The sequence below is a fragment of the Rhinoderma darwinii genome, chromosome 13 (assembly GCF_050947455.1).
Source record: "Rhinoderma darwinii isolate aRhiDar2 chromosome 13, aRhiDar2.hap1, whole genome shotgun sequence".
Classification (NCBI taxonomy): domain Eukaryota; kingdom Metazoa; phylum Chordata; class Amphibia; order Anura; family Rhinodermatidae; genus Rhinoderma; species Rhinoderma darwinii.
Window position 1 is genome coordinate 17,366,860 of NC_134699.1, and position 124,048 is coordinate 17,490,907.

The 124,048-nt window shown below is 41.1% G+C and overlaps 5 protein-coding genes across 9 annotated transcripts; 2 read left to right on the forward strand and 3 right to left on the reverse strand.

The window, feature by feature from the left end:
• Window positions 1–10,364: 10,364 nt before the first annotated feature.
• FAM187A (family with sequence similarity 187 member A) lies at window positions 10,365–11,704 on the reverse strand. The gene has a single exon (XM_075846254.1). It carries the CDS (start codon window positions 11,646–11,648, stop codon window positions 10,365–10,367), a length of 1,284 nt encoding a protein of 427 aa, XP_075702369.1. The 5' UTR covers window positions 11,649–11,704.
• Window positions 11,705–12,651: 947 nt separating this feature from the next.
• Window positions 12,652–21,104, reverse strand: DNAAF19 (dynein axonemal assembly factor 19). 2 transcript variants are annotated; one of them, XM_075845325.1, is made up of 4 exons: window positions 21,030–21,104; window positions 19,135–19,279; window positions 15,130–15,262; window positions 12,652–13,230 (listed from the first exon to the last, which is right to left on the reverse strand). In XM_075845325.1, the coding sequence occupies exons 1-4, from the start codon at window positions 21,046–21,048 to the stop codon at window positions 12,823–12,825; spliced, it is 705 nt and encodes a 234-aa protein (XP_075701440.1). In that variant the 5' UTR covers window positions 21,049–21,104; the 3' UTR covers window positions 12,652–12,822. The 2 variants fall into 2 exon arrangements, with proteins under 2 accessions (XP_075701440.1, XP_075701441.1); XM_075845326.1 differs by lacking the exon at window positions 21,030–21,104 and adding an exon at window positions 20,964–21,025.
• Window positions 21,105–21,359: 255 nt separating this feature from the next.
• On the forward strand, window positions 21,360–44,005 carry EFTUD2 (elongation factor Tu GTP binding domain containing 2). The gene is made up of 28 exons (XM_075846121.1): window positions 21,360–21,462; window positions 23,676–23,788; window positions 25,670–25,835; window positions 26,501–26,579; window positions 26,660–26,735; window positions 26,895–26,960; window positions 27,088–27,123; window positions 27,241–27,331; window positions 27,647–27,729; window positions 28,011–28,177; window positions 28,266–28,390; window positions 29,922–29,985; window positions 30,095–30,185; window positions 30,479–30,614; window positions 32,678–32,805; window positions 34,073–34,266; window positions 34,357–34,468; window positions 34,609–34,749; window positions 34,927–35,028; window positions 38,258–38,340; window positions 39,233–39,319; window positions 39,538–39,664; window positions 40,763–40,850; window positions 40,979–41,097; window positions 41,626–41,720; window positions 41,805–41,958; window positions 42,058–42,165; window positions 43,645–44,005. The coding sequence occupies exons 2-28, from the start codon at window positions 23,678–23,680 to the stop codon at window positions 43,738–43,740; spliced, it is 2,925 nt and encodes a 974-aa protein (XP_075702236.1). The 5' UTR covers window positions 21,360–21,462; window positions 23,676–23,677; the 3' UTR covers window positions 43,741–44,005.
• Window positions 44,006–44,155: 150 nt separating this feature from the next.
• On the reverse strand, window positions 44,156–50,865 carry HIGD1B (HIG1 hypoxia inducible domain family member 1B). Its single transcript, XM_075846122.1, has 4 exons — window positions 50,765–50,865; window positions 50,373–50,522; window positions 48,128–48,262; window positions 44,156–44,874 (listed from the first exon to the last, which is right to left on the reverse strand). Exons 2-4 carry the CDS (start codon window positions 50,467–50,469, stop codon window positions 44,780–44,782), a joined length of 327 nt encoding a protein of 108 aa, XP_075702237.1. The 5' UTR covers window positions 50,470–50,522; window positions 50,765–50,865; the 3' UTR covers window positions 44,156–44,779.
• Window positions 50,866–68,634: 17,769 nt separating this feature from the next.
• On the forward strand, window positions 68,635–115,942 carry GJC1 (gap junction protein gamma 1). 4 transcript variants are annotated; one of them, XR_012851507.1, is made up of 4 exons: window positions 68,635–68,963; window positions 80,635–80,708; window positions 112,742–112,874; window positions 114,228–115,942. XR_012851507.1 is itself a non-coding variant. In XM_075845145.1 (3 exons), the coding sequence occupies exon 3, from the start codon at window positions 83,284–83,286 to the stop codon at window positions 84,454–84,456; it is 1,173 nt and encodes a 390-aa protein (XP_075701260.1). In that variant the 5' UTR covers window positions 68,635–68,963; window positions 80,635–80,708; window positions 83,270–83,283; the 3' UTR covers window positions 84,457–85,767. The 4 variants fall into 4 exon arrangements, 2 of the variants coding, with proteins under 2 accessions (XP_075701260.1, XP_075701261.1); XR_012851508.1 differs by having other exon boundaries at window positions 68,635–68,826; XM_075845145.1 differs by lacking the exons at window positions 112,742–112,874; window positions 114,228–115,942 and adding an exon at window positions 83,270–85,767.
• Window positions 115,943–124,048: the final 8,106 nt, after the last annotated feature.

The window sequence follows — 124,048 nt, forward strand, 5'->3', positions numbered from 1 at the left end:
CGCTGACTTTAACGTGGAAACTGCATTGGAATCACCGCCAAGAAACGCCCCAAAGTGCACGTAATTGATTTCTAAGGCAGGCAGAGGCATTTTACCTGGGCGGCTTTAGGCCGCTCGTGGAGAAAAAAAAAAAGAGCAGCATGCGCTTTCTTTGAGCGGTTTCCGCTTCTGACCTCCCATTGAAATCAATGGGAGGCAGAAAAAACCTGCGGCACTCGTTTGGAGCGGATTTTTTTTTTTGTGTATTTTGCTCTAAGTCTTTGCAATAGATTCATCAGCCGCGAAAAAACACTGCAAAAAATACAGGAAAAAAGTACGCTGGCTATTCAAAATCTGCCTCAAAAATCCTTCAGGAATTTGCCTGTCAAAAAACTCTGTGTGAACTAGGCCTTAAAGGACATTTTCAGATATTTGTCCAGTGTCTTGTATAGCTGTGTCGACGGTATATATTTATTTAATAACTACATGTCCTACCATTTTACTAGCTACTTTCTCTTAGGATTTGACCCCCACTGTAATAAACGCACACCCTAATATGAGGAGTTTACATGCCCAGCTGCCGGGGTGTGCACTTATCGGCAGGTCAGTGACTGGATGACCAAAGAGCTCAGCTACATAGGAAAAAATGGCTGATTATGGTCGCTACTTTCTGTCCCTGCCAGCTCTGGAGTAACTGCTGTTTTGACCAGTAAAATGCTGTGCGGTCTAAGGCTGGCCATACACATAAGATAAAACTTGGCCGATTTCGCCAGGATTAGCTGACAAACGTACAGTATGTGTTTGAAATTAAGAGGGAATCGGGCATGTTGGATCTTTTGATCTGGCGGGAGATAAGCCCCTGCCAAGAAGCGTTTGGCAGCAGCTTATACCCCTCTCCTCATTTAAATAAACATGGTGGGGCCAGGGATGTGTTTAGGACCATGAACACTTGGCGTTTCCACCGATTTCTATTTATTTCATTGGAATCGCTGCGAACCCGCCACAAAAAAACGCAACAACTGAGCAGCGTTTACGTAAATGCCTTGACTAGTACAGGATGTGGTCATGTCTGGTAATGCTATGCTATCACCCCTTCTGATTCCCATGTTCTTAGTTGGGTGTAGCATTTGTTTGGGCTTTTCCTAAGTCAGCAAAATGGAAAACCAGAAATAAAAAAAGGACTAAAGCTAGACCGTCACTTATATTATAGTCCATAGCATCACTTCAAATGGAAATCCGTGATTACTTGGTATGGTGTTCCATCAGGACTACCTTTTTCTAAATTCAGACTCATTGGTGATCAACTGGCCATGTGGAACCGACAGCTGAAACTAGGACAATCGGCTTATATCACGGAGGAAGGCGGCGGGCAGTCAAACATCCCACCTGAAGCAAATAAATGAGCGATCATGTACATACATGGTGGCAGCAAGTCAACCATAGGGGAAGCCACTCTTTGTAGCGCTTTTCTGCTCCAGTTAATAGAGGTGCGGCCGAAGAGGAGGAACCCCTCTATGATGTCTATATGCCCGAATAGAGCATGTGAGAAAAAGTTATCCTAATGGGACAACCTCTATAATTATGAAAAGCTCTGCCTTGATGTATATCCACCACGGCATAGAATCAAAGCAAGGCAATGGTAAGCCAGGAAGATCATTTTTCAAGAAACATTTGCAATGAACTCCAATCGGAGTTTGACTTAACTGTTATCATTTGCCAATGAATGGTCACGTGCATCTTTATTGAGGTGTAAGGTCTCTATACTGCACTTACCTGTACAAAGTGGGCAATGTAAAGCTGGATATATATATATATATATAAATAAAAGGCTCTGTGGGGTCATGGACAATGCTTTTTCCACCGGGAACATATTGAGCTGTATCTTCATTGCCTATGGCACTCTACACAAACTATTTTGCTGGAAAAGTAATCTCCAGTCAAGTAACTGCACATGCCAAGTCACCTCTCAACCCCGGGAATGGGACCCCCTCATCCTTGAGATCGGAGGTAGTCATACTTGGACTCTTACTAAAAATACTTTTATGATATATCCAATTGACAAGTCACGTAGGTGTTTAGTAGAAAACCCCTTTAACCCCCAACTATGAATATTGCCAGAGTTCTTATCATCCATCCGTCAGTCCCCCCTCTCTCCATATTACAGAGTTTGCACATAGACCTTATTTACATTTTCTGTCTTTGTTCAAAACCCTTTCTCGTTCTCGGAGGCGGGTGCGTTGTTTGCAGTGTGAGATTGTACCGAGCTCAGTAAACCTCCTGGATTTTCTCCTGTTCTCTCCTAAACAGCCATACAATCCACAGTAATCTGTGTTTGTATAGAAACAACATCTCTTTGAATTTGGGAGACATGCAATGAACTCTGTTTAGTCACAGCGGTAACGCGTACAGATAGTGAGAGGCACAATGGTGTAAGAACAATGACATGCTCATAATGTATTGGGTAGACAGTCACTTAATAATTATTAATAATGAAGATACACAGTTGGTAACGTTACAGACACAACAACCAGCTGAATGTGTCCTCATTTGATCTATGATCGCTCATGACACGGACAATTTACAAGGACTCATCATATACATAGGAAATGTCCATCTTTTATTATAAGGCTCAGTTCACACGGGGCGGATACGCTGCGTAAAAGCACGCAGCGTATCCGCCCTGTGCGTCGACACGAAATTCTGGGCGAAAAACCGCAACAAACTGTGGTGCAGTTTTTCGTCCGGAATGTTCGCTGTAGAAAACTGCAGCACCTAGCAGGCCTTTCATCCCAGGAGCCTGTGATTGGCTGCAGCAGTCACATGGGATGAAACGGCATCCCAGGAGGCCAGCCTGGTGGAGGAAACACAGTCTTCTGTGTAAGTATAACGTTTTATTTTTCTCGGAGTTGCGTTTTTTTGCGGCGGAATCGCTGCGAACCCGCCACAAAAAAACGCAATAACTGAGCAGTGTTTACGTAAATACAATTTCCATGCTGCGGAATAAAACGCTGCACTACAGGTCAATTTCTGAGCGGTTTATCCGCTCAGTATTTACAAAGCGTGTGGATGAGATTTGTTTTATCTCATCCACTTTGCTGCTACTGTATTTGCTGCGGATTTTCCTCAACTAATTCTGTTGCGGAAAATCTGCAGTATTTACGCAACGTGTGAACTGACCCTTATGGTAATTTTTATGTGCGGATTAAATTCTTAATACATCTTAATAGCCATTGGAGCTCTCTTTTTATGACACACAACTCCAAATCTGCTGCATGAACATATATTCAAAACCTAACGTTCCGGTTTCTGCAACCACCACTAGAGGGAGCCTATTCAAAGGTAGACATTTACTTGGGGGTTGTGCAGTCCAGAAAATAAAATTTATACCCCTATAAGGGAATTGTGAGTTATTAGAGGGGATCCCATGTTCAGGATCCTCATCTCTCGACCAAAGAAGAGAGCGGCTACAAAAAGAATGTCTCACTTGAGGACCAGTCATGTCTTGCATTATACAGATATGAAAGGGAATTTATTTAAATGGACAAACTTGTAATGCTTAACTTCTCCTGTGGTGGCGCTGCAGGGAAATTAAACACTTACTGTCAGGTTTCCACCTAGATTACAGCTGATCACTGTGATCAGCTTTGTAACAAGAAGGGATTGCCCAAAGCTAAGAACCCCTATAAGATCATCTGACTGGTACAGAAGCACCCCCTAATGGCGTACATACCATAGAGGCATCCTCTTCACTAGCCAAAGTGTGAAAGGCTCCACATCATCCTCTCCCTATGGGAAGCAAGGGCATTTGTAGGGTTCTCCTTTTTCAAAGTCAACGTTGGCAAGCAATATAGGGGGAATCTAGTCACATAGCTTTTCTCTCCGACATCAAATAGAAAGCAGGGGGAGACAAGATCATGGCATGACTCTACCTGAATTGATCAAGGTGGAAAATATTAGCACCAAGCGGGGGAGGACAACATTTGATTTGGTCTATGGGGCCGGTTTCCTATTTGTATGCTTAACGTGCAACTGTGACATGCAATAATGATATCGAGGACATATATGCCATTCTTTCTGAACGCTCTGCCTTCCAATAACTTGCGGTATTCTGAAATCAAGAAAATAATGCAGCCGGAGAACCCAATGTCTTCCCTACAGGGCACAGACTACTTTATCATAAAAACAAGGTGCTATACAACAAGACACCAACAAATATAAGGTCTACTTTGACGCATCCTTTTAATGTCACACCGCTATCTTTGATTCCCCCTTGGCCTATTCTAGAGATGTTCCCTTTTACTTCGTCTTTCCTCTACTACTAAAAATATTCTGCGCTTTTTTTCTGTCTTATATTTTCTCCACATGCGCTTTTATCCTAGCAAATTTTGATTTCAATTTTATTCTATACCGTCGTTTGCTACCTGGTTTGGCTTATGCAGCTTACCTTTTTTGCCCCCATGAAAGTTTTTATTACCGCTGGTTAATGCACATGCCTTGACTAGTACAGGATGTGGTCATGTCTGGTAATGCTATGTTATCACTCCTTCTGATTCCCATGTTCTTAGTTGGGTGTGGCATTTGTTTGGGCTTTTCCTAAGTCAGCAAAATGGAAAACTAGAAATAAAAAAAGGACTAAAGCTAGACCGACACTTATATTAAAGTCCATAGCATCACTTGAAATGGAAATCCGTGATTACTTGGTATGGTGTTCCATCAGGACTACCTTTTTATAAATTCAGACTCATTGGTGTTCCACTGGCCACGTGGAACCGGCAGCTGAAACTAGGACAATCGGCTTATATCACGGAGGAAGGCGGCGGGCAGTCAAACATCCCACCTGAAGCAAATAAATGGGCGATCATGTACATACATGGTGGTGGCAAGTCAACCATAGGGGAAGCCACTCTTTGTAGCGCTTTTCTGCTCCAGTTAATAGAGGTGGGGACGAAGAGGAGGAACCCCTCTATGCCCGAATAGAGCATGTGAGAAAAAGTTATCCTAATGGGACAACCTCTATAATTGAGAAAAGCTCTGCCTTGATGTATATCCATCATGGCATAGAATCAAAGCAAGGCAATGGTAAGCCAGGAAGATCATTTTTCAAGAAACATTTGCAATGAACTCCAATCGGAATTTGACTTAACTGTTATCATTTGCCAATAAATGGTCACGTGCATCTTTATTGAGGTGTAAGGTCTCTATACTGCACTTACCTGTACAAAGTGGGCAATGTAAAGCTGGATATATACATACATATATATATATATATATATATATATATATATATATATATATATATATATATAGGACAATGCTTTTTCCACCGGGAAAATATCGAACTGTATCTTCATTGCCTATGGCACTCTACACAAACAAGTTTGCTGGAAAAGTAATCTCCAGTCAAGAAATTCCCACAAAAGGTTGTTTGTCATCAGTTGGCAAGACCAAGAAGAGTAGATAGTCATTGGCATATGGCCCAAAACTGGTCCAAGCTGTCTAATATCCTAACAGACCATCGATGCAGCGTTAATATTTTAGGACTTTTTAGTATCAGTAAAGTTTTTCTATCAAGTAACCATTTACAAAGTGCTGAATCTGAAGCTATTCTAGGCCAATGTCATTTATTTCACGTTCCAAAACAAAAGAGAGAAAACCAAGCTTTGGTGAATATATCAAATATGCATTATGTATGGACCAGCTAACACCCATGAAATCCACATGCATTAAATATTATGTAAATTAGTGTGAGCAGCAGGGTATGAGTCAGGTCTCAGGAGAGCCTTGACATCTCACTAAACACTTTCTGCTCGATACTCAACAGGAGATTCATCCAACGTCTTGTCTCCCTACATCCACAGGTCATAAAGCTTCACCTTGATTCTAGTTCCTCTCTTGTATTTACTGTGACTCTGAAGAACAGGGCCTCAGTATATCTTTTAATAATATCGGTCTGTTCCTATCGCCAGTAAAATGTTTTTTTACCGTTTTCAATTATATTTTGCCTTCATTTTCAATGCAATGTAGAAACAAATCTTGTACCTAATTGGAAACCATCAACATGCTGATTTTGACTTACTTTTTCATTTTCTTATGCGTTTATACTTAGTACTTTCATGGTTTATGCCATTTGTCGGCCAGGGTCTCCCATGCTAAAAAAAAAAAGTATACATTAAAAAGTATGTTTTTGTAACATAGGAATCTATGGGCGATGGCTGGCATCCATCAGAGGTATCCGTCGGCAATCCGTTGCCCGTAGACTCCCATGAATATGTCTTTATCATATACTTTTACTGGATGGCTGTGACGGATGCCTCTGATTAATACCATCCGACGCTCATAGACTCTTAAAGAGGCTCTGTCACCAGATTTTGGAACCCCTATCTGCTATTGCAGCAGATCGGCCCTGCAATGTAGATTACAGTAACGTTTTTATTTTAAAAAAACAAGCATTTTTGGCCAAGTTATGACCATTTTTGTAGTTATGCAAATGAGGCTTGCAAAAGTCCAAGTGGGTGTGTTTAAAAGTAAAAGTCCAAGTGGGCGTGTATTATGTGCGTACATCGGGGCGTTTTTAATACTTTTACTAGCTGGGCGTTCTGATGAGAAGTATCATCCACTTCTCTTCAGAACGCCCAGCTTCTGCCAGATCACGCTGTGACGTCACTCACAGGTCCTGCATCGTGTCAGACGAGCGAGGACACATCGGCACCAGAGGCTACAGATGATTCTGCAGCAGCATCAGCGTTTGCAGGTAAGTAGCTACATCGACTTACCTGCTAACGCCGATGCTGCTGCAGAATCAACTGAAGCCTCTGGTGCCGATGTGTCCTCGCTCTTCCGACACGATGCAGGGCCTGTGAGTGACGACACAGCGTGATCTCTCGAGAACACGGCTGTGTCTGCACTGCCAGAAGCTGGGCGTTCTGAAGAGAAGTGGATGATACTTCTCGTCAGAGCGCCCAGCTAGTAAAAGTATTAAAAACGCCCCGATGTACGCACATAATACACACCCACTTGGACTTTTAAACACACCCACTTGGACTTTTGCAAGCCTCATTTGCATAACTACAAAAATGGTCATAACTTGGCCAAAAATGCTTGTTTTTTAAAAATAAAAACGTTACTGTAATCTACATTGCAGCGCCGATCTGCTGCAATAGCAGATAGGGGTTGCAAAATCTGGTGACAGAGCCTCTTTAAGTAAAAAAAAAAAGTATACATTTAAAGTATATGGTTTTTTTTACTGGATAGCGCGAGATCGTATTGGTATCATGACAAGTTGTATTACTTTATGCAATTGAAGAGTAAGTAAGAGTGGACACATCTGCATGCGCTATTATTCGTACATCATAAAAAGGGCCCTTAGCCCCCTGCACCTTCTTCCATTGACTTATCTCAGGGGTGGTTTCAGATGGGACAACCTCTTTAAAGCATCTCTGGCAAGTCTCCACTTTCTCAGGGCAGCTGTCATGGCTGTGGGGTATTTCGACCCACTAGGCCGCTCCGCCATAGCAAAGTAGCAGCTAGCCAAACAAGTGTCAATAACAGGCTCTAGGACAAGAGTACCTGGATAGATGATTTGGCAAACACTCGGCATGGCAGGCACTAGGTGTAGCAGACATGTGGCGTAGCAGACCCTTGGCACAGATGACAATCTCAACTCCAACACTAGATTACGCACTGGAACAAACACAATTATTGGATACGGGATACAGGAAATGGGAACACTGGATACAGGACACAACTAAAGAATCATTTGCAAAGACTAACATGGGCAGACACAACAACGCTCAGGCAAGGAGAGGAAGGGCAGAGCACTTTTTAAGGTACAGGATGTATAGGGATTGGCTAGGGAGCAGGGAGGCAGCTGGCGAAACAACAGAGTACCCAATAATACAAAGTCCAGCACAAGGGTAACTGAATAGTCCAGACAGTCGCAGTGGCTAGGCACAGATGGTACTTCAGACGGCAGATGATGCAAAGCGTGGCAGATGACACCAGGCGTGGTGTAACACAGTAGGCGTGACCAGAGGCACAACACGACTTCAACTTCTAAGGCACAGGAACAACGGTAGCACGGGAAACAGGATACAGGTACCAGGTACTGGAGCAGGTACAGGATAACACTAAGGGACCATTTTCAGAACTAACACGGGTAAACACAACAACGCTCAGGCAATGAGTGAAGGGGCAGGGCCCTTATTATAGTCCAGGGTGGTCATGGGTTAATTGGTGATTATTTTCATGTGCCCTTTAAGGCCGGGCACGAGCGTGCGCGCGCACCCTACGGGACACAGCCAAACGGAGCGGAAGTGAGCGATGGCGTCTCCTGGGGAGGAGATGCAGCCCAGCGCTCACTGATCCACCATGGCTGCGGCCGTTGGGGGGTGTGTAATCCAGACGGTCCGTGGCCATGGGCGCTACAGTGGATCTATACCTACACATTATATGGTTAGGTTTGCACATGGTAGATTTAATGTGGATTATAAATGTAGAATTTGCACTAAATTCCGCGTAAAAGTACAGAATAATGCAAATTAATGGGGTTTTATAAAATCTGCAGTGAATTGTAGGCATGGCGCAGATTTTCAATCTTGAGTACCTGTATTACTTTCTGCAATAACTGGACTTGTGAGCTCCAGCTTAGTAATGTCAATGGTTCCTAGTGAAAGGTCGGCCTGTCCGCCTCCATATGCATCCACTATGTGTAGGCGGCTTGTACACATTGATTAAACATTTTGAATCATATATTATATTTTAATTTTAGAATAATAAGGCTTCATAATAATAAGGTACAAATTGAACAGATGTCTCACAACCAATGACAAGAAATACTAGATTGGACTAGTCATATGTGAGACAGGCTAATGAAAACGTTCTCTGCCATGAGAGGTCACATTTTTTATGTAAATACCAAACACAAAAGTCCAAGATATTTCCAGTTTGGAGATTATTCGACCCAGTCTTTTTGGGTGCCTGGAATAGAAAATCCATTTTCAAATATCCTACTAAGGCATTCTGAGTAGAAAGAGGGCGACCCTGATCTTTTAGCCAAAGCGGAGAGACACTGCAAAGAGTGTCTATCTAACACGGACAGCCAATTTATTTAAATGAGAAACATGTAATTCTACATTTCCCCTATTGTGGCGCTGCATGGGAATTGAACCCTTGATGGCCATTGCCCTGCAGATCACAGGTGATCACTGGGGGTTCCAATTAAAAGACTGTCCAAAGCGGACAACCTCTACATTAGAGGTCACTTACATATACCTTTCTAAACAGTAAAGCAAGAACTCTCATTATTAGCAACCTATTTATTAGACTATTTTGAACACATGATTTTGTTGTATGAACTTTAAAGAGGTTGTTAACTTTGGCAATCCCTTTCGGTTAAAAAGGTCCTCCGATGATAAGCTGAATACAGGGTGTTCTGCTGCAGTCACACCCAGAAATCAGCTGTACACTGTGGTGGAACATGGCAGCAAGTGTTTAGTCCCCCTGCAGCACCCCCGCAGGGGAAATAAAGCATTACACCATTCTCATTGAAATCAATAGACCGTTGGAGTATGTGCCAGAGTGGGAGATGTTATTTTGTAGCCACTTTCGGCTCTGTGTGTGTGATAAGCTTGGAACAAAATGTGATTCAGAATATATAAAATTAATAACAGTCTGTCCGAATCCTGCATACTAAGTTTTGAGATTGAAATGGTCAACCTCACCAATGGTGTATGTACCACAGAGGTATTCCTTAATGCTCATATTAGTTCAAATGGAGAGTGGGGAATCCAAAGTAGATTGGCCAATGTCCCTTCCCAATGAGTAATGGAAAGTTGCCCAGGACTCAGCCCTCCAGAAGGTCCAATGTGAGTAACCAAGGAAGTGGTTTTTTTCATACTACACGATCTGCACCAATCTGAGTGACTGAATGATTTAAAGTAAATGTAATATTACTTACTAAAGACCAGGTCACTTTACATAAGGAAAATCGGAACAGATAGTTATAATAATGATGAATAATTTGGAATACACAAAGTCAACATAGCGACAGGTTCTAAGAATTGTAGCACACTGCTGCCACCTGCTGAGTGACAAACATTTGCACCAACTTTTGAACAGAAATAGCCACAAGGGGTTAAAACAAGTCAGGATATTAAATAGATGTTCTCAATCATATTCATATTAAAAGCGTCAGAGTAAATTTGGATTTAGTGATAATAACATGTAAAGGTCTATTAGACTCAGTAGTGACTACTTGATCAGACCCTCCTCGTGGAGAATTCTGACATTTGAACCGATATTTTAGACATCGACATCATAAGGGGTGAGCAAGCTACAAGATATAAATAGAAGATGTCGCAACGATTTATGGAAATCATTTTTAGTCTTTATTTTATTGCATTCAATTGTTCGGGGAGCAGCAAACACCTCAAGTTGCGGAAGCAGCACTTGATACAATGAACCAAGATGAAAAGAAGGGTGAAAAATAAAAAACTTATGCCAATGGCCTTCATGGCAAATACGGATTCAGGGTCACTGAAGTGACGTTTCCCTACAGGATCTCTTTGCACAGCCAACCTGAAGCCGGCCTTCATCTTCCCCTGCAGCCAGCAATAGTAGATTCCTTTGTCATCGAACTGAATGAAGCGAAAGTTTAGATGGTTTCCATGGTCGATAAAGACTCTCATAAAGTTATTAATCCCAATTAGATACTCTGTGCGATAAAGTCTGTCATTGTCTTTGTCCCAAGCCACAGCATGTTCTGGTTTGGCTCCTGGACAAGCAATACTCAGCCTGCTGCCTATTGGATGAGTGTGTAACTGAATTGGTACTTTGGTGGTCCATGGGATATAATCTTTAAGCTTCATTATATTATGGATCAAAGTGCTGAATTTACCCAGAATGCCTTTTTTGGGCTTGTGGCATGGACTTATGCAGCTCCTGACTATGATCTCTGGTCTCCGACCGGATATGGACTTTTTGAATTTGGGTGGGACGGCTTCTGAGCCACAAGTAGTCCCAATATACTGAGCTACGCGAAATCTGGGGTTAAGGTAGGTACTATTGATATAGCATAAGCCAATTCTTCTTTGTTCCCCTCTCACGTCACATCGATCACACACTGTCCACTCCCAAAAAGTGGTGAAGACGACAAAATATTTGCTTATCAGATCCGGTTGTGGGTGACCATGTCGGTCTTCAAATGCTACATATGCATTCTTGGACTCTTGAATATCAACGCTGTATCCATAAAAGAAGTGTCCGTCCCGTGAGCCACACATATAATTTCCTGAATCTTCTATTTGTGCCTTAAACACTATTAGACTGAACATCCGGATACTGAACCTGAAAACAATATCAAAACTGCCACGAACATTTTGAACATCCAGTTGGACTGTACCATTGAAGTCTGTGAGCACCCGGGTCTTCTTATTACCCGTGTTCTTCTGATAGTACCACACTACGGACTTTATTAGTTCAGGCTTGCAATGGCAAGGAAGTTCAAAGGTCATGTCCGAAAGGTAAGCCATTGAGTCAAATAATAAGAATGCCGGGCAAACCACAGACCTGTAGATGTCGTCTTTTTCAACAATCTCATAACTAGTTGCTGGATTTAGATGGAGTAGGAACGTAACTGCTGCATAAGGGAGGAGAAGACAATAGTGAAGCATCTTTTACTAGAAGGGTATAGATGACACATCAAATGGGATCTTTTATTGACTTCTATGTTGTTGAAGTCAACTGAGTCCCAACTGCACGGAATTATCATGATCAAACATTCTTTTGTTTCCAAAGAAAAGGTTCGAAGTTCTATTGCACTTCTCCTTTAAGAGGTTGTCTGTTTTGAACAATCCCTTTATGTTAGTAGGGTATTCCAGCAATAAGTGCCTGTTCACACCTGCGTCTTTTTTACCATTGTTTTGCAGCCCTGCAGAGATCAGCTGTAATCGGCAGAGAAACCAGGCAGCAAGGGTTCAATTCCCCTCTTGAGCCTCTGCAGGTGAAATGAGGAATTACACAGTCCCCATCTAAATCAGTGCTCTAGGCAAACTTCTCAGAGCTCTACCAGTACATGAGAGATTCGTGCTGCCAAATGTATTTGTTTTCTACAGTAGAAGAAAAATGTATCAGCTTGGAGTCCAGGCTGTTTGGAGGATTGTCTAGACAATTGTAGCAAAACCTCAGCTGTGGGAAGTATTGAACTGTTATTCCTATCTTAGACATTTATGGCATAATCACTGGATATTCCATAAATATCTGCTAGATGCGGGTCCGATCACTATCTAGAAAACAGAGGTCCCCCATCCTGACTGGCTGCCACATCCAGGGCAAGAATCACTGGAGACTGGAAATAGACGATAGATGTAACTCCTATAGACATGAATGGGAAGCAGCCGACCACAACAAGCTCGCAGTTTCTGTAATTCCCATCCACCTCTCCACTTATTCTCAAGCTGGATGCGGCGACCAGTGGGACGGGTGTCCCCCATTCTCCAGACAGGTATAGGTCCCAAAGGTAGGACCCGCATCTTGTGGCTATGCCATAAATGCCTAAGATGGGAATAACCCTTTAAGTTTGTATCGATTTCCAGTCTCTTGAATTTATTGAACATAGTGTGTTATTAAAACGTAGAACTATTAGAAATCATTGCAGAACTTTTCATTATACAATGATTGTGCTTTATTTACATAAAACCGGAAACATTTTTCAATCCTGTTAAACCACGCTAAAGTTTATACAAACTGGTTCAGTAAATTGCAATAGTAAGTGAAGAAAGTTGGGATCAGAGGACAGGTTATTACAGGTTATTGCTTATTCATATAATGACGACAGTAATATGGAAGTTAATTTGACACATCGATCTTATACATAATTGTTAGTTGCATTATTGTTGATTTCCATTGACCATCTGCTTCCTTTTCATCATTTACTAAAGTCTGCAGCTTCACAAACAGCTCCTGGCAGCGTGCCCTCTCGTCCTTGCCGAGGAAGACCAGGTTGAGGTGGAAGCGTGGAGTCTTTGCCAAACACTGTAATATCTCCATCACTTCAGCCAATTGCCTGTGCTGAAGATGCTCCTCCAACACAAGGAGGAACTCCCCCAGCAGACCCGAGCACACTTCTGCATGGAAGATATGGGATAACTTCTCAGCCCCAATTTGCAAGAGGAAGTCATATCTTCTCTCCATATCTATCCTGCGCCACACACGGGTAAACTCAAATGCATTTCTGGGTTCTGACAGTTGCGATTCCTACAATAAAGATTAAAAGAAATGGACAAATACAAGACCAGTGGGTTTTATAGGATTACCGCCAAAACAAAAACACATTTTATATATATATATATATATATATATATATATATATATATATATATATATATATATATATATATATATATATATAATGATTTCATCCATGGTTCCACAGTCATGTTGGTGGTAGATGGGTTGTGGCACCTGCAGTAGAGCCCCGTGCTTCATCATCACAGCGGTGGTATCAGATCCAGTACTAAAACAAGGTGGTGATATCTAAAGCCATGACCAGGAGCCGGAAGAATGGATGTTATCCAATCCCATAATGCTCATATTCACCCATGTGATATGCGGATCTTTCATCCCACTACCAAGCTTGCCAGCCAGAGTGCTTGAGACAGTGCAGTAGCAAATCGCACCCTTATTTTCCCTGCTCAGAGCAAGAAACTAACATCTTCTTAGACAGGTAGTCATTTCCCCTCCCCATAAAGCAATGTATGTAGGGAAGGCAAGTTTAAATACAGCTCCTAGTTACAAAGCCTCATGGTCGTAAAGTTTGGAACCACACAGGGGCGTAGTAGTAGCACCTGGTCCCTGAGGGGGCCCAAAGGACCCTCTGCCCCATAGGTAGACACCAGTATTATAAATGGCAAGTGGTAGATGAGGGGCCCGATTACAGATTTTGCATTGGGGCCCAGAAGCTTCAAGTTACACCTCTGGAACCTCATAATCGTCATTTAGGTGCAACATCATTCCTTATCCAGCATTCGATAATCGAAAATGATTGATAATCCAGCACTAAACTAAACTATAATGTGGATATTCACAAGACCAGAAGCTGGAAACTCGTCATAAAAGAACCAATTAAGAAATTCCATATTTTAATTAGCATTTTACAATTTTTTGTAGGGTTCTCTACACTTACAAGAGACTTTAATTTACATTTCTCTGGCCATCCTATAATCCAGAATATCAGATCATTCAAAACCAATCCAATCCCATCAATGTCAGATTAAAGAAATTTGACTGTACTAATCTAGCACATGGCTGCCGTTTTCATCATTATATAATTATTATTAGACTGGAAATGCCAGTTTAGGCTGGATTCACACATTGCGTATTTGTTGCAGATTTTGATGCAGATTTTTGAGCCAAAGACGAAGTGGATTCAAGAGGAAGGAGAAGTATACATTCTCCCTTTCTATTTCCCATTCCTTTTAAAACCATCTCTGGCCTTGGCTCAAAAACCTGCTACAAAATCTGCAACAAAAACGCAATGTGTGAATGCAGCCTAATGGTCTCAATGTATTTGGAATTAGTATACAGAACATAGCAGAGTTGTGGTAGTTAGCAGATAGTGGAACGGTGTATATGGCTGGTTAAAAATAGAGGCATTGCTATAGGATCTAGTATCCTGAAACAATTCCAATATTGCTGATACCCAATTACAAAATATTCTCGTAGGAGAGGACTGTCCCAATGTATGTCTCCATACTATACCTCAGGATCAGCGATACTGTGGACCGACTGAGTTTTTGCCCTTAGGGCAGGGAAATTTACCGAAGCAAACCAGAACTAGTAGGTACCCCCCTCCTCTGCGTACATTACTGGTTTGCAGTGATGTCATGTTCATTGAATTGACAGATGTCATACACAATATGGCAGGTAAACTTTGAATGTATATAACAGGTTAATCTTAAAAGGAGGGAGCTTTTTACTGTCGCAGTTTGCTAATCAAGCAAAGGTAAACCACAGTAAGGGAACAGAGAATGGCTGGAGGTAATCAAATGGATACGTCTGGATTACAAGAGAAGATGGAGTTTCAAATAGTGTCATAAAGAAAAGAGCCGCGCGGCCGGGACAAGCAGATGTAATCAATTTCTGTTTCCGCCTCACCTGTAACGCGGCACTCGCTGGCTCTTTGGACGAGCTGCTTGTTGTGGCGGTCGGGTTCCATGGCTGCTTCCTATCGCCTCCAATCTTGTCCTTCCGCTCCAAGGGTTTCAGGTTAGAAGCTGCTACAATATCTCTGCGGAGAGCAAATGAAAGTGGAATTTATTGTAGAAATGAAAAAAGTTTAATCTAGCAAGAAGGACATCAAACTTTTCTGGTGTTTCCGCTCAGAATTAGAGATTGTAATCCCGAAATGCAATAAAACAAAAAGAAATGACAAAGTTATAGTGAAAGTCCAGCTGTTGTGAAACAATTTCCCCCCCGCATGCTTTTGGGACTTGCTTATATGCTGGCACAACCAATTTTTGGACAGCCTCAATATCATAGACGTTAAAAATCTACTCCCGTTTTGTGTGTACAGCTCCTATGCAGTGTCCATGGCGATCTGATCTAGGGGTCCCTGATTAGGACATACTCCTTCATTGCATTGCTTCTGGGTGAGAAGATGTGACTCACAGAGGCACCATATGGCAGCAATATGAATTTCTAAGTCTCTGTAATATGGACTATGTTAGGCTGGATTCACACAAGCACATTACGTACGTAATTAGCGGACGTATTTCGGCCGCAAGTCCCGGACCGAACACAGTGCAGGGAGCCGGGTTCCTAACATCATAGTTATGTACGATGCTAGGAGTCCCTGCCTCGCTGCCGAACAACTGTCCCGTACTGTAATCATGTTTTCAGTACGGGACAGTAGTTCCACAGAGAGGCAGGGACTCCTAGCGTCGTACATACGTATGATGCTAGGTGCCCGGCTCCCTGCAGTGTGTTCGGTCCGGGACTTGCGGCCGAAATACGTTCCGTCCATTACGGACGTAATGTGCTCGTGTGAATCCAGCCTAAGCGTGACGTGTTATAGGGTCTGTGTGCATTCTTGGAACAACCACCAACCAGATGGTGCTATTTTTTTATACCTTACAGATCACACTGTAAGGCCCCCGTTCACACGAGCGTGATTCTCGTCCGTGTGCTGTGTGTTGAAACAACGCACAGCACACTGACCCATTGTTTTCAATGGGGCCATTCACACATGCATGATTATTCGCACAGCGTTAGTGCGTTGCGTGAAACTCACTGCATGTCCTATATTGGTGCGTTCTCACGCACCTACGCGCCCATTGAAGTCAATGGGGGCGTGAAAACCACGTACCGCACACGGATGCACATCCGTGTGTGGTGCGTGATTAACGCATCAATTCAATTGAAAAAAATAATTTTGAAAAAAAAAAGATGTGCGTTGTGAGTGCGTGAATAACGCCTGCCACTCGCAAAGCACACTGATGCATAACGCAACACACACGGACCTGATTCACACGCGTTTTTCACGCACGTGAATCTGATACGCTCGTGTGAATGAGGCCTAAGGCCACATGCACACGATGCATTTTATGAGTGGACTTGCCACGTGGATTTCCTGTGTCAAATCTGCAGCGTAATACCGTATCAGCAAAGTAAATAAGATTATAAGTAATCTCATTTGGATCCAAATCCGCAGCATGTGTATTTTGCGTTTCCATCCCAGAATTGTATCTGACAAGTTTGTAAAAAAAAATCCAACAATCTGCAGCATAATAGCACCTGTTTCTGCATCAAAATGTAAAATCTGCACCAAAAAAACCCCATTAAAAACAGCGATATTAAGTGTGTATTTTACCTGCAGTTATGATGTGGAAATTCTGCAAAGTGTGCATGTAGCCTAAGGGTCAACCAACACATAGTTGACTTTTTCTACTGCGGATTTCACCCTACACAAAGGGTGAAATCAATGGTGAAATTCTGCGGCATTGCCACACAAGAATGAGCAGGCTCTGATTTTTTCATGGTCCTTTTCCGCTACGTGTGGATGATGGGGTTTTGTAAACCCAATCCACATGTAATGTACTGAAAATGACCACCAAGTGTTAACATGGCCTGACAGCTCTAACATAATAAAATATGTGCTCGAAATGAGCAGCAGATTTGCTGACAACTAGTATATTGATAGAAAAGCGATACAATGCAATAAAAGTATATCAAGATCGTGTTGTCAAAATGGATTTATCATTATGCTGTAACTATTAATTCTACTGATGATACAATACAATATTTCCGTTATATAAAAAGACTAGAACAGCGACTTGTGTGTCCCCTGCATTATTTCTGCTCATGACATCTCTGAAGGCTCCTGTTCTAATCCGTTCCTAATCTCTCCACATGTTCTTATCACTCCAGTGGAGTCTTAGAAATCTTTACATTGGCGTTAAACTACTGCAGCGCTTCTTGTCTAATGTCCTTATGATCAGATATTTGACTAGTGTAAAGAAAAACGTATGTGTGGACTATAGCAAACAAGATCGTCTATGACATCCAATGGCTCTAGATTTTAACTAATGGGGGTCCTGAACAGACATTTTTGTGACTGTTAGAGATCACTTTAATGGGAAAGTGTCATCAGAAAATGACCTAGTATTTAAATCAAGTTTTTATGTTAAACACATTTAAGAATTTTCTGAGGTTTTTTTTTCTATTTTTTAAATCAACATCTAAATTAAATCCTAAAATCTTGAAGTTTTCACTCTGGCCGCTGAGCCTTACAATAGACTGACACTTCCTGTTCTGTAGAGATCACTTCTCAGCAGTCATCTCATTATCATCACAGGCAGGATTACAATGACAGTAACACCCCTATATATAGATAACACAGGATCCACATTGACAATATGTGATGGACCCTCCTCCCCCTTCCTGCACAATGACCTCTGCACAGGTCACAGAGCATGCCTAGAAAACTGTACTATTGAAGTCAATGGGTCCTGTTCACAGGTTCTTGGTCAATGTGGCTGTAAAGCATCTCTCTAAATGCTGTTAAAGGGGTTGTCCCAGAATCAAAATAATATTATCACTTATCCACAGAATAATTTTCTGATCGCTGGGAACTCGCCGCTGGAACCCCCACCGATTGTGGGAACTATGATCCTGAACCCCCAGATCCCCCTCACTGCTCAACTGCAGTAAGGAGGACATGGAATGGAGTGACGGTCCAGCATGCTCATCACTCCATTCAAAGTCTTTGGGAATGACGGTACCAGCCGAGAACTCCTCTTCACTACAGGGGATCTAGGGGTTCGGGACCCCCCGTTGTCACAATCAGCGGGGGTCCCAGCGGTGGGGCCCCCAGCAATTAGAAAATTATCACCTATGCTGTGGATAGGCAATCATTTTTTATTCTGGAACAAACCCTTTAATAGAAGGCAAGATGGCTGACCCAATAACCATGAACAGAAAAAAATTATTAAAAAAAAATCTACAATAAAAAAAAATAAAAACAGATTAGAAAAAAAATAAATTATGATTCACGATCTGGTTTTAATTAGGGAAAAAAAATATTCCTTTAAATGTCCACCTTTTACAGTTTATATAAAGATATAATCTATATAAGAAACTTTGTTATATGAGTAACTTTGTAAATGCAATGTATTACCTATATTATACTCATCCTGAATTATACCCTATTTCATAGTTCAGAGCTGCATTCACAATTCTGCTGGTTGTCAGACACCTTCCTTGTAGCTTTAGCTGAGCTCCTATAATACAGTGCTACAGATTTTTCCTATACAAGATGACTGTACAGAACCAGATGAAAAGATGACACTTCCCAGAATGCAAGTCACCAGAGCAAACTTTGTGAAGTCAACAAGTCTTGCTGGGAAATTTCAACTCTGAAGCCGCAGAATTGTGAATGCAGCTCCGGACTATAAATATGTCACCGTAAAAAAGTAACAAGCCATCAGAAAGACACAACGATGACCATAGTAGATAGGTGATAAATAATGATTATTGGAAAACCCATTTAAGTATAATTTACTAGAGATTGTATTATTATCACCTGCACATGGAGCACCTTCCTTTAGTGATATTTATGCTACCCCTGATCTGTCCACAAAGGTCATATATTTAATAAAATACCTGAACTCCTCATAAGATGCCACCTTCTGGTGAATGGCACGAAACTTAGCAGCATTCTCCCTCTGATACTTCTCGTCTGCAGCCACAGCATTGGCCAACTCCCGTTCCAACTCCCGAAAATCAATCACTTCTGAATCGTTCATTGCTAAGTAAGCATAAAAAAAAAGGTGTTTTAGTTATGGACGAACGATAAGACAATTATAACTGAAATGCAACCTTAATGCCATCCACCGTATTTGTACGCCGGATGTGCGCCACAACAATATTCTGCGAGCTCAGGATCTGAGCCCACACCACATGCAACGGACAAAATCGGAGATAGCTCCTACCCAGCCGTTTCAAACCCTCAGATGCTGCGGTCAATAGCGACCGGGACATCTCAGTGGTTAGACAGGGGGAGGGGGACACTGTAGCTGGAACTATTTTGGGTCACTGTAGCCGGCACCGTGTAGGGGGTCGCTGTAGCCGGCACCGTGTAGGGGGTCGCTGTAGCCGGCACCGTGTAGGGGTCGCTGTAGCCGGCACCGTGTAGGGGGTCGCTGTAGCCGGCACCGTGTAGGGGGTCGCTGTAGCCGGCACCGTGTAGAGGATCGCTGTAGCCGGCAGCGTGTAGGGGGTCACTGTAGCCGGCACCGTGTAGGGGGTCACTGTAGCCGGCACCGTGTAGGGGGTCACTGTAGCCGGCACCGTGTAGGGGGTAACTGTAGCCGGCACCGTGTAGGGGGCTCTGTAGCCGGCACCGTGTAGGGGTCGCTGTAGCCGGCATCGTGTAGGGCTCGCTGTAGCCGGCATCGTGTAGGGGTCGCTGTAGCCGGCATCGTGTAGGGGTCGCTGTAGCCGGCATCGTGTAGGGCTCTCTGTAGCCGGCATCGTGTAGGGGTCGCTGTAGCCGGCATCGTGTAGGGGTCGCTGTAGCCGGCATCGTGTAGGGGTCGCTGTAGCCGGCATCGTGTAGGGGTCGCTGTAGCCGGCATCGTGTAGGGGTCGCTGTAGCCGGCATCGTGTAGGGGTCGCTGTAGCCGGCATCGTGTAGGGGTCGCTGTAGCCGGCATCGTGTAGGGGTCGCTGTAGCCGGCATCGTGTAGGGTCGCTGTAGCCGGCATCGCGTAGGGGTCGCTGGAGCCGGCACCGCTTAGGGGGCTCTGTAGCCGGCACCGTCTAGGGGTCACTGTAGCCGGCACCGTGTAGGGGTCACTGTAGCCGGCACCGTGTAGGGGTAACTGTAGCCGGCACCGTGTAGGGGTAACTGTAGCCGGCACCGTGTAGGGGTCGCTGTAGTCGCATTGCGCAGGGGTCGCTGTAGCCGCATTGCGTAGGGGTCGCTGTAGCCGGCACCGTGTAGGGGGCTCTGTAGCTCGCAACGCGTAGGGGGCGCTGTAGCCGGCAGTATTGTAGGGGGCACTGTGGTCTGCACGATTGTAGGGGGCACAGTAGTCGGCACTGGGTGGGGGGTACTGTAGCCGGCACTATGTAGCGAGCACTGTAGCTAGCACTATGTAGGGGGCACTGTAGCTAGCACTTTGTATTCGGCACTATGTAGGGGCACTGTAACTGGCACTATAGCTAGAACTTTGTAGTGGGCACTACAGCCGGCACTGTGTAGGGGGCACTGTAGCCCGCACTATTTTAGGGCTGTTGTAGCTGGCACTGTGTGAGTGTGTGTGTGAGGGGGGGGGGGGCACTGTTATGTCAAGTTGGCATATGACTGACAATTTTGTGCACCACACAAAATATCTTCCTGAAGTAATTTTAGGCTATATGCTGTACCTACTCTTGCAGTGTAATACATACACACACACTAATATAGGTAAAAATAAATAAAAACTAACAATATCAATGGCGGCTGGTTAGGAAAGAGAAGATATCACACGCGTTGCACGTTACTTTTTTTTTACCTTGCAATTCCGCCTTCATTTCAGCTGGAACGCTGTCACCATAGTAACAACTTCCCTCGCTGAATAGGGTGCAATTCCACCAATCAAAAGCAGCAGCGTCAAGTCAGCGGCCTGCGATACGTCCGGGGTTTCATAGCTGTCTAAGTTACTGCCTTCGAGAATTTTACTTGTAATTTAGTCCATATTATTTTAATTCTCTCATCTGACAAGACATTGTAAAGAATATACTACACTGGATAAGGCGAATCCTCATAATGTTTGTGTCATCCTCCCCCTTTGGTTCAGGCAGCCAGGGACAGCACACACAGAACTTGTGGTCGACGCGCTGGGTCCTTTTTGGCCGGTGTCGCAGGAAGTGTGTGTGAGAGAGCGGCGTGAGCGGAGAGAACGTATTAGTAACGTGTGATTCCGGGCTGTGAGCGGGAATCTGCAGGTAGAGTATATGAGCGCTCATGAGTTTTACATATTTACCAGCTGTGCCCGTGTTCATGTCTCACCATCATGTGTTACTCCTGCCATTGTACTAGCGAAGGTCCCAGCCATACATTACATAGTATTGGATGTATACGAGAGTCACATGGCTCCCTGGTACTTTCATGCTCTGTTCTCATCTGCGTCGTGACCACCATTTATAACGGAACCCATGACACAGTGGCGCATCCATCATACGACGTACACCAGCGGCGCCCGAGGGACCCCATTGACTGAGACTATGTTCCCCTTTAGTCTGTTCCGTCATCGTAACGAAAAAAACGTTCGTGCCGAATCCGTCACGTCAGCGAAACCCATTGACTTTAATGGGTTCCGTCAGGGTTTCTGTCATTGTCCATGTACAAATGGCGCTTCATGCTGCGCTATTGGGCTTAGTTTACATCTACACCAGGGTCCTGCTTCGACAAAACGTCGGAACGGGGCCCTGGCGCAGATGTGAACGAAGCCTTAGGGCCTGTTCGCATCACCGTTCGCTTTCTGTTCCGGGGTTCCGACCGTGATGTGAACAGGCCCTTATTGTCCAAGAGTTTTGGTGAAACCGGCAACGGAGCTATGCTGTTTCTGTGATTCATAGTCGGAAATCACACGGTTCAGCCACAATAGAGCAGTAAACCGGGGTTTAGGGGGCCCCATTCTAGAGATAGGTGCGGGTCCCAGAGGTGGGACCTGCATCTATTTGACATTTATGACATATCCTGTGGATATGTCATAAATGTCTCTGATGGGGAAAACCCCTTTAAGGCTAGAAATCTGATCAGACCTAGTGCTACAACTGTATCCAGTCTAGACAATCTTTTCAGTTAAAGGGGTTTTTCCATAATCATTATTTATCTGATCGGCGGGGGTCTAATCTATCACGAAAACGGACTTACTGTGCCGTTCCTGGGAGCCCCACAGGATTGGAGCGGTAGTGCGCGTTCTCGGCCACCGCTCCATTCATTTCTATGGGGCTGCCGAAAATAGCGCTCCACAGCCCCATAGAAATTATAGGAGCGGTGGCCGAGAATGCGCACTACCACTTCATTCCTATGGGGCTCCCAGGAATGGCACAGTAAGCCCGTTTTCGAGATCAATGACAGTCTGAGCGGTCGGACCCCACCGAAAAGATATTCATCACCTATCCTGTGGATAGGTGATAAATATTGTTTATGGGAGAACCCCATTAAATAAATCCTCAGGACAAATCTCTCGTGTACTGATAGTTTGCTACAATGTGTTAGTGTAGGTAGAATGTATAAGCTGGGGATACAGACCGGTTTAGCTCACAGAGGATTGTATAGACTGGGTGCAGTTTAGGTGCCAGCTAAGTGTAGGACTAGGGCAGGATGGGCTGTAAACAAGAATGCTTACGTTTCCTGACCGCAAACAGAGATTTTGAAAATGGTGAGAAATTGATAGTTTATTACAGAGTTGCAGAAATGTTCATTATAGTGATCTTTATTTACATAAAACTGGAAAACCCTTTTAAATAGTATTTATACGAGATTTGGATAAATCCCAGGACCCTCCCCATTCCAGCTGCTGCAGCACCATCGTGCTCAAGTCTAGACCCCCTTTAAATGGGTATTCCTATAATCGACAATTCTCTATTATCCAAAGGATAGGAGATGATTGTATGAGTGCTGAGGACCCCACTGCTGGAACCCACAACGAGAACGGGGTTCCGAACCCCCTTGAATGGATCAGCAGTCAAGCATGCGCTCCATTCAATGTCTATGAGAATGACGGAAACAGAGTACTAAGCTAGGCTTTTTTCCTCCTGTTTCATAGACATTGAATGAAGTGGCAGGCGCATGCTCAACCGTCGCTCCATTCAAGCTCCTCCTCACTGTGCGGGCTGCAGTGAGGAGGAACATGGGGCTCAGGACACCTGTTCTCAGGATTGGTGGGGGTCCTAGTGGTGTGGCCCCCAGTGATCAGATCATTATCACCTATCCTATCCTTTGGATAGGTGATAATTGTCAATTCTGGTAAAGCCCCGTTAGGATCGTCATGTTACCTTTCACACTGGACAAAAACTTGCTCCCGTGTGAAACCAGCCGTAAACCGTGATTCATCCGATTAGACGAAGACTCAGAATAACTAAAATTGTAGTATGATTCGTCACTAATGAACTCTGTCCATTCATACAGTTTTATTTCCTCGTATCTGCAGACATGGACGCCGACCCTTATGATGAGTTTGGCAATTACATTGGCCCTGAGCTTGACTCTGATGATGACGATGATGATGAAGATATGGGAAGAGATGACCGGGATGTAGATGTGGTAAGACAGGGGTTTCTTGCGTAGTTGACCATAATTACAACCTTGTACATGTTTTTGGTTGCATGAACCCAAATAATTCCTTCCTGCAGATGCATTATTATTATTAATGGGTATAATGTAAACCTTGTGGGTAACGTAACCTGCAGGCTTTTGCTTTACTATCAAATATCCCGGGCCAGTGCTTTGTTTCCTTTTCAAATACTTTGAATTAGGATCTTTCACTTAGGGACGTCTTTATGACTGCATTTGTGAAAACCCCTAAAAGTGCTATACTGCCCCCAAAAGTGCCAATACAGTCGAGTGAAGCATAGGGTGGGCAATATGCAGAGTAGCCTGTCTAAGGCTGGGTTCACACGAGCACATTAACGTCCGTAATGGACGGACGTATTTTGGCCGGAAGTCCCGGACCGAACTCAGTGCAGGGAGCCGGGCTCCTAGCATCGTAGTTATGTACGATGCTAGGAGTCCCTGCCTCTCTGCTGGACAACTGTCCCGTACTGTAATCATGTTTTCAGTACAGGACAGTAGTTCCATGGAGAGGCAGGGACTCCTAGCGTCGTACATAACTATGATGCTAGGAGCCCGGCTCCCTGCACTGTGTTCGGTCCGGGACTTCCGGCCGAAATACGTCCGTCTATTACGGACGTTAATGTGCTCGTGTGAACCCAGCCTAATTCCTCTCAGCCAATCTTCAGCACTGAAAGGGATCACCTGACTTGCAGCAGTAATTCACTTAATTAGATGTGCACTAGTGTCAAATGGTCATGAGAAAAATGGATTTACAACCACAAGATGTAAACATAGTTTCTATTCAATGACCGCAAGCAAGGATATTTAAAAAGATGAGCTGAAACACAAAGTATATTAGAAAGTTCTAGACCTTTTTATTATACAACAAATAAGCTTTATATAAAATCAGAAAACTCCTTTAACTGTTGGTCAGGTGATCCCACTTCATGGTGCAGATTGAGAGTCCTAGGGTCCTATTACACACACCGACGTGGGCCGTGGATGCGAGCACCGATCAACGAGTCCGCTTGTTGATTGGCGCTCGTTTGCTTCTTCCACGCGGCGCTATGATTGCTTACGTATGGGGACGAGCGCTAGTTACTCTGTTCGCTCGTCCTCATACATTATTATCACGTCGGCAGCGCATCTCTCTGATTATACGAGACGTGCTGCCAACAATGATGATTTTTAATTATGCATAAAAGTAAGATAAGCCGAAGAAAAAGCATTTGCTCATTCATCGGCTGATCGTTGCCCTGATTACAGAGGGCAATGTTTAGGAACGAGAGTTCATATGAATGCTCGTTGGCCAAAGTAATAAGGCCTTAACACTGCGCTCAGTCCGACTTTTGTTCCCTTTCTAGGGCTTCAGGGAGCCATTCCAGCTTATTAGGGCAGTGGCTCTCCAACTGTTGCAGAACAACAACTCCCAGCATACTTTGACATCCTGTGGCTATCCGTGCATGCTGAGAGTTGTAATATTGCAATAGTTGGTGACCACCGTATTAGGGTATCTTATTGATGATGTCATTTAAAGGGGCCTGTCTGGTTACTGATATTCTTGAAAATCTATCTGTAGTAGCCCAAAAAAAAGTTGATTTACTGTAGATGGGTGGCAATACATCGGTAACCTTGCAGAAGAGAAAACAAATGTTGTTCGATTTGGCTCACAGTAGAGTCGACCTATACGGTTCTGTCCTGCGGCGGTAGCTATACAGATGCAGATTGACATTTACAAAATTCTGTGACTGCGGATATTGCCGCCATACATGTTGACTGGTGATCATGGCAGGCCTTGTGGCTGGGGCTGAAGTGTCATTTACATTGGCTTTGTCTATTTCCTTTAATCACACTGCTCTTTCTTTCTCACAGGCAGAAGATGATGATGATGATGAATACATGGCAGATCCTGATGAGGATCGGGCAGGGATGGAGGTTGTTCTCCATGAGGACAAGAAATATTACCCCACTGCTGAGGAAGTGTATGGTCCTGAGGTGGAGACTATTGTTCAGGAGGAGGATACACAGCCACTAACAGGTGAGAGGAACACCATATGAAAGGTGATGGAGCTTACCGGTCTTTCTTGTTAGACTAGGACGTTATTCACATGCTGCAGCCTATTGATTATCCATAGCATTGTGTTAGGCCCCCTGCACATGGCCGTGCCCGTAATCACGGCCGGCCGCAGACAGTCCCCTTCATTTACGGGCCGTGCTCCCGTTTATAAAGTATGGGAGCACGTCTGTAAAATCAAAAAGTAGGACATGTCCTATTTTTTGCGGGTTATTTCTACGGCCCAGACTCTTTCCCGTAAATATACGGAAAGGTGTCCACGGGCAATAGAATTTAATGGGTCCGTACTTTGATCCGCAATTACGGTCCGTATTTGCGAATCAAAATTATGAGGCCTTAGATAGTGATACCAAGTGTGACACAGCTGAGACTGTCGGGTCAGCGCCATCTACATCTGCCCAACACTTGGTGGCATCTCTACATTATTTTGGGTTGTGCTGCCTTCGTTACTTGCAGCACTTTCCACAACCGGTTAGTGCGCTGTACCCAGTGACAGATCTACTGAGGCTTTTATTAGTGATACACGATTTGTTCTGCGAATTATTGTCCTGATGTAATATTTGCTACTCTTTTTTTTTTTATCTGTACTGTAGATTGTGTTCTTTTTTATTTTTTTTTATTTTTTATAGAACCTATTATTAAACCAGTGAAGGCAAAAAAATTCTCCATGATGGAACAAAGTCTGCCCCCCACGGTGTATGCAATGGAGTGAGTATATTTCACGTCAACCTCTGTATTCTGGGTTAAAGGCTGATTTGGCTTTTATAATTTACTCTAATTTCTTTCAGTTTTTTAGCCGATCTCATGGATAACCCAGAGCTTATTCGAAATGTGACCCTTTGTGGACATCTTCATCATGGGAAGGTAAATGCGCTACTAATAATATACTCAAAGTGGAAAGCCAAGAGCTACAGTTATGGGCTGAACATCAAATAATGACGGCTTTCAGGTCAGCACCCATGGTCTTACCCTGCTTTTTTATAGAAGTTGTAGTGACCATTTTCTTTTCATGGTTGTCCCCAGACGTGTTTCGTGGACTGTCTGATTGAGCAAACGCATCCAGAGATCCGCAAGCGCCATGACCAGGATGTAAGTAGCTGCAGCTGCCCGTTGCGCTCACACCTCTGTTGCGCAGCCTCATGAGTCTGACTAGGTTGCACTATAATTTTGCTTTGTCCTTGTGTCCACTGCCTTATGTATTTTTGTTCTTCTTCAGCTTTGTTACACTGACATCCTCTTCACAGAACAGGAGGTACGTCGCTACACATCACATGTAAAAGCATTTTGCCGAGAGATAAAAGAAATAACAGAAAAATCCTCTTGAATGTCTCTTATCCTGCTGGTAATTTGTGTTCCCCATTGTTTCCAGAGAGGCGTTGGTATGAAAAGTACACCCGTGACCATCGTTCTCCCTGACACCAAGGAAAAATCCTATCTGTTTAATGTAATGGATACTCCAGGTATGGAACATCTGATGAATGCGATCATATAGTTTATGGGGGGGCACGGCTTATTTTACAGCTCGGCCCCGCTAGACGTCTTGACAGCAGAATGCGCAGACACCACTGATCTGAAGTCCTCTATATTTAGTTGGTACTGAAGGTTCTTGATGCCCAAGGAGTGTTTTTGTACATTTTTCCCATGTATACTTGTTGATGTCCACCTTCTTCCTTTAGCCCCCCTCCTTCATTTTTCTTCTATTACTACACCCCAAGAACACTATACATCTTTTGACATACCTTAACCACAATATAACTCATCTTGTCATTTTGCAGGTCACGTGAACTTTTCTGATGAGGTCACCGCTGGTTTTCGGATATCAGATGGTATCGTGTTGTTCATTGATGCTGCCGAGGGGGTGAGTTTCTTGGTCCATATAATAAGTTTTAAAGACCGAGCAAGATAGGAGTCTCCGTGCTGAAATATATTGCTAATGAGGCACATGCACAGACTCTGAAAAGGGGAAAACCCCCATTTTGGATGAGAACACGTATATACATACTAATAGAAGCATGGTTATTCTCTAGGCTTCCTCTTCAGATGTCACTTTAATTGCATCCTCCTCTTAAATTCTATGGTTTCTCGTCTTCCAACCTACCATGTTGTGTTTTCTTTCATCCTTTCCCCCCCCTCAATTAGGTAATGCTGAACACGGAGCGTTTGATCAAACACGCCGTACAGGAACGTTTAGCGGTCACAGTTTGCATTAACAAAATAGACCGCTTGATTCTGGAGCTGAAGCTGCCACCCACAGACGCGTATTACAAGCTGAGACACATTGTGGACGAGGTTAATGGATTGCTCAGGTACATAGGGTTTGTCTGTCTTTTGGTAGGAAATAGTGACTTGCTGCAGCTTGTAGTAGAGCTTTTTTTCACCCCTGTCTCTTTGCAGCATGTATTCTACAGATGAGAACCTGGTTTTATCCCCACTCTTGGGGAACGTCTGCTTCGCGAGTTCACAGTATAGCATCTGCTTCACACTGGGATCATTTGCCAAGATCTACGCAGACACATTTGGTATGTTGAGGTTTTGTAACATATCTGGATTATTTATCATAAGCTCTGTGATTATAATTCATTCACTCAACTATGAAGGGAGGTTTTTCATTAATTAGGTGATAAAGTTCCAATAAGATGTCTGGAGCAGATTTTCTTAATTATTGGAACGAAATCCCAGGAAATGTGTTTTCTGGGGCTTTGGCGTCCCCATGTCCCCTATGTACAGTGCCAGCACACGACTGCTATCACTATAGTGTCCGATATGTATGCAGTGTCCACTGGCATAAAACCGAGGATCTATGCGCCATTTTAAGGAAAAATACATTGCAGACAAATTTCGAAACAATGCATAATAATTTCTGACAGAGCTGATAAAATGAGTGATGCACTTCAGGCTTTATAAAGGGCGTCTTAAAGTTCGTGCACATCATGTCCAGCACTTATTATTCTAGACTGTCAGGCGTTTCCAGATGAAAATGGATTTTGGTATACGTCAGACCAATGGGATTTTAGAACCATCAGGCACCATAATAAAGGAATTTTACTATCAAGAACAGAAGCAATGCCACTGCTTGGGGGTCATATTATCTATATAGTTAGTTTCACCTGCTGTCTTTTGGTAGGCAACTTTATGCATCAATTCCTCAGGATTACTGCATTGCTAGGATTCAATTTCTGAAACGATCCACTATAAGACATGCCGCTGACCATTTTTCTTGTATAACTGCAGACATTTTTAGAAGTAGACAACCTAAAGCGAACAAAAAAGGGACATAGCCCTAAGAATAATAATGAACTATATAGTATACAAAAGTACAAAATCTTTATTAGATATAATACAACAGATAACACGGAATATAAAAACGAATGAACCACATATGGAGATAAAGACAGTGCGGTCAGATGTAAAAGACCATAAACATACAGAGTCAGCCAACCAAGGGAAGCCGGGAACCGCTCATGTAACCCACAGGGAAAGGAAAGATAAACCGTGCATATAGAATGACTATGCCCAAATGTATAGGGAAGTGCTGCCTATCCACATATGCAATATGTATGAACAGGCTAGGAAAGTCCCAACAAAGTACCTGGGCAAAAATAGTCAGGCAAGGTAAGACTATAGTGATAGATAGGAAGACCGTAAATGCGTCATACAGAAACCCAATTCCAGCACGTACCCTGAGACATAATGGAGAGCGGAACCAGCGACCCAGAACGGAAGGATGAATAACGCCTCGACGCGCGTTTCGCCAAGCAGACCGGCTTCGGCTTTTTAGAAGTAGAACTGCAATGATGTACTGACGAGTATAAGACCCGTTGGCTTCTGGCGACTATGCCAGGTCCGTTCACTCAGATGATGGGTTTTATTGGAATTTATTTTAGGGGTTTCCTGTGACTATACTAGTGTGTATGGGGAGCTTTGCTAAAAGTAGAAAACAACAATGTCATTTTTGTTTTAAGAAGTGATTTAAGATTAATTTTTTTATAGCAAACGTGATATTACTTTTCTCCGGTGACATTTTACAGTCTGACATTTTCTGATCTGCAGGTGATATCAACTATCTGGAGTTTGCCAAGCGGTTGTGGGGGGATATCTATTTCAACCCAAAAACGTAAGTCCTTCTTAAAGCAGATAGTACATTGCTTTTCTGAGCAAGAGCATTATAGCCGGTATAGCATTAGCTATAATTACCATTTTATTTTTTTGTTTTTATTTTATAGACGAAAATTTACCAAGAAAGCACCAACAAGCAACTCCCAGAGAAGTTTTGTGGAGTTCGTCTTGGAGCCTCTGTACAAGATCTTGGCACAGGTCAGCACTGGTTTCTGTGTTTTTATATTTTTGTGTTTGCTCTTTATTTGTTATTGTGCAGAAGGCTTGTATGTAGTGTTAGTTAGGCTTCATTCACACTTGCTTTATGCTGTTTCCATCAGGGTTCCAGTATTTTTGACAGCGTGAATAACGTAGTCTGTAGCTATATTATTTGCTGTCGCCAGACAGACAAAGGATTTCTTGGCATACATTCGAAATCTGATCCATAATGGCTGTCATGACTCTGTTATGAACGGAAGCCATGACACTTATGTTTTTTGTCCCTCTTGCAGGTGGTGGGGGATGTAGACACTACTCTACCCCAGACACTGGAAGAGTTAGGAATCCATCTTACAAAGGAGGAACTGAAGCTTAACATCCGTCCACTGCTGAGGCTTGTATGCAATCGCTTCTTTGGGGAATTCACAGGTAACATGTTTACTTTTTTGTTTTGCAGCGCAGTCATCTTGACCTATTTATCACGTTATTAACCCTTTAACGACCCAGCCATTTTTTGTTTTTTTATATTTTAATTTTTCACTCCCCGCCTTCCAAGAGCCATAACGTTTTTATTTTTCTGTCAATAGAGTAGTGTGAGGGCTTATTTTTTTGCGGGAGGTGCTGTAGCTTCTATTGCCACCATTTTAAAGGGAATGTGTTGCTAGAAAAATATTTTTTTTTTTAGTTAAACTGTTAGTATATAAATGATTACACATTGTTTTAATTTTTTCATAAGTCAGGAAGTATTACAAATTAGATTCTAATTTATAACATTTCCATGTGCTGGTCACTAGAGGGAGCAATTCCCAAAATTGCAGCATTGGCATGTGGTAAATCAACCTCATTGCTTTATGCTGCAAAATTTGAGAAGACACACTCGCTCTAGTGTCCTCAAACAATCCCCCCTCCTTTATCCTGGCTAGTGCCAGGAGAAAGGAGGGGGTTGAATGTCCAAACCTCCTACACTGTGTGCCGGCATTTTTTTAGCGAATGCACAGTGTAGGAGGATTAGATACAGTGGTAATCAGACAGTATAACACGAACCTACACAAACATAACTTACCTGGTCCTGCCGCCTCCGCTCCTAGTCCTTGCTTCTGAACATACGGACGGAAGCCACAACCGGAAGTCGTCATCTTAATGTCCGGCCGCGGCTTCCGGTCCACATGAAAATGGCGCCGGATGTTGCTCGGCCGAAGACCTTCCTTTTGGTCTGTGTGGGAGTGGCGCATGCGCCGTTCCCACACAGACGGCGTACGCTATAGTGAATGGAACGGCTCCCGTTTATATTCTCTATGGGGTTGTATGTGCCGTATTCCATCTATGTGTCGTTAATCGACACAGAGATGAAAAAAAAATGGCAGCCCCATAGAGAAGTAAAAGAAAGTAAAACACAAATAAAATGTATTTCAATAACATACTAAAAGCAAAAACATATAAAAAAATTTTTTACAGTGACACCTTCCCTTTAAGTACCATATAACGTACTGGGAAACGTAAAAAAAAATATTTGTGGGGTGGATTTGGAAAAAACCCGAAATTCCTCCGTTGTTTTTTTGGGTTTTGTTTTTACGGCTATCACCGTGCGGTAAAAACGACAACTTAACTTTATTCTGCGTCTGAATAAAATGACGGGGATACCAAATTTATGTAGGTTTTTTTCGTATTTTACTACTTTTACAAAGAAAAGACTATTTAACAAAAAAAAATTGTTCTGTTTTACCACATTCTGAGAGACATAATTGCGCGGTGTAAGGGCTTATTTTTTGCGGGACGAGCTGTAGTTTTTATTGGTACTAATTTTTGGTACATACGATTTATTTACTTTTTATTTCATGTTTTTTTGTGCTAAGGTGACCAAAAAACAATGATTCGGGTGTTTTTAATTTATTTTTTACGCCGTTCACCGTGCGAGTTAAATAATGGTATATTGTAATAGTTCGGCTCTTTACGGACGCGGCGTTACCATTTTTTATTTATTTTTTTTACTTTGTGCTTGAGGACAAATGGGAAAATGTTGTTTTTCTGGATCTTTTTTATTGATGGGGTATCCTTAGGATAGGTCATTAAAATCAGATCGGTGGGTGACCAAATCCCGGCACCCTGTCCGATCAGCTGACTAAAGTGGCCACAGCATTCGTCACCGATGCCTTTTCAGTATTTAATAGGCACAGCACCGTACACATCGGTAGCGGCTGTGCCTGGGATTGCAGTTCCGTCCTATTCACTTGTATGGGACTAGAACTGCAATCCCAGGCCCAGCCGCTACAGAAATGTACAGTTCTGTACCTGTAAACTGAGAAAAGGCCGCGGCGACGAATGCCCCTTCAGTCAGCTGGTCAGTGGTGGTTGCCGGGAGTTGGACCCCCACCGATCTGATATTGATGACCTACCTTAAGGCTAGGCTATCGATTTTAAAGTTCCAGACAATACCTTTAAAGAGTTTATTATGACTGTGTGTGATTATTTCCTCCTCCTTTTTTATTTTGCAGGGTTTGTGGATATGTGTGTCCAGCACATTCCTTCTCCAAAGGCTGGAGCAAGAACCAAAATTGAACACGCGTATACCGGAGGCGTAGATTCTGAGCTAGGAGAGGAGATGAGCCAGTGTGATCCGGATGTGCGTACGACTTTTTTATTATTTCTTTTATTAAATTGGTTGATAATAGAAATCTAAATTTGTCCTCAGACTGACAAAGATTCTATTGATATATGCAATATATAAGCAGCAACTAATGAGTGTAACTTGGCAACACCCCATGATTATAATCTAATTACCCATATCATTTTGATAATCTTATAATTTGTCCCATTCACTTGCTGTACCAGGCATAGCCACTGGAGCACCGAGGCATCTTCATTTTCGGGTCACGGGGGTTGGACCCCCACTGATTAAACATTGATAGCCTATCCTAAGGATAGACATCAATGTTTAAAGAGGCTCTGTCACCACATTATAAGTGGCCTCTCTTGTACATGACGTGATCGGCGCTGTAATGTAGATTACTGCAGTGTGTTTTTATTTAGAAAAACAATCATTTTTGATGGAGTTATGACCTATATTAGCTTTATGCTAATGAGTTTCTCAATGGACAACTGGGCGTGTTTTATTTTTTGGCCAAGTGGGCGTTGTGGAGAGAAGTGTATGACGCTGACCAATCAGTGACCAATCAGCGTCATACACTTCTCTCCATTCATTTACACAGCATATAGCTATATCGCTATGTGCAGCCACATACACACACTATAATGTTACTGCAGTGTCCTGACAATGAATATACATTACCTCCAGCCAGGATGTCATGTGTATTCAGAATCCTGACCACTTCTCTGTGATTTACAGCATAGCACGCCCAGTTGTCCATTGAGAAACTCATTAGCATAAAGCTAATATAGTTATATCACTATGTGCTGTATAAATGAATGGAAAGAAGTGCATGACGCTGATTGGTCACTGATTGGTCAGCGTCATACACTCCTCTGTACAACGCCCACTTGACCATATAGTAAAACACGCCCAGTTGTCCATTGAGAAACTCCTTAGCATAAAGCTAAAATAGGTCATAACTCCGTCAAAAATGATCGTTTTTCTAAATCAAAAACACTGCTGTGATCTACATTACAGCGCCGATCACACCATGTACAAGATAGGCCACTTATAATGTGGTGACAGAGCCTCTTTAAGTCCTGTGAATGCTCTTCAAAGGAGATGAATAGTTATAGTATTGGACCATATCCGTTCCTTTCTTAGGTGCATAGTTTCATATATTGGGTTGTAGCCTTGGTATTAGCAGAGGGACATGGGGGTCTGTATTATAGGGACCTAGCAATTGTCTTGTCAAAAGTAAAGATTTCTGTATTGATTGTTGGTAGTTATCTCTTCTAAGGGTCCGCTGATGTGTCACACAACCAAGATGTACAGCACAGATGATGGCGTTCAGTTCCATGCCTTTGGCCGTGTGCTGAGTGGGACAATTCACGCAGGGCAGCCGGTTAAAGTACTGGGTGAGAATTATACTTTAGAAGATGAGGAGGATTCCCAAGTCTGCACGGTGGGAAGACTGTGGGTGTCTGTAGCCAGGTAAGTGGTGATATAAAAGAGATGTCACCAGCTACTGATTCTTGGCTATTAGTTTTTGTCCAAATCGACTCAATATTCCGTTATGTGTAGGTATCATATTGAAGTGAACCGAGTGCCAGCCGGGAACTGGGTTCTCATTGAGGGCGTGGATCAGCCTATAGTGAAGACTGCTACGATCACCGAGCCAAGGGGCAACGAGGAGGTAAACACATCACAGCAATAGCAATCCACTTAATACCTAGTAACATTGTATGGGAAACTAAGCGGACGGGAAGAGTTAGTTCTGTATTAATCAGAAACATTTTGATGAATGTTGAAAGGATATCTAATTTAATCTTTCAGGCTCAGATCTTCCGGCCATTAAAGTTCAACACTACCTCAGTCATCAAAATTGCTGTGGAACCCGTTAACCCTTCAGAACTGCCGAAGATGTTAGACGGACTTAGGAAAGTCAACAAGAGCTATCCTTCTCTCACTACCAAGGTATCCTCTCCATCTAAATGTCATTGACTTGAGTCCAGCTATACAGATATCGCATGCCTTTCTCCAAATATCAGGTTTAATAAAGTTGAATGATGGTCAACCTATTAGATTTTTTGGCGTCATTAAGGAAATTAACTGTATGTGGAGTTCCTGTATTAAGTGCCTGTATTTCTGTAGGTTGAGGAGTCAGGGGAGCATGTCATTCTTGGCACTGGAGAGCTGTATCTTGACTGCGTTATGCACGACCTCCGCAAAATGTATTCAGAGATTGATATTAAGGTGAGTTTTAAATTCAAGTGCTTCATGTTAGTGTTGGCGAGTCATTTGTCAACTTTACAAATATATAGTTAAAGAGGCTCTGTCACCAGATTTTGCAACCCCTATCTGCTATTGCAGCAGATCGGCGCTGCAATGTAGATTACAGTAACGTTTTTATTTTTAAAAAACGAGCATTTTTGGGCAAGTTATGACCATTTTTGTAGTTATGCAAATGAGGCTTGCAAAAGTCCAAGTGGGTGTGTTTAAAAGTAAAAGTCCAAGTGGGCGTGTATTATGTGCGTACATCGGGGCGTTTTTACTACTTTTACTAGCTGGGCGCTCTGAAGAGAACTATCATCCACTTCTCTTCAGATTGCCTAGCTTCTGGCAGTGCAGATCTGTGACGTCACTCACAGGTCCTGCATCGTGTCAGACGAGCGAGGACACATCGGCACCAGAGGTTGATTCTGCAGCAGCATCAGCGTTTGCAGGTAAGTAGCTACATCGACTTACCTGCTGATGCTGCTGCAGAATCAACTGAAGCCTCTGGTGCCGATGTGTCCTCGCTCGTCTGACACGATGCAGGACCTGTGAGTGACGTCACAGATCTGCACTGCCAGAAGCTGGGCGATCTGAAGAGAAGTGGATGATACTTCTCATCAGAGCGCCCAGCTAGTAAAAGTAGTAAAAACGCCCCGATGTACACACATAATACACGCCCACTTGGACTTTTACTTTTAAACACACCCACTTGGACTTTTGCAAGCCTCATTTGCATAACTACAAAAATGGTCATAACTTGCCCAAAAATGCTAGTTTTTAAAAAATAAAAACGTTACTGTAATCTACATTGCAGCGCCTATCTGCTGCAATAGCAGATAGGGGTTGCAAAATCTGGTGACAGAGCCTCTTTAAAGGGGTTTTCCCAATAGGGACATTTATGACATATCCACAGGATATGCCATAAATGTCAGATAGATGCGAGTCCCACCCCTGGGACCCACACCTATCTCTAGAACAGGGCCCCTAAACCCCCATCCTACCTCTCTGCTCCGGCTGACTCGTGTGATTCCCAACCATGAAGAAGAAAACCGCGTAGCTCGCTAATACGGAAACAGTGTAGCATCCGAGCGTAACTACTATTCAGTTCTATGGGACTTGTGGAAACAGCTTAGCTCAGCTGTTTTCTTCACGGTTGGAAATCGCATGCTTCAGCCGCAACACAGGGAGAGAGAACAGGGTTTAGCGGACACCGTTCTAGAGATAGGTGCGGGTCCCAGAGGTGTCACGTGCATCTATCTGACATTTATGGAATATCCTGTGGTTATGCTATAAATGTCCCTGATTGGAAAACTCCTTTAAAGTGGAAATGATCACTTTCTGACATGTAATAGGTACATATCAGCTTATCAGGTCACTTAAGTCTGGACTTAGAAAGTCTCAGTTTCTAGAGTGAAGGTGCTGCGGCGCTTTATAGAATATTTTTGCTACTGCTCAGAGCTTTTAGTTACTGGGAAACTCGGTTACTGGGAAAATATATACATAACCCATTAATTTGAATGGTCTGAACTGTGCTGGAAATTAGTGTAGGTTTCTGCTCACTAAGATAATCAGATATGTCCTATCTTTTTGGGTGCGTTTTCCCTTTTAAGAATCCTTTTTTTTTTTTTTTTTTAATTCACGATGAAACCATAACCTCACTGAGCCCTCGAGGTGGAAGCACGTTAAAGAGACTTTGTCACTAGTTTATTGATGTCCTATCTTCTAAATAATCTAAAAAAAAATATTATTTGCAAAGTTATGAGCATTTTTCTAAATATGGTAATTTGGCTATACTTGCCAAATGTGAGGTTACTCTTACTTGTCACGCTGGGCGGTGTAATGTTTTCTGTATGTCGCTGTCCAATCCGCATCATACAGTTCTCCTCTTCCCAGTGTGATCATATAGTATACATCTTCCATGCCCTACTGTGTTTTCAACTGGTGATCTCTTCGGTTGTGTCACCGCTAGAACTGCGATCCTGGTGTCATAGGAAAGCTTAGAATCTCCTCTTTTTTTATATGCCACCGGAACCAGCATCAGAGGCTGTGAGGAGGCTCCACCTCCGGAGAATCGCTGGTGTTGACACCCACTTGTCTGGTATAACCTAGTTTGCATATTTAGAAAAAAAAGCTCCTAATTTTATAATAATAATAATGTTTTGGGGTACAATTTTCACTAGCACGATCAGTGTGACGTCGCCTATTAGATTAGGTAAGAGTTTGGGCATTACTAAACTAGTGACAAATCCTCTTTAAGGCCAGTTTCACACAAGCATGATATGGGTGCAAAAAGTCCCCGAACTAATAGCATCATAGGAATTTATGATGCTAATTAGTTCTGATTAGGAGACCTGCAGTCTGGCTTGGACTTAAGTATGGGCACAAAAATCCCCCCGTCTTATGCTTATGTGTGCTTCCATTGGAGGTCGCAACATTTTCTACTGTATATAGGCATACCTGAAGCGATGTGCCCAGGGAAGCTCCTGGCCTCACTGTCCATATATGCTCTGGCTGGGGTCTCCGACCCTGACATCACTGTCCATATGTGTATAGTGATATTAGGGGCTTTAGGGTCCTGGAACCCCCGGCTAGTATGCCAGCAACATCCTGGCTGGTGATTCCATCCCGGAGTGCTTCCGATGCTCTGACCCAGGGACTCTGAAAGACACTGATATCACTGTCTATATATGGACCATGACGTCAGAGGCTTCTCCAGGCTAACTGATGCTCTTCTTGAGAACTTCAGCCCAGGGGGAGCTCCCCAATGTATACGTTTAACATGCCTCTGACGGATGCCATACAGTGGCATCCGTTACTCATAGCCTTCCATGTTATAAAGCAAAAACGTATAGCGTGCGGTATACTTTTTTTTTTTTTTTTTGCAGTATTCCCTCGGGTTGGAAAAGCGTAGCCTACTATGCTTTTCCATTCTCCCTAAAAAAGATATACCGACGTATACCAGCCGGACTGAGGCCAAATGGACACTCTTTTGGTCTCCGTCGGGCTAATGAAGCCCTATGGACACATTTAGCATGTATGTCAGGAACTTTCCTGACGTACACTATAAACATAGGCTATGACGTAATGTGAACTAGGCCTAAGTCTTATATAGTTAGTGAACTTTTATGCGGGCTGACATTTCAGAGGAGTTTTTGTCAAATTAATATATTTTTTATAGGCTCAAATTTAACCTCCCATAATCTTTCAGGTGGCAGATCCTGTGGTGACGTTTTGTGAGACTGTTGTGGAAACCTCATCACTGAAATGTTTTGCTGAGACACCAAATAAGAAGTAAGTTTTCTGATTTCTGAAAACCATTCTATTGCCTAGAAAAATAATGTATTGTTTACTTATTTTTAAGTTAAAGGGGCTCTGTCACTAGTTTAGTAATGCCCTATCTCGTGGCTAATCTGATAGGCGCTGTCACACTGATAGTACTAGTGACAATTGTGCCCCAAATGTTTACTATTTTAAAAGTTATGAACTTTTTTCTAACTATACGAATGAGGCTATACTAGACAAGTGGGTGGTAACAGCAGCGATTCTCCGGAGGTGGAGCCTCCTCACAGCCTCTGACCCTGTCCTATCAGCATGAAGCTGCTTCACACAGTGTGAGAGACTGAGACTGGAGGGAAGGGGGATCACTACAAATAGCCATATCTTTGGCTGTGGACCACCTAGAACCGTGGTTCTGGTGGCATATGAAAGATCAGATTCTAATCTTTCTAATGTCCCAACAGTTCTAGCTGTGAAACAACCGGAGGTATCACCAGTTGAAAACACAGTTGGGAAGGGATGCTATATACTATATGATCAGGCTGTGTTGCTGAGAGAAGCTGTCTGACGATTGGACAGCATCATACAGAAAACATTACACTGCCCACAGTGAAAAGAGTTACCTCCCATTTGGCAAGTAGAGCCACATTAGCATATTTAGAAAAATGCTCATAAGTTTGCAAATAACTGTTTTTGGAAAAAAAATGACACTGTAGTTATCGGCATCATAGCGCCTATTAGATTAGTTAGGAGATAGGGATTTAATAAACTAGTGACAGATCCTCTTTAATACTGGTTAAAAATAATATACACCGCAATCGGCAACATGTCCATGCTTTGTCTTTATTACAACCACACTGATGAATCCACTGCTGCTCCATTGTTACACTAAACCTCTTGTCTGCAGAAATAAAATCACAATGATTGCAGAGCCATTGGAAAAGGGTCTGGCCGAAGACATTGAAAATGAAGTGGTGCAGATCTCGTGGAACAGGTAAGATTCTAAAGCTTGTATTGAAATTGCAAAGCTGAATACATAGATATGCACCTTTGTTAGATGTCTGTTATATTTATAACTTTTTGTTTTATGTCAAGATTAATACATTAAACAAATCGTTCATAAATGGACCCTTTGCTATTTTTGTAGGTTTGAATAGATGACCATGTTTTCAGTATCCCCTCTGATCTCTAGTTTGCATTCTTGATTTACAGGAAGAAACTAGGAGAATTTTTCCAAACAAAATATGACTGGGATCTTTTGGCTGCCCGTTCTATCTGGGCATTTGGGCCAGACACCACTGGTCCCAACATCTTGGTAGATGACACACTGCCTTCTGAGGTAAGTGCCTGGTCTATTGCTTTGTCCATTACATGTTAAAGGGGTTGTCTGGGCATAGGGCGGGTTTTCATACTGATGACATAGGTTAGGTGATCAGTATATAATCGTGGGGGTCCGAACCCCCACCCCCACCGATCAGCTGTTCTGGCTGCCTCCTGCATCAGAAGATTAGCAGTGGTCTGTGCTGAAAGCAGATGGCTCCAACCACTGTATACCGGCCATTCTGAAACTCTGCAGCTCTGCACCCATTTAAGTAAATAGGAGCAGTACTGCAGCACAGCCGCTATACAGTGGTCGGAGCCATCTGCTTCCGGCACCGACCACTGCAAAACTATAGGTGCCGGAACAGCTGATCGGTGTGGGATCCAGGTGCCTGACCCCCACCGATCATATACTGCTGACCTATCCTCTGAATAGGTGATCAGTATGAAAATCCGCCCAGACAACACCTTTAAAGTGATCATGGGAGGAGGAGGAGGGGGGGGGGGGGTCTTGACTGGTCTACTTCATATACCACTTAGTTTTATACACATTTACTAAGACCTTAAAGCATACCTCCAGTTTCACTGACATTATATCAAAAATATTATAGTGCAGGATTGTGCACGATAATCATTTTTCTAAATAATTTGTATTCGTGATTCCTGCCCTGTCTTCATGGCTCCTGTCTACAGAACGGCTGCTAGTGCTGTAGGATCACATTACGTTTGCGCTTTCGGCTGTTCTGGATACGAGAGCCATGGAGACAATCCGGACGCTCTCTCTCTCGCCTACTGCAGCGTTATGAGCCACCGGCAGCACGTACTATTCACATTGTGCTGTAGTGATAAGCAAAATTGCTAATAATTATTGTGCACACTCCTGCACTATAATCATTTTTCTATGTCATGTCAGTGAAACTGGAGATGGTACTCTTTTAAGAAATTATACTGTTCTAGGCGACAGATTAAAAGATCATTCTGGGCAAAATATTTACAGTGTGCTAGTGCAGTGCCTGAGGGGGCAATGAGTGGCACAGGATTTTCTCTTTGGTGTTCTTTGATTTAGTGTGTCATGCAGGGGCAATATTTTTGTTCTAACCATTTCTTTGTGTTACAGGTGGATAAAGCTTTGCTGAGCTCGGTGAAGGACAGCATTGTACAAGGGTTTCAGTGGGGGACAAGGGAGGGTCCTCTGTGTGACGAGTGTGAGTATTTTACATGGTACTATCTCAGCACAAGATGATCACATGCTAAGAAATAAAAACTTTCTCTGTTTCTCTGCCTGTCTGTAATAGCTTATGAAGTGTCCCCTATTCCTTTCTTTTCCATTTAGTGATCAGAAATGTGAAGTTTAAAATCCTGGATGCTGTCATTGCTCAGGAGCCATTGCATCGGGGAGGTGGACAGATCATTCCCACAGCTCGCAGAGTAGTGTACTCTGCTTTCCTGATGGTGAGGTTATTTCTGATCATTGTACTGTTTTTGGGTGCATTAGTTTCTACTATCATTATATACAGTCATTGTTATCATGCAAAACTTTCTCTGCAAATCGTGTTCACAGTGCTGTATAAGCAGTAGTGGCCTTTCAATTGTGCGTGTCTTGCATCATAGCGGACCGGAGCTTAAATCCGTCAGCTGGAAATGGGCCAAAACTCAACAAATTAATGAGGACCTTGTCCACATTCTCACAAAGATGACAATTAACAAGTAATGTCAGCATAGATTCTGCTGACAGACAGCTACTTTTTAATATTGGCTACCAATTTACAGCATCATTTAGATTTAGAAATACAATTGTTACTTGTTACCAGTTTGCCGAGCCCTGTCCCTAAATGCAGTTAGGCTTGCCCAAAAAAAACACCAACTATGTAATGATGGTTTCTGTTCCTTTTGATCAGTATTTTATGATTTATTAACAATCCTGCTTTATGATTGTTTCCACACTTCATTCTGTTTTCCTCTACCTATGTCACCTTACAGGCCACTCCACGTCTAATGGAACCGTATTACTTTGTGGAAGTACAAGCTCCTGCGGACTGTGTCTCTGCTGTGTATACTGTTCTGGCTAGAAGAAGGTTAGTGATATTTTATGTCTCTTTATACTTGGAGGTTATTTCTATTTTGCAGTAGTCTGTAACATGCTTCTTTATATCCTGCAGAGGCCATGTCACACAAGATGCTCCTATTCCTGGTTCACCGCTCTATACCATCAAAGCGTTTATCCCGGCAATAGATTCATTTGGTTTTGAGACCGATCTGCGCACTCATACACAGGGTCAGGCTTTCTCCTTGTCTGTCTTTCATCACTGGCAGGTAAAATAGGAGTGAACAGTCTCAATCATTACCAATATGTGACTGATTTCTTCTTTGAGTAGCAATCATTAAGTTTGGCTTTCCCCTTATTCCTTGCAGATTGTGCCAGGAGACCCCTTGGATAAAAGCATCATTATACGACCACTGGAGCCTCAACCAGCACCTCACCTTGCCAGAGAATTTATGATCAAGACAAGGCGTAGGAAGGTATGTAAGGAGTTAACAAATGTGAGAAATACATTACTAAAATTTAGGTTTTCACACTGTCTTTCAAGACAGCCTTTAAATTAACCCAATTTTACACTTTGAAGGGTCACTGTTTAATATAAAAAAAACTGACCATGAAATGTCCGAAGAATTGATCCGTGTGATCTGGGTGCGGAGACCCCCACTGATCTCTATAATGGAAGGGCAGAATCAGTCAGCTGAGAGCTTTTCCGCTTTGCTTCTGATTGGCTTTTTATTCCACTGATAGAGGCGGGGATAGATGTGTACAGGCTATAGATGTTTGATGGGCCCCCTACGCTGCAAAGGGAGACGTAAAAAGGCAATCGGAACTGTGGGGGCACAGCGCTCAACCGAACGCCTCTGCCCCTTCATTCTCTAGATCGATGACCGTCTTCTCCCACCAATCACACCTTCTGACATGTTAGAAGTTTCTGGGACTTTCCGGAGAGGCCATCAATATTTGATAAGTGGGGGTCTAAGGGTGCTGTCACACACAGTAGATTTTGTTGCAGACATTTTTATGACCTGAAAATTAGATCCATTCTTCTGATTGGAACTTGCAGAAATCCATGTACCTGGTGCAGAAACAACTTCATTCATATGAACGGAACTCATTTTAAGTTGCAGAAATTTCTGAAGCCGTGTGTGACTGCACCCTTACAGAGCGGCCCTCCATCCTGTCTCTTAGGCCCCATTCACACGACCGTAAAAACCGTCCATAATTGCAGACCGTAAACACGGTCCGCAATTACGGACCCATTCACCTAAATTGACCACGGACACCTTCCCGTATATTTGCGAGGTGTACGGGCCATTGAAATGTTCCGAATATTATGGAACATGTCCGTTCTTTTGCTTTTTATGGGCTGTGCTCCCTTTGTATGAGAGCACGGGCCGAAAATGCATGTGGTTGTCCGCGTCCGGCCGTGCCCATAATCGCCGGCCGCAATTATGGACACGGCCGTGTGCATGAGGCCTTAGAGAAGGTCCCAAGCAGACAACCTAGAGACACAACCTTTAAGAATATCACTTTTTTTTTTTGTTTTTCATATCTCCCAATATAAGTCACCTTCTGGGCTGAAGGGAATGTTTGCATAGTGAATATGCGCAACAGTTCTACAAAATAAAAAGAAAACCAACAACAACATTTTACTTTATATGTTTTTCTATTCATTTGTAAAGCCTTTCACATTGATGTTTATTTCTGACCAGCAACAAATGTAATTTTGTTACACTTCTTCAGAATATAAAAGGTGCCCGTTCTAGACTCATTGGGAGCTTTGTCCCATCCTTTAGGCTCTTTCAATTTTAATGTACATATTTATCACAAACCTTTTTAACTAATTACTCTGAAAAATAAAATAATGTTATACCATTTTCCTCAACTTTGTATTTGTAAAATAATGTATTTTCTATTCGTATAATTAACCTGTCACATAACCTGTCTCTTCATTGCAGGGTCTAAGTGAAGACGTAAGCATCAGCAAGTTTTTCGATGACCCTATGTTGTTGGAATTGGCCAAACAGGATGTGGTGCTGAACTATCCCATGTAAAGACGATAGGAGGCCGATGCATTGAAGTCTTTCCATGCGCTAAAATTAACATCTTGCCACCTTTTTGTACCAGGATGGGTCTTTGCAGTTCTGCATCGTGTGCCATTGTCTTTTGGTACAACGTGAATCTATTGTATCAGTCAATATTCTCTACGTCTTGAACCCTTTGACGTAGAAAGGAATATCTGACTCTTTACCCAGGAGGAGTTAATCTTATGATGTGTACATAATGTTTATTTTTTAATAAACTTTTTCATCTACTGTATTTTCTGTTCCTTGTTTCATTATGCAGTGGCATATCTAGAGGGAGCCATAGCTGTATACCACTCTATAATCTCTAATTATAACATTGAAATAATGTTTTGTATTACTGGCAATTGAATCCATCATAACAGAAAATTAGGAATAATCAAAATTTTTGTGTTTTTAAACAGAAGTTGTATTTTGGGACAATCAAATTCTGCATCTAGAATAGCATTACAACATACACGGAGTAACCAAAGGAGAGTGAATACATCGGTTTTTACTACACTGTTTAGTCAGCAGGTTCCTCAGTCTTTATGTGGTGCATGGAAGGATAAGCTATCAAATAACAGATGTTGGAGGACACTATACATCATAATCTGCCTCTAGATGTTAAGTTCTATAGCAAAAAATGGAAGGAAAAAAAACACACCTAGAGGAGATCCCTTTAAGTCTTAGGCCTAGGTCACACAGTTTTTTTGCAGGCAGAAAAAAAAAATCTGCCTCAAAATTTCTTCAGGAATGTTGAGGCAGATTTTCACCCGCCTGTGCTATTTCACAGAGTCTTTCGCCCACGGCCATTGAGAACCACGGTCAAAAAATGCAGCGAAAAATGTTCCGACACAAGCGCCACAGGGTTTTTCTGCCTCCCGTTGATTTCAAGGGGAGGTCAGAGGCGGAATTGCGACGATAAAGGTCGTGTCACTTTTTTTTCCAGCAAGCGGCTTGGCCATTTTTTGGCGCTGATTCCGGTTTGAACTGGGCCTTAGACTGGTTGGTTATGTAGCAGGTTACTTTACTCCTTGGTAGAATGTCTTCCATTTTGCATGACGGCTTCTCTTTCAGTTGCCTTTCGCTCTCGGTGTTCCTTGTACATGGCATATGTAGTGCCTGCAGACAAAGAAGAAAGGTAAATGCAATGTTGGATGTGTTTTTAGCACTGTAATTGATGACTGGATAACAAGGGTGTACAAAAATGAATGATCATTAAATACTGTATATTGTGTTATAAGGTATCACTATAAAGTGCCTCTCAGACTGCCGTTATACATCCCCCTGTGTTTTGCGGAACCGAACATGGATCAGTGTAGGGTTTTATGTCCTGTTAAAGGGAATGTGTCGCTAGAATTTGTAAACATTTTTTTTTAGTTAAACAATTAGTATTTGAGTGATTACACATTGTTTGAATTTTTTCACAAGTCAGGAAATATTATAAATTAGATTCTAATTTATAACATTTCCATGTGCTGGGCACTAGAGGGAGCAGTTCCCAAAATTGCAGCATGGTCAATGTGGTAAAGCAACCTCATTGATTTATGCTGCAAATTTGGTGTCGACACACTCTCCTCTAGTGTCCTCACACAATCCCCCCTCCCTTCTCCTGGCTAGTGGCAGGAGAAGGAGGGGTTTGAATCTTCAAACCTACACTGTGTGCCGCCATTTTCCTAGCGACTGCACAGTGTAGGAGGATTAGATACAGTGCTAAGCAGACAGTATAACACGTGCGCACTGCACACATGCACTGCACACTCACTCACACGAACATAAATTGCCTGCTTCTGCTGCCGCCTCCGTTCCTATTCCTTGCGCCTTCGCTTCATTGAACATATGGCCGGAAGTCGTCATCTGACTGTCCGCCAGCGGCTTCCGGTCCACATGAAAATGGCGCCGGATTTCGCTCTGCTAATGAGCTTAGTTTTGGTCTGTGTGGGAGCGGCGCATGCGTCGTTCCCACACATACGGCGTACGCTTCAGAGAATGGAACGGCTCCCGTTCGCATTCTCTATGGGGTTGTATGTGCCGTATTCCATCTCTGTACGTGTCGTTAATCAACACATACAGAGATGAAAAAAAAGGCAGCCCCCATAGAGAAGTAAAAAGTAGAACATGAGAACACAAATAAATAAAATTTCTGTTAATATCATATTAAAAGCAATATAATAATAAAAAAAATCATGACACCTTCCCTTTAAGTAGAACCTCTGAAAGTCCAGGTCTTGCAGTCCCAATCCGGACACTAAAATCCAGCTATATTATGGTTTTCATTACAAGGCCTTAAAGAGGACCTTTCATCTCTCCTAACATGTCTATTTTAGTAAATACTTGTATTCCCCATGAAATAACAATTCTGGAACATATAGAAATTTATGGATAAATACTGTTCCTGTTCCCATCATCAAAGGGGCGTGTCCCTACACAGTCTCATTCTGTCAGCACTGATTGGACCGTGTCAGTCTGTAGGGTCACACCCCCAACTGGTAATACCCAGTTGTCAATTTATTCATACATTTCTAGGAGGAATAACAGAGGAACGGCACAACCTAGCGTTCTAAGAAAAGATGTTAAAGAATGGTTATTTCATGGGGAATACAATTATTTACTAAAAGGTACGTGTCAGGAGAGGTGGCAGGACCTCTTTTAATACCCCCCCCCCCCCCACCTCGTTTAAAAAAATAATAATAAGAAAATAATATCCCTTCAGAAGAGTGTGGGATAATTATATTCTATTTCTAAGGCCCCATGCACACGACCGTGCCCGCAATCACGGCCCGCGATTGCGGGCACGGCCGGCCGCTGACTGACAGCCGCATTTTCGGGCCGTTCTCCCATACAAAGTATGGGAGCACAGCCCGCAAAATGCGAAAGAACGGACATGTTACATAATTCCCGGAACATTTCCTCGGCACTGACACCCTTCCGTAGTGCTACGGAAAGGTGTCAGTGTTCAATGAAAGTGAATGGCTCCGTTTTTTGCTGTCGTGTGCATGGGGCCTAAATGTTACATGATGCCTTATAATCTTGTTTCCTATGACTCCGCTGACACATGCTCCTTTTATGCCCTTGCTCCGGGCTCTTTAATCCCTCGATGCATATTCTGGAATTTACCCTTTTCCTGGGTTCATACTTTCTGCATTTCCTGAAAATTAACTCTTAAACTCCAACTTTTCGAAAGCGTGGGGAGTAGTCACATACACAGACAAATTGACATGCGGATGTTCGGCTGCAGGGTAAGATTGTTATGCAGATAGAGAAATGTATTTTACAAGCACTGTAGTGGAGTGATGCAAATTGGGAACTTTAGGGAGCACATACATACATTTCACTTCCACATACATACATTTCACCTCCACATACATACATTTCACCTCCACATACATACATTTCACCTCCACATACATACATTTCACCTCCACATACATACATTTCACCTCCACATACATACATTTCACCTCCACATACATACATTTCACCTCCACATACATACATTTCAGCTCCACATACATACATTTCAAAGGTTTTCAAATGCTTTCCTGGTTAATGGCCGCCTGCGTAACATCATTGCGGGTGTCAACAAGTGTAGGTTTGTCCATACAGAATGGCAGAGTAACTAAATGTTTAAGGCCAGGATCACACACAACGTTTTGATACAGTTTTTTCCTCAGTTTTTTTTTTTAGCCAAAGCCAGAAGTGGATCCAGAAGGAAGGAAAGGTATAAAGAAAATACTGATGTAACTTCTTTCTTTTGTTTCCACTTCTGTGTCTAACAAAAAATCTGCCACAAATACTGCATCAAAACTGTGTGTGTGATCTTGGCCTTATACTGATAAAATGACCCATATGCAGCTCGGTCTTATTATCTGTCCTGGACGTAACTTACAGGGTTACACACGCTTTTGGTGCTATTCCAGCAACTGAGGGGGTCCTTATACTCTTTTAAAGAAGTTTTTAGAAGTGGGGGGCATAATAATGGGTAGAGGCCAGGCTGCAGAATACACAATGGAGATAGAAAAAGATACAGGGGTGAGAAGCGATGACGGATATTTCTGTTTCTTGAACACGGCTGATGGTGAATCCTCCTTTCCTATGGGGTGTGGATAACATGAACCAGCAACGGCAGGGACCCCCATTTAGATGTTCCTCTGAGGACCTTTCTGCTACTTTTACAATGTAGAATCTGCCCATTTAGTAAAAGGTCAGCGCTAAAGACTACAGCTGGGCGTTCGATGTTACACTTCACAATAGTTGTACTGGGGTTTAGTGGTTGCACAAAACATAAGTGAATGAGGACCAAGGCAGTTGTGTCACTTTTGCCCTACACTTAAATGCTTCAAGATGGTAGACCATTGTGTTATAGTAGACTTACCCAAGGCAGTGGCCCCCACAACACAGGCCTGTGCAGCTACACGTGTGTGAATCAGATGAACTGACATTTTTACGTTGCCTCGTTGTTTCAGTTTGTAAAGTCCATAAATGACAATCACAGCAAATCCAGCCAGACCTGCAAAAAGCAAGAATAATTGGACACGACCCTGTCATGGTCAAGTATTTCCAAAAGAGAAAATCTCTCGAAATGTTAGTCTATTATTTTTTATTTTAAAGACCACCAGGAAAATCTTCTCCCAGGTGGTGCTGATACTTTACCTAAATATCAAGCCTGGCCATACAATTGGCTGTTTGACAGCTATTTCTCTTATGACCTCCCCAAATATATGGCATCTGTGGCAGTGGATTATCTTTTGGGGGAACAAGGGATCAAGCATGTCCAAATCCAACATACCAGATCTTTCGTCCTTCCCACCCCCCGACAGCAGATGTCAGGCTGCTTCCAAGTTGGCTCACCCCGCCGTTAATCTGATGTGTATGGCCAGATTTAGTGATAGATTTAATTGGGGGTGAACTCTCACGTTGCAGAATCGTTGTGGATTTTCAGTGCAGATTCCACACTGAAAATTTGCAGCATATTACAGTGCAATACATGTGAATGGGGTTTTAAATACCTCCCTATCCACATGAAGAGGCAAAAAACAGCAGAGAATTGATGGCATGCTATAGATTTTTTTTTATGTCCGTTCTGTCACAGATTTTGCCTGAGGATTTCACCTCTAGCAATGCATAGAATAAAATCTGCACCAAAATCCACGTTTTGCTTTTGAAATCTGCGATGAAAAAAATCTGTGTGGATTCAGCCGTAGGGGAACACTCAAAGGAAAGCTGATCAAATGCTCTGTCTAGTGCAGGACACAGGGATTCAAAGATCACCACAGAGAATCCCTGTGTTATGTACCGCTACCCCATGCCCTGCACTAGGATTAACACGATGGGGGGAGAGTTATCAAACCTGCTGCAAAGGAAAAGAGGAGCCATAGCCCATAGAAACCCATCAGATGTGTCTTTTATTTTGGAAAAGGCCTCGGAAAAATGAGATCAGGAATATTGTTGATATGGGCAACTACTCCATGTTCCGTTGCATCAGTTGAATGAAAAGTTATACGATTTCTCAATATATTTTCTGTATTAATTCCTCACATTTTTCAAGATCTCTGCTTTTTGTTATGCAGTAGGAACGTTCAATGTTTACTTCCAGGGGATAAAATTTTGTCTGTGGTCATTGGATGGATACACAGGTGAAAGGCTCAATAAAGTTACAGGATGCCTATCAGCTGTGTCTTCTAACGATCCCAGTACCTGTGTGCACATCACATGACCATGTAACGAGACATGCACCTGTGTGTACGTCACATGACCATGTAACGAACCGTGCACCTGTGTACATCATGGCCATGTAAAGAGCCGTGCACCTGTGTACATCATGGCCATGTAAAGAGCCGTGCACCTGTGTACATATCATGGCCGTGCACCTGTGTCTACATCACATGACCATGTAACGAGCCGTGCACCTGTGTGTACGTCACATGACCATGTAACGGGCCGTGCACCTGTGTGTACGTCACATGACCATGTAACGGGCCGTGCACCTGTGTGTACATCACATGACCATGTAACTGGCCGTGCACCTGTGTGTATATCACATGACCATGTAACGAGCCGTGCACCTGTGTGTACATCACATGACCATGTAACGAGCCGTGCACCTGTGTGTACATCATGGCCATGGACAGATTTTTATCCACTAAAAGTAATGAATGTTCCTACTGAATAACAAGCAGAGATCTTGAAAGTCATGCGGAATTAATTCAGAAAGTATATTAGAAAATTGTATAACTTTTTATTATACAAAAAATAACATTAATTTGCTGAAACCGGACAAACACTTTAACAACTTGGTCTACAGATGTGCCAGTTACAAATCCGTAGATTTTCTCTATCACAAAGTTGTACAGGTGTTATTTATTATTTCTATTGCTTTATATAGCACCAACATATTCCATAGCACTGTAGAAAAGCTATCGCTCGCTGTCCCCAGTAAGGCTTACAATCTAAATACCTTCTCTGTATGTTTTTACAGATATTACTCTAATACAAGCCATACTTAGAAGTGACCTCTGACATAAACACGGTTATGCTGGAACTTGTAGTTTAGTCTCTAACTCAAGTGCCCCAAGCCCGATAACACTTTACTAAGTTGACTGATTTTTGTTATTACTCACCAACAGGAACAAGAGGAGACTGCTTCATTTTACGCTGTAATTTGCTGGTTACCGATTCCTGTTCTTCAGGGACCCACTCATCCCCACCGGTGGACATTTTGCCACCTTCACAGACTTGCGCTGCTGGGTTACATTGTGGATGGTACAAAGCTGGCGGTACAGGAGAAGAAAGGACATGTAAGCAAAAGCAGGTAGAAAAATTCCCAACTTTAGTTAACAAGTGTATATCTCCTTCACTAAGGTCCATTTACAAGTCTACAAAGGTATAGTTGGCATTAATAGACATGGCACAGGTGTATGGCATATCAATATTGTTCATGCCCAGTAATAACTACATATGCTCAAATATTAAACTACATACCCAGGCACAGACTGTTATTCTCTATACCCACCTATTAGCAGTGCATCTGAAGAGCGTCCAGCCTTGTTCTCTTTCTGGGTCACTCACCAGGACTGAACGCTGTTCTCACAGAGGTGCTTTATGTACAAGAGAGACTGGGCTTCTTTCCATGGAGAGCCTGGGAAGGGTAGTCCGGGTCGCAGGCTGAGCCTCTATCACACACATGAAAGAAAGAATGATAAATGTTCAACTTGGCAAACACCTCTTGCCTCAACCCACTGGCATCTTGTAGACCTGCCACAAAGGGGTTAAAGACGTGTTGCTTACTCAATCCCAGCACTTCATGGTTAGTGCGTGCTTCCTGCCTCGTAACATATATATAGATTTTTTTTTACTAAAGACACTAATATTCGTATCCTACAGATCACACTAATGTCCAAAGATGTAGCATGTAACTCCTGGCTCCAGAGGTTATACTTGGACCCTATAGCCATCCACCTGTAATATCACCTATACATATTCCTGCATTAAGTATTCCTTTGTATCATGAGAGAGCATTATTACATTTGCTGACATTATTGTCCATTCATTGGTATGATCTTTTATCACAATTTGGTCCGGCTTCTGACATCACTGTGCATCTCAAGCCATTTTGGTCAACTTCATCTGTCTCCTAGTCTAGTCTTGTCAAATAATGCAGGCATCACTAAGCAAATCCCTGTGTCCAGCTCTAAATTAGTTTTATTGGTTCAAGCTATGGTTATTTGCAATTCCATAGAGAGTACGATGTCACTGTATACTGCATTCTAGGATATGCCATCACCCTCTGATCGGCGGGGATCCAACCTCTGGTATCCTACAGAGCCTGAGAATGAAAGGCCTGCAGCGCTGGTTTCAGGTGTCCTGGGGCGCCGCTGGGCAGGGAAAAAACGTAGGAGATGCAGCACTAAATCAGCACCTCGACCCCTTCATTCTCAGGATTGATGGGGGTCCCAGATGTCGGTAATCACTCTTATTAGATGGGAATAACCCTTTTAGATCACATTAAGTCAGATCTGCGTATTTGCGGATCATCGATTTGCTGCGTCTGTATAGTAGGACATTTTCTATTCGGTCATGACGAGGATTTTCCATCATGTTAGTAACCGCAATGGGCCTATACCATACCTCCGTATACCTCTGATTTTACAGGGAGGTTTAAGAAGGTTTATTTCTTGTGGATTAATAGGAATCTTTTGCAGCATGCCATATTATGGAGGTATTCTCCCCAAGAAGCATTGGCCATACAGAGGCACCATATAGAGACATACGAGTGCCTACAACTCATTAATATGGAACCAAATAGGCTGTGTACTGTCATACAGGAGTAAAAGGAAAGAGAAACGCTAATACTGTAGCTTATTAGATGATCTGTTTTAGGACGGACTGTACAACTACGGTAAATATATGTCAGTATATGTGCCCTTTGACTAAACTATTAGGCGCTGGTCTCTAGACAAGTTACGTCAGTGATTAGTCAGTAGAGCTGTATGTGACTAATACAGCTATTGCTTCAGAAAGACCCGGTTGGGGCACAGGTTATTCCTCAGGGCATGGGAAAGGTATGATCTATTTTTACTATGGTAAATCACATTGTAGGACTGTGCAAATTGCGCAAACGTGTGATGTATTTGTCGATATGACTTAGTGTGTTTTCTGAACTTGAATTATATAAAGGCTATATCCTTCTATAACCTTGTGTACTTCTGTAGTTCTCATACTTTTTCAGCAGACATCATACACTACTACACACACACACACACACAAACACACCTCACCTATATAGATGCCAGTGCATTTACGGAGACAACGTTGCACAATTACTATTGTCATGAGTTCTGGTTTGCAGCTAGTCATGTAATGTGGGTACCTTTAATGGTTTGATGCGTCGGACTTCTAAACCTATTCTAGTCATTGCACATACAGATCGTATTATTGTGGCAGGGCCCCATTATCATGTGAGGACCTGGGCCCCCCGAGGATTGTCATCTGGTCGGTAACTGCAACACTAGACATATATCCTACAACTCTACATCAAGGCAGACTTGCCCATTAACGGATCAAGCTTTGTTCTTTCAGGAATTCAATAGAGTGCATTGGGTTCGTGGCATATTTTGTTCCAAATTTAAAAAACTGAAATTGGTTTTTTTTAGGCTAAATCCCAATTTTCCCAAACTTTAGCATTCAGTAAATATCAATATTAGAAAGAGACTTTCTTTATTAGTTATTACTAAACTGGTTAGTATTATTATCATGTTTAGATACGAGTCATACAAGTATCCCTCGGCTACGTAGCTATTGGGGTTCTATTACATTAAAATATTTTAATGCACATTTGTTTGGGCATTCCTAAGGTACAGTCACTAAACCTATACTGCCCTGGTGGCCTTTATTTTTTTAGCAAGCGGAGAGTGGATACAAAGAGCATCTCTCCCTCTGGAGGACCCAGCACGTCCATTCATTGCATGGACAGCCCATGGATTTCAATAAGAGCTGAGTAATACTTTTCTTCCCCTGTGGCGGCGCTGCAGAGAAATTGAACACTTGCTGCTGGGATCCTCCACAGATTACAGCTGATTGCTGGGGTCCCAGTATAGTTTGTGAACCTTTCTAACTGGAAGGGTTTGCCCAAAGTGGACATCCTGTTAAAAAATTAACTTAAAGGGTCAATTCCCATTACACAAAGTGATAGCATATTGCTAGGATATGCCATCACTTTGTGATCGGTGGGAGTCTGATTTGGTTTAGTGCCGAGTCCCCTTGACTCTTTTCCTCGCCCAGCGGTGCTCCCAGCACTGCAGCATGGCCCCATTCATTTGATTGGAGCGGTGTTATGGGAATATCCCTTTAAATAAGGAACGATCAGAAATGCTTTCAGTAAGCCTGATTAAATTATAGTGTTGTTTAGATGAAGCGTAGCATTTCAGGAACAACTCGACAGTCATATGCTTGTGGATGTACGTAACACAATTTATTATGATTAAATTACACAGACCTGAATTATAAGCTTATTGCACCGCTCATGTATGTGATGCATGCAGTGTATACACCGGATGGGTCCAAATATGAGCATGGTTGGGAGAAGGAGAAACACACAACTTCTAAACCGTCTCCAGCTGTGAGGATCCACGGGTTCCCATCGGATGTGACCACATGTTTCTTTCTCATGATCTTCTGTTTATACACAGTGTATTCCGCAGTTATCCACCGCTAGTCTCGGAGGGTGTGGGGACAGTAGCAGGGGGAGTTCGGAGGGACAGGGACGGATGAGATAAGGGAGGCACATCCCTGATTGATGTATTCTCTGCTTGACTGGAAAAAACATGCATGAAATGTAAAAATATTTTCAGGCAGATATTCTATGAGCTGGAACAATAGTCATTGATTGTATAGCTGGGTAACTACTTTACATGACATACGCCATGTTTATGGCGTCATAGGTACTGAGGTCATGAAGGAACCCTAGAGAAGCGAGTAGTCAAATATAAAACTTATCTAATAAACCGCATAGCAGTAGATATCTTTATAGTCAGTCTATATCGTAAAGAAAGTCCTATTTTTATATTTTGTTTATTTTACTCTAATATTGTAAAAAGGTTGCTCACTTTGGACAGTCCCTTTTTATTTGAAAAATCCCATCAAAATTTGCTACAATGTCTCCTGCTGCTAGGACCACCTCGATCAACTGTGATCTGCTAGGGAAATCAGCTACAAGTGTTCAATAATCCTGCAGCGCCACCACAGGGGAAATAAATTATTACATGGTCATTATTAAAATCAATGGGTTGTTCTTGTAATGCACTGATGTGCCAGGTACTCCATAGACAGAGATGCTGTTTGTGGCAAAAACATTGATCCTTATATGTGATGTTTCCTTCTGGCTTGTCCATATAGCGACAAGATCAGTATGTGCAGCTTTCTGAGCGGGTGTATTTGTAAAGCAAAACACACCCTGCCCATACAGTGCCAGTTCCTGACATTTTGACTGTGGGAGCAAATTTAAAGATGAACTCCGGCTTTTCCTTTTTGTCCCACCCTTCTGTTTGCAAAGGTGAATACAATAAATTATATCATGTTTAGCAAAATTAACCCCAGATTTTAAAGCCTTTTAACTCTCTCAAGTAATACTATTCTATCCCCCGTGTAACAGCCAGTAGCTACCCTTAATATCCTGTCTACTCCTTGTTGTTTAGCATCGCCATATCCAGTCCCTTGTGACTACACCGAGTGTCCCAATAACATCTGCAGCACAACACAGACACAAGGCTTGAGGTTAAAGGTTAGTTCCTCTCCATGGGAATCTTGAAAACTTTCCTAAAACTAAGTAGCATTTCCTGCCATGTAAAATTAGACACGTATTCACGTATATTCAAGGCACTAGACATACTCCTGTTGGACAGCTAAATTACTAGCCAAAATGCGCCATATTTTCTTTAAAAAATGGAGTGTGATGTGTGGTAAATTTACTATGTGTTTGGGACACCTTTTAGACTTTTATGAGATATTCATGCAAATTTGTGACAAATACAGTATATTAAGTCCTCATGCACAGGACCGTCGATGTGTGCACAGTCCGTGATTAGAGTGCATCCGCGGGCCATACGCAATCACTGACCGTGCACACACAAGAGTACATTAAGTTTAATGAGCCCGGACCGCAAATGCAGCCCGTAAAATGACATGTCCTATTTTTTTGCGGTCTGGCCTCTGGGCAATGCACGAACTTTGGAAACCACGATCGTGTTCATTGTCCCATAGGATACAATGTGACCTATACGATCCGCAATTGTTGTATGAAGGCAAATGCACGGTCGTGTGCATGGGGCAAAATAAAGACATGCACAATTTTTAAGCAAGTCACTATTGTAAGTTTGCATGTGAATTGCACAATAGTTGACATTAGATCTGTCACGCTACAAAAAGCTTTATATGGCAGCATGGAGTCAGGCACTGTTATAAGGGGCAATGTTGCTATGGGGGCACTGTGTCTGTTTGGGACACCGCAGGTCTAATGGGTTACTATATGTGGCTTTAATGATGCCACTCTATCTGACATCTTGGCTCTTATAGGGGCACAGTGGCTATTACGAGGTCACTATCTATTATAGGGCATAGTGGCAGTTATGGGGACACTAAGTTCACTGTGGCCGTGCTGGAGGAACTGCAGCTATAACAGGGGCACTATGGCTGCAATAAATCACATCAATGTACACTGCTGTTCAAAAGTTTGGTGTCACCCAGACAATTTTTGTGTTTTCCATTAAAACTCACACTTATATTTATCAAATGAGTTGCAAAATGACTAGAAAATATAGTCAAGACATTGACAAGGTTAGAAATAATGATTTTTATTTGAAATAATAATTTTCTCCTTCACACTTTGCTTTGGTCTTGGAATGCTCCATTTGTAGCAATTCCAGCATTGCAGACCTTTGGCATTCTAGCTGTTAATTTGCTGAGGTAATCGGGAGAAATTTCACCCCATGCTTCCAGAAGCCCCTCCCACAAGTTGGATTGGCTTGATGGGCACTTCTTGCGTACCATACGGTCAAGCTGCTCCCACAACAGCTCTATGGGGTTGAGATCTGGTGACTGCGCTGGCCACTCCATTACAGATAGAATACCAGCTGCCTGCTTCTTCCCTAAATAGTTCTTGCATAATTTGGAGGTGTGCTTTGGGTCATTGTCCTGTTGTAGGATGAAATTGGCTCCAATCAAGCGCTGTCCACAGGGTATGGCATGGCGTTGCAAAATGGAGTGATAGCCTTCCTTATTCAAAATACCTTTTACCTTGTACAAATCTCCCACTTTACCAGCACCAAAGCAACCCCAGACCATCACATGACCTCCACCATGCTTGACAGATGGCGTCAGGCACTCTTCCAGCATCTTTTCAGTTGTTCTGCGTCTCACAAATGTTCTTCTGTGTGATCCAAACACCTCAAACTTCGATTCGTCTGTCCAGAACACTTCTTTCCAATCTTCCGCTGTCCAATGTCTGTGTGCTTTTGCCCATATTAATCTTTTCCTTTTATTAGCCAGTCTCAGATATGGCTTTTTCTTTGCCCCTCTGCCCTGAAGGCCAGCATCCCGAAGTCGCCTCTTCACTGTAGACGTTGACACTGGCATTTGCGGGTACTATTTAATGAATCAGCCAGTTGAGAACCTGTGAGGCGTCTATTTCTCAAACTAGAGACTCTAATGTACTTGTCTTGTTGCTCAGTTGTGCAGCGGGGCCTCCCACTTCTCTTTCTACTCTGGTTAGAGCCTGTTTGTGCTGTCCTCTGAAGGGAGTAGTACACACCGTTGTAGGAAATCTTCAGTTTCTTGGCAATTTCTCGCATGGAATAGCCTTCATTTCTAAGAACAAGAATAGACTGTCGAGTTTCACATGAAAGCTCTCTTTTTCTAGCCATTTGGAGAGTTTAATCGAACCCACAAATGTAATGCTCCAGATTCTCAACTAGCTCAAAGGAAGGTCAGTTTTATAGCTCCTCTAAACAGCAAAACTGTTTACAGCGGTGCTAACATAATTGCACAAGGGTTTTCAAGTGTTTTCTAATCATCCATTAGCCTTCTAACACAGTTAGCAAACACAATGTACCATAAGAACACTGGAGTGATGGTTGCTGGAAATGGGCCTCTATACACCTACGTAGATATTGCATTAAAAACCAGACGTTTGCAGGTAGAATAGTCATTTAGCACATTAACAATGTATAGAGTGTATTTCTGATTAATTTAATGTTATCTTCATTGAAAAAAACTGTGCTTTTCTTTCAAAAATAAGGAAATTTCTAAGTGACCCTAAACTTTTGAAAGGTAGTGTATATGAGTGTACTGGGGCTGGGATGGCAGAGCTGTCGCAATAATGGGGTCACAACAAAAATTTGCAACGCACCTACTTTCTCCCTGTTGCATTTCCACCACATACACAGAGCGTGATCAGAATAGACAAGTTCTAATATCTTTATTACAAGTATAGGTGCTGGATTAATATTCCTGAGAAGTGAAATCCCTTCCATATTTATGTGTGTGCATTTTATACTTTATTTATAATCCTTGTGTATTTTGGTGCGGAATAACATCAAGTATATAAGTTACAGCACAAAAATCACTGAGCTTACGAAGGCCTTGATATTTTCCATTGTGCAGTCATTGTAAGTAGCGGTTGAGGGGGTGGTGACTATCTGTCGCACCTCATTAAGCTAATTGGATTTCTGGGTCCCAGGCCACCCGCTGTGCACCCATGTTGTAACTCTAGGGCATTAACTTTTTCACAACTAGCGAAGCTTAAATATCAAGAGTATCATGGAAAATCACTACAGTAAAACATGAAATATACATAAAGAAACGGCATCATTTCCAGCCCCGTCCTATCATTTCGTAGCGGCAGCAAGCAACAATGTGGTACTTTATCCTGAGTCACCTTACATTAAAAAAAAAGTATTAACCCCCCACGTTAATATTTTATCAATGTAAGCATTGTGCGTATGATGTGTGATCTCAAGCAGGATGCATGCTGTGTCTGGATTTAAGCGTGGAATCCGCAACGAAGTCGTGAACGTGATTTTAGGAGTTTGGCACAGCCCTCAAAACAATGACACCCTGGAACACTTGGGTCACTGCTGTAAAGGAAATGAAAACCCTCACATTGTGATTATAATTTGTGTACTTTTATGTATTCTTCTGGGCGATATTTATTGGCTTGCAAGCATCGCCAGTACATCAATTTCCTCTACGATTAGCACTTATAGCGCTTGTCCACATGTAACAGAATTGCTGCCGAATATTAGCAGACGAAAAATCCCACCATTTCCTGAGTTTTTACATCTGCCTTCGGTATTTCCATTGCTCTGCTCAGTCATAGGGGCAGAGGAGTTTTAGGTTGTAAGCTCTTTTGTACGAGGACCTCTCTCCTTTCGTCTCCTCGTTCGTTCATATGTTTTGACTACCTGTTATTTTACAGGTTTATTTTACTCCCCCAGCTGTAATGCACTTCAGAATATGTTGGCGCCATATAAATAAAGATGATTATTATCATAGTGACCTTTTGGATTCGGTGATCATGTTTCCATGAACAAAAGGTTTTGTGCTGCAAGGGGGAACCCCTGAACCAATCGAACGAAACTGCATAGAATATGAATTGTGGGTATATTAAAAATTGTAGGGGTTGGAAACCCCCTTAACGCATTATCCCATAACTGTACGTGATAAGGCTTAAGGGGAAGTATGGAGCACGCTCACAGGCTGAACTCGATCCATACACAGCGGGTGACGGCTGTTACACGCAGCCGACACCTCATTGCAACGGGCGGAATCAAAGATCACTTTGTTTCCGCTCGTTTAACACCTTAAATGCTGCGGTCAATCTCGACCGCAGCATTTAAAGTGTTAGAATCAGGAGGCGCCCCCTCAAACACGCCATCACGCCCCCCCCCCCCACGCGGCACGATTGGCCGGTTACACAACCTGGGGGCCTAACAAAGGGCCCTAGGTCTGCCATCTTTGTACTTCTTTGAAGTTCTGCCTCTAGCAGGGCTTCAAACGAGACTGTCAGAATCACGATATACTGCAATACTAATGTATATCATGCAAGCAATCCAATGATTGCTGCTTCAAGGACCCTAGGGGGACAAATAAAAAAGTAAAATACAGTTAAAGGTTTTTTTTATGTTCCAAAATAATTATGGTCACCTTAGCGCTTCAAAAGCATTAAATAAAAAGTGATCAAAAAGTCAAATGGTATTGTTGAAAACTACAGCTCGCCCTGGAAAATGTGAGCCCTCACATCGCTAAATTGATGGAAAAATTAAAAAGTTATGGCCCAATTTAGCATATATGGGATTTATATATTCATGGTAGTAAATGTATGTTTTCTTCATATTGTTTCCAGATGTATAAATATATATATAGATAAGTAGCAGTATGTTGTACACTATATATATTGATGAGTAGCAGTATGTTGTACACTTTATATATAGATAAGTAGCAGTATGTTGTACACTATATATAGATGAGTAACAGTATGTTGTACACTTTATATATTGATGAGTAGCAGTATGTTGTACACTTTATATATAGATAAGTAGCAGTATGTTGTACACTTTCTATATAGATGAGTAGCAGTATGTTGTACACTTTATATATAGATAAGTAGCAGTATGTTGTACACTTCATATATAGATGAGTAGCAATATGTTGTACACTTTATATATAGATAAGTAGCAGTATGTTGTACACTTCATATATAGATGAGTAGCAGTATGTTGTACACTTTATATATAGATAAGTAGCAGTATGTTGTACACTTTATATATTGATGAGTAGCAGTATGTTGTACACTATATATAGATAAGTAGCAGTATGTTGTACACTTTATATATAGATAAGTAGCAGTATGTTGTACACTTTATATATTGATGAGTAGCAGTATGTTGTACACTATATATAGATGAGTAGCAGTATGTTGTATACTTTATATATTGATGAGTAGCAGTATGTTGTACACTTTATATATTGATGAGTAGCAGTATGTTGTACACTTTATATATAGATGAGTAGCAGTATGTTGTACACTTTATATATAGATGAGTAGCAGTATGTTGTACACTTTATATATTGATGAGTAGCAGTATGTTGTACACTTTATATATAGATAAGTAGCAGTATGTTGTACACTTTATATATTGATGAGTAGCAGTATGTTGTACACTTTATATATAGATAAGTAGCAGTATGTTGTACACTTTATACATAGATAAGTAGCAGTATGTTGTATACTTTATATATTGATGAGTAGCAGTATGTTGTACACTTTATATATTGATGAGTAGCAGTATGTTGTACACTTTATATATAGATGAGTAGCAGTATGTTGTATACTTTATATATAGATGAGTAGCAGTATGTTGTACACTTTATATATTGATGAGTAGCAGTATGTTGTACACTTTATATATAGATAAGTAGCAGTATGTTGTACACTTTATATATTGATGAGTAGCAGTATGTTGTACACTTTATATATAGATAAGTAGCAGTATGTTGTATACTTTATATATTGATGAGTAGCAGTATGTTGTACACTTTATATATTGATGAGTAGCAGTATGTTGTATACTTTATATATTGATAAGTAGCAGTATGTTGTATACTTTATATATTGATAAGTAGCAGTATGTTGTATACTTTATATATAGATGAGTAGCAGTATGTTGTACACTTTATATATAGATGAGTAGCAGTATGTTGTACACTTTATATATAGATAAGTAGCAGTATGTTGTATACTTTATATATTGATGAGTAGCAGTATGTTGTACACTTTATATATTGATGAGTAGCAGTATGTTGTATACTTTATATATTGATAAGTATCCGTATGTTGTACACTTTATAGATAAGTAGCAGTATGTTGTATACTATATATAGATGAGTAGCAGTATGTTATATACTTTATATATTGATGAGTAGCAGTATGTTGTACACTTTATATATTGATGAGTAGCAGTATGTTGTATACTTTATAAATAGATAAGTAGCAGTATGTTGTATACTTTATATATAGATGAGTAGCAGTATGTTGTACACTTTATATATTGATGAGTAGCAGTATGTTGTACACTTTATATATTGATGAGTAACAGTATGTTGTACACTTTATATATTGATGAGTAGCAGTATGTTGTATACTTTATATATAGATAAGTAGCAGTATGTTGTACACTTTATATATAGATAAGTAGCAGTATGTTGTACACTTTCTATATAGATGAGTAACAGTATGTTGTACACTTTATATATAGATGAGTAACAGTATGTTGTACACTTTATATATAGATAAGTAGCAGTATGTTGTACACTTTATATATAGATGAGTAGCAGTATGTTGTACACTTTATATATTGATGAGTAGCAGTATGTTGTACACTTTATATATTGATGAGTAGCAGTATGTTGTACACTTTATATATTGATGAGTAGCAGTATGTTGTATACTTTATATATAGATGAGTAGCAGTATGTTGTACACTTTATATATTGATGAGTAGCAGTATGTTGTACACTTTATATATAGATAAGTAGCAGTATGTTGTACACTTTCTATATAGATGAGTAACAGTATGTTGTACACTTTATATATAGATGAGTAACAGTATGTTGTACACTTTATATATAGATAAGTAGCAGTATGTTGTACACTTTATATATAGATGAGTAGCAGTATGTTGTACACTTTATATATTGATGAGTAGCAGTATGTTGTACAGTTTATATATAGATGACTAGCAGTATGTTGTACACTTTATATATAGATGAGTAGCAGTATGTTGTACACTTTATATATTGATGAGTAGCAGTATGTTGTACACTTTATAGATGAGTAGCAGTATGTTGTATACTTTATATATAGATGAGTAGCAGTATGTTGTACACTTTATATATTGATGAGTAGCAGTATGTTGTATACTTTATATATAGATGAGTAGCAGTATGTTGTACACTTTATATATTGATGAGTAGCAGTATGTTGTATACTTTATATATTGATGAGTATCAGTATGTTGTACACTTTATATATAGATAAGTAGCAGTATGTTGTATACTTTATATATAGATGAGTAGCAGTATGTTGTACACTTTATATATTGATGAGTAGCAGTATGTTGTATACTTTATAAATAGATAAGTAGCAGTATGTTGTATACTTTATATATAGATGAGTAGCAGTATGTTGTACACTTTATATATTGATGAGTAGCAGTATGTTGTACACTTTATATATTGATGAGTAACAGTATGTTGTACACTTTATATATAGATGAGTAACAGTATGTTGTACACTTTATATATAGATAAGTAGCAGTATGTTGTACACTTTATATATTGATGAGTAGCAGTATGTTGTACACTTTATATATAGATGAGTAGCAGTATGTTGTACACTTTATATATAGATGAGTAGCAGTATGTTGTACACTTTATATATTGATGAGTAGCAGTATGTTGTACACTTTATATATTGATGAGTAGCAGTATGTTGTACACTTTATATATTGATGAGTAGCAGTATGTTGTATACTTTATATATAGATGAGTAGCAGTATGTTGTACACTTTATATATTGATGAGTAGCAGTATGTTGTACACTTTATATATAGATAAGTAGCAGTATGTTGTACACTTTATATATTGATGAGTAGCAGTATGTTGTACAGTTTATATATAGATGACTAGCAGTATGTTGTACACTTTATATATAGATGAGTAGCAGTATGTTGTACACTTTATATATTGATGAGTAGCAGTATGTTGTACACTTTATAGATGAGTAGCAGTATGTTGTATACTTTATATATAGATGAGTAGCAGTATGTTGTACACTTTATATATTGATGAGTAGCAGTATGTTGTATACTTTATATATAGATGAGTAGCAGTATGTTGTACACTTTATATATTGATGAGTAGCAGTATGTTGTATACTTTATATATAGATAAGTAGCAGTATGTTGTATACTTTATATATTGATGAGTAGCAGTATGTTGTACACTTTATATATAGATGAGTAGCAGTATGTTGTACACTTTATATATAGATAAGTAGCAGTATGTTGTACACTTTATATATAGATGAGTAGCAGTATGTTGTATACTTTATACATAGATGAGTAGCAGTATGTTGTACACTTTATATATAGATGAGTAGCAGTATGTTGTACACTTTATATATTGATGAGTAGCAGTATGTTGTACACTTTATATATAGATAAGTAGCAGTATGTTGTATACTTTATATATAGATAAGTAGCAGTATGTTGTACACTTTATATATTGATAAGTATCAGTATGTTGTACACTTTATAGATGAGTAGCAGTATGTTGTATACTTTATATATAGATAAGTAGCGGCATATTGTACACTTTATATATAGATAAGTATCAGTATGTTGTACACTTTATATATAGATAAGTATCAGTATGTTGTACACTTTATATTGATAAGTAGCAGTATGTTGTACACTTTATATATAGATAAGTAGCAGTATGTTGTACACTTTATATATAGATAAGTAGCAGTATGTTGTACACTTTATATATTGATAAGTATCAGTATGTTGTACACTTTATAGATGAGTAGCAGTATGTTGTATACTTTATATATAGATAAGTAGCGGCATATTGTACACTTTATATATAGATAAGTATCAGTATGTTGTACACTTTATATATAGATAAGTATCAGTATGTTGTACACTTTATATTGATAAGTAGCAGTATGTTGTACACTTTATATATAGATAAGTAGCAGTATGTTGTACACTTTATATATAGATGAGTAGCAGTATGTTGTACACTTTATATATAGATGAGTAGCAGTATGTTGTACACTTTATATATAGATGAGTAGCAGTATGTTGTACACTTTATATATTGATGAGTAGCAGTATGTTGTACACTTTATATATAGATGAGTAGCAGTATGTTGTACACTTTAGGGTATGTTCACACGAGGGCGTCCGTTACGGCTGAAATTACGGGGATGTTTCAGCCTGAAAACATCCCCGTAATTTCAGCCGTACCGGCATGTGCAGGCGCTTGAACGCCGCGTCCATTACGGGCGTAATTAGCGCTGCTATTCATTGGAGTCAATGAATAACGGCTCCAATTACGGCCAAAGAAGTGACAGGTCACTTCTTTGACGCGGGCGTCTATTTACGCGCCGTCATTTGACAGCGGCGCGTAAATATACGCCTCGTGTGAACAGACAAACGTCTGCCCATTGCTTTCAATGGGCAGATGTTTGTCAGCGCTATTGAGGCGCTATTTTCAGACGTAATTCGGGGCAAAAACGCCCGAATTACGTCCGTAAATAGGCCGTGTGAACATACCCTTCTATATAGAGAAGTAGCAGTATGTTGTATACTTTATATATAGATAAGTAGCAGTATGTTGTATACTTTATATATTGATGAGTAGCAGTATGTTGTACACTATATATAGATGAGTAGCAGTATGTTGTACACTTTATATATAGATAAGTAGCAGTATGTTGTACACTTTATATATTGATAAGTATCCGTATGTTGTACACTTTATAGATGAGTAGCAGTATGTTGTATACTTTATATATAGATGAGTAGCAGTATGTTGTATACTTTATATATAGATAAGTAGCAGTATGTTGTATACTTTATATATTGATGAGTAGCAGTATGTTGTACACTTTATATATAGATGAGTAGCAGTATGTTGTACACTTTATATATAGATAAGTAGCAGTATGTTGTACACTTTATATATAGATGAGTAACAGTATGTTGTATACTTTATATATAGATGAGTAGCAGTATGTTGTATACTTTATTTATAGATAAGTAGCAGTATGTTGTATACTTTATATATAGATGAGTAGCAGTATGTTGTATACTTTATATATAGATAAGTAGCGGCATATTGTACACTTTATATATAGATAAGTAGCAGTATGTTGTATACTTTATATATAGATGAGTAGCAGTATGTTGTACACTTTATATATAGATAAGTAGCAGTATGTTGTACACTTTCTATATAGATAAGTAGCAGTATGTTGTATACTTTATTTATAGATAAGTAGCAGTATGTTGTATACTTTATATATAGATGAGTAGCAGTATGTTGTATACTTTATATATAGATAAGTAGCGGCATATTGTACACTTTATATATAGATGAGTAACAGTATGTTGTATACTTTATATATAGATGAGTAGCAGTATGTTGTATACTTTATTTATAGATAAGTAGCAGTATGTTGTATACTTTATATATAGATGAGTAGCAGTATGTTGTATACTTTATATATAGATAAGTAGCGGCATATTGTACACTTTATATATAGATAAGTAGCAGTATGTTGTATACTTTATATATAGATGAGTAGCAGTATGTTGTACACTTTATATATAGATAAGTAGCAGTATGTTGTACACTTTCTATATAGATAAGTAGCAGTATGTTGTACACTTTATATATTGATAAGTAGCAGTATGTTGTATACTTTATAGATGAGTAGCAGTATGTTGTATACTTTATATATAGATGAGTAGCAGTATGTTGTATACTTTATATATAGATGAGTAGCAGTATGTTGTACACTTTATATATAGATGAGTAGCAGTATGTTGTATACTTTATTTATAGATAAGTAGCAGTATGTTGTATACTTTATATATAGATGAGTAGCAGTATGTTGTATACTTTATATATAGATAAGTAGCGGCATATTGTACACTTTATATATAGATAAGTAGCAGTATGTTGTATACTTTATATATAGATGAGTAGCAGTATGTTGTACACTTTATATATAGATAAGTAGCAGTATGTTATATACTTTATATATAGATGAGTAGCAGTATGTTGTATACTTTATTTATAGATAAGTAGCAGTATGTTGTATACTTTATATATAGATGAGTAGCAGTATGTTGTATACTTTATATATAGATAAGTAGCGGCATATTGTACACTTTATATATAGATAAGTAGCAGTATGTTGTATACTTTATATATAGATGAGTAGCAGTATGTTGTACACTTTATATATAGATAAGTAGCAGTGTGTTGTATACTTTATATATAGATGAGTAGCAGTATGTTGTATACTTTATTTATAGATAAGTAGCAGTATGTTGTATACTTTATATATAGATGAGTAGCAGTATGTTGTATACTTTATATATAGATAAGTAGCGGCATATTGTACACTTTATATATAGATAAGTAGCAGTGTGTTGTATACTTTATAAATAGATAAGTAGCAGTATGTTGTATACTTTATATATAGAGGAGTAGCAGTATGTTGTACACTTTATATATTGATGAGTAGCAGTATGTTGTACACTTTATATATTGATGAGTAGCAGTATGTTGTATACTTTATATATAGATGAGTAGCAGTATGTTGTACACTTTATATATTGATGAGTAGCAGTATGTTGTACACTTTATATATAGATGAGTAGCAGTATGTTGTATACTTTGTATATTGATGAGTAGCGGTGTATAAGTAGTGGTAAGTTGTATACTTTATATATAGATAAGTAGCAGTATGTTGTACTATATATATATATATATATATATATATATATATATATATAGTGGCGTAACTACCGCCGTAGCAGCCATAGCGACTGCTACGGGGCCCGCGGCATGAGGGGGCCCCTACCATGGCCGCAGGCTCCGCTAGCAGCCGCTATGGCTGCTACAGCGGGACGCCACTGAACACTACGGCAGAGCAGGGAGGTATCTCCCCGCTCTGCCATTAAACAAAAGACATGTATCCCCTCTCCACAGGACATGTATCCCCGGGGTCTCCACAGGATCTCCACAGGACAGGGGATACATGTGTGATCGCTGGCAGCGATAGGGAGAACAGGGGACTGAAAGTCCCCTGAAGTTCTCCATCACAAATCTCGGACTTCCGGGGTCTGTGTCGGCAGCTCCGTAGAAATGAATGGAGCGCCGGTCGCGCTTGTGCGCATGCGTGACCAGCGCTCCTTTCATTTTTATTGAGCTGCGCAGACGCCAGAAGTCAGAGGTTAGTCATGGAGAACTTCAGGGGACTTTCAGTCCCCCGTTCTCCCTATCGCTGCCAGCGATCACGCTTGTATACCCTATCCTGTGGATAGGGGATGCATGTTATTTGTAGGACACACTATTGGTCGCATTTTTTTGGGGGGGGGGGGGCTGTATGGCGTTCCGTACGGGGGGGGGGGGGGCGCTGTATGGCGTTCCCTGCAGGGGGGGCTGTATGGCGTTCCCTGCAGGGGGGGGTGCTGTATGGCGTTCCCTGCAAGGGGGGGGGCTGTATGGCGCTCCCTGCAGGGGGGGGCAGCTGTATGGCGTTCCCTGCAGGGGGGGGGCAGCTGTATGGCGTTCCCTGCAGGGGGGCGAGCAGCTGTATGGCGTTCCCTGCAGGGGGGGGGGGCGCTGTATGGCGTTCCCTGCAGGGGGGGCGCTGTATGGCGTTCCCTACAGGGGGGGCTGTGTGGCGTTCCCTACAGGGAGGGCTGTATGGCGTTCCCTACAGGGGGGGGGGGCTGTATGGCGTTCTCTACAGTGGGGGCTGTATGGCGTTAGCGCCATACAGCCCCCTCTGTAGAGAACGCCATACAGTCCCCCTGTAGATAACGCCATACAGTCCCCCTGTAGATAACGCCACACAGTCCCCCCTGTAGATAACGCCACACAGTCCCCCCTGTAGATAACGCCACACAGTCCCCCCTGTAGATAACGCCACACAGTCCCCCCTGTAGATAACGCCACACAGTCCCCCCTGTAGATAACGCCACACAGTCCCCCCTGTAGATAACGCCACACAGTCCCCCCTGTAGATAACGCCACACAGTCCCCCCTGTAGATAACGCCACACAGTCCCCCCTGTAGATAACGCCACACAGTCCCCCCTGTAGATAACTCCACACAGTCCCCCCTGTAGATAACGCCACACAGTCCCCCCTGTAGATAACGCCATACAGTCTACAGGGGGGGGCTGTATGGCGTTATCTACAGGGGGGGGGGCGCTGTATGGCGTTCTCTACAGGGGGGGCTGTAAAAAAGGCACTATCTACAAGGGGGGGGGGGTTGTTTGACACCCAGGGGAGGGGGGGCCCCCAGTCAAAAGTTTGCTATGGGGCCCAGTCTTTCCTAGTTACGCCCCTGTGTATATATATATATATATATATATATATATATATATATTATTTAGCAGTGTGTTGTACACTTTGATTTATGAGGTAAATGACGTCGAGCCCACACGGGCTGCACACAATTGTACGCCGTGCTCTGATTGGTGGACGGGACATAGGGCGGGAAAGCTCTGCAGCGCGCAGCCCGACTGAGGCAGTGAGGAGGGGCGTCTGGTGAGGCGGGGAGCAGGCGGGCCCGGGGATGACAGGGGGTGTCGCTTGTGTCCCCGTTGCCGGAGCTGAGGAAATGAGCCAGGGACTGCTCCGGCGCTGGAGTTCGGACATTCTCCGGGGCTCGAGGTCCCATGGACGCAACCGGTGACAGGAGCCAATCCGAGTGAGTAACGGGACCTTAACTTTGCACTTTCCCGAGTTGTTACACACGTCTCCGAGCAACAACGTCCCTGAATGTGTCACCTACTATGGGGGCAGGAGACCCTCATAACACTGGACCGCAGACATGTCCTCCATCAAGTGAGCACACATATAATATTCTATATGTCCCTTTTTATTCCACGTAGTATATTACATGTAGTGATATTTTATATAACTCTTATTCATGTGGGATGTTACATATGGTAGTTCTATAGTATCCCACATATTGTTATATTCCACATTCTGCAGAGCATCCTAAATATTTCATATTAATCTTGTTTGTTGTGATATTTTGTACTATGTCTTATATATTGTGATATTTCTAGTAGTATAGTTATATTTTTTGAGTATTTTATATGTCAATATTTTTATAGTATCTTATATATTACATTTCAAGTAAATAGATTGATATTTGTATACATTCTCATCTCTCTTTTATATATATATATATATATAATGTTTTATAGCATTCATCATATTACTGATAATTTATATAGTATCTTATATAGGTTAATAGTTCCAAAGTTTCTTATATATCATGATATTTCACATAGCATCCTACATATGATACTTTATATAGTATGTTATGTCATATTTCATGTAGTATATCGCGATATTTCATATAATAGCTTATCTATTACGTTTCTTATACAGTACTGTAGTATAGAATATAGTGTGATATTTTATTCAGTATCTGATATATCCCAATATATTATATAGTATCTGACATATTACGTTTTCAAATCGCATCTAATGTAGTGTGACATTTCATATAGTATCCTATATATTGCAATATTTTATGTAGGATCATATATTGTGTTTTCATATAGTATCTTATATAGTGTGATATTTCATATAGTATCCTATATATTGCAACATTTTATATAGTATCTTATACTGCATTTAACATAGTGTAAAAATGTCATATAGTATCCTATATATTGCAACATTTTATATAGTATCTTATGTATCACATTTTAATATTGCATCTATTATAGTGTGATTATGATGTTTTATATAGTATATGATATATCACAATATTTTATATAATATCTTATTCATCCCATTTTAATATTGCATCTAATACAGTGTGATATTTTATATAGTACCTTATATATCGCATTTTAATAAAGCAACTAATATAGTGTGAAATTTAATATCTTCTATTTCATTCTCTTTCATAGCATCCTACACATATTTTTTATATAGTATAGTACTATGTCACAAGATTTTATACAGTGATCTTCCTTACGGTGATATAGCCATTGTATAAGATTTTGATACATTTTTACTAGTAAGGACAGACAGACACATTTTGTCAAAATAATGAAAGGTCTTTTGTTACGATTAGCAACTAAAGATTGTTTTGAAGCTCTGCCAAATTATCTGTCTCTTTTTTCATGATCTGGAACCAAAGTTTTACATTAGATGCGCCAATTAATGCCGCAACCACCATGTACTGTATTGAATAAGGCTCTGTTCACTTCTGCATCATGGCATCCATTGATTTACTTAAAAGGGTTTTGCCACTAAGAACATTTATCACCTATCCACATCATCGGTGATCAATGTATGATCGCAGGGACTCCACGATCACAAGAACGGGGGTCCAGACACCAATTCCTCCTCACAGCACATTCGCAGGGAGGAGGAATTTAAATGGAGCGGCCATCGCGCATGTTCGCTGCCGCTCCATTCAATGGCTATGGTAATTAATAGCAATGGCGGGCTAAGAGAAGGACAAGACTGTGTGTGTATACATGGCGCTGGCACACCAATATAGATACAAAAGTTACATACAGTTTATTTAGTCCGTAAGAACACACACATGTGAGCGCAAAACATAAAAACATGTGAAAACACGTACTCCTCCCACATGAGGTAATCTAGGAGATTGACAAACATCCTCTGGACGCTAACTTTCGTGAAATACAAGAGATATGTGTATTCTATGCAATCCTGACTGCCCAAAGAAACAATATATGGTATATAATGTAATATTAGATGCAAAATAATCATATCTGAATATGGCAGCCTGTATGGATAAAGATAAATACATTCCTGTATCATAAGCGCCTATCTGGTACCCCACACGTATCGCTGCCGCTGCAGCTTCCTCAGGGGTGAATACAATGGGGTACATTACCAAAGTCTCATCATATAGGTAAATCACATATGTGATAAATCCTATGATTACAGCCAAAACGTACATTCCAATATCCGCATTCCAGCATGGCGTGGATGGCTCAGACGCCACTAGCCTCATACTACGGCGCACGAAGATGGCATCCGCACATGCGCAGACGTCACCAGCCCCAGAGCCTTCCCTCACTCCTGACGGGCCAATGGCACACCATGGATATGGTCACATAGGTTATTATTCCCAAAAATATTCAAGGAAGTGGGACAGCTCAAGGCAAAATAGTGCAATACATCCTTATATCAGTTAAGCCTAATTCACACGAACGTATTGCACGTCCGTGTGCTTTCTGTTTATTCTGTGGAGAAATTTTATGTGCAGTGAGATTTAAGGTATTGAAGTATCTATGGGAGAGGACATGGTTATACACACTGAAAACATTATTATGTTGTAAAAAGGTTGGTTCTTTATTTTCTGCTCTGTTTGATTGAAACTTGGTTTCCAAGTTTTTGTTGTTTTTAACAGGAATAATTTGTATTTGCTTTTAGCCTTTTGAAACTTAGTGGCTTTGTTAGATATTTTTTGTTTTTAACCCCTTCACGACTGCCATACGGCTATATACGTTCCATCTGCCAATGCCCCTTGCAGTTTCCACGTGTATAAACGTTGACTTCCTTTAACGGGGTTTAATGAGTGCAGTGCTGCTTCAGTGTTAGCAGTGCTGCACTCTCATGTCTGCCGGGAGGGTTTTAAGAGCCCCGGACTACACCCCCCACTGTAGATAGCACCACACACACCCCCTGTAGATAGCGCAAAACCCCCTGCAGATAGTGCTACCTAAGCTCCCTCTAGGAGCGGAATCCCCAACCAGCTCTCTGGCTGGGAATTTCCGCCCTAGAGAGAGCCCCTGACGTCTCACCATCCCCGCTGTAAATAGTGCCCCATCTGTAGATAGCAACCCCCCCCTGTAGATAGCACCACCTAAACTCCCACTAGGAGCGGAATCCCCGGTGTCCGATCGCTCTGTGCCGGGGATTCCGCTTCTAGAGATTGCCCCCTGACGTCACTGTCCAGTTGGACAGTGACGTCAGAGGCTTTCTCTAGGCGCGGAATCCCCGGCCGACACTCTGACCGGGGATTCTGCTACTGGAGAAGCCACTAGCGTCACTATACATATTTGGACAGTGACGTCAGCGACTCTCTCTAGGAGCAGAATCCCCGTTGCCAGATCGCTCTGTGCCGGGGATTCCGCTACTGGAGAAGCCCCTGGCGTCGCTATCCATATATGGACAATGACGTCAGAGGCTACTCCTGAAGCGGGACCACCGGGCACAGCGTTGCCGACAATGAGGCAGGGATTCCGCTTTTAGAGTTAGCCCCTAACGTCACTGTCCAAATATGGACAGAGGCATCAGGGGCTCCCTCTAGGAGCGGAATCCCCGGCCAGATGAATTCCGCTCCTTCAGGGAGTTACAGTGGAGCTATTTACAGGAAGGGGGTGCCAATTCGGGGGTTGCTGATATATACAGGGGGGGTTTCAATATCTAAAAGGGAAGTGTCGCTATCTGCAAGGGGTGGCGCTATTTACAGAGGGGATGTTGCTATCTGGAGGTGTTGGCGCTATCTGCAGGGGGGATGGTGCTATCTGCAGGGGGTGTGGTACTGTCTACAGGGGGTGCTATATACAGGGAGAGTGGCACTATTAACATGGGTACTGTGGCATTATATGGGCACTACCTACTGGGGGTGGTGCGATCTACATGGGTACTGTCTTGCACTATGTGGGCACTATCTACCATGGGCACTGTGGCACTATTTACAGTGGGCACTATTGATGTGGGCACTGGTGCGATCTACAGTGGGCATTGTGGCACCAATGGGCACTGTGGTGTTTTCAGGTGTCTGTGACAAAAAAACCCGGGAACAAATAAAATCTATTTTTTTAACGTCCATGAAAAAATGGATGGCAAATGTGGGTGAAAAACGGTCAGACGGCCGGGAAATGGATTCAAATTTTGAGACACATTGATTGAAAATGGACAGTTGATCCGTTGTTAACTGCCATTTTTTTCACGTCGTGTGAATATAGCCTTATAGCTATCCGCTCACAGCGCTCCAGGGTGACTGTGTGTGTGTGTGTGTGTATGTGTATATATATGTAGGCATTGTGAATCTGGGAGAGACCAATCTTACATCAGTTTTAAAAGGTGTCGCTTTGTACAGTGTGAGTGCACTTGTACCCAGGCCAATATACTATAGTCAAGGATTGACAGTACACAAGACTGACCTAAGATGTGGTCATTTGCATACAGTCTGCAAAAGGTCTGGAGGTCTCTTGACCAAGGTCATTGTCTGGTGGGAGCCGGAGCTCCAAAGTCACAGGAAGATATACTTAATTTGGCATTAGTGTTGCGGCACAGGGATAAAAGAAAACGAACCTCTACCTTTTTAGCAGTAGATATTTTATAGTCATTCCTTATTGTTTAAGATAAATACATAAACTTTCATGCTTTTTATATGTCTGTTTTATTTTATTGTAAGATATTTGTCTGCCAAACCATTGAGATTCAGTGCTTTACAGACAATTGAGAATTTGAATATTTGGAAGGGGCTTTGCCTTTCCAGTAAATAAATTCAGTAGGGACCTTTCTAACTGATGATCCTCCCTGTTTTTTTTTTGTATAGTTAATGTGCTGTTTATGTTGTACATTTTGTCTCTTGGTTTGCTAATGTACATACAGCATTAGAAAGGGCATTTATTTAATTAACTACCAATTCCTGGCTGTTAGAATACAGTCAGTATGTCTGGCAATACAAGTTAGGTTTTATTATAACTTGAGTAATGAAAAGCAAAAAGAGTAATTCATACATTTGGTAAAAAGGAAAGATGGAAAGTTACATTTAAGATTCTATTGTCTAGTTGTTTTTTTTTTCTATTGTCCTCACAAAAAACACCTCTGTCCATGTGTCTTATTTGGGCATATTGGCATCAAGGGGGGTTCCCTTAGTTAGTGGCGGCTGCAGGCAGGTAGAATTCTATCAGTTATGGCCCGCGATTACGGGCATGGCCGACCGCCGACAGCCAGCCACCTGACTTTCGGCTAATCTAAGTGAATGGGTCCATAATTACTGTCTGCAATCACGGACGATTTTTACGGTCGTGTGCACGGGGCCTTAACCTTATGGCTTTGTGAAAAGAAGCTGGGTATTTGGAGTTCTTTAACAGAAATTCAGAGATTCGCCCCCTATGAAGATGTATCGTGAAATTAGGCATCAGAGGTTTTGTAACCTGTTCAGATGAAAGAATATTTTTTATATATATATATATATATATATATGGAAACATTTACTAAATAATATTTAGAAAAGGATGCAATTAAAGAAATATGAAGCATTTCCTCTTACTAAAATTAATGCATTTACCGTATATAATCACGATAAAAATGTTTGTGTGTGAACTGTATGCGTTTTCCCTTATTTAAATGTAATTGTGTAACTTTGTACGGTACTGACCTCTGAGAGTCTGAGAATTTCACCTAAGCATCCGCATAGTGACAGTCAACAGATCATCTGTACAGTTTAGTACTGCAGTTTTTTTTAGTGTATTTGATCACAGATTGGGATTTACTGTTCATTGTTGCTATTATGAAAGGGAATGGAAATTATGAGTCATATGAAGTGATAATTTAGGCATTTCCCTTATAATTCTTTCTAAAGGGCCAGATTTACAGGCTTTGCGCATGGAAATTTTGTATATGTAGTTATTTATATAGGGCTTTTATAACTTCAACCATTAACAGGATGCAGTTTCCCACACTAAATAATTGGTCACCTGTAAACAATTTGAGATTGCAGTGTCCAGGTGCTTTTTGCACACTAAGGGCAGGGCTACATCTGGACTTTTTGTAGGACTACATAATTCATTTTAACTATTGCGCTATAGATGAAGTCCAAATGAGTACATGGAGTTGCATGTAATCTTGGACGGCAGCTGTCACTCAATAGTTAAAATCAATTATGTAGTGCTACAAGAAGTCTCGGTGTAGCCCTGGCCTTTCATGACCTGTCTCCTGAAGGGTATTTGGATGTACTAGGGGAACCCTTCATGAGCCAAAATAAAGGGCTCCCCCTTGGGGGATTCAGCCTGTCCATTTAAAATTTTTAATTGATAGTGATCTTGTTGGCTGCTCTACATTACTGTGATGTTACATAGGTTGAAAAAAGACACCGGTACATCAAGGTTACCATTTCTCAATCAATTACGAGACTTTCATTGCTATATTAGTTATAACACACAATGCCATTTGTCAGCAAATAAACATCTAGCCCTTTTTAAATGCTGACATAGTATCTGCCATCACTACCTCCTGGGGACGATCATTCCATAGTTTGACTACTCTAACTGTAAAGAACCCTTTCTTATATTGATGTCAGAAATGTCTTCTGTTGAGCTCAGATATCAGATATTGCTTAGAAATCTACTATAGGTTGGCTAGACTGCCTAGCTTTGTATTGCTATATCCGTTATCCTCACTCAAAGTATAACGGATATACTAGTCATGTTACTGTATTTATACCAGTTTGTAACTTGAGACATGTTTCTCTGAAGGGTCTAGAGAGATGCTCTTCAGGATCCTAATGGAAATTTATTTTTTCTTTAGATGAGGAGCATGCTTCTGGTGGAATTGACAATTATCACCTATCCACAGAACCCCCACCGATTGCAAGAATGTGGGTCCCGCACTCCCCGAACTTGAATGTAGCGCTGTACTCGGCTGTTTCCATAATTTTTATAGACCTTGAATGGAGCAGCTGTGCGCATGTTAGACTGACGCTCCATTGAATGTCCTCCTCACTGCGCTCAAGCAGTGAGGAGGAACGGGGGGTTTGGGTATACCGTTCTCATGATCGGTGGGGGTCCTATCAATCAGACAATTTTCGACTATTTTGTGGATAGGTGATAATTGTAGTTTCTGGTTCAACCCCTTTAAGGGTGTCATTTTGGGAATAGCATTATTATTTTTTTTATAAACCACCATGATTTTTGCTCTGATTTTTAAAATTGTGGGAAAAAAAGCGGCAACAACCACACAAGTAATTGTAGACCCCACATAAGAGAAACGTTTCTTAATTGAAGATTGATGCAAATGCTGGTAAAAATTGAAATTTTGGTTCTTTGTGAAATGTCCCCTTTATTCTAAATCATTGTGAATCTTGCTCATTAAGCCATAGTTAATGTCTGTCCTAGTGAATGTTACTCATAGCAGTATAATGCATGGTCCCATAGAACTAAACGTATCCAAGAGAGGTTATAGTAACACGGAAAGTTTGATGTTCCTTCATGGCTTGTTTAATCAAATAATCTGTTTTATTTATCACTTTTTGGCCAAAGTTATGAGTAAATTTAGTCATCTGGATCCACTGCCATCTATTCTACAGGAGTAACATGAATGTAACAATGTTCAATGTAAATGTAAGCCCCAAAAAAAACATTAAAAAAAATTCCCTTAGTATTGTAGCTGTTCAGTATGTGTGTGAAAAATATATATGTTCAGTACAAAGGATTTATATGCATGTTAAGGCCCTTTAACATGGGCCAATGATTAAGCAAACGAGTGTGCATATGAACTTTTATTCCCGATCAGCCGAAAGCTCGTTTATCTGCTGATCTGCTCGTTTTATGCAGCCAATAAAATGGTCGGCTAGACAGCCGCACATCTCCCTGTGTAAAAAGATGAGATGTGCTGCTGACGTGATAGACATGGATGGGGACGAATTATCGTAGTAACGATCACCCATCCCCATACTTAACCGATCATTGTTAAAGGAGCAAACGAGCGCCGATCAACGAGCTTTGTAAAAAGACCCTTACCCAGACCCCCCCACCGGTTTCGTTCTTATGACTTTTCTGATAAACATATTGTATAATACTGTTCTGTGTGTTGTGCTCTCTTAGTGGAAACATAAGAAGTCAAAAATCTTTTTTTATATGATCAAGTTCAGCAGTTTAGATGCTGCCATTCTTAATGCCAACTCAGCAAGACCTTCAAAGCATGTCAGCCATGAAAGATATTTAGCAGCGATAATTGTATAACATCACTGTTTTATACTTTCTAGGCTAATTAAAGAAGATGATTCTTGTCTGCTTAGTATTTGGCTTTTGACAGGTGTCACGTCTAATATTTTCATATCTCTTCTACGCAAATATCTAGTTAATGTTCATAAATATATCATAAAATATAGATATCATGCCATACTGTATCATCATCCTTAGGAGGCTGGAGATTGTCTTTTTACATTTAAGTTAGCTTGCAGACGCTCCACTGTTATTTTTATTTATTTTGCAAGATTGGCACAGATCTTGGCCTGTTTATACATTCCATTGTTCTAGCCAAGGGGCAGAAATTCATGTCTTGAAAGCTTGTCAAATACGTGGTATATTAACTTAATGCTGATTTAGTCCTAGGTTTTTTTGTACAACTATTTTCTTTGTTTGTACTAGTATGTCATTCAGGGATTGAGGCTGTGACTGTTTTTTAACCCCTTCCCGACATTTGACATCCATACGCCAAAGTCGGGTAGGGGAAGTATGGAACGGGCTCACGGAGTGAACCCACTCCATACGATGCCAGTGACGGCTGTATGTTACAGCCGACCCTTCAGAGTAACGAGCGGCATCGCGCTCGAGCGCGATCACACTAGTTTAACTCGTTAAATGCTGCGGTCAATACCGAACGCAGCATTTAAATCGTTCGAAAGAGGGGGCGAACCCCTCTAACAGCTCATCGCTGGTTGAAGTCCCATAGGGGGACTAATAATAAAAAAAAAAAGTCAAAACGAGTTCAATAAAGTTTTTGTATTTTTTATGTAAAAAAAAAAAAAGTTCAAAAAAACCCCCTTTTCCCATTTTCCCCCTAGAGTATAGTAAATAAATAAACATAATTGGTATCGCCGTGTCCGTAAAAGTCTGAACTATTACAATATATCATTATTTAACCCGTACGGTGAACGCTGTAAAAAAAAAAAATGTAACCGCCAGAATCTCTTTGTTTTGGTCACCTCATCTCCCACAAAAATTTAAATAAAAAGTGATCAAAACGCATGTACACAAAAATGGTATTATTAAAAACTACAGCTTATCCCGCAAAAAATAAGCCCTTATACCACTTAATCGACGGAAAAATAAAAAAGTTATGGCTCTCGGAATTTGGCGACGCAAAATAAATGTTCTTTTTTACACTTAGGTTTTTACTTGTAAAATATAGAAAAAACTATATATGTTTGGAATCGCCGTAATCGTATTGACCCACAGAATGAAGTTAACATGTTGTTTTAATTGCACAGTGAATTCCGTAAAAACTACGCGCAAAAAACCATGGAGGAATCGCTGTTTTTTCATTTTCTACCCCACAAATAATTATTTTCCCGTTCCCTAGTACATTATATGGCACAATAAATGGTGCTACGAAAAACTACAACTCGTCCCGCAAAAATCAAGCCCTCATAGGACTATATCGACGGAAAAATAAAGAAGTTATGGCTTTTGGTAGGTGGGGAGGAAAAAACAAAAATGAAAATCTGAAAAAGGGCTGCGGCGGGAAGGGGTTAATTGGGAACATTTCCTTTTTCCTTTTGTAATGACCGTGAAATAGCTTCCTTTCACATATCTACTGGATAGAGGTCCATGGGGACACGGCATACATAACCAGCCATAGCTCCCTGTGAAAGGATCAAATCAGCGCCAATCAACAAGCTGTCTCGTTGATCGGCGCTCATTTACACGGCCCATGTCGGGCCATGCAATAGGACCCACACTGTGGTGCACCACCTTCTGTACAGCATGTGACGTAAATGGCCTGTCTTGGCGTCTAACGTCTATGCTGTAGGTTGCAATTCATATTTACTTTCAAAGCTGCACCATTGACCTGAATAGGGGTAGCTGTATGCACAGTGAATAAGGGATTGCTACCCCCAGGAGATAAAGTGCCCAACACAATTTTGAACCTATCCAGGCCAGACCAGCAGTGCTTGGATTACTCTAGTTTATGCATTATTTTTTTTTAGGAACATTTCTAAGTTGTTGCTATGAATAGGGAAAAAATTTGCACTCGTGTCGTGTTTCTCTGATATACCGGGGTTGTAATTGTAGAACTTGTGTGATCTACTAGGCAAATGCTGCTTATTCTCCTTTCTTAGATTTTAATAAAATGCAGCTTAGGCATTAAATTCCTAACATAGTTCAGCAGATCCTTGAAAGTCTTGGATGTATCCAGAATATGCTTCTGGCATAACTTGGGTCACTAGTCAATAAATGTACATTTGCAACTTAAATAAAAGCGTAATGAGGGTAATACAGTTATGTAAGACAGTGCTTCTCAAACTGGCAAGTCTTCCCTCACTTGACAGAAGTTAGCATAAACTGCACAGGCCTTTCTCTGGCTGCACCAATCAATAAAATTGACTTTTTTTTTCTTTCTTATTTTAATGTTATACTGGGTTTGGCAGACAAATAAGAGGTGAATTGAGCAATATTTCTAATTTTGGAATGGACTTTGATCACTGGTGGTAAGGCTTGGGCATTACCATGTTCTGGCTTGTGACGCCTCAGTTGACAAAGATCGAGAAGCCTTGATTTAAGCTAATGTTAGAATATTGGTATTGTATTCGTATACTTTATTAAAGAGGAACTTCCTTCTCATCCTCAGCATTGCATTTGTATATACTTAGCGAGATCTTCTTAGTCCGCTAATGGAGAGCAGTGGCCATCTTGCTCCCTCTATATCGCTACCAGAACTTGCTGTGAATATATGTGACAAGTCCACAAAATCATAGATATCTGCATATGTCACCCGCTGATGGTGACTTGCGTTTCAATGTAATAGCTGAAATATGAGAAATATTTTACTCTTAAGGCCTATTCACATCAGCGTTGGCTTTCCGTTGAGGGGTTCCGTCGGAGGTTTCAGTCGTGGATCACCTCATCAGAAAGGTAAACGGAAACCTTAGCTTCCGTTTGCATCACCATTGATATCAATGGTGACGGAAACATAGCTAATGGTTTCCGTTTGTCATCATTCCGGCAGGTTTCCGTTTTGTTTTTTTTACGGAATACCGTTGTTTTTTTATGGAATCAATAGCGCAGTCGACTGCGCTATTGATTCCGTCGAAAAAAAACGGAAACCTGCCGGAATGGTGACAAACTGAAACCATTAGCAATGTTTCCGTCACCATTGATATCAATGGTGATGCAAATGGAAGCTAAGGTTTCCGTTTACCTTTCCGTTGAGTGGTTAACCCGACGGAAACCTCAGGTGGAACTCCTCAACGGAAAAGCAATGCTGATGTGAACAGGGCCTCACCTCAAACATCCTTCTGTTGATGAGCTTTGAAAGGGCAAAAACAAAAAATGGCTTACATCAGCCTGAAAACAACATTAAATAATGAACTATTATGCTTAGTAGATAAGCAGGGAAAATGAAGTTGAGCAGCCTTGCTTGAAACTTTCCAATGCCTGTCTGCTTTCCCCCATAGTGCCAGATCATTAAATCTAACTAACCCGATGGTTCTTCTTATATTTATTTTCTGTAAAAAAAAAAGCATAAATGAAAATAAACATGTTTTGTTTTTCAGTGGGATTTATGAAAGCTACAAGAGAGACTTCTATGTCTCCGGAAACATCAGCTGACAAAAAAACTGGGCTGCAGGTATCTACTTGCTGATTTAACTATGGCAATTATGCTATGTTCACACAACTGTGTAGTTTGGAGGCTGAAGAAAAACTGCATATTAGGCCTTATTCACACGAGTGTATTTAACGTCCGTGATACGTGCGTGAAAATCACACGCGTCGCACGGACCTATGTAACTCAATGGAGCCGTTCAGACAGCCCGTGATTTTCACGCAACGTGTGTCCGCTGCGTAAAACTCACGACATGTCCTATAGTTGAGCGTTTTTCACGTATCACGCACCCATTGAAGTCAATGGGTGCGTCAAAGTCATGCCTGGCACACGGACGCACTTCCGTGTGCTGCGCGTGTTTTGCGCAACAGTTGTTAAAGAAATGAAGGGAAAAATAAAACCACCTCCTTCATTTCTGTTTCTAAACATGTCATAACGATGCCATATGCGCGAAAATCACTCAGCCACGCACCAAATACAGATGACACATGGTACTGCAACGCACTAAAAACGCTGCGTTTTTTGTGCGCGCAAAACGCACATGTTCGTGTGAATAAGGCCTTACATGTCAAAAACACTTGTTTAAATTCATTCAGTTTCTAAATGAATACCGGTATTTTAAAGTATATTTGAAGCATTTTTGGAGGCTTTTTCAAAGTGTTTTTCGCCCCTTCCATTGGATTCGATAAAATACACAACACACAAAATGAGCCAAGAATTGACATGACGCTTCTTTTCACACACACAACATGTAATTAAATCAACCATGTAAAAAAAAAAATTATTAAAAAAAAAAAATAATTATGCGTGTTAGTTTATGTGGAATTGTTGCTACTTGTATATTATACGGATTAATTTGCAGAATATGCAACAAAAATCTTTTCGGGCTGGGCAATTATAACCTAAATCAAAATCACGGCTAATTGAACGTGTAACCGTGATTACGGTTATTAAACGATTATTTAGACCACACCCCTTTTTCATGGCAAGCCCCCTATTTGCATGCTACGCCATTGAATTAATATTTATCTCCTGAGCCTGCTGTATACTACCGTGTATAATATACCCCTGACGCTGCCCCCCCACACATTATAATTGCCACCATAGCTGCCACCACACAGTATAATGCCCCCATCACTGTCCTCCACACCATTTAATGCCCCCCATAACTGCCCCCCACACAGTATAATGCCCCTATAGCTGCCCCCACACAATATAATGCCCCCATACCTGCACCCCACAGAGTATAATGTCCCAAATAGCGTGCCACATGCTGTATAATGCCTTCACAGCTGCCCCCAATAGTGCCTGCCAATATACATACTCGCCTAACCCCGTTCCAACCCTCTGCTCCTCTGGTCTGTGCAGCTCGACGCAGGCAGGTGCGGTGACGTCACTGCCCCGTGTCCAACGATACATAGTGAATGGCAGGGCAGAGTCCCTTGCTCTACCATTGGGTTCAACTGTATCTGCATCCTGAAGATGCAGATACAGATTAAACCTGGAGAAAATAATTGATAATACTGAAATTCGCAATATGACGTTGGTTAATTGCACTGTCGCTTATTTTTCGATTAATTGCCCAGCCCTACTTAGACCTATAATCTGACAGGATTTCTGCAAAATGGAATTGTGGATATTCCTCAGCTAACCATGCAAAAATCTACTAACATAACGAAGACCCAATGTTATTCTTTATTATTTAACAGAGAGAGCAATTCTATGCTACATTGATAATCCTACTGCATAATCTGAACCATGTTTGTATACGTATAATATAAAGGAGTGTAGAATAAATCAAGGCACTACCCCATCTCCAATAGGGTGGGACCAGTCATATAAAAAAAATTAAAGCTATTTCCGGACACTTTGACTTAACTTCTCCTTCAAGCTGGACAATTGAAATAATAGAAGTTTGTATGCACCTGCATGAATTTTCTGACAATCTTGTGATTTTGTGTGCAATCCGATAAACCGTAATATTTTTGTTGTCAGCATGAATGGCCTTGCAATGTCCTAATGCAACCAATGTCCAAAAGAATTGTTCACAATATATTAGAAAATATCTGCACGTAAACACTAGCAATCATTATAAGAGAAAGTTCACACGTGGCAGATATGTTGCAGGAATTTCTGCAACTGAAAATCTGTTACATTCATCTGAATGGGGTTGTTCTTGCAGCAGGTGCACCGATTTCTGCAAGCCCCACTCAGATTATTGAAACTGATATTTAGTTACAGAAATTTCTGCAACAAATTTGCTGCTGAACTTACCCAAATAATCAGCTGGATCTTCTCAAAAATGTTGCATGTGCACCTTGCCTAATGTTTATTGCAGTTCAATTTATGCTTGTCTTGTTTTATTAAGCAAATTACTAATCAAATCTTATTTTTGCACTAATGCGTTGACTAAATAATCTGACCTCGTGAATCTGTTGCTTTATTTAAAGCTTTTTATTCTAACTCTTTCTTAAAAGAAGCACTTTTGGCTTATGCATGGCATGTCTTTGTTGGTATACTGGGTTGTACATAGAATTTGCATTATGAATCTTCAAATTCACCAGCTTTCCCCTTTTATGTTCAAGGAGGAACAAGCAACATGAGCTGGAGTTTCTTGACACGTCTGTTAGAAGAAATCCATAATCATTCAACGTTTGTGGGAAAAATTTGGCTGACTGTGCTTATAGTGTTTCGCATTGTTCTGACTGTTGTGGGAGGAGAATCCATTTACTATGATGAACAGTCTAAGTTTGAGTGCAACACTGATCAGCCTGGTTGTGAAAACGTCTGCTATGATGCCTTTGCCCCCCTTTCCCATGTTCGGTTCTGGGTATTTCAGATTATCTTGGTGGCTACTCCACCTCTCTTGTACTTAGGCTATGCTATTCACAAAATTGCAAAAATGGATGAGCGTAACGAGTATGACAAGAAGGCAAGAGTTAGAGCTATGTCCTTACGCTGGAAGCAAAATCGTGCTCTCGAAGAGGTGGAAGATGACAATGAAGAGGACCCCATGATGTATCCAGAGACTGAACTGGACAGTGACAGAGGAAAATTAAGCCACAAGAGGATAAAACATGATGGACGAAGGCGGATAAAAGCTGATGGACTGTTAAGAATTTACATACTTCAGTTGTTGGTGAGGACTGTTTTTGAGGTTGGATTCTTGGCCGGCCAATATTTCTTGTATGGCTTTGAAGTGATTACAAGATATGAATGCCACCGGAAACCCTGTCCCCATACCGTAGACTGCTTTATATCCCGGCCCACTGAGAAGACTATCTTCTTGTTAATCATGTATGGGGTTAGCTGTTTGTGCCTGCTCCTGAATGTTTGGGAGATGCTCCACCTTGGGTTTGGCACAATACGGGATGCACTTAATAACAGGGGGAAACAAGTGGATGATTCTTCATCATATAATTATCCTTTCTCGTGGAACACCCCTTCAGCTCCCCCTGGATATAACATAGCTGTGAAACCAGAACAGCTCCATTATACAGAACTTACAAATGCCAAAATAGCTTATAAACAGAACAGGGCCAATATTGCTCAGGAACAACAGTATGGGAACAGTGAAGACAATATTCCCACTGAACTAGAACACCTTCAACGCGAGGTCCGCGTGGCTCAGGAACGTCTGGAAACTGCTATCCAAGCTTACAGTAGCCATAACAACCCACCTTCCACCAAAGAGAAGAGGTCCAAAAAAGGCTCAAGTAAGAGCAGTGTCAGCAGTCGTTCTGGAGATGGAAAGACCTCTGTGTGGATTTAACAATTCACCAGCAGAAAGTTGTGACTTATTGTCTCCGGGAGGAACAGATCGCAGAGTAATAACTTCCATTCTTGTAAATATTTTTGTTCTGTTGGAGAAATACAGGCTTCCATGCCGTGGACATATGGGAAAAAAAACATGGATTATCCCGTCTGTTCCCTTGGCTCATCAAACGTTTTCTGTAACCTGCAATCTATCACACAGTACATTCCTGTCTCTAATGGTCATTTTTACATTCTTGTTTATGTAATGCTGAACTTTTGTTTTTTTTAATAATCTTTTATACATTATATTTTTGTAGTTATCTGCCAGTTGCTGTTTTCTTTCCAATGCATATTTGATGGCGGGTAATTTATCAGAGTTGGAATACTGGCAACTTGGTAAATAATAATTAAAATATAAGGAGCAGATTATCTTGATCAGTTTTGCAGCTGCAGATCACTTGATAAATAACAGCCTTTACCCTTCTGCAGCCAGACTGCATCTCAGGTCTCCGCTATGGCCCTAGAAGTGCCTTGTATAATTCTGTATTAATATAATGTATAGTTCTTGTTTTATATCAACATAGCTGACCTCACAAGATAGATTGTTCATGAAACATACTGCAATGGACAATTTATTCATTATCTTATAGTGTTTAGTTTATCAACTCTCTGTGAGAAAGGGGAAAGGCATTTGTAGATGGAAACCAGATCTCCGACTTCCCCTTCCTACATATTCATCAAATGTTTGTTATAAGATCAAATAATTTCAGTTAACAGCCAAAGGCACGACTGGTATATAAAGAGGAATAGCATTTCTTTGTCTTAGGCTTTATTCAGACCAACGTGTGTCAAATCGGCCGTGATTTTGCATTCATGAGGCACATGTTTTCACGGAACCCTCATAGACTTGAGTGTATTGAGGGATCCGAGAGAACGGACAAAAATAGGACATGTCCTATTTTTTCACGAGCCGTTTACACAGTCCGTTAAAATAACGGCTGTGTGAATAGCCCCACAGAAATACATGTAGAGCCGTGTGACGGCCGTTAAAAAAACCCAAAAACAAAACCGGACGATTTTAAAGTTCGTCTGAATAAAGCCTAAGAGTACGTTCATTAATACCTTTATGAGAACAAGTTCCTCCTTTTTCTGTTACTTAACATTTTTATTTAATTATTATTTAAATATGGTTAACCTATTAATGTATAGGAAATAATCTGAAACTTTTAAGGCATCCTCTATATGCTTCCTAAACACACACTTTTTTTATGGCGTTTTTTTTGGCTTGTCAAATATGCCATGAATTTCATGCGTGTTTTATTACAAGCTTTTTTTTGCGTGGCATTTTTTGTGGTTACACATTTTTTACATGCATTTTTTTATTTTCTAAAGAGAAGCCAATGAGGAAAAAGCCTGTAGAAAAAATGGCAAAACCAACCCGTTGCTATGATTTTGTTAAAAAACATCTCTGACCCAAAACAAACCAGATAAAATAGAAAAAAAAAATGCTATGAAAAAAAGGCACTGTTTGTACTGCGTTCAGTATTTTCCTATTAGCTTCCATCTAATGCAGCAAAAAAAGGTCAGGTAAAACGCCACAAAAGCACTGCGTGTGAAGGCACCTTTTACAATGGATTACAATGTTCTACTTATTAAAGAAAGCCTAAGGTTTCATGGAGACAGCAGGGCATGTATGGTGAGTCCGGGAGTATGGAACCGTAGGCACACTGTGACAGAATTCCTCTAATACGGCATCCGACGGAACATGGCACCATTTTTTTTTTGTCTGGTTCCATATGAATGTGTGAAAAAAAATCCCCTGTATGAAATCAAAGGCATATGAACTTACAGTATGCTATGGGTGCTATATTATTGCTCTATACCACTTGGAACTTAAAGGGATCCTGTCATCAACATCTTACCTGTTAAACTCGCCTGACCCCTCAATAGCCGCAGCTGTCCAGAGTTCGTTCCTGTTCTCTTCTTTCCTGAAGTCCTCCTCTGTCTGTAAATATCGTCGTTTAAACTTTTCCCGCCTTTTATTTTCCCTCTGGGATGCAGCTTCTTAACCCCGCCCACCATTGCCACCTTTCTGGCCCTGACTGGCTAAGGAGCTGTCAATCAAAAAGAAGGAGGTGGAGTCCACTCTGAGACGCTGGAGGAATGAAAATCTGACTCTTTTCAGATGAAGATTTGACTCTTTTCTGCTCATTTGCATACGGCGTGGGACCACTGAAAAATGGAATACTAAAGCTACAGAGCTTACTTAGAACATATTTATAGCTTAGATGACAATGATTTTTCACCCACTTTCACCAGGTATTGCTGGCTTTATAGCTAAAATGCTGGTGACAGGTTCCCTTTAAAGGGAATCTGTCAGTAGTTGTGAGGGCATCGTAAACATACCTTTTGTCTCACATGTTTAATTTCCCCGGCGCGGCGGTTGCAAGTGTCAATCTCTGCTCTGAGTGGCAGTTCTAGTGGCCAATAAGGAGACTGCTAGAGCGGTCACTCAGAGCAGAGGGGTGGGACTGGCAGTGTGCAGTGAGAAGCCAGAGTACTTGCACATCAAGTGCCCGCCTTAGTTGGGGTATTACGGTAGAGACAGGAGTTCTTTTCTCCCAATAACTGACTCACACTTAAGTAGCAAAGTGAGAAATCAATTGCATCCACGGTGGTCTTTGGGGTACATATGAAACTCATTTAAATAAGAATGGATTTACTGGGAGATTCAGATAAAAAAATCAATTTGTATTTACAGTGGTGTCACAATTGAACAAACCGGATAATTATTAAAGTGCGGCGATGAGACCGTGGGTTTTTTTTTTTTTTTTGCATAACATTAAATTTGCATTTCCCTTTTGCCAATAACACTACTTAATGTGAAGTGAGCTTCTCCACCAAAAGATTGGTTAACGAGCAAGAAGTAGGGCTATATACATGTATGGTGGATATGTCTTCTAATGGTGACCTGAGCCTACTGTAAGGTCACGTTCAGACATGACGAAATTGCTGTTGAATTCCGCTGCAGACAGTCCGCAGTGGAAATCCGCAGCAGTCGCTTTTTCCGTTTTCTATACCTTTTTTTTAGGTAACATAGTTCAGCTGTTGCTGAAAATAATAGTGTGGAATTTAGGCTGCAGTGTACAGTCCGCAGCATGCACTGTCTGTTGTGGAGAAGCTGCAGAATTTCACTGTGGATTTCAGCCTTTGCAATGCAAAGACTAAAATTTGCAGCAAGTTTGTTGTGATATCTGCCACGTCTGAATTACCTGTCAAATATGCAAATTTTGCTGCAGGTTCGTTACGTAATTGCCGCAAATTTACGGCAAAATCTGCAGCAGAAAATTTCTGCCACATCTGAACATGCCCTAACAATCCTACCTCTATCCAAGCTATGTTCAAAATACTCTTTGCTCATATGTCCTGTTAGTTGTTTGAGAAGAAACCGTGAAATTCCTTTTTAAGCATGTCATATGTCACCAGTTGCTCATTTGTATAAAGAATGCCAGTGCTGTTGGCAATGAGGCCCTTATTTTGTACGTTTTTTTTTGTGTTAGAGTGTTGAAGGCAGGTTTTCTATCACTAAACTTTATAGAAACACCTTTTTGTGGCAGCAGGAATATTGTTTGTCCTGTAGCTATCCACACAAATATGGAAACCTATATCTACCACTAAAGACTACAAAATCTGGGGGAATTTTTGTAACAAAAATTTTAGGCTCTGTCCACATCTGCATTGTGTCCTCTGTTTATAACCGAAACACCAGTGCAGGAGACATCGTACGATGGATATCTCCGCTGCCCGACAGACCGGATTGAGTTCTTATAAGGGGGTTCATCATGGTGTCTGTCATTTTGATGGGAAGAATAGTTCATGTAGGGCTATTCACTTCAAATTTGATGGAACTTGGGACGGAGACTCCAATGCAAATGTGAAAATAACCTTACACTTTTTTTCTAGTTTTTCAGTAATGTATCCAGTTCTTTTAAAAAGTTAATGGTACACTGCAAAAATTGCACATGCTATTTACACCATATACTGCAGTTTTTATTGATGAGAAAAATCGTATTCATTCCATCTCTATTTTGTCCAACTGGAAATACACGGTCGAGTCACATTATTATGACCACCAGCTAATATCCTGAGTAAACACCGTGTGCAGCACGGACAGCAGCTAGACGGGCTGGGAGTGATCAATAAGGTGCTGGTCGGTTGTCTGTTATCTGGAGCCATGCTGACTGCTGGAGGGTGCGTGGGGGCGGATCCAAAGAGCGAACAAGACGATCGAGGTGGTCCCACAGATGATCAATTGGGTTCAAGTCTGGCGAATTAGGGTGCCAGGGAAGTACTTGGAAGTCTTGGTCGTGCTCTTCCAACCACTGTCGAACATTTCTAGCCGTGTGACATGACGCATTGTCTTGCTGGAATATTCCATCTGCCCCAGGGAAGACAGACCGCATGTATGGGTGGACGTGATTTGTAATGATGGATTCATACCCAAATCGGTTCCGCGTGCCTTCCACATGGATGAATGGGCCCAGAGAATGGTAGGAAAAAATTCCCCAGACCATAACGCTGCTGCCACCAGCTTGTGTTCCTCCAGCAATGGTTGCCGGGTGTTTGTTCTCTGATGTTTTTTGCCGGACACGCCAACATCAATCTGTTCTATGAAGCAGAAAACGTGACTCATAGGAGAAGGCAACCATTTGCCAATCATCGGTGGTCCAATTCCTGATACTGACATGCAAATTGAAGCCTTTATTCCCCCCGATACGCCTTTGTTAGCATAGGAGCAGTGACCATCCGTCTGTTTCGGAGCCCCAATACGCAGTAGGGTTCACTGAACTGTTGTTTTAGACACACGTCTGGTAGCCCCCTGGTTGATTTCCACTATAGCGTGCCGTTCGGCCCTCGTGCACCTTCGTAGCTGACGTTCACCTCTCACATCAATGGCACGTGGTGCTCCGCAGTTTCCGTGTCGGTTATTCCTAATGGTGCCATTTGTCCACACACGATACACTGTCACCACAGGAGCACGCGAACAGTTCACAAACTGCGCTGTGTGAGAAATACTGCCACCCTTGGCTCGAAAGCCAATAATCATCCCTTTTTGCAACTCTGATAAATCGCCCCTTTTACCCATGTGATCAGACAGCCTATCGCACAGCTTATATACCCACCAAGCCCACGACACATCACTTCCTTCATTGACTACGCGCTGCCGACGTTGAAAGTAGGAGGTGGTCATAATAATGTGACTGGACTGTGTATAACTGTTTTTAGGCCAGTCAGAAATTTATGTCAGTAAAAGTGGTTGCTCTTCATAAATATGGACCATAGAGCCTATTTTCTAATGCAATTGCACAGGGAAAACTGGCAAAAACACATTAAAGTGGCGTTCCCAGAATGGACAAATATCAACTATTCACAGGATGGGTGATACCTGTCTGATCGCTGGAACCCCCAATGATTACTAGAATGGGGGTCCCGCACCACATCTTTCTCCTCACTGTAAGTTATCGGTCAGAAGAACTTTGAATGGAGCAGCAGACGAGCATGCGCAGGGCTGCTCCAGACTGACGGAGACAGCGGAGTACAGATTATTCATCATTTAATGTAGCTTTTGCGTGACAATGCTCAGGAGATGAAGCATTAGCCCCTGTATAGTGGTTATGTGGTTTACATATACAATATTTTTAGGATTCAATTCAATAGTCATATTTGTATGCTTGCATAGTAGATGTGTACTCTATATGAGCATTTATGACATTACTTTCCCAAGATTGCCTGCCTTGTGCTGACATGTATTACGTTTACTGTATAACAAGTAGCCGTTTGTTCACTGCTGAATAGACGCTTGTTAAAAATAGTTCATTATGAACTTGATACTTTTTCCTCCATCCCAGTCATACATGTTCCTTTTTTCAGCAAGCAACTGAATATAGATAGTTTTGCTACCTGTAAAAGACTATTCTTAGTTTTGTGAATCTCTACTAAAAAAAATATTATTTTTCTATATATAAGTGACAGCAATTAATGGTAAGAGTAATGGCCCAACTAGTGTAAGAGCTCATGTACACGACTGTACTACTTCCGAATTGAACAGGGCCTTAATACCTCATTCATTTAAGTCTACGGGGCCCTTCCATACCTCTGTATGCCTCCGATTTCATATGGAGGCATTCAGAGTTTTTTTATTATGTTTTTTTTACATGAATTACGGCATGTTTCACCAGATTCCGTATTACATAGGTATATAAATCTATATAAGAATTTCCCAAATCATACATTGGCACATGGCGTGGCTATATCTGTAGTTTGGAAGCATAGGTTGTGCGTGCGCCTCTGGACAATCTTACACGGGTCTGCTATGTGAATGGCGCTTAATGTCGACTTTTCCCTAATTTATTTATTTTTACCCTATTTAAGTCTCATTCATTGTATTTTTAATGTACATTTATGTCTAATTATTATCTTGCACTTTATTTTTGTTCTTCCATATCCACAAAGTGATCTTTAGACCTGTTATAGAGACTGGTAGAAGATCACATTTCCAAAATGATATAGTGCCCAAACCAGTTCAGCGCCGTTTATAGACTTCCACTTTTACTGATTCGAATGGCCCTTTATTTTTACATCGTTGTCTCCCATTTCCAGTTGCAGATATCTCTCCGTATTGTCAAAGGATTCAGGAGCCATATAGAGTTCTGCAGCCCCTTTAGGCATGTTGGATTTTTTTTTAGATTGTCTGAAGGTTGCTAGCTACTTTTTTTTCCCCATCGGGTATCATTGGATTTGTGGTGGGAGTGGTGGTAATGCCATGATTTTAGTATGACTATGGCACAGCTGTCGAGTTGTAGCCTTACAAATCAGAAAATCACATGGGTACAGTCCTTGATCTTGTATAACCAATGATTTCTATCTATGAAACGTCAGAAGATCTTTGGCTGGATTTCACCTCATTTCTTACATTTTGATAAATTATATTAGTTATTTTTCATGGCATATCTTCCTACTTTTCTTTATTATTGTGTAATTCACAATAAAGGTGGTCATTACATCAGGTTATAAATGTTATATCATTTCAGTTTTTGTTTTTATTGTTGCTTTAATTTGATCAATCATTTAGTCACCAGACCTAGATGTTTCCCATGTAAATACTTTCTTTGTGTTCTTAGTGTCCAGTGTAGACCGTCTGAAATGTTTGATCAAGTCTTGCAGCATCTTTTCTGTTATATAACTTATTTATGGAACAAAGTGGTGCTCACAATGGTCGTGTCAAATTTATACTAATCTCTTATTCTTGTTACGTTATAGTGCAGAAATCCTTGTATCGCGTGTTAGGCTTCGTTCACATCTGCATAAGGGCTACGTTCCGTTTGAGCTTTCAGTCAGAACGGAGCCTTACTGACACAAACGGAAAACATAGGTTTCTGTTTCCATCACCATTGATTTCAATGGTGATGGATCCGGTGCCCATGGTTTCTGTTTGTCTCTGTTATGCAAGTGTTCCGTCACGGAATCAATAGCGTAGTCGACTACACTATTGATTCCGTCAAAACGACACAACCATTGCACAACGGAGACAAAGGGAAAGCATTGGCACCAGATCCGTCACCATTGAAATCAATGGTGATGGAAACGGAAACCTATGGTTTCCGTTTGTGTCAGTCAGGGCTCGGTTCTGACGGAAATCTCAGTCGGAACGGAGCCCTGACGCAGATGTGAACGAAGCCTAACATGCAGCCATATCTCTTGTTACATTCAGTTTTATTTGGTGTTCTTTTTTTTTTTAAACGTTTACTTGTTAAAAATGGCACCTCATCCACCAAGAACTGCCTTTCTCTCTTTACTCAAGCATGAAGGTTGCATTTGATTTCTGAATGTCCTTTACTATTGGATTTTTATCACCAGCCTATACAACAGTAAAGATTCTAAATGTCAAGTCAGAAAGTGATTCACATTTCTTTTACATCATTGTAATGCATTGAAAACCCTCCTACTCGGGAAATAACTATCAGTTTATGAATGTATACAATGTAACATTTTACAGTATGTATGTATGTGTACACATATATGTGTGTGTGTATATATATATATATCTGTGTAAGTAATTTTACAGACAATTTGCATTACTTACATTGCACTGGTCCTGAGATACACAGCTGTATTGACTTGCAGTTTTTCCAGTTGCAGAATTCAGACCGTTAACAGTCAGATCTACTGGGGGGGAATGTATTCTCTTTTCTACGACCAGTTTTCTGATGCAGAAAAGTCGCATCTTTTGGCAGGTCTTCTTTAGTGTATATTATACCAAGATGTAAACTGTAGAATGGTGTTCAAATGTAAACATACCCTTTAAATTCCATGTTTTATTTATAGGGGTTGTCTGTTTTTATAAAGTTAGAGCTTAATTATTGTATAATCAAAAGATATGTTTGTTTGTTTTTTTACTATATTTAGTGTTTGTTTTCCAGCATTTTTAAGAACTCTGTTTACTATTAGAGGACTGGCACATCTTGGGACTGAAAGGGTTTGTCTCAGACTTTATTAGCTATAGAATAATTAAGCTTTAATTACAAGTACATGTGATTACTAGAAAGGTCAATTTTGAGGTTGGGAAGAAAATACCTACATTGAGGTGGTACCACTACTTTACATATAATGTGTACATATTTTGTGTGTGTAAATATTATGAGTAAAGAAATGCATTTGAGATAATAAACTTATAAAGAAAAAGAAAGAATGCTTTAATGTCATTGAAAAGCTTTTATCTGAAACGTGATTGCGGATGTAAATAAGATGATGACCTATTGTAAAGGACTGTGTTTTGAACAATTTACATTTTATTCGGACTGACCAAACAAGGTAAGCCTACTGGAGTATGTTAAATTGCATACAATCGTAAGACACTGAGGCTAAAGATACTCTGCAACTTAGGCCTCATTCACACAAAGTAATTTCTCATCAGTGCGCTGTCTGTTTTAAAGATGCTCTGTCACCACATTATAAGTGCCCTATCTCTTACGTAAGGAGATCGGCGCTATAATGGAGGTAACAGCAGTGCTTTTAATTTAGAAAAACTATCAGTTTTTACCACTTTGAGCGATTTTTAGCTTTATGCTAATGAGTTTCTTAATGCCCAACTGGGCGTGTTTTTACTTTAGACCAAGTGGGCGTTGTACAGAGGAGTGTATGACGCTGACCAATCAGTGACCAATCAGCGTCATACACTAATCTCCATTCATTTACACTGCAGATAGCGATATAGCTATATCGCTATGTGCAGCCACATAAACACACTATAACATTACTGCAGTGTCCTGATAATGAATATACATTACTTCCAACCAGGACGTGATGTGTATTCAGAATCCTGATACTTCTGAATCTTTTCTGTAAGATTACAGCAAGGCAAACTTAATCTCGTTTGAATTGACAGGTTACATCGTAATCTCGCGAGATTACGCTTGCCTTGCTGTAAATATCACAGAGACGATACAGACGTGACAGGATTCTGAATACACATCATGTCCTGGCTGGAGGTAATGTATATTCATAGTCCGGACACTGCAGTAATGTTATAGTGTGTGTATGTAGCTGCACATAGCGATATAGCTATATCGCTATCTGCAGTGTAAATGAATGGAGAGAAGTGTGTGACGCTGATTGGTCAGCGTCATACACTCCTCTGTACAACGGACACTTGTTCTAAAGTAAAAACACGCCCACTTGGGCATTAAGAAACTAATTAGCATAAAGCTAAAATCGCTCATAAAGTGGTAAAAATAGATTGTTTTTCTAAATAAAAAGCACTGCTGTCACCTACATTATAGCGCCGATCTCCTTATGTAGAAGATAGGGCACTTATAATGTGGTGACAGAGCCTCTTTAACCCCTTAAGGACGCAGCCTAGTTTTGGCCTTAAGGCTCAGAGCCCATTTTTCAAATCTGACATATTTCACTTTATGTGGTAATAACGTCGGAATGCTTAAACCTACCCAAGCGATTCTGAGATTGTTTTCTCGTGACACATTGGGCTTCATGTTCGTGGTAAAATTTGGTTGATATATTCTGTGTTTATTGGTGAAAAATTGCAAAATTTAGAGAAAATTTTGAAAAAATTGAATTTTTCAGAATTTAAATGCATCTGCTTGTAAAACAGACTGTTATACCACCCAAAATAGTTACTAGTTCACATTTCCCATATGTCTACCTTAGATTGGCATCGTTTTTTGAACATTATTTTATTTTTCTTGGACGTTACAAGGCTTAGAACATAAACAGCAATTTCTCATATTTTTAAGAAAATTTCAAGCGCCTTTTTTTTAAGGTACCTCTTGAGTTCTGAAGTGGCTTTGTGGGGCCTATGTATTAGAAACCCTGATAAAACACCCCATTTTAAAAACTAGACCCCTCAAAGTATTCAAAACAGCAGTTAGAAAGTTTTTTACCCCTTCAGACATTTCACAGGAATTAAAGCAAAGTGGAGGTGAAATTTGCAAATTTCATTTTTCTTGCTGAATTTCAATTTTATTCATTTTTTTTTCTGTAACACAGAAGGTTTTACCAGAGAAATACTACTAAATATGTATTGTCCAGATTCTGCAGTTTTTAGAAATGTCCCACATGTGGCTCTAGTGCGCTCGTGGACTAAAACACAAGCCCCAGAAGCAAAGAAGCACCTAGTGCATTCTGAGGCCTCTTTTTTATTAGAATATATTTTAGGCAGCATGCCAGGTTTGAAGAGGTGTTGAGGTGTCAAAACAGTAGGAATCCCCCAATAGTGACCCCATTTTGGAAACTACACCCCTCAAGGAATTCATTTATGGTTTTTGTTACCATTTTGACCGCACAGTTTTTTCACAGCACGTATTTGAATTGGGCTCTGAAATGAAAAAAATGTCATTTTTTCCAATAAAATGTCATTTGTGATCAAAATTTCTTATTTTCACAGGGAACAAAATACCCCATTTTGTTGCCCAATTTGTCCTTAGTGTGGCAATACCCCATTTTTGGTGATAAACTGCCGTTTGGGCCCATGGGAGGGCTCAGAAGGAAAGGAGCGCTATATGTTTGTTGGAGTCAAGATTTTGTTGGATTGGTTTTCGGGTGCCATGTCGCATTTGCAGAGCCTCAGAGGTATCAAAGCAATGGAAACCCACCAAAAGTGACCCCATTTTGGAAACTACACCCCTCAAGGAATTCATTTATGGTTGTTGTTAGCATTTTGACCACACAGTTTTTTCACAGCACCTATTTCAATTGGGCTGTGACATAAAAAAAATGAAATTTTTTCCAATAAGATGTAATTTTTTACCAAAATTTCTTATTTTCACAGGGAACAAAATACTCAATTTTGTTGCCCAATTTCTCCTGAGTGCATCAATACCCCATTTGTGGCAATAAACTGCCGTTTGGGCCCATGGGAGGCCTCAGAAGGGAAGGAGCGCTGTGTGTTCTTTGGAGTACAGATTTTGCTGGTTTGGTTTTCGGGTGCCATGTCGCATTTGCAGAGCCCCAGAGGTATCAAAGCAATGGAAACCCACCAGAAGTGACCACATTTTGGAAACTACACCCCTCAAGGAATTCATTTATGGGTAATGTGACCATTTAGACTCCATAGTTTCTTCACAGAACTTATTTGAATTGGGCTGGGAATTAAAAAAATATATATTTTTTCCAATAATATGTCATTTTAGCTCAAAAATTCTTATTTTTACAAGAAATAAAATACTCCATTTTGTTGCCCAATTTGTCCTGAGTGCGGCAGTACCCCATTTGTGGTGATAAACTGCCGTTTGGGCCCATGGGAGGGCTCAGAAGGAAAGGAGCGCTGTGTGTTCTTTGGAGTACAGATTTTGCTGGATTGGTTTTCGGGTGCCATGTCGCATTTGCAGAGCCCCAGAGGTATCAAAGCAATAGAAACCCACCACAAATGACCCCATTTTGGAAACTACACCCCTCAAGGAATTCATTTATGGGTGTTGTGACCATTTTGACCCCATAGTTTTTTCACAGAACTTATTTGAATTGGGCTGGGAATGAAAACAAAATTATTTTTTTCAAATAATATGTAGTTTTGGCTGAAAATTTCTTATTTTCACAAGAAACAAAATACCCCATTCTGTTGCGCAATTTGTTCTGAGTGCCGCAATACCCCATTTGTTGTAATAAACTGCCGTTTGGGCCCATGGGAGGGCTCAGAAGGAAAGGACCACCATTTGGCCTACTGGGGATTTTCTAGTGCGAAGTCATGTATGCAGAAGCCCCTGAGGTTCCAGTACAGTTGAAACCCGCAAGAAGTGACCCCGTTTTAAAAACTACACCCTTAAGGCATTCATCTAGAGGTGTAGTGAGCATTTTGACCGGAGACCTAAAAGATATGTTTGTTTGTTTTTTTACTATATTTAGTGTTTGTTTTCCAGCATTTTTAAGAACTCTGTTTACTATTAGAGGACTGGCACATCTTGGGACTGAAAGGGTTTGTCTCAGACTTTATTAGCTATAGAATAATTAAGCTTTAATTACAAGTACATGTGATTACTAGAAAGGTCAATTTTGAGGTTGGGAAGAAAATACCTACATTGAGGTGGTACCACTACTTTACATATAATGTGTACATATTTTGTGTGTGTAAATATTATGAGTAAAGAAATGCATTTGAGATAATAAACTTATAAAGAAAAAGAAAGAATGCTTTAATGTCATTGAAAAGCTTTTATCTGAAACATGTGATTGCGGATGTAAATAAGATGATGACCTATTGTAAAGGACTGTGTTTTGAACAATTTACATTTTATTCGGACTGACCAAACAAGGTAAGCCTACTGGAGTATGTTAAATTGCATACAATCGTAAGACACTGAGGCTAAAGATACTCTGCAACTTAGGCCTCATTCACACAAAGTAATTTCTCATCAGTGCGCTGTCTGTTTTAAAGATGCTCTGTCACCACATTATAAGTGCCCTATCTCTTACGTAAGGAGATCGGCGCTATAATGGAGGTAACAGCAGTGCTTTTAATTTAGAAAAACTATCAGTTTTTACCACTTTGAGCGATTTTTAGCTTTATGCTAATGAGTTTCTTAATGCCCAACTGGGCGTGTTTTTACTTTAGACCAAGTGGGCGTTGTACAGAGGAGTGTATGACGCTGACCAATCAGTGACCAATCAGCGTCATACACTAATCTCCATTCATTTACACTGCAGATAGCGATATAGCTATATCGCTATGTGCAGCCACATAAACACACTATAACATTACTGCAGTGTCCTGATAATGAATATACATTACTTCCAACCAGGACGTGATGTGTATTCAGAATCCTGATACTTCTGAATCTTTTCTGTAAGATTACAGCAAGGCAAACTTAATCTCGTTTGAATTGACAGGTTACATCGTAATCTCGCGAGATTACGCTTGCCTTGCTGTAAATATCACAGAGACGATACAGACGTGACAGGATTCTGAATACACATCATGTCCTGGCTGGAGGTAATGTATATTCATAGTCCGGACACTGCAGTAATGTTATAGTGTGTGTATGTAGCTGCACATAGCGATATAGCTATATCGCTATCTGCAGTGTAAATGAATGGAGAGAAGTGTGTGACGCTGATTGGTCAGCGTCATACACTCCTCTGTACAACGGACACTTGTTCTAAAGTAAAAACACGCCCACTTGGGCATTAAGAAACTAATTAGCATAAAGCTAAAATCGCTCATAAAGTGGTAAAAATAGATTGTTTTTCTAAATAAAAAGCACTGCTGTCACCTACATTATAGCGCCGATCTCCTTATGTAGAAGATAGGGCACTTATAATGTGGTGACAGAGCCTCTTTAACCCCTTAAGGACGCAGCCTAGTTTTGGCCTTAAGGCTCAGAGCCCATTTTTCAAATCTGACATATTTCACTTTATGTGGTAATAACGTCGGAATGCTTAAACCTACCCAAGCGATTCTGAGATTGTTTTCTCGTGACACATTGGGCTTCATGTTCGTGGTAAAATTTGGTTGATATATTCTGTGTTTATTGGTGAAAAATTGCAAAATTTAGAGAAAATTTTGAAAAAATTGAATTTTTCAGAATTTAAATGCATCTGCTTGTAAAACAGACTGTTATACCACCCAAAATAGTTACTAGTTCACATTTCCCATATGTCTACTTTAGATTGGCATCGTTTTTTGAACATTATTTTATTTTTCTTGGACGTTACAAGGCTTAGAACATAAACAGCAATTTCTCATATTTTTAAGAAAATTTCAAAAGCCTTTTTTTTAAGGTACCTCTTGAGTTCTGAAGTGGCTTTGTGGGGCCTATGTATTAGAAACCCTGATAAAACACCCCATTTTAAAAACTAGACCCCTCAAAGTATTCAAAACAGCAGTTAGAAAGTTTTTTACCCCTTCAGACATTTCACAGGAATTAAAGCAAAGTGGAGGTGAAATTTGCAAATTTCATTTTTCTTGCTGAATTACAATTTTATTCATTTTTTTTTCTGTAACACAGAAGGTTTTACCAGAGAAATACTACTAAATATGTATTGTCCAGATTCTGCAGTTTTTAGAAATGTCCCACATGTGGCTCTAGTGCGCTCGTGGACTAAAACACAAGCCCCAGAAGCAAAGAAGCACCTAGTGCATTCTGAGGCCTCTTTTTTATTAGAATATATTTTAGGCAGCATGCCAGGTTTGAAGAGGTGTTGAGGTGTCAAAACAGTAGGAATCCCCCAATAGTGACCCCATTTTGGAAACTACACCCCTCAAGGAATTCATTTATGGTTTTTGTTACCATTTTGACCGCACAGTTTTTTCACAGCACGTATTTGAATTGGGCTCTGAAATGAAAAAAATGTCATTTTTTCCAATAAAATGTCATTTGTGATCAAAATTTCTTATTTTCACAGGGAACAAAATACCCCATTTTGTTGCCCAATTTGTCCTTAGTGTGGCAATACCCCATTTTTGGTGATAAACTGCCGTTTGGGCCCATGGGAGGGCTCAGAAGGAAAGGAGCGCTATATGTTTGTTGGAGTCAAGATTTTGTTGGATTGGTTTTCGGGTGCCATGTCGCATTTGCAGAGCCTCAGAGGTATCAAAGCAATGGAAACCCACCAAAAGTGACCCCATTTTGGAAACTACACCCCTCAAGGAATTCATTTATGGTTGTTGTTAGCATTTTGACCACACAGTTTTTTCACAGCACCTATTTCAATTGGGCTGTGACATAAAAAAAATGAAATTTTTTCCAATAAGATGTAATTTTTTACCAAAATTTCTTATTTTCACAGGGAACAAAATACTCAATTTTGTTGCCCAATTTCTCCTGAGTGCATCAATACCCCATTTGTGGCAATAAACTGCCGTTTGGGCCCATGGGAGGCCTCAGAAGGGAAGGAGCGCTGTGTGTTCTTTGGAGTACAGATTTTGCTGGTTTGGTTTTCGGGTGCCATGTCGCATTTGCAGAGCCCCAGAGGTATCAAAGCAATGGAAACCCACCAGAAGTGACCACATTTTGGAAACTACACCCCTCAAGGAATTCATTTATGGGTAATGTGACCATTTAGACTCCATAGTTTCTTCACAGAACTTATTTGAATTGGGCTGGGAATTAAAAAAATATATATTTTTTCCAATAATATGTCATTTTAGCTCAAAAATTCTTATTTTTACAAGAAATAAAATACTCCATTTTGTTGCCCAATTTGTCCTGAGTGCGGCAGTACCCCATTTGTGGTGATAAACTGCCGTTTGGGCCCATGGGAGGGCTCAGAAGGAAAGGAGCGCTGTGTGTTCTTTGGAGTACAGATTTTGCTGGATTGGTTTTCGGGTGCCATGTCGCATTTGCAGAGCCCCAGAGGTATCAAAGCAATAGAAACCCACCACAAATGACCCCATTTTGGAAACTACACCCCTCAAGGAATTCATTTATGGGTGTTGTGACCATTTTGACCCCATAGTTTTTTCACAGAACTTATTTGAATTGGGCTGGGAATGAAAACAAAATTATTTTTTTCAAATAATATGTAGTTTTGGCTGAAAATTTCTTATTTTCACAAGAAACAAAATACCCCATTCTGTTGCGCAATTTGTTCTGAGTGCCGCAATACCCCATTTGTTGTAATAAACTGCCGTTTGGGCCCATGGGAGGGCTCAGAAGGAAAGGACCACCATTTGGCCTACTGGGGATTTTCTAGTGCGAAGTCATGTATGCAGAAGCCCCTGAGGTTCCAGTACAGTTGAAACCCGCAAGAAGTGACCCCGTTTTAAAAACTACACCCTTAAGGCATTCATCTAGAGGTGTAGTGAGCATTTTGACCGGAGACCTAAAAGATATGTTTGTTTGTTTTTTTACTATATTTAGTGTTTGTTTTCCAGCATTTTTAAGAACTCTGTTTACTATTAGAGGACTGGCACATCTTGGGACTGAAAGGGTTTGTCTCAGACTTTATTAGCTATAGAATAATTAAGCTTTAATTACAAGTACATGTGATTACTAGAAAGGTCAATTTTGAGGTTGGGAAGAAAATACCTACATTGAGGTGGTACCACTACTTTACATATAATGTGTACATATTTTGTGTGTGTAAATATTATGAGTAAAGAAATGCATTTGAGATAATAAACTTATAAAGAAAAAGAAAGAATGCTTTAATGTCATTGAAAAGCTTTTATCTGAAACATGTGATTGCGGATGTAAATAAGATGATGACCTATTGTAAAGGACTGTGTTTTGAACAATTTACATTTTATTCGGACTGACCAAACAAGGTAAGCCTACTGGAGTATGTTAAATTGCATACAATCGTAAGACACTGAGGCTAAAGATACTCTGCAACTTAGGCCTCATTCACACAAAGTAATTTCTCATCAGTGCGCTGTCTGTTTTAAAGATGCTCTGTCACCACATTATAAGTGCCCTATCTCTTACGTAAGGAGATCGGCGCTATAATGGAGGTAACAGCAGTGCTTTTAATTTAGAAAAACTATCAGTTTTTACCACTTTGAGCGATTTTTAGCTTTATGCTAATGAGTTTCTTAATGCCCAACTGGGCGTGTTTTTACTTTAGACCAAGTGGGCGTTGTACAGAGGAGTGTATGACGCTGACCAATCAGTGACCAATCAGCGTCATACACTAATCTCCATTCATTTACACTGCAGATAGCGATATAGCTATATCGCTATGTGCAGCCACATAAACACACTATAACATTACTGCAGTGTCCTGATAATGAATATACATTACTTCCAACCAGGACGTGATGTGTATTCAGAATCCTGATACTTCTGAATCTTTTCTGTAAGATTACAGCAAGGCAAACTTAATCTCGTTTGAATTGACAGGTTACATCGTAATCTCGCGAGATTACGCTTGCCTTGCTGTAAATATCACAGAGACGATACAGACGTGACAGGATTCTGAATACACATCATGTCCTGGCTGGAGGTAATGTATATTCATAGTCCGGACACTGCAGTAATGTTATAGTGTGTGTATGTAGCTGCACATAGCGATATAGCTATATCGCTATCTGCAGTGTAAATGAATGGAGAGAAGTGTGTGACGCTGATTGGTCAGCGTCATACACTCCTCTGTACAACGGACACTTGTTCTAAAGTAAAAACACGCCCACTTGGGCATTAAGAAACTAATTAGCATAAAGCTAAAATCGCTCATAAAGTGGTAAAAATAGATTGTTTTTCTAAATAAAAAGCACTGCTGTCACCTACATTATAGCGCCGATCTCCTTATGTAGAAGATAGGGCACTTATAATGTGGTGACAGAGCCTCTTTAACCCCTTAAGGACGCAGCCTAGTTTTGGCCTTAAGGCTCAGAGCCCATTTTTCAAATCTGACATATTTCACTTTATGTGGTAATAACGTCGGAATGCTTAAACCTACCCAAGCGATTCTGAGATTGTTTTCTCGTGACACATTGGGCTTCATGTTCGTGGTAAAATTTGGTTGATATATTCTGTGTTTATTGGTGAAAAATTGCAAAATTTAGAGAAAATTTTGAAAAAATTGAATTTTTCAGAATTTAAATGCATCTGCTTGTAAAACAGACTGTTATACCACCCAAAATAGTTACTAGTTCACATTTCCCATATGTCTACTTTAGATTGGCATCGTTTTTTGAACATTATTTTATTTTTCTTGGACGTTACAAGGCTTAGAACATAAACAGCAATTTCTCATATTTTTAAGAAAATTTCAAAAGCCTTTTTTTTAAGGTACCTCTTGAGTTCTGAAGTGGCTTTGTGGGGCCTATGTATTAGAAACCCTGATAAAACACCCCATTTTAAAAACTAGACCCCTCAAAGTATTCAAAACAGCAGTTAGAAAGTTTTTTACCCCTTCAGACATTTCACAGGAATTAAAGCAAAGTGGAGGTGAAATTTGCAAATTTCATTTTTCTTGCTGAATTACAATTTTATTCATTTTTTTTTCTGTAACACAGAAGGTTTTACCAGAGAAATACTACTAAATATGTATTGTCCAGATTCTGCAGTTTTTAGAAATGTCCCACATGTGGCTCTAGTGCGCTCGTGGACTAAAACACAAGCCCCAGAAGCAAAGAAGCACCTAGTGCATTCTGAGGCCTCTTTTTTATTAGAATATATTTTAGGCAGCATGCCAGGTTTGAAGAGGTGTTGAGGTGTCAAAACAGTAGGAATCCCCCAATAGTGACCCCATTTTGGAAACTACACCCCTCAAGGAATTCATTTATGGTTTTTGTTACCATTTTGACCGCACAGTTTTTTCACAGCACGTATTTGAATTGGGCTCTGAAATGAAAAAAATGTCATTTTTTCCAATAAAATGTCATTTGTGATCAAAATTTCTTATTTTCACAGGGAACAAAATACCCCATTTTGTTGCCCAATTTGTCCTTAGTGTGGCAATACCCCATTTTTGGTGATAAACTGCCGTTTGGGCCCATGGGAGGGCTCAGAAGGAAAGGAGCGCTATATGTTTGTTGGAGTCAAGATTTTGTTGGATTGGTTTTCGGGTGCCATGTCGCATTTGCAGAGCCTCAGAGGTATCAAAGCAATGGAAACCCACCAAAAGTGACCCCATTTTGGAAACTACACCCCTCAAGGAATTCATTTATGGTTGTTGTTAGCATTTTGACCACACAGTTTTTTCACAGCACCTATTTCAATTGGGCTGTGACATAAAAAAAATGAAATTTTTTCCAATAAGATGTAATTTTTTACCAAAATTTCTTATTTTCACAGGGAACAAAATACTCAATTTTGTTGCCCAATTTCTCCTGAGTGCATCAATACCCCATTTGTGGCAATAAACTGCCGTTTGGGCCCATGGGAGGCCTCAGAAGGGAAGGAGCGCTGTGTGTTCTTTGGAGTACAGATTTTGCTGGTTTGGTTTTCGGGTGCCATGTCGCATTTGCAGAGCCCCAGAGGTATCAAAGCAATGGAAACCCACCAGAAGTGACCACATTTTGGAAACTACACCCCTCAAGGAATTCATTTATGGGTAATGTGACCATTTAGACTCCATAGTTTCTTCACAGAACTTATTTGAATTGGGCTGGGAATTAAAAAAATATATATTTTTTCCAATAATATGTCATTTTAGCTCAAAAATTCTTATTTTTACAAGAAATAAAATACTCCATTTTGTTGCCCAATTTGTCCTGAGTGCGGCAGTACCCCATTTGTGGTGATAAACTGCCGTTTGGGCCCATGGGAGGGCTCAGAAGGAAAGGAGCGCTGTGTGTTCTTTGGAGTACAGATTTTGCTGGATTGGTTTTCGGGTGCCATGTCGCATTTGCAGAGCCCCAGAGGTATCAAAGCAATAGAAACCCACCACAAATGACCCCATTTTGGAAACTACACCCCTCAAGGAATTCATTTATGGGTGTTGTGACCATTTTGACCCCATAGTTTTTTCACAGAACTTATTTGAATTGGGCTGGGAATGAAAACAAAATTATTTTTTTCAAATAATATGTAGTTTTGGCTGAAAATTTCTTATTTTCACAAGAAACAAAATACCCCATTCTGTTGCGCAATTTGTTCTGAGTGCCGCAATACCCCATTTGTTGTAATAAACTGCCGTTTGGGCCCATGGGAGGGCTCAGAAGGAAAGGACCACCATTTGGCCTACTGGGGATTTTCTAGTGCGAAGTCATGTATGCAGAAGCCCCTGAGGTTCCAGTACAGTTGAAACCCGCAAGAAGTGACCCCGTTTTAAAAACTACACCCTTAAGGCATTCATCTAGAGGTGTAGTGAGCATTTTGACCGGAGACCTAAAAGATATGTTTGTTTGTTTTTTTACTATATTTAGTGTTTGTTTTCCAGCATTTTTAAGAACTCTGTTTACTATTAGAGGACTGGCACATCTTGGGACTGAAAGGGTTTGTCTCAGACTTTATTAGCTATAGAATAATTAAGCTTTAATTACAAGTACATGTGATTACTAGAAAGGTCAATTTTGAGGTTGGGAAGAAAATACCTACATTGAGGTGGTACCACTACTTTACATATAATGTGTACATATTTTGTGTGTGTAAATATTATGAGTAAAGAAATGCATTTGAGATAATAAACTTATAAAGAAAAAGAAAGAATGCTTTAATGTCATTGAAAAGCTTTTATCTGAAACATGTGATTGCGGATGTAAATAAGATGATGACCTATTGTAAAGGACTGTGTTTTGAACAATTTACATTTTATTCGGACTGACCAAACAAGGTAAGCCTACTGGAGTATGTTAAATTGCATACAATCGTAAGACACTGAGGCTAAAGATACTCTGCAACTTAGGCCTCATTCACACAAAGTAATTTCTCATCAGTGCGCTGTCTGTTTTAAAGATGCTCTGTCACCACATTATAAGTGCCCTATCTCTTACGTAAGGAGATCGGCGCTATAATGGAGGTAACAGCAGTGCTTTTAATTTAGAAAAACTATCAGTTTTTACCACTTTGAGCGATTTTTAGCTTTATGCTAATGAGTTTCTTAATGCCCAACTGGGCGTGTTTTTACTTTAGACCAAGTGGGCGTTGTACAGAGGAGTGTATGACGCTGACCAATCAGTGACCAATCAGCGTCATACACTAATCTCCATTCATTTACACTGCAGATAGCGATATAGCTATATCGCTATGTGCAGCCACATAAACACACTATAACATTACTGCAGTGTCCTGATAATGAATATACATTACTTCCAACCAGGACGTGATGTGTATTCAGAATCCTGATACTTCTGAATCTTTTCTGTAAGATTACAGCAAGGCAAACTTAATCTCGTTTGAATTGACAGGTTACATCGTAATCTCGCGAGATTACGCTTGCCTTGCTGTAAATATCACAGAGACGATACAGACGTGACAGGATTCTGAATACACATCATGTCCTGGCTGGAGGTAATGTATATTCATAGTCCGGACACTGCAGTAATGTTATAGTGTGTGTATGTAGCTGCACATAGCGATATAGCTATATCGCTATCTGCAGTGTAAATGAATGGAGAGAAGTGTGTGACGCTGATTGGTCAGCGTCATACACTCCTCTGTACAACGGACACTTGTTCTAAAGTAAAAACACGCCCACTTGGGCATTAAGAAACTAATTAGCATAAAGCTAAAATCGCTCATAAAGTGGTAAAAATAGATTGTTTTTCTAAATAAAAAGCACTGCTGTCACCTACATTATAGCGCCGATCTCCTTATGTAGAAGATAGGGCACTTATAATGTGGTGACAGAGCCTCTTTAACCCCTTAAGGACGCAGCCTAGTTTTGGCCTTAAGGCTCAGAGCCCATTTTTCAAATCTGACATATTTCACTTTATGTGGTAATAACGTCGGAATGCTTAAACCTACCCAAGCGATTCTGAGATTGTTTTCTCGTGACACATTGGGCTTCATGTTCGTGGTAAAATTTGGTTGATATATTCTGTGTTTATTGGTGAAAAATTGCAAAATTTAGAGAAAATTTTGAAAAAATTGAATTTTTCAGAATTTAAATGCATCTGCTTGTAAAACAGACTGTTATACCACCCAAAATAGTTACTAGTTCACATTTCCCATATGTCTACTTTAGATTGGCATCGTTTTTTGAACATTATTTTATTTTTCTTGGACGTTACAAGGCTTAGAACATAAACAGCAATTTCTCATATTTTTAAGAAAATTTCAAAAGCCTTTTTTTTAAGGTACCTCTTGAGTTCTGAAGTGGCTTTGTGGGGCCTATGTATTAGAAACCCTGATAAAACACCCCATTTTAAAAACTAGACCCCTCAAAGTATTCAAAACAGCAGTTAGAAAGTTTTTTACCCCTTCAGACATTTCACAGGAATTAAAGCAAAGTGGAGGTGAAATTTGCAAATTTCATTTTTCTTGCTGAATTACAATTTTATTCATTTTTTTTTCTGTAACACAGAAGGTTTTACCAGAGAAATACTACTAAATATGTATTGTCCAGATTCTGCAGTTTTTAGAAATGTCCCACATGTGGCTCTAGTGCGCTCGTGGACTAAAACACAAGCCCCAGAAGCAAAGAAGCACCTAGTGCATTCTGAGGCCTCTTTTTTATTAGAATATATTTTAGGCAGCATGCCAGGTTTGAAGAGGTGTTGAGGTGTCAAAACAGTAGGAATCCCCCAATAGTGACCCCATTTTGGAAACTACACCCCTCAAGGAATTCATTTATGGTTTTTGTTACCATTTTGACCGCACAGTTTTTTCACAGCACGTATTTGAATTGGGCTCTGAAATGAAAAAAATGTCATTTTTTCCAATAAAATGTCATTTGTGATCAAAATTTCTTATTTTCACAGGGAACAAAATACCCCATTTTGTTGCCCAATTTGTCCTTAGTGTGGCAATACCCCATTTTTGGTGATAAACTGCCGTTTGGGCCCATGGGAGGGCTCAGAAGGAAAGGAGCGCTATATGTTTGTTGGAGTCAAGATTTTGTTGGATTGGTTTTCGGGTGCCATGTCGCATTTGCAGAGCCTCAGAGGTATCAAAGCAATGGAAACCCACCAAAAGTGACCCCATTTTGGAAACTACACCCCTCAAGGAATTCATTTATGGTTGTTGTTAGCATTTTGACCACACAGTTTTTTCACAGCACCTATTTCAATTGGGCTGTGACATAAAAAAAATGAAATTTTTTCCAATAAGATGTAATTTTTTACCAAAATTTCTTATTTTCACAGGGAACAAAATACTCAATTTTGTTGCCCAATTTCTCCTGAGTGCATCAATACCCCATTTGTGGCAATAAACTGCCGTTTGGGCCCATGGGAGGCCTCAGAAGGGAAGGAGCGCTGTGTGTTCTTTGGAGTACAGATTTTGCTGGTTTGGTTTTCGGGTGCCATGTCGCATTTGCAGAGCCCCAGAGGTATCAAAGCAATGGAAACCCACCAGAAGTGACCACATTTTGGAAACTACACCCCTCAAGGAATTCATTTATGGGTAATGTGACCATTTAGACTCCATAGTTTCTTCACAGAACTTATTTGAATTGGGCTGGGAATTAAAAAAAAATATATTTTTTCCAATAATATGTCATTTTAGCTCAAAAATTCTTATTTTTACAAGAAATAAAATACTCCATTTTGTTGCCCAATTTGTCCTGAGTGCGGCAGTACCCCATTTGTGGTGATAAACTGCCGTTTGGGCCCATGGGAGGGCTCAGAAGGAAAGGAGCGCTGTGTGTTCTTTGGAGTACAGATTTTGCTGGATTGGTTTTCGGGTGCCATGTCGCATTTGCAGAGCCCCAGAGGTATCAAAGCAATAGAAACCCACCACAAATGACCCCATTTTGGAAACTACACCCCTCAAGGAATTCATTTATTGGTGTTGTGACCATTTTGACCCCATAGTTTTTTCACTGAACTTATTTGAATTGGGCTGGGAATGAAAACAAAATTATTTTTTTCAAATAATATGTAGTTTTGGCTGAAAATTTCTTATTTTCACAAGAAACAAAATACCCCATTCTGTTGCGCAATTTGTTCTGAGTGCCGCAATACCCCATTTGTTGTAATAAACTGCCGTTTGGGCCCATGGGAGGGCTCAGAAGGAAAGGACCACCATTTGGCCTACTGGGGATTTTCTAGTGCGAAGTCATGTATGCAGAAGCCCCTGAGGTACCAGTACAGTTGAAACCCGCAAGAAGTGACCCCGTTTTAAAAACTACACCCTTAAGGCATTCATCTAGAGGTGTAGTGAGCATTTTGACCGGAGACCTACACCCCATAAACTGTAATGTGGGTTCTCCCGGGTATGGCAATACCCTACATGTGGCTGTTATCAGCTGCCTGGACACACAGCAGGGCTCAGATGGGAAAGACGAGGGGGGATAAGCTGTGCGGAGTGCATCAGGGTATGTAAAATTGGGGTAAATTATAAACCAAGGGATGTATGATACATTTTAAAACACTCTTTCATACAGAGCTCTGGTTATAACGGGACACGGGTCACATTGATATATTGTGTCATCCCTTATAGCAGACTTTGCACCTCTTTTGACTTTTTCCCTTCTTGCCAGTTTGGGGAACTTCTCCTGGAAAGTGTTGCCCTGGTACGATGCGTGTGGGCTCGCTTCCAGAAGTACTGGGTGCCCCCCTTCTTGGTCCCTAAAGATTAGGTTCTTGATAATCACCTCTTGAATTTCCAGGAAAGTTCCCCTCTGGCCTGCACATCGACGTAGCACGTACGCATTGTACAAAGCCATCTGTATGATGTGCCCAGCCAGCTTCTTATACCACACCGCATGGAGCTGTAGGGCTTCAGGGCTTGATCTTACAAGTCCATCCCTCCCATGTACCTATTGTAGTCCAGGATGCAGTCTGGTTTGGGGGTGGCCTTTCCTTCATATATCCTAAACCTGTAGGTATACCCTGATGCACTCTCACAGCTTATACATCTTCACGCCATACCTTGCCCTCTTACCCGGCAGGTACTCGCGGAATTGAACCCTCCCTTTAAAATGTACCAGGGACTCATCAATAGAAATACACTTCTCGGGGGTGTATGCTTGGGAAAACCGGACACTGGAACGGTCTAATAGGGGTCTCCGTTTATACAAACGGTCAAAACTGGGGTCATCTCGGGGTGGGCACGGCTCATTATCAGTATAATGTAAGAAGCAAAGTATTGCCTCATTTATTTATTTTTTTAGGTTCCAGTTCAGTTCTGAAGTTGCTTTGAGGGGCCCATATATTAGAAACCCCTATCAAATACCCCATTTTAGAAACTAGACCCCTCAAAGTATTCACAACAGCATTTAGAAAGTTTATGAACCCTTTAGGTGTTTCACAAAAATTTAGAGCAAAGTAGAGGTGAAATGTACATTTTTGTTTTGTCAGAAAATCCTCTTTATACCATTTTTTTTATAACACAAAAGGATTTATCAGAGAAACGCAACTTAATACGTATTGCCCAGATTCTGCAGTTTTGAGAAATATCCCACATGTGGCCCTCGGGCGGTAATGGACTGAAGTACCGGCCTCCAAAGCAAAGGAGCACCTAGTGGATTTTGAAGCCTCTTTTTTATTAGGCACCATGTCCGGTTTGAAGAGGTCTTATGGTGCCAAAACATTGGGAACCCCCCAAAAGTGACCCCAATTTGGAAACTAGACCCCTTGAGGAATCCATTGTAGTTTTCATGGGGTGCATGCGACTTTTTGATCAGTTTTTATTCTATTTTTAGGTGGCGTGGTGACTAAAAAACAGCAATTGTACTATTGTTTTTTTTTCGTTTTTTTTTACAGCGTTCACCGTGCGCTATAAATGACATATTCACTTTATTCTGCGCGGCGATACGATTACGGCGATACCAGATGTTTATAGTTTTTTTTATGTCTTATGGCGTTTGCACAATAAAATACGTTTTGTAAACAATCATTAACTTTTTGTGTTACCTTATTCTAAGAGCCATAACGTTTTTATTTTTCAATCAATAAAGCCGTGCGAGGACTTATTTTTTGCGTAACGAACTGTAGTTTCGATCAGTACCATTTTTAGGTACATGCGACTTTTTGATCTCTTTTTATTCCATTTTTTGGGAGGTGAAGTGACGAAAGAATTGTGATTGTGGTTCGGTTTATTATTATTTTATTTTACGGCGTTCACCGTGCGGGATAAATAATGAAATAATTTTGTAGTTCAGGCCGTTACGGACGCGGCGATACCAATTATGTATAGTTTATTTGTTTGTTTATAGATTTTTATTAATAATAAAGGACTGATCAGGGAAAAAGGGGGATTTTTACTTTTATTACTTTTAAATCTTTTATTTTCTTATTTTTACACATCTTTTTTTAACTTTTTTTTAACTGTATTACTTTGTCCCACTAGGGGACTTGAGGGCAGGAGGCCCTGATCGCTATTCTAATACACTGCACTACATGCGTAGTGCAGTGTATTAGAACTGTCAGCTACTCACTGACAGCAAGCATAGTGGGTCCTGACATTGTCAGGACCCACTAGGCTTCCGTCTATGGCATAGCCGGACGCCATTGTTTGGTGTCCGGTTGCCATAGTCACCATCGCCGGCCGCTATCGCGTAGCAGGCCGGCGATGGCAGCTTAACCCCTAAAAAGCCGCGATCTCTATAGAACGCGGCTTTTAAGGGGTTAATCAGCGGGGACACAGCGATCGGTCCCCGCTGTAGGAGCTGTGACAGCTGCTGAACAAGACAGCAGCTGTCACAGCTCCTGTATGTGTCGGGAGGACGGCCGAAACGGCCGTTACTCCCGAGACGTACTATTACGGCATGGAGCGCGAACGATACAGCTGCCATGACGTAATAGTACGTCAAGGAGCGGGAAGGGGTTAACATCACAGACATTACAGTGACCCATGGAATTCAATGGGGCTATTCACACGTCTGTTCTTTTTTTTTTCACAGAGCGTGTGTCAGTTGCAGAAACTCACAGCATGTCCTATTCTGGTACATTTTTACAGACCAGACTCATTAAGGCCCCATGCACGCGGCCGTAATTTTGATCCGCAATTACGGATCGTAATTGCGGATCAAAGCACGGACCCATTAATTTCTATTGCCCATGGACACCTTCCCGTATATTTACTGGAAGGTGTCCGGGCCGTACAAAGGCTCCGCAAAAAATAGGACATGTCCTATTTTTTTTATTTTACGGACCGTGCTGTCATACTTCATAATGGGAGCACAGCCCGCAAATGTGGATGACTGTCCGCGGCCGGCATTAGCCATAATCACAAACCGGGATTACAGGTTCGGCCGTGTGCAGGGACTCTAAAGTTTACAGGTGCGTGAAAAAAAGCAGACAGCACACGGACAATCTGCGTGCTCTCCTTTTTTCACGTATCAGTTGCTAAAGAAATGCATAAAAACAATAAGCTAAACCAGGAAGTGCTTGCAGATGAGAAACAAACGGATGACACACGGCTCTAGCAAGGACATTCATATGCATGAAAAGCGACCTGGATTTTGTGAACATAAATCTACGCGTTTCTGTTAATAAGGCATTAAAATCACGACTTGTAGTTGCATAGTTTGCAAGGAGCATACGTCCGTCCGTCCCCATAACGAAATAATAGAGGTTGCATGTGACCTCGAGTTACAAGCCAACTAAAGTTGCAGTGTCCCTTTTTCCTAAACGTGGTCCTACATAGACATGCAAGTTTTATTCTGTGGTGCAATGAGCATGCTCCATACTATACTAGTCCTCTATAATGCCCCCCCCCCCCCCCCCGTTGCTTACCAATAGCCATTTTACTTGTGCACACAATCTGCAACAATTCTGCCACATGTGAACATAGCCTAAATGAGACTGCACACCGATATTGCACATGAGTATACAGGAGTGCAGTTACATTTTCACTTTTTTTTTCTGGTGGTGAACTTTGAATGATTTTGTTTATAACTTTGCATTGCCACGGCACTCGAAAGTCTACATGCACAATCCTTCAGTGTCACTGTTGTATACAATTCATAAAGAAATCTCACAAAAAAGGCAGGGAGCAGCTTTTTATTGGTCGTTTGTTTGATGTTGTCTCAGTTTAGTATTGGTCCTGTGACTGTTAAGAAGGTTTATCTAATAATAATGTCAGAATAATTTTGTGTGTGTATATATATATATATATATATATATATATATAAATATAAAAATCATCTGATCAGTAGTTTTGTGTTTTATTTTTGTGTTTTTTTTTTTTTTGTTTTTATAGGTAACATTTAAATTTTAAAACCTATTTTTCTTCTTCTCACCCTGCCTTAAAAATGTTCCCTTTAATCCAGTGTCTGCTTTGCATTTTTTTTTCTAGGCTTCAGTTATGCCGAGACACAAAAAGAAAAATCTACTCCTTCATCCTTATATGGTATCAAGCTGAAAGGCAACAGCCTGACGATTAATATCTGAACCACAACTAGTGGTGACAGCAGCGTAGAATAATGTTGGTGAGTTCAGTGTGTGCTCAGAATACACCCTAATTGACGTCATTATAAACCGTTTTACTATTGTTATGCCCCTTTACAAAATAATACCTTATTATCTTAGCGCATAGACTTTACAATTTAGATCTTGGATAAAGTGATCCAGTATCATTTGTTTGCAGAATAACCAAGTGTCCCATAAGCAAAACATTTGTGTACTTACATTCCCCTCCAAAAAGAAGCCATAATACGGAACCCATAGCTGTCTATGGGACCATACACCGTGTCATGCAGAGATATAGGTTTTTTTTCTGCTATGTTCCTGCATTACATCTAGGGGAGAATATCTCCGGAATATGGTGCCATACGGAGGCACCATACAACTGCACACACATTTCCTATAAATGTATTATACAGATCTGCAGGGACTCTGCATGCCTCCGCACAGGCTCTTCATGCAGCACTTAAAGGGTTTATCCGGGATGTAAACATTATTAGTAGGGTTGTCACCACACCAGAATTTGGACTTGGATACCGATAGTATTGTGTAGTATTGCGATACTCGATACCAAAACGTTACTTTGCCAACAATAATAATAAAGTTCTTCCATTTTCTGATGTGTAGTGATGAATTTTGAAGTTTCATTTGCGGTGATGCGGCCGCGCTGCACTAATGAGCGGCGGTGCAGGCACTGAAGACAGAACATGGGGGTGTTTTGCAGTGTGCCCGCCATGTTCTGTCTTCAGTGATGGCGCTCATTAGTGCAGCGCTGGTTGCATTGCCTCATGCTGAATGCACACGCGCACTGGTCAGGAGCGGGGCGATGGTTGTATTACACAGCCGCGGCCCCGCTCTAACAACCTTCGTGTGTTACTGTACTTTGCTGTGCGGCTGCACAGCTTAGTATCGAAATACATGAATTAACTGTATTGAACCGTTTGAGGGTGCACAGTATCGAAATTTCGATGCAACGTGTAACCCTATTTATTAGGGGCTGGAAATTAAATAAATAAACCAAAAAAGCATTACTTACCTATCCTTGCCCCAGCTATCCAGCACTGGCACTCCCGGTGATGGTTTACATGCACGTGACCGCTGCAGCCATCAGAGGGCTGAGCAGCCATATGTTGTATTTCTATCATTATTCCCTGAAATACGATTCATCACTAGTGAGCCCCGCTGAGCACTCTGATTGGCTTCAGCGGTTATATTCTACATGCATGTAAACATCCGCCGGAGCGATAGTACTGAAAGGCCGGGGGCCAAGATAGGTAAGTATTGCTTTTTTGGTTTGTTTATTTTCCAACCCCTAATTTAAAATAATTCCCATCCTGGATAACTCTTTAAACATCAGTGATTTTTTCCCTGTTCTATAGATGTGTCCTCCATTGCTGCCAGTCCTCCTGCTACATGCTGCTCTTCCTAAGTATCCATATTCAGGACTGTCTTCAAAGGTGCCATAGAGCAAGGATCCATATATTGAATATAAATCTCTAGCAACAAGCAAAGATACGGAGAGAAGATCAACGGAGGCTCTGACTGCAGATCAAATGGGGAGGGGGGCACATTGCTCAAATACATTGATACAGGAATACTATCAGCGGCAAACATTGATTACACATTAATGTCCCAGATCTGCTAAACACTTTTATGCTGCCTATTTACTGGTGGTATGTTAAGAAATGCTGATTCAAAGAATGCTTTATTACTGTAAAAATGGGAACAGTTTAAAAATGAGGTGAAATAATGGCAGGCAATGACGCGTATGCACAGCGATTCCAGCACATTCAAGAGGTTGGGGTGACTGTCAGGTGAAGGTCCCAGGTCATGGAGAAGCCATATTTTCTGCGCTCTCATACACATAGGATGCACACCAGTAGGTCATGTCACATTTAAACTGCACATCCTCTAGCTCAGGGTCCCTAACTTACAGTATGAGGCCTAGTTCCCACTGAGTTTTTTGGCACGGAAACCGCACCAAAAAAGGCAGAAGGCTCCTCCCATTGATTTCAATGGGAGGCGGAGGCATTTTTTTCCCACGAGCTGGCGGGAAAAAGAAGTCACGCCCTTTCATCAGGCGTTTCCATCTCTGACCTCCCATTGACATCAATGGGAGGCAGAGAGAGCGGTTTTCGCTGTGTTTTTTGCCCGCTGCCGAAAAATGCGGCAAAGAAAGTGCAGGCAGATTTTTCCGCCTGAAAATCTACACGTGAACTAGGCCTAAAGGGTCTGAAAGGTCTGCCTTTAAGGGGTTTAACTGACCTAAGGTATTATGTGGCTAAACAATGGTTTATGGTTCTTACTGATTGAATTTTAGCATCTATCTATATTTGATCAATGTGTAACCTACCACGCTTACATCTTTCTGCACTTTATCTTGATTGTCTCTGTTAAGCCATCAGCAAGAAGCTTTCTTTGTGAAAATTGGCATGTAATTAAATTCGCTGTGCATATTCTGTTTACCGAAAAGGTTATCTAGCTTGCCGTCTCTAGAAAGAGAAGAGCAGGAGTTAGTTGGACAGATGCCCCACTTACTTTATAATTTTTGTCTATGTATTGTTCTGGGGGTTGGCTGATTTGGCTGCCTTCACTGACCACCTTCTACAGCATGAGAGGAGGCTAACGTCTGTATTAGCCACCAGCATTTAATCTCAGCCACTGATGTTCCCCTCCCTGCAGCCATCCTCTTCCCATCTTCTCTGTCATTTTCAATTTGTCCTTTCGCTCCACTGAGCCCTTGTTGTCATAGCCTCGGTTGTAATTACTGAGTAAAAACTGGAGGCAAATGACTTTGGATCTCCCCCACATTAAAGGTGGATTCTCCCGCTTGTGCAAAAAGTGCAGCAGGTGCCAGCGGCTTCATTCTTATTTGGCTTGTCTCCTTATCTGTAGACACATCCGGCTGGCTTTCATGCCTTTTGGATATGTCTATTCTTTTAGCCCTTTCCCTGTTAAATTTGTAGAGGTGTGAGTTTAGATATTAAAAAAGACAAAAGTTGTGAATGTTTAAAAGCATATATCGACCATAGAAGACTATTCTTAAAGGGGTTTCCTGCTCTTGAGGTGTTCAAAAACAACCCCTGAAACCTGTAGGAAATAAAAATAAAATAAAAAATAAAACTGGATACCTTGTACCATTTATATTCTTCCTTTGACCTTTGGCACAAGTATCGCACCGTGTGGTATGACTAGGCCGCAGTGACATTTATTCGACTCTCAGATCATTGCGTTGTCCAATGGCTCTTAGAATCCGTGTTGTTTGGCCATAGTGACATAGCCCAAAGTGAAGCCATTGCACAATGTGTAACAATGATGTAACATTACTACGGCCTAATCGTAAAACCGGACAATGTCATACCAGTGTTAAAGGACAGAAGAATTGAAACGATAATTATATAAGGCAGATTTTTACTGTGTCAACTAGGGCTGGGCAATTAATCGAAACCTAAATTCAGCGCAATTAATCGATGTCCTCTTGCGAATTTTGGTTTTATCAATTATTTTTCCCCGGTTTAAACTATCTACATCTTTAGCACGCAGATACAGTTGAATCTAATGATAAATCGGGACCGTAAGGTCCCTTCTCTACCATTTACTATGTATCGCTGGATGTGAGGCAGTGACTTCATCGCGCACCGTGCCACGCAGACCTGAGGCGCAGAGGGATCTCCTCTACTCGTCATTAAAATGGGGTTAGGTGAGTATGTATATTATTTTTATCAGGCACTATTAAGGGCAGCTATGGGGGCATTATACTATGTAGCGGCTGCTATGGGGCATTATACTGTGTGGAGGGCAGTTATGGGGCATTATACTGTTTACATTTTGCACCTCACTAGTGCCTCATAAAGGGGCGGTGGTTTAGCCAAATTTATCAAACCGCACACACCACTGTAATAAATTTGGCGCATCTTGTGACTGCCTGATCTACGTTTACACTGTATAATTATTAGACAGCATTAGTAATGTGGGTCAAAATGTTGCTATGTTTCATATTTCTGTTACGTGACAGAGAAGTTGCACGTGTCACATATAAATGAATGAAACTGTTAATGATGCGAATCAATACAGTGGCGGACACAGACTGCAAAAGGCCCCTGTGCAGATAATGTGCCAGGCCCCCCCCCCCCCCACCCCGCAAACTTCTCATGGCCGACGGTCCGCTTTCAGCTGCATCGCTGGGTCTCCTAAGTGACCCAACAATGCAGCACTAGCAGCCGGGGCGTCACTAAGGCTGGGTTCACACACACACTATTTACGGACGTAATTTGGGCGTTTTAGCATTGAATTACATCCGAAAATGCGGCTCAAAAGCGTCGGAAAACATCTGCCCATTCATTTGAATGGGTCTTACGATGTTCTGTGCCGATGGTCATTTTTTTTTACGCGCCGCTGTCGAAAGGCGGCGCGTAAAAAACTGCCTGTCACTTCTTCAGATGTAAATGGAGCCGTTTTCCATGGACTCCATGGAAAACCAGCTTCAATTACTTCCGTAGTGGACGCAGCAAAAGACGCCTGCACATGCCATTACGGCTGAAATTACGGTGCTGTTTTCTCCTGAAAACAGCACAGTAATTTCAGCCGTAACAGACGCTGCCGTGTGAACATACCCTCAGGGCTTAAAATGTCCGGGAAATAGCCCCAATACATATGTGTCCGCCCCAAAAAAAAGTGTGTGTATAGGAGACAGCATAGCATATCTATAGCACTACGACCCTATAAACTATGGATAGGATTAGATACAGTGGCTGAGCAGACAGTATCACACATGATAGGATTAGATACAGTGGCTCAGAAGGCAGTATCACACATGATAGGATTAGATACACAGCTCAGCAGACAGTATCACACATGATAGGATTAGATACAGTGGCCCAGCAGACAGTATCACACATGATAGGATTAGATACAGTGGCTCAGCAGACAGTACCACACATGATAGGATTAGATACAGTGGCTCAGCAGACAGTACCACACATGATAGGATTAGATACAGTGGCTCAGCAGACAGTATCACACATGATAGGATTAGATACAGTGGCTCAGCAGACAGTACCACACATTATAGGATTAGATACAGTGGCTCAGCAGACAGTATCACACATGATAGGATTAGATACAGTGGCTCAGCAGACAGTATCACACATGATCGGATTAGATATAGGGCCCAGCACAGTATCATACATGATTGGATTAGATACACAGCTCAGCAGACTGTATCACACATGATAGGATTAGATACAGGGCCCAGCTCGCTGACATTGCGGCTCCAGCGCTGGACCCAGGAAAGGTAAGAATAATAATTTTGCTTCTTTATGTGTTACTGATTATTTTTGTGTGTTTGTGTTTTTTTTACAGGTTCGGTTGTTGGACTTCGGATACGAGGACTTCAATGACGGCGTTTTTTTTATTCTCAATAAAATGGTTAATGAGGGTTGTGTTTTTATTTCAATAAAAAAAATTTCTATGTGCTTGTATCTTTTTAAACTTTATTATCACCGCCTTAGTAATGGCCGCTGGCTGATTGACAACCTCCATTACTAAGGCGAGGCTTAATGTTAGCCGGTGCAGAGTCTACACTAACCCCCATTATTACCCCGGTACCCACCGCCACCAGGGGTACTGGGAAGAGCCGGGTACAAACCAGTACCCGACCAGCTGTAGTGACGGGCAGGCACCGGGGTGGCCGCAGGCTGGTAGTATTAGGCTGGGGAAGGCCAAAAACAGTGGCCCTTCCCACCCTTGTAATGCTGCCTGCTGCTGCTGTGTTGTATCTGGCTGGTTATGAAAATTGGGGGGGACCCGACATCGTTCTTTCCAATTATTTTTTAAATGACGTGGCGTCCCCCCCATTTTCATAACCAGCCAGATACAATAAAGCAGCAGCAGCCTAGCATCACCAGGGTAGGAAGGGCCACTGTATCTGGCCTTTCCCCTCCTGATAATACCAGCCTGCGGCCACCCCAGTGGCCGACCATCACTACAGATGGTCAGGTACTGGATCGTACCCGGCTCTTCCCAGCACCCCTGGTGGCGGTGGGTACCGGGGTAATAAAGGGGGTTAGTGTTAGCCTCTGCACCGGCTAACACTAAGCCCTGCCTTAGCAATGGATGCTGTCAATCAGCCGGCGGCCATTACTAAGGCGGTAGTAATATAGTTTAAAAAAAACCACAAAGACATAGAAAAAATATTTTATTGAAATAAAAAAAAAAAACACAACCCTCATTAACCATTTTATTAATAAAAAAAAAAGCTGTCATCGAAGTAGTCCTGGAATCCGCCGTAGTCCAACGACCGAACCTGTAAGAAAACACACAAAAAATGATTAGTAACACATGTGTTAGGGTATGTGCACACACACTAATTACGTCCGGAATTGACGGACGTATTTCGGCCGCAAGTACCGGACCGAACACACTGCAGGGAGCCGGGCTCCTAGCATCATAGTTATGTACGACGCTAGGAGTCCCTGCCTCGCTGCCGGACAACTGTCCGGTACTGAAAACATGATTACAGTACAGGACAGTTGTCCCACAGCGAGGCAGGGACTCCTAGCGTCGTACATAAGTACGACGCTAGGAGCCCGGCTCCCTGCAGTGTGTTCGGTCCGGTACTTGCGGCCGAAATACATCCGTCACTTACGGACGTAATTAGTGTCTGTGCACATACCCTAAGGCTTAGATACAGGGCCCATGTGTGATACTGTCTGTGGGACCCTGTATCTAAGCCTACCACAAGGTAGGCTTAGATACAGGGTCCAGCAGACAGTAATCTTATACAGTATAAGATTACTGTGTGCTGGGGCCCTGTATCTAAACCTACAGTGTGGTAGGCTTAGATACAGGGCCCAGCAGACAGGATCACGCATGGGCCATGTATCTAAGCCTACCATGTGATTGGCTTAGATACAGGGCCCAGCAGACAGCATCACACAATCTGTGATCCTGTCTCATGGGCCCCCTAAGCCTGCTACATCGTAGGCTTAGGGGTTGTGCAGTCCCTAAACATTGATGGCCTATCCTCAGGATAGGCCATCAATAGCTGATGTGTCGCCCGGGACCCGCAAATCAGCTGTTTTGAAGGGGCCGCAGCACTCGTACGAGAGCTGCTTCCCCTTCATTTCACTACTCGCCCACACTGTGAATCGCCGAAACCGATTCACAGTGTGACCGGAATGAAGTGACAGGAATGAAGGGGAGCAGCTCTCGTACGAGTGCTGCGGCCCCTTCAAAACAGCTGATTGGCGGGTCCCAGGAGTCGGACCCCGCCAGTCAGGGCTATCTTACCTTCCTCTTCGGCCGCGGCGGGAGTTCTGTCGTCTCGATGCTGTGCGCGGCGCATAGCGCTGTGACGTCATGTGCTGCGCACAGCGCCTGACGTCAGGACCTCCGCTGCGATCCGGAACCAGGAAGGTAAGTAAAGTATGTTACTATAGTAACAGGGGCCCGCGGCCCGAGTTACTATAGTAACTTTTTATTGATGTGGTGCGGGGGGCCGTGGGCCCCCCTGGCTTCGGGGCCCGGTCGCAATTGCGACCGCTGCGACCCCTATAGCTACGCCAGTGGTCCACGGGCCTCTGTCTCAGTCCTCAGCATCGCGCAGCTGAGAACTGAGTCGGCCAGCAGAGGAACGGGCCCCCTTCCCACGCGGGGCCCTTGTGCAGCTGCACCGGCTGCACATGCGGTATGTCCGCCCCTGAATCAATACATTCCTATGGATGCTTATGTATAATGCCTAATTCTAAAGTTACACAAGTCACATAACTAAAGTCATTGTGTAGCCCTAATCTTACATTTTATTCAGGTTATCTGAGAACTAGCAGGATGTCGGTTTGCACCTCCTAAAGATCTATTTTGTCTCTGTGCAAAAAAAAACAGTCCTTCGGCCCCATGCACACGAACATATTTTTGTGGCTGCTAAACTGCGGGTGAATTGCAGCCCCATTCATTTCAATGGGCCCATGCACACGACTGTGGTTTCCACGGTCCTTGCATGGTCCAGGAGCCTGGACCGCAAAAAGAATGGACATGAAAGGACCGGCTCATAGAAATTAATTTACACGGCAATGTGCACAGCCCGCGGGTGACACTCCGCCGCCGTCCGACCCCGAAAATCACGGCCGTGAACATGGCTACGGTCGTGTGTATGAGGCCTTAGTCTTTCAAGTGGGGTTGCATAGTGTCGGCAAAAGTGTGCCCCGTTGTCATATCTGCAGAGACTTTATAGCCAAAATAAGCGATCTCCAGAAGTACATTTAACAGAAATTGGGACCTCATGTCAAATAATTTTGCTCACTGCAAAACATTATTGATCTGTTTCTGTCAGGCAAATTGATATGATAAAGTCAATGAGTACATCATTTGAATACTCTAAAAAAATGAATCTTCTACTTCCCTGTAACTCTCATCTTAAACTCATCTTTTACCTTCTCCTTTTGTCATTGAGACACATGAACATAGGGATGCTTCAAATTCAGATTTAGGAAGAGTAATGGTTAGGAATTATAGGCCACTTGAAAGAGCAGCTCTTCAGCAGCATGTCCTATCTCTCCACGGATCACGGACTGAAGGTCATGTGCATGAGGCACTACCGTCATAAATAGGGCTTGTCCACACGTAACGGAATTGCGGACGGAAAATACGCAGCAGAATAGAGCAGCATCAAAGCGGGTGTAAAAACCGTTGGAAATGGTTGGGTTTTTCCGCAGCAGAATGTCTGCTAGTTTTAGCGGAAATTTTCTGCAGCAATTCTGTTATGTGTGGACAAGCCCATAACGTCTATAAGAACAGTCAAACTGTTTGGGACTTGAATACCATATGTCCTTCTCATATTAGATTGATCATGGAGTTTTCTTCCCGTTTTGGTCAGACAAAGATTTCTACATGTTCTGGTCTTAATTGGACTGTTCCTGTAATTATTGTACTGTAAGGAGTTTGGATTGATACATTTTATAGGTTCACCTTGAGACCTAGAAGGAAGTATGGTATGTGCACAGAGATTAGGTTTGTGGCATAGTAGCAGAATTATTATAAATAGTATTTTCTAGGGTAATTGGCCCTAGCCAACACTGACTAAAGATATGAATGTCTGCATGTAACATGTTAATTGTTCTATTCATGTGCCATTGCCTTGCTCCTGGGTATTCAGGTCAATACTTTGCATAATCTCCCACTCTACAAAGAATAAGGTGGAAATCACACAGTTGGGTAAGTTCATTTAGATTCATATTTTCCACTTTTTTTTTTTTTTTTTAACTGCAGTGCTGCTAATGTACGAAGTTAAAATTATAAATAGTATTTAGCTTTTTGATTTTTATACTATGATTTTCTAGTGTGTATTATTATGATGACGCAGAGTTGCTATTGTTTGCCCTTTGATATATTGATGACTGTACTTGTCAGGCTTTGTTCACATCTGCCGCTAGAGTCCCGTTCGGTCGGCTACGCTATTGATTCTGTCAAAACGACGAAACCTTTGCACAACGGAGACAAGCGGAAACCATTAGCACCGGATCCGTCCGCATTGAAATCGATGGTGATGGAAACGGAAACCTTTGGTTTAAGTTTGTGTCAGTCAGGGTCTCGTTTCGACGGAAAGCTCCGACAGAACGGGACCCTAGCGCAGATCTGTACGAAGCCTTCGCAATATGTAAATTCTCTCTGATGTGTTCATGGCAGAAAAGCAGAAATTAAATGACAATGAAAAATCCAATCATTTAAGTATGGCACAATGCAATATGCCATGTAAAGGTAGAAAATCCCTTTAAGTAGTTGTCTGCTATAGCCAACCTTTTGTAAGTGCCCGCTTAGGCCATATTGAGGTAATAGAGAGGTGTCTCTGAATTCTAAAGAACAGTTTTGCTGGGAAATATATTGGTGTATTTCTTGATTTTATGTCATATGAAGAGATAGATTATTTATGGTTCTCTTATTAGTCACAATTTTACAAAAAAGGGTTTAAGATTTCATCCTTACCACATGTTTAAAAAGTTACGTTTATAAAATGCTCATAATGGTAAATTTGGCAATGGCACAGCAAATTACAGTATATACTGGCCTGTGTTGAACTAGTTGAGCAACTTTTTCACTCCTTGCTGCCACAGCCATTTTTTTTAGTTTTTTCCTCACTGCTTTCCAAAAGCAACAAATGTTATAATTTTTTTTCTGTCTACGTAGCTGTATGAAGACTTGTTTTTTGCGGGATGAGTTATAGTATATATAAGTATGGCACCATATAACGTATTGGCAAACTAAAACTATTTATTTGCGGGTGGAATGGGGAAGAAAATACAGCGATTCCTCCACTGCTTTATGGGTTTTGTTTTTACTGCGTTTACCGTGTGGTAAAGCGACATGTTAGCATTACTCTGTCAATATGACTACGGCGATACCATATTTATAATAATTTGACAAAAGAAAAAACTTAGCCTCTCGACCCCCTTTAGTAGCATTTTCTGATATTTCTCAATCACATGGAGAAAATAAAAGCTAAACAATCTGCTGAGCTGAAATGTTTGTATGTGAGGGCAGTATGCAGTATAGATTCTTAATATTGGATGAAGATGCTGTCACTGTACTTTGTAATCTGGGATGTGTCAATGACTTGTCAGAAGATAACACTTACTGTGAAAGTCCATGGCTGAACTCCGTCATTTTTGGTCCAACATTTTGTGCTAGTTGATTCTTTAGGGTAGGAACACACTAGGCGTAAATACTGCAGATTTTCCACAACTGATTTCATTGTGCAAAATCCGCAGCATGTCAGATTTGAACAAATCTCATACGCACACAGCGGAAAAAAATCAGCCGAGAAAAAAAACGTTCATAAATTTTTGAAGCCGCAGCATGCCAATTTATGCTGCGAAATCGCTGCTCTTCCATTGCAGGTTTTCCCCATTGAGCTATGTGTTGCGACCTTTGCGGCGCAAATGCTGCTATTCTGCTGAAAAAATAGGAAAAGGAAAAAAATAAATAAATGGGTATTTCTAATTTGAAATGATAAAAAAAAAAAAAACAGCTTATATTTACCCCCTGCTGTAGTCATAGAAGAGAGGATTGGATAGCGGAGCGCAATCTGGGCTCCTGGGATGATGTTTCATCCCATGTAACTGCAGCAGCGGTCACATGGACTACATCGTCATCCCAGGAGGGCGGGCTATGCTAAGAAGAGAGGGACGCGTCGCCATGACTACGCTGC

What these genes read in the sequence shown, in the direction of transcription:
- FAM187A (XM_075846254.1), bottom strand. Translation starts at nt 11,648, where the DNA reads ATGCTTCACTATTGTCTTCTCCTCCCTTATGCAGCAGTTACGTTCCTA.
- DNAAF19 (XM_075845325.1), bottom strand. An exon ending in GCATCTTATGAGGAGTTCAG is followed by an intron (nt 15,263 to 19,134) that starts GTATTTTATTAA and finishes TGCTCTCCGCAG; the next exon opens with AGATATTGTAGCAGCTTCTA. An exon ending in CAGCGAGTGCCGCGTTACAG is followed by an intron (nt 13,231 to 15,129) that starts GTGAGGCGGAAA and finishes TCTTTATTGTAG; the next exon opens with GAATCGCAACTGTCAGAACC.
- EFTUD2 (XM_075846121.1), top strand. Translation starts at nt 23,678, where the DNA reads ATGGACGCCGACCCTTATGATGAGTTTGGCAATTACATTGGCCCTGAG. An exon ending in TCCTCTTCACAGAACAGGAG is followed by an intron (nt 27,124 to 27,240) that starts GTACGTCGCTAC and finishes CATTGTTTCCAG; the next exon opens with AGAGGCGTTGGTATGAAAAG. An exon ending in CTTCTTTGGGGAATTCACAG is followed by an intron (nt 30,615 to 32,677) that starts GTAACATGTTTA and finishes TTTATTTTGCAG; the next exon opens with GGTTTGTGGATATGTGTGTC.
- HIGD1B (XM_075846122.1), bottom strand. Translation starts at nt 50,469, where the DNA reads ATGTCCACCGGTGGGGATGAGTGGGTCCCTGAAGAACAGGAATCGGTA. An exon ending in GTCTCCTCTTGTTCCTGTTG is followed by an intron (nt 48,263 to 50,372) that starts GTGAGTAATAAC and finishes TGCTTTTTGCAG; the next exon opens with GTCTGGCTGGATTTGCTGTG. An exon ending in TGTGGGGGCCACTGCCTTGG is followed by an intron (nt 44,875 to 48,127) that starts GTAAGTCTACTA and finishes CTTTGTCTGCAG; the next exon opens with GCACTACATATGCCATGTAC.
- GJC1 (XM_075845145.1), top strand. Translation starts at nt 83,284, where the DNA reads ATGAGCTGGAGTTTCTTGACACGTCTGTTAGAAGAAATCCATAATCAT.